The sequence below is a fragment of the Pipistrellus hanaki genome (genome assembly GCF_964339955.1).
Source record: "Pipistrellus hanaki genome assembly, chromosome: 19".
NCBI lineage: Eukaryota > Metazoa > Chordata > Mammalia > Chiroptera > Vespertilionidae > Pipistrellus > Pipistrellus hanaki.
The window spans coordinates 7,692,484-7,809,560 of record NC_140521.1 but is presented as its reverse complement, the minus strand read 5'-3'; the positions used below and the strand labels follow the sequence as shown (position 1 = coordinate 7,809,560).

The 117,077-nt window shown below is 50.7% G+C and overlaps 2 protein-coding genes across 16 annotated transcripts; one reads left to right on the top strand and one right to left on the bottom strand.

Moving 5' to 3' along the window:
- The first annotated feature begins 4,467 nt into the window (after positions 1–4,467).
- Positions 4,468–96,549, top strand: KDM2B (lysine demethylase 2B). 10 transcript variants are annotated; one of them, XM_084867987.1, is made up of 23 exons: positions 4,468–4,626; positions 6,828–6,972; positions 9,744–9,822; positions 12,047–12,093; positions 23,458–23,640; positions 23,803–23,905; positions 35,611–35,704; positions 36,684–36,837; positions 42,941–43,056; positions 49,275–49,401; positions 52,084–52,580; positions 55,622–55,708; positions 81,220–81,444; positions 89,152–89,295; positions 90,310–90,397; positions 90,557–90,825; positions 91,036–91,149; positions 91,702–91,740; positions 91,908–92,590; positions 93,289–93,452; positions 93,545–93,706; positions 94,554–94,772; positions 95,821–96,549. In XM_084867987.1, exons 1-23 carry the CDS (start codon positions 4,483–4,485, stop codon positions 96,000–96,002), a joined length of 4,065 nt encoding a protein of 1,354 aa, XP_084724113.1. In that variant the 5' UTR covers positions 4,468–4,482; the 3' UTR covers positions 96,003–96,549. The 10 variants fall into 10 exon arrangements, with proteins under 10 accessions (XP_084724113.1, XP_084724116.1, XP_084724120.1 ...); XM_084867990.1 differs by lacking the exon at positions 4,468–4,626 and adding an exon at positions 5,443–5,691; XM_084867994.1 differs by lacking the exon at positions 4,468–4,626 and adding an exon at positions 5,444–5,691 and having other exon boundaries at positions 90,310–90,396; positions 90,565–90,825.
- Positions 96,550–99,641: 3,092 nt separating this feature from the next.
- On the bottom strand, positions 99,642–116,299 carry RNF34 (ring finger protein 34). 6 transcript variants are annotated; one of them, XM_084868051.1, is made up of 8 exons: positions 116,145–116,294; positions 115,485–115,586; positions 113,873–113,942; positions 105,279–105,500; positions 103,751–104,158; positions 102,392–102,493; positions 101,555–101,756; positions 99,642–100,605 (listed from the first exon to the last, which is right to left on the bottom strand). In XM_084868051.1, the coding sequence occupies exons 3-8, from the start codon at positions 113,879–113,881 to the stop codon at positions 100,412–100,414; spliced, it is 1,137 nt and encodes a 378-aa protein (XP_084724177.1). In that variant the 5' UTR covers positions 113,882–113,942; positions 115,485–115,586; positions 116,145–116,294; the 3' UTR covers positions 99,642–100,411. The 6 variants fall into 6 exon arrangements, with proteins under 6 accessions (XP_084724177.1, XP_084724181.1, XP_084724179.1 ...); XM_084868055.1 differs by having other exon boundaries at positions 101,555–101,758; positions 102,400–102,493; XM_084868053.1 differs by having other exon boundaries at positions 115,523–115,586.
- Positions 116,300–117,077: the final 778 nt, after the last annotated feature.

Genomic DNA, 117,077 nt, shown 5'->3' with positions numbered 1-117,077 from the left:
GAAGAATGAAAAACCAGAAAAGGTCTCTGGGAATTCCAAACATTTTAATGGAAATAGTGTGGTATGTTCTTCCCCCAAATATTTTTTAATTGCAAGAGTAATAAAAAATATGGCAAAACTCTAAGTTTTGGCAAAGTCTGGCACTAGATACACTAGTCCTTGCTATAATTTTTGTGGTATTTATTTTCTCTCCCTTTATGTTTTTAGTATGGGATAAATTTCTAAGGACACAGTGATAATTACAAATTCAAATCATATTTAAGTATAGTCTATATAACCCCTTCAAGAATTTCCTCTCTATGTTTTTCGTGTGTGTTTATTCATCATCTATATGCAGTTTGTTTTAATATAAATGGGATCATAACATACACATTATCCTGATTTTCTTTTAATCCTCACCCAAGGATATGCTTTCATTGATTTTAGAGAGAGGAAGAATTATATTTGGGTGACCACCATATAGATTCAGAAAGAGAAAATTACTAGTACCTCTTGCTGTTCACATTATCCCTAGAGTTCAGTCTTTTCCTGCATTTTGTTGATCACTCCTTTGCATTTATTTATGCTTTACCACTTACCTATATATAGCTAAGCGATATTTATTTGGTTTAAATTTGCCTGATTTTGAACCCTAGAGCATCAAAAAGGTGACTAAAATGTAATTCCTTTTTGAATAGGCAATATATTTACATAGAACAAAATTCAAAAGGTACTACAGCATATAAAATTAAATAAGTCTGTAAGGTTCAAAATCAGGAAACACTAATGCATGCATGTGGTAAAAATTTCATTCTATACCAAACAAGTTTTCTTCCCTTTTATTTTTCCCTTTTTTTTTTTTTTTTTTTTTTTTAATAATGAGAAAGGATCATTTATTGGCTGACTCCTGCACGTCCCCCACTGCGGATCAAGCCCGCAACGCAGGCATGTACCTTTGACCGGAATTGAACCTGGGACCCTTCAGCTCGGTGGCTGACACTCTATCCATTGAGCCAAACTAGTTAGGGATCCACATTTAAAATTTTTTAAAATTTATTATAGAGAGGGAGAGGGAGGAGAGGAAGAGAAATGTTGAATAGCTGACTCCTGCACGCGTCCCTACCAAGTATCCAACCGAAACCTGGGTATGTGCTTTGACTGGGAATTGAACCCGCCACCTTTTGTTGTATGGGATGACACTCCAACCAACTATATGTGTGTGTGTGTGTTTTCCTATTTCTTTCCAAAGAAAATTCTGTGCATATAGAATATATGTAGATATAGCTATATCCCCTTGCTTAACGGAAGTGGTAAGCACAATTAAGTATTAGTATTCTGCACCTTGTTTTGTTATAAGGCTATGAGACCATTCCTTCCCTATCAGTATATACAGAGCGACATTATTCATTTTAATGATTTAATAACATTTCTTCGGGCATACAAATGGCCCAGGAATTATTTAATCCGTTCCCCAACTTTTAGGTTGTTTTCAATCCTTTTCTGTTTTGAACAGGGCTACAATGGCTTGCATCTTTGCGTTTGAGTCTAATCAGTAGGAAATATATCAGGAAGTGGTTATCCCATTCTAAGGCTTCCCGCCCCATCACCCCTTACCTGTCCTTGAGAAGTTTGTCAGATCCAGGCAGGTGGCACAGTCTTGTATGTAACTGTCATCCCCTGGTGCCTACCGTGCCATGCTCTTGGCAGGCACTCAGAGTGAGAGGTTTAAGGGCTAACACCGCAAACATTCACACTGTACCAGATGGCCCCTTCTAGGCAACCTTTGTAGATACCCTGGGCCCCTCCCCCCAACTCATCATCACAATACTCCATTTTCTTCATTCATTCCACAAATATTTGCCGAAGGTTGATGGGGGACCCAGTGCCAAATCAGACCGTGCCTTAGCCTGGTAAGGGAGTTGTGCCAAATTCTGGAAAACACTCGAAATCTGCACTGTCCAATAAGGTAGACATAGTTACATATAACTATTTAAACTTAATTACAATGAAATAAAATTTAACACGGGGTTCAATAGCCACATGTGGCTAGAGGCTCCTGTGTTATCACAGACAAAAAACATTTCCATCCACAGCCCTGCAGAGAGGCAGAGTGGTAAAAAGCCTATGGGCTCTGGATTCCTACAAGCTTGGGGTTCAAGTTCTGTCTGCTATTTCCCAGCTGTAAAATGTGGGCAAGTAGCCTGAACTCTCTTTGAGCCTCAGCTATAAAAGGGGGGCACTACAGACCCTCCTTCACAAAACTTTGATGAGGATTCAGAGAGAGAGAGCAAAGGCGAGTGGCTTTGCTCAAAGACAGAGTAAGCTCTCCAAGATCAGGAGCGATTGTAATTACATGTAAGTATGATAACAGCTTCAATTTCTAGCAGTTTGAAAATCCTGAATTCTGAGGGTCCCATCCAGTATCACCCCTTCCTAACTAACTAATCGGAGCTGGTTCTTCTATCCCCCCAGTCTTAAAGCACAGAACTGCTCCATCAACCTTTGATGAATGAAGAAATGAATGAATGGGGCCAACCCAGAATCTGACTGGGCTCCTGTAAGAAGGAGCAGGAGGGTCCAGGAAATCATTATGATGATGTTTTAAATATAGCTGGCCTTTTCTTCCTCCCACCTCTCCTTTCTGCAAGAAAAAGTACTTCTCTTGGAGAATTACCTTAATCTTCTTTCTCTCACCTACTGCCCACTCCTCTGGGACAATTAGCCAACACCAGGAGCTCAAGGGTCTCGGCCCTTCCCCCTTTGGCCCAAAATTGCCACCTCCCCCACTTTGAGCAAATGCCTGGAATTCTTTCAACAGTAGGACAAAGCCTTTCATCTGCCAATTACTGATAAAGGGAAAATGCAAATATCGCTGCGGAAGGTTATCCATCAAGGGCTCAACATTTATTGAGTGACCACTTAGGACCAGGCTGCAGGGTAGGCTTTCTGGGGGGGTCCGAGGGGAACAAACCCCCGGCCTGCCCATTCTTCTCTCTGGTCTTCAGTTTCCTCGGGGTTTGTAAAGGGAGGGGATTAAATTAGGTAACTACTCTACCTGTTCCCACTCTGACAAGCCAGGAACTGCTCCTCGGGGTGATAGATGGACTTAACTGTTTTCACCCTAAGGTGCCTTGTCATCGGATCTTTTCCTGATACCACTTTTTGGGGACACCCATGTGGCCACATGGGGAGGAGAGGTCTTTAGGAGGAAAGAAGAATTAAGATCAAGCCTTCTATGTCAATTTTCCTTTTTTTTCCCCATGACCCCTCCAGTCCATGTACCTTCCTTTGAACATGTTTGTTTCATGATGTGGGAGCCGTAAAAAGCACGTGATGTGCGAGGCCCCCCTTTGAGCCCCAGCAACCCCGCTTACAAGCTGTGTGATCTTGGGTCAGTGGCCTTGCCTTTCTGAGTAGAAGCTTCCTCCTTTGCAAAATGAGGAATTGTTGTGATGATTGCTGCCGCACTTCAGAATAACAAGACTATTTGCCTTAAAGGGTTCTAACGAGAGAGGAGGAAATAAAAACGGTTCCTGGTTCTTGCTAGAGGCAAAAAACCCTTCTCTCTCCCACTGAGCCACAGTGAAACAAAGTTTTTGATGTTTGCCGGCTAGCGGACTTGGATCAAAACGACCTCTAAGGAGTCTTTGGCGGAGGCGGGGAGAGAATACAGAAAGACAGGGCAGGAAGCCTGAAGGTGCGTGAGTGGGAAGCCGTCTCTTCGGGTGACCAATAGGAGCCGATGGTGCACATCCAGTCTCTGAGGAGGGAAGCCACTTCCTCTCCACAGTCTGTCTGATGGCTGTGTTGACGTGGGGATGACAGGAGGGCAGAGCAATCTCCAGAATCATAACTTCCCTTAGCTTCAGTTTCCCTTTCTGCAAAATGACCTGCCCTAGCAATCACCCAAGGTTGGTGGCAGAAAAGATATCATGCTGACAGAATGGGAAGTATTTGTACTATAAGCATCTATGAAGCGCCTTATTTTCCAGCCCCGTGTCATCTAATTGTTATATTTACCCCCAAGATCAGGCCTACACGGCCTGGAGGACTGTTTAGGGCCAGCTTTTCTCATAACCAAAGTTGACCTGACTGTTCATTTAGGATTTCAGCTTTGGGGGTGGTCACAGCCAACCAGGTCTGTGGACAGGGAAGCATACGCAGGTCTAATGACACTCCATAGATGTACAGAGGGTGCCCATATCTCCGCAGAGAAGCCTTATAGGATTAATCAAGGGGACCCCGAGTTCCCTGTCCCACACCCCAGAGAGCCTTGCATCTTTCCGCAGACTTTTCTCTTATAAATGGCCAATAAAGGCTTACCCTCCGCCTGTTTGCCAGCTGTGTTAGGAGGCGCCAGATCCATTTCTCTCGGTGTTTCACTCCTGAGCCTCTATTTCCTCCTGTTGGCGAGCGCAGGGACCTTTAAAAAATGTTCTCAACTCCTGTTCCAGGGCTCACCGCTTAGCAAAGCACAGGACTCCACAGGCGCGGGCAGAATGAATGAATGAAAGGCAACTTCTTCCGGTCAGCTCGGATCTGAAAAGGCGCTGGTCTGGCTGCATTTCCTGCACGTGTGTGTGTGTGTGTGTGTGTGTGTTCATATCTCTTGAGGCCGGGAGTTTAAAAGTTACGCAGTTCGTACAGGTATGGAGCTGTGCTCATTTCTTTCCGAGCCCCCAAATCTTCCTCCTGATGGTGGGTCCGCCTATGGGAGGGTCTAGGAGAATCGTCCCCACCCAAAAAGAAATGACTTGCAGCAGGAAAAAAAAAAAAAAAAAAATATATATATATATATATATATTAAAAATGCTTTGAATTTCGCTCGGCCCCGTAGGTAATGGGATGGGGTGGCTGAAGGAAGAGGAAGGGTCGCCCGTGGGCAAGAGGGGGGCGGGGAGCAGGAGTTGAGCTGGGGGTCATCTTTTGGGGTGCCAAGCCCCAGGGGCTTTCGCGCCAGCTTGCTCTTGCTTGCATTTCCGTGCCTCCCACTGAGGCCAGCCGTGCAAATCTGCACCTCTTCCCCCACCCCCTCCTCCTCTCTCCTCCTCCTCCTCTCCTCCTCCTCCTCTCTCCCTGCCCCGCCATCTCCGGGATGCGCCCTCCGCTTGCAACTCAGCCTCCAAAAGTCAGCTCTGCACACAACTCCCCGGCGGTGGCGGCGGCGGCGGCGGCGCCTGCGTGCAGAGGCGCACTCGTGACCCAACAACAAAACAGCGATGCCAGGGCGCTAACGGCGCCCGGTGCCTCCGGGGCGCCCTCCCCGCCCCAAACCTCTCCGGGCCGCCGCCCCCGCTCCCCCCACTCCCCCCGCCCCCGCCCCGGGTCCCAGGCCGAGTGCCGCCCCCCCTCCCCTCTTCCCCTTCCCCAACCCCGAGCCCGGCCGCGGGCTCCGAGCGCGATCGGCAACAATGTTTACGTTCCGGGGATTATGACGTCGACGCCCCCCCCCCCCCCGCCCCTACAACTGCTGAAAATGGTTTCCTAGGACTTTGCAAACGGATCCGCTTAAGTGTTGGTGCAAAACTTTGCAGACCTCGGCTGCTCTGACTTTGCTTTATTTATTTATTTTTATTTTTTTCGGGGATTTGTTTTCTTTGGTCTCCTCTCCTTACCCCCCTCCGCCAAAATGCAGGGGGCAGGAGTGTTGACAATTAATTGGTGAACTCTCCTAAAAAAATGGAGGCAGAGAAAGACTCTGGAAGAAGATTGGTGTGTAGCTTTCCCCCTCTCCCCCCAACCCCCCCATCTGTATCTGGCATAGGATAGATCTATTTTTGTTGCTGTTGTTGTTGTTGCTGTTTCTTGCTGTCTTTTCCTTTCCTTTTTCTGTTTTGCAAGAGGACCGGAAAAAAAATATATATATAATAAATTGCATGCAAAAGGAAGCCAGCAGCTTACTCCTCCAGTCCCTTGTGAGGCTCAGCGTCTCAGACACTTCAGGGGCGAGGTGGTGGCGGGGAAAAGGCGGAGAAGGGGAGCTGCGCGGGCTTGGGGTGCGCCCGGGATCCGGGGGGCTGCGGGATCGGGCGCCGGGCGCCGGCGGGAGGAGGAGGCAGAGGATGCGGGGAGGGACGGGGGAGTCTCCTTAGGAAGTGAGTGTGCGCGCGCGCTTATGGGGCGATGAGGCAGCTGCTGGTGCGTTTTGGGGTCTCGGGATGGTGGGAGCTTTGTGGCGGGCGGGCTGCCTCTCTCCCACTCCAGCCCAGAGCCCCCCCTTCCCACCTCTTCTCCTTGCACCGGAGGGCGGTCGGCGGGGGCAGCTGGGGTCTCAGTCCTTTCATTTCGGCTTCCCAGCTTTCCCGGTAGGTCGGGGGCGGCTCCAGGCTCAGCAATGCCGCCGCCGCCGGCCCCGGTTCCGGCTTCCCGGCTCCGCCGCCGCGGCCGCCGGGCTGCTGTGAGCGCCGAGCCGGGCGCCGCCGGGCTCCACCCGGGGCCTAGCAACGCCCCGCCGGCCCGGGCGCCGAGCCCCCCTCGCCGGTTACATAACCAGGCTCCCTCCCGGCTGAGTGGGCAAGACTCATCCCCTCTCGGGGGTGGGGGTAGGGGGGCAAGGGAGAACCCCCAGATGTCCCTTCCACGGCCTCCAAAGATGCCGGAGGGGAATGCCCTGTGTGTGTAGGGCGCAGGCAGGCAGACCCTGGGGGTGCGGCCCCTCTCCTGATCCCCGTTTCCAGCATCTTGGGCATCTGCGCCAAGTTGCTCGGGTGGGTGGCAGCGGTGGGGTGCAGGGGGCGCGCGGCTTCTGCACCTGTTGGAGCCAGGCCCCTTGGGGAGAGGCGACACCCCCCCCAGGACCCCCCAGTAACGTCCCCGGGGCTCTCTCTGGCTTGGGTGTCCTCCCGCAGCGCCCGATTGACCGCCAGCGGTACGACGAGAACGAGGACGTGTCGGACGTGGAGGAGATCGTGAGCGCCCGCGGCTTCAGCCTGGAGGAGAAGCTGCGCAGCCCGCTGTACCAGGGGGACTTCGTGCTCGCCATGGAGGGCAAAGGTGAGGCCCCCGCCCCGCGCCCTCCGCGCCGCGGGCCGCGCGCACGTGGGGAGGGAGCTGCCGGCGGCCCGGTTCGTATTTCGCGCCCGCGTCCCCCGTTCCAGGGGATCCGGTGACGACACGAGGCCGAGCACTTGGGGGGGTGGGGTAGGGGGGGTGGCAAGAGAGGAGGGCGGGGGACGAGAACCGGGGCCGGCCGTGGGCCTAGGCCCGGCCCGCGCCCACCTCCAGCCCCAGGGTGGGCAGAGGCAGGGGTCCGGCCGGCAGAGGGACCTGGGGACGGACGAATGGACGGACGGATGGGCGGACACAGGGGAGGCGGGTGCGCCGCGGGCTGCCCCTCCCGGAGCCGGCCCGGCTCCTTGCACGCTGCCCGGCTGGGGCGAGGCCCCCCCCGCCCCCCAAAGCCTGAAGCCTCCCAAACCCTGGCTATAGCCCGTTAGGAACTGGCGCTGGGGGCGCTCAGGGAGCATTGAACGAGGGGCCTCCTCAGGCCTGGGGTCTACGGAACCCCATCACCTGGGAGGGGGGGGGGCTGTGCCAGATTGGAGCAGGGTTCCGGTGGACTCCCCAAGGTGTTGGGCGGAGCCCCCACTTAAGCCCGAGGCCTCTGGCCCTGCAGCCCTGACAGTTTGAAGTGGGGACTGGGGGTGCGGGAGTGACAACCCTCTGTCTCATGGCTGAGCTCCCTGCTCCCTGGCCCTTTAAACAGAAGACTTGGGGCAACCCCTCTAGGATATGGGGTGTCTTCTGGGGCCTGACACCTTGAGAACTCTGGCCCTCTTGAGAGCCCTGCCAGTTTAAAGCAGAAGTTGGGGAAGCCTCTAGGATTTTGGGGTGCCCCCCAGCCTGGTACCAGGAAGGTGTCTGGCTGAGGATGCCCTCTGGGCGTTGGGGTGATGCTCTGGTTTGGGTCTGAGGCCTCCAGAGGCCCTGTGGGGTCGGTATTGTGAAGGTGTCCTTGCCTCTGCCCTCCCGGGGTTTGTGAGTTTGTCCGCCCCCTTCAGAGATCCAAGTTCCTTTTCTATCACTCCGTGTCCACGTTGTTTGTCCCCCATCCCCCCTCCCCCCTGGAAACCCGTTCCATCCGTCCCTCAGTGAGCTGATAGCTGAGATGCCTCCCGCCCCCCAGGTTCCGCTTGAGTGGCTTGCCTGTGGGGTTAGCCTCTGGAGAGACTGTCCAGGCTTTGCATTTTGAAGTTTCTCTTTTGTGCCCGCAGTTTCCTGGGGCGCTGGGCTTCCGTAGGAAGGGGGAGTTGCAGGGCGGGGTGGGGGTGGGCAGGAATGTCTGCAGCCCGCCTGGTTTTCCTGGGCATCTTTGCAACCCAGGAGCCATTCTCAACTTCATTTGAATTTCCTTAGCACAAATGGGATTTTAATTCCTCTCCTTTCTCCCCTGCCCCTGGCTCTGAGGAGCCGGCCGATCTATGAGGAAACAGTATGCAAACTCTTCCCAGCCATTTATTTGTGAGGCACTCTCTGGCCGGGGTCTCTGGCCTGTTGGAGGTGGGTGTCCCCAAAGGGGGCAAGGGTTCCAGCAAATGCAGAGAGATGCCTTGAATCTGCTGTCCAAGCGCCTCTCAAAGGAGAGGGCCCTAGGGTTTCGGTAGTTCATTCAGATCTGGCCCCCGAAACGCAGGGGGGAGGAGCTGCGGGACAGAAGGCGCCCTTAGCCTGGATTCAAAATAGAAGCTGCTTAAACTTCTCTGCCTTTAAATCCTTAGGAATCCCCATTCACTCCGAGCCCCTGGGGATCTGAGCTGCTAAGGTCAGGGCTTTCCCCTGCTCCGGTTTTGTTCTCTCCCTCGCCGCCGAGCTGAGCCGCCGTGGCCTCCTCCCCCTCTGAGTGGCCCCGGCGAACCGTCTCCCTGGGGCAGGCGCTCCTGTGACCCAGAGCCCTTCTGCCCCCCTTCCCATGGGCCAGGGGGGCCCCGGGCCCCTGCGGGTTGCTTCCCTGCCCCGAGGATGTGGGGATGGGAGAGTTTATCTCAGCCTCCCTCACTTCCAGAGCTGGGGTGAGGATCTGGGGGTCTGAACTAGGCGAACCCCAGATGGAAAACTGCTGTGAATGTTCTCGGGGTCTCTCCGTGTCCCCGTCGTACAGCCTTCGCCTGGGGAGCATCCCTCTGGCTCTCCAGTGGGAGCCAGCGTTGCGATGCTGCAGCAGAATTTCACTGTGAAGGCAACAAAGCGGTGCCCGGTTCCCTGGTTATTTTGGCACCGAGTACACAGTTTCCAGGGAAACAGACTCCCCCCCCCTCCCCTTCACTATACAGCATATTACAATAAGACCTTCCCCGATGCTCAGCGACAATGAGAATCCTCCTCCCAGCCTACTCTCTGGGCCTTCAGATCCTCCCAGGTGGCGTTCTTCAATTTCGCAGGCCCTTTGCTTTCTGAGCTCCGCTGGGGATGAGCTGCTCTGTCCCTCTTTCTCAGCAACGAGCCAGGGCTCCCGTGTGGGGCTCTTTCATGAGGCTCCCTCCCCGTCCCTCGCCATCCGTGAGCTATTCATTGACAAGTTCTGACCCATGGGGCATGCCGGGAATGATTGAGTAGGCAGAGGAGCTGATAGTTGGCATGGCTTCTCCCAGACTTTGCTTAATCCATTTCCCTGTCATTTTTCCAGGAGCTGGTGTCTGCCTCTAGGGTAACCCCTGCCCCTTCCTCCATCATTTTTTTTTTTTTTCTTCTTCTCCTAACCAGTTGCCTGTGGTTCTTTTGCTCCTTCATGACTTCACCAGCTTGTTTTAATTCCAATATCCAAACAGATTTCAACTATGAGTACGTGCAGAGAGAAGCTCTCAGGGTTCCCTTGATATTTCGAGAGAAGGATGGACTGGGAATTAAGTAAGTTGCTGCTGAAACGAATTGCTCCCCCCGCTCCTCACCCCGGTCTCTCCCTCCCTAACACAGTTTCTATACCTTGGGATGGATTTCTCGTAGCATTTGCTCCATCCATCTTTCATCACAAGGAAGGCTCTTTCTTCATTATCTGGGGGGTATAGTATCTCTTTGTTCAAGACCTGACAAAGGGGGAAAAAATCTCTCTAAAGATTGGTCTTTTTCAGAGAAGTCGGGAAAAGAGGATGTAGGGTGCTCAGACAGTGTTGACTTGTCCCCCTGAACCACCCCAGTTAACATACAGCGACTTCCTTAAAGAGAGTGTGCCTCCTGCCCCCAAAAAGGGAACTGAGGCAGGGCCTGGACTGGGAAGGATTGGCCAGCCGCTAGGCCCCAGGCAGGGCACCTGGGTACATCTCTCTCTCTCTCTCTCTCTCTCTCTTTTTTAAATATATTTTTTTAATTGATTTTTCACAGAGAGGAAGAGAGAGGGATAGACAGTTAGAAACATCGATGAGAGAGAATCATCGATCCGCTGCCTCTTGCACACCCCCTACTGGGGATGTGCCCGCAACCAAGGCACATGCCCTTGCCCGGAACCGAACCCGGGACCCTTCAGTCCGCAGGCTGACGCTCCATCCACTGAGCCAAACCGGTCCCGGCTCTCTCTCTCTCTCCCTCTCTCCTCTCTCTCTCTTTTTTTTTTTTTTTAAATATGTTTTTATTGATTACTAGAGAGAGAGGAAGGAAGAGGGATAGAAACATCAGTGATAGACTGACTCCTGCACAACCCCCTCTGGGGGAATCCAGCCCACAACCCAGGCCTGTGCCCTGACTGGGAATCAAACCGGTGACTGATCCATGGTTTGGTGCTCACCCGCCGCGCCACACCAGCTGGGCACTGGCTACATGCTTCTACTCAGACGGTCACTGCGTGGGAATCGGTCTGTTTAAAAGGGTTCCTAGGACACTAGGCCCCTGTCTTCCCCTTTCCGAGCCTGCCCAGCACCTGCCTCCTCACTGGGATTGTTTGGTTTACTCTCTCCTGGAGACCTGTCAGAGCTCCAGGCGCGGAGACACCTGGGAGGCGGCCTGGAAGAACAGGTTTCCGCCCGCCCTTGGGGCAGGGGTGGGGAGGAGGCTGAGGGTGTCATCTCAGCCTGCTGCCCTCTCCAGCAGGAAGCTACAGCTACCAGACTTGCTCAAGCCTCTCATTCCTATGGATAGACATGAAACCTGCAGCATCATTGTTAATTAATAGTGAATGTCACCATAATCATCATCGCCCTCTTGCATTATCCCTGAAGTTGCCCACACTCTAAGCTTAGAGGGGTCCCTTCCACTCTCATTATGCAGAATATTTTTTAGAGGGAGACACACAGAGAGGGGCACCCACAGTAAAAGAAACAGGTGTTTGAATGACCAGCTCTGGCTCTGACCCTTGACACTACCCTCAGACGTCCCTGGGAAAGTGGTTATTCCCTCGTTTCTATAGCAATGAGAGTTCGGGAGTCAGGGAGAGAGTGCAGGCTTGGTTTGCCCATTGGTATGAGGAAGGGGCTGGTCAATCACCCTCCCCCTGGATTATCTCAGTTTGGGTTCCCCAAATGAGAGCAAGGACCCAGCCGGGGTGGCTCAGTGGTTGAGCGTCAACCTATGAAATCAGGAAGTCACGGTTTGATTCCCAGGCAGGCAGTGTGGGGAATGCAGGAAACAGCCGATCAATGATTCTCTCTCATCATTGATGTTTCTGTCTCTCTCCCTTCCTTGCTGAGATCAGTAAAAAAATATTTTTAAAAAATGAGAGCAAGCTCTAGCCCGTTTGGCTTAGTGCAGTGGTCGGCAAACTTTGGCTCTCGAGCCGAGGTTTGCTGCTCTGTTGACTAATGAGTTTGCCGACCACTGGCTCAGTGGATAGAGCATTGGCCTGTAGACTAAATGGTCCCGGGTTTGATTTCCAGCAAGGCCACATACCTGGGTTGCGAGCTCAATCCCCAGCAGGTGGCATACAGGAGGCAGCCAATCAATGATTGTCTCTCATCATTGATGTTTCTCTCTCTCTCTCTCTCTCTCTCTCTCTCTCTCTCTCTCTTTCTCTTCTCCCTCTCTGTTCCTCTCTAAAATCAATAAAAAATTTTTTAAAAAATGAGAACAAGTTCCCTTGCCCCCAGAATTGGGTTGAACTCTCTGGTTTCAGGCTTCTCATCAACGTCTGCTCCTCATTTTCTAGGATGCCTGACCCTGACTTCACAGTCCGAGATGTCAAACTCCTAGTGGGTAAGTTGCTTGCTGTGTGTGGCTCCGCGTGGCTGAAGTAGGGAGGGGGGGAAAGGGAAGGTGGCCTGACCAGCTGCCTGCTTAGGTTTTAACTGCCTCTGACAACAAAGTCCCTGCGGGAGGAGGCAGGAGCAGGTGTGAGCTGCACCCGAGTCATCGTGGGGAACAGGTCAGATTGCAAAGTCCTGAGAAGCTGGATCCGAGGGCGTTTGCCAGCTTGCAGTTTGACGAGGTTGAGTTGGACCCTAGCCTCCAGCTTGGGTGTCAGCGACCCAACCTTAGATCTCTCCTCTGAGTTTGCTGAGGAGTTGCAGGGTCACTTTCGGCAGGCTTTATGACCCCTGGGAGACTTTCAGACTTTCCAGAGGAGGGATTGTTCTTTCTTTCCTGCTTCCTCGGGGCTCCAGGCCGGCCTGGGGCAGGCTGGCCACTGATTGCCCAGCACATGCCGATGAGTGCCCTGAGCACCTGTGGGGTGGCTGCTCACGGAGAGCTCCCGGCTCCCGCTAGACCAGGCGGCAGGTGGCATTTCAGATCTCACAGGAAGTCGTTCGATAAGTCCATCCTTTCCAAACAGTGTTTCTCAAGTAGCTCCTACATGGCAGGCAAGTTCAGAGCTGTAGGAAAGTTCATGACAGAGAAGATCACCGCCTCATGGCTGGAGTGATGGGCAATAAAGAAGTCAACAGTTTTTTGTTTGTTTTTTAATAACTTTTATGGACATTTTTCAGAAGTCAACTGTTTTTAAAAATATGTATCATTTACCCTGACCAGTTTGGCTCAGTGGATAGAGCGCCGGCCTGCGAACTCGAGGGTCTCAGGTTCTATTCCAGTCAAGGGCATGTATCTTGGTTATGGGCACATCCCCAGTGCGGGGTGTGCAGGAAGCAGCTGATCAATGTTTCTCTCACGTTGATGTTTCTAACTATCCCTCTTCCTTCCTTTCTGTAAAAAAATCAATAAAATATATTTAAAAAATATATGTATCATTTGAAGGGTGACAAAGGCTAAGGAGAAGTAAATCAGAGTAATGAGATGAAGCATGATGGTGCTTCTTTAAAATTTTTAAAAATTTATTAATTTTAGTAAGAGAGAGATTGATTTGTTGTGCTGTTTATTTATGCATTCATTGGTTGTTTTTTGTACGTGCCCTGACTGGGGATATTGGAACGATGCTTTAACCAACTGAGCTACCTGGCCAGGGCCTATATGATGGTGTTGTAGGTTGGGGGGTATTCATGGAGGGCCTGGGTAATGGTGGTGTGAGGACATTTGGACAGAGATCTGACTGATGAGAAGCCAGCTGTGGGAAAGAACTTTCTAGACTGTAGGATGAGCAAAGGCAAAGGTCAGGAAGTGTGGGTGGAACAGAAAGAGCGAGGGGGAACGTAGCATGAGAAGAGAGAGATCACAGGGTCAGATTCATATAGGGTCAAACATTTTTCTAAATATTGAGATAAAATCTCCATACCATAAAAGTTGGAGTGTGCAATCCAGTGGCTTGCAGGATATCCACAGTGTTGTGCAGCCATCACCACAACCTTATTTCAGAACATTTCTGTCCCCCACAAAATAAGCCCTGTACCTCCCAATTCCTCTCTGCCTCTGCTTTTTGCCTCTATGGGTTTATCTATTTGGACATCTCATATGAGTGGAATCATATAATATGTGTTCCTTTGTGTCCGGCTTCTTTCTCTGAGCATCGTGTTGTCACGGTACATAAACATTGTAGCTGATGTCCGTACTTACTCCTTTTCATGACTGAGTAATATTCCATTGTATGAACGGACCACCTTTTGTTTGTCCATTCCTCAGTTGGTGGGCATGTTGGTTATTTCTCGTTCTTAGCTATTATGATTAATGCTTCCATGAATATTCATGTACAAGTGTTGTTTGGACAAACAGTTTTCTTTCTCTTGGGTATTTAGCTAAGAATGGAATTGCTGGGTCATTCGGTAACTATATTTAACCTTCTGAGAAACTGCCAGACTGTTTTTCAAAGCAGCTGCACCATTTTACATTCCTATTGGCAAAGCATGAGGGTTCCAATTTCTCCACATCTTCGCCAACACTTGTCAGTGTCTGTCTTTTTGATGAGAGCCATCCTAGAGGGTGTGAAGTGGTGTGATCTGCTTGAAGTTTTGAAAGAGCCCACTCTGTGGGCTGCGTGGAGGATGAAGACAGCTGACCAGTGGGTGTGTCAGATAATCCAGCGTGAATAATTGATCCCAGAGTGTGTCATCTGACACTCAGAAGGGAGGCCGGATCAGCTGGAAGGAGATGGCAATGATGACAGAAGGATCTCGGTTAATTGGCAAGGGCTTGCTCAAAGGACAGATTTTTATATAGGGGGGATTAATGGTGATGGGGAAAAATAAACAACAACAAATAGATTTTTTTAAAAAGCAGGGATTCCAGAAGTGCTAAAGGAAGTGAAGATCAGGGCAAAAGGGAGCAAACTTCTTAACTCTGGGATGATGGGATGATGGACCCCATGAATCAAGTCTTGGCCCAGGCAACCCCCTCTGGTGCCTCACCCCAGCCCCAGCCTTTGCTGTTAAACAGCCCTGGCTTGAGGCCCCACTCTGGTAGTTGATGGGTGATTTGGGGAAAGCTACTTAACCTCCCTAAGCCTCGATTTCCTTATCTGGGAAGTGATGCTAATCGGCTAATCGCAGAATCTGCCTCAAGGAAGGACCCTCTGTAAGAATGAATGCATAGTACTCAGAATTATGCTGGATGAGGAGTGCTCAACTAATAGTCCCTGTTACTCTTTTTTTTTTTTTTTTTTTTTTTTTTTTTTTTTAATATTTCTTTATTAATAGATTTCAGAGAGAAAGGGAGAGGGAGAGAGAGAGAGCAACACATCAATGATGAGAGAGAATCATTGATCATCTGTCTCCAGCACATCCCCCACTGGGGATCGAGCCCACAATCCAGGCATGTGCCCTTGGCTGGAATCGAACCTGGGACCTCTCAGTCTGCAGGCCAATGCTCTATCCACTGAGTAAAACCAGCTAGGGCCCCCATTATTCTTTATTATAAATGCAGGGCATTGCGCAGATGAGATGCTCTTTATATGAACAAGGATTAAAGCCAGATTCTCAAACCTGGGGTTCAGGCAACATCATTGTCTTACTGACATGGCTTTTGGCCCTTTTGAGGGATTTTCAAATCCTTGGCGGTTTCATGATGGTTTGGTGTGTCCAGGCCGCCTTTTCCCCCGCGAGCCTCATTCTTCTCTTTGTGGAAGCAAACCAATGGTCCCTGTGCCCTTGCCAGCTCTTGGAAAGCCTAGGCTGGCAAAGAAGGCAGGACTAGTCATACCTGCACAGTCTCTCTTGGCATTTCTGTGATGATCAAACAATTGGTGAATATCAAAGTGCTTTGTAAAGCTATATTATAGTGAGCTCGGCCGCCGGGAGGGAGGCCTGTAATTGTGGTTAGCATGGGGTGTTATTATGCCCATCTCAGTGCGCACACACATCCAGAGAGCGGCAATGGGGCACCTCTGTCATCGCAACGGAAGGGGTAAGTGTCACTCCAGCTGGCCTACGCAAAACAGAATGAGTTTCAAGGGGTGCCTTCTAGGTCCGTCTTGATCTAGGTGTTCCAAGAAGATCTCCAGAAGTTGATGCAAATTTTTCCTTCCTGCTTCCTCTTTCTTTCTGCTTCATTCTTTGGCAAGCTTTTCCCCACGTGGTGGCAACGTTGGGGACCCAGCAGCTCACAGGCTTCCGTCCTACCAGCTCAGGGTCCTCCTCCCCAACCTCTCGGTCAGTCATTTCATCAGATGTCTCTAGATGGGCTCTGATGGGCTTAGCACACCCCACCAGCAGAACCGCAGGCACTAAGCACTCTCCAGGGTTGCCGGGCAATAGGAACATGCCCCACCACACATGGGAGGTCTGCTTTGGGGTGGTGTATGGGGGAGGCCAGACCACCCCTCCCAGACAGTATGGGATCTCAGTCTCTGTCTTCCAGCCTCCTGCCCCCTCCCCAGGTCACTGAGGACTGAGATGGCCTATAGCAATGGGGTCTTGCATATTATCTCTTTCTGACTGGGAACCATGACTTCCTGGTTCATAGGTCAACGCTCAACCACTGAGCCACACCAGCTGAGTGCATATTATCTCTCTCTCTTTTTAAAAAAAATATATTTTATTGATTTTTTACAGAAAGGAAGGGAGAGATCGTTAGAAACATCAATGAGAGAGAGTCATTGATCAGCTGCTTCTTGCATGCCCCCTACTGGGGATGTGCCCGCAACCAAGGCACATGCCCTTGACAGGAATCGAACCTGGGACCTTTCAGTCTGCAGGCCGACGCTCTATCCACTGAGCCAAACCGGCTTCAGCTATCTCTCTTTTTTTCCCCCTAGTCCCGACCACTTTATATGATCTCTTTATTGTATTTCTCTCTACTGAGGATGCCCAAGCCAACTGATGCTTTCTCTGGCCCATTTTCTTCAAAAAATTTCAGGATAAATCACCTCATTCAATATTCATTTATTCTTTTTTTTTTTTCATGGTTTCTTGTTCATGTCGATGACCTGAATCATGAGAATACAACTGAGAAGGGCTGATTCCGCTTTACAGGGTTCCCAGGAACAGCAGGTTTTGGGGGGCTGGCTATCCCTAAACTCTTCTCAGCGCACCATCCCCATTAAGGCAGAGCCACCCTCTTCCCAGGGAGGTCTCAGTGCTGCGGGGCCCTAAACGTGCTCTCTTCATTTTTAATTATAGAAATAATCACCTACTATCTTTTATTAGATGTTTACCATATGACCTCATTTGGTCCTCACCAATAATCATATAAATTAAGTGCTGCTGTTCACTGTTCCAGATGGGGGATCTGGGGCTCAGAGGGAACCAGCCACACAGATGGTGGGCAGTGAAGCCAGGCCCTCGCCCTAGCCAGCTCTAGGTGTTTCCAAAGCCCATGCGTTTGCTTTTATGTTTACAAAATGCTTTCCGTGACTGAAAGTCACTAGGGCAGGTCTTTCTCTCTCCACTTTCCAGATGAGGAAACTGAGGCCCAGCAAGGCTCAGGGATATACCCAAGGCCTCACTGCTGGGAATCAGAGTGGGATTTGACCCCCGGCCAGTGCTCTTGCTTCTGTGAAAGACTCCCAAGGAGAGAATTTAAAAAAACAACAATCCAGCCTGGCTGGTGTGACTCAGTGGCTGAGCACCGACCTATGGACCAGGAGGTCCCAGTTTGATTCCCAGTCGGGGCACATGTCCGGGATGCAGGTTCGATCCCCAGTGTGGGGCCTGAGGCAGCCAATCAATGATTCTCTCTCTCATCATTGATGTTTCTTACTTAAAAAAAATATATATTTTTAGTATATTTAAAAAATATATACTTTCAGGGAGGAAAGGAGAGGAAGAGATAGAAACATCAATGATGAGAGAGTCATTGATTGGCTGCCCCCTGCACGCCCCCTACTGGGGAACGAGCACACAACCTAGGCATGTGCCCTTGACCGGAATCAAACCTGGGACCTTTCAGTCCACAGGCCGACACTCTATCCACTGAGCCACATTGGTTAGGGCTCTTGTTTTGTTTTGTTTTTTTAAATATATTTTTTATTGATTTTAGAGAGGAAGGGAAAGGGAGGAACATCAATGATGAATCATTAATCTGCTGCCTCCTGCATGCCCCCTACTGGGGATTAAGCCCACAACCCAGGTATGTGCCCTATCCTGGAACTGAACAGTGACCTCCTGGTTCATAGGTTAATGTTCAACCTGAGCCACCCCGGCTGGGCTCATCATTGATGTTTCTATCTCTCTCTCTTTCCCCCTCTCCCTTCCTCTTTGAACTTAAAAATAATAATAATAATAATAATAATAATAATAATAATTTTATATATATATATATATATATGTGTGTGTGTGTGTGTGTGTGTGTTTAAAAGCACTGCAAAAGAAATCAGAAATTTGAGAACAATAGAGAAGTTTCCAGAACCATGAAGAGGGCCAGTTGCGTGCAGTCTCTGAAAAGCAGGCTGGGGGAAGTTTGGGGTCAGGGCCCACGTGTGCTTCCTATTAGTGTTCAAGGTCACCTTGAAGCCTCTCCCCGGCTCTGAGCCCGTGACTCTTAGAACTGACTGATGGAGCCTTCAAAGTGGGGCCAGGGGGCCACGGATTAATTCCTGCAGCTGGAATTGGTTGGGTGTGTGTGTAGCCTGTGAGCCCAGAAACCAATGAGACTGGGAGCAGGGGAGGGGAGGAGGAGGGGAGAGAGAGACAGGGGGTTGAGCGGTTGGCCTACTTAGAAACGCCAGTGGAAAATTTCTCCTGGAACCCACTCCCAGCACTGTGGGCCCCTTCCTTGCAGGCTCCAAAGAGCAGCTTGTTCCCGTCACCTGTTCCCAAAGCTTGGAGGACCGCATTCCATGTTAGCACTGATCTGTCCCTTTTGTCCCCACGGGCATTTGCTGGGCTTCCTGCTCAGAGACAGGGCACTTGTACCCGGCTCTCCTTTGCCACCCGGAGCAGAGCTGACTGGGAACCTGAGAAGCCGGAGTGCCAGTTCCTTAATCCCCCAGCTCAGACCGAAAGAGACTGGCAGGCCCCGCGTGTCCCCAGTGACTCCTCTGGGTCTCTTCTGCCTCCTACCTCCCCCCGTTTCACATTTAAGGGATCTGATCTGGGGATTTAAGAACTGGGCTAAAAGTCAGCGCGGCTGCCCTGGACGAGGACCCACAAATGACCTAACGCGGTGGTTTTCAAAGGGGAAATCCCGAGAATCTGGATGTGAATTCTGAGCACCCCCGCCCCCTCCTACCCACTTCAGCCCGAGCTCTTGTTTTTTTTTATGCATTTGGCTCTTGTCGAAGCTTCTGTTTGAAGAAGAAAGAGTTTTGTGGCAACTGAAAATAAAATGTAAAGGTCAACTACTTCCTGTCTTCACACGCCAGGCAGTTGAGGCCTAGAGCAAGGGGCAAGTCGGGGTGCCTGGGACTGAAACTCAGTCCAGGGCTCTTGGCACTGTCCCCAGGTGCCCTGGTCACACCCACTCCTCATTCCGTGACCACCTGTGGGCTTTCACTCACCGAGAAACAAGGCAGGCACCTGTGAGAATAAAAAAGCTGGAACAGGCTGGCGCGGCTCAGTAGTTAGGGTGTTACCAAAGGGTCCCCGGAACTCTAGATGCAATTGGCTGGTTGCTGTGCCCACCTGTGTGCCTACCCACATGCAGGCACTGCTCAGAAGTGTTGCATGTTTCTGTGAGCCCAGAAACCAGTGAGACTGGGAGCAGGGGAGGGGAGGAAGAGGGGAGAAAGAGACAGTCCCAGGACAGCCTCATGGGCTTGGCTACCACGTTTGCCTTGGTGTAAGTAACTGATCCTCCGAGAAGCTAAGGGGCCCAGCTGAGGTTTGAACCCAGGAAGTCTTTGCTTACTCACTGCATTGTGTCGCTAGGGGCAGCTGAGCTCTGGGCCTTCGGTGCTGATTTGCTCTAACCTCTAGGGGTGTGCCTGCCAGCAAACCCTCTTCCCAGGCAGGCGTGACCTTGAGCAAGGTTAGGGAGGAGAGGCGGGGAGGCGGGAGGCTGGCAGAGCCGTAAGGATTTGGGGGGGCCTGTTCTGCCCCCCACCTCCCAGACTCTTAACAGCGGGCTCTCTGCCAGGTGGGCTTTCCAGAAAAGCTGAGCAGAGCCCACCTGTTCCCAGGAGCCCTGGTGAGGAGCCAGCATGGCCAAGAGCAACCAGAATTTCCAGCAAAGTTCAGGGATGCCCCCTGGTGGATCTGCACTCCCAGCGCAGAAATAATGCTCTTCTCCCAGCCTTCCCAGGATCCCTGGGCGCCTGGGGCCAGCCCCTGAAGGAGGCCAGATCGCCTTTCAGGCTCAGCTCCTGATTCAGTGTTGCATAGGATGGGCTGGGGATGGGTTGGGCGGGGGTGAGCATTCTATAGAATTGGGTTCAAATCCCACCTCTGCTGCTCGCTAACTGGGCATTTTGGGACAAGTTAGTTATCCAAGTCTCAGTGTCTCCTCCATCAAATGGGTATAATTGAAGTTCCACCTCGCAGAACTTTTATCTTAATTAACTTAAGATAACCTGTGTAGAGAGGTTGCCTGTGCTGGCATGCTCATTAAATATTAACTATTCCAATTAGTAGAAAGAGTATGTTCTGGGGCAGTGGTTGGCAAACTCATTAGTCAACAGAGCCAAATAACAACAGTACAACGATTGAAATTTCTTTTTTTTTTTTTTTTTAAATATATTTTATTGATTTTTCACAGAGAGGAAGAGAGAGGGATAGAGAGTCAGAAACATCCATGAGAGAGAATCATCGACCAGCTGCCTCCTGCAACCCCCTTACCGGGGATGTGCCCGCAACCAAAGTACATGCCCTTGACCGGAATCGAACCTGGGACCTCTCAGTCCGCAGACCGACGCTCTACCACTGAGCCAAACCAGTGCCGGCTGAAATTTCTTTTGAGAGCCAAATTTTTTAAACTTGAACTTCTTCTAACGCCACTTCTTCAAAATAGACTCGCCCAGGCCATGGTATTTTGTGGAAGAGCCACACTCAAGGGGCCAAAGAGCCGCATGTGGCTTGTGAGCCGCAGTTTGCCGACCAGGGTTCTGGGGCAACTTGAGCCAATCACATCCGTCTCCAGACCTTGGTTCCCTCATTAGTAAGACAGGAACAGTCCTAATTAGTTTCTGGGGTGGTTGTGAAAACTAGATGTTGAATGCAAAAGATAGTAACCCCCAAGTTCTTTTACGTGCTTAAGGCATTACTCTTTTTTATTATTTTATTTTATTTTATTTTAAAATATATTTTATTGACTTTTTACAGAGAGGAAGAGAGAGGGATAGAGTTAGAAATATCAATGAGAGATAATCATTGATCAGCTGTCTCTTGCACACACCCCACTTTGGGATGTGCCCACAACCAAGGTACATGTCCCTGACCGGAATCGAACCTGGGACCCTTCAGTCCGCAGGCCGACGCTCTATCCATTGAGCCAAACCGGTTTCGGCATATTACTCTTTTTAAAAAAATATTCCTATTGATTTTTACAGAGAGAGGGAGAGAGAAAGAGAAACATCTATTTGAGAGTGGAACATGGATGGGCTGCTTCCTGCACGCCCCCAGGTGGGGATTGAACCTGCCACATGGACATGAGCCCTGACTGGGAATTGAACCTGCAGCCTTCCAGTTGACAACGCCCAATCAACTGAGCCACACCGGGGCTTAAGGCATTACTTTTATTATTCCCTTTCAACCAGGTGAAAGGCACTACAGATTTATTCAACAAACACTGACTACAGGCCTGTCATGGGCCAGACTGTGTGCAGAGAGCTGTGTTTGCAGCAGTGAACAGATGGGAATAATATGCACATCAGAGTGTAAGCTCCATGAGGGTTTTTGTCTAGTTCAAGGGTCTGTAAACATTCTCTGTAAAAAGCCAGAGAGTAAGTAGTATGTATTTCAGGCTGTGCCCGGCCGTTGCAGCTCGGGAACAGTTGGAGATATGTGAATCAATGCGTGGGGGACTGTGTGCCCATAAAACTCCATATAGGGATCCAGAAATTTGAATTTCATCTAATTTTCACATCACAAAATATGATTGATTGTGGGCCACACAGGAATCATTGGCCGGCCCATTTATTGCTTAGATTAGTCTAAATTCTCGGGGTAGCTCTGAACATGGTTTTTCTCTTCTGGTTGTCACATTTCTAAGTCTTCATAGACCGTATGTTTGTCACAGCCAACAGTGGGCTTCTCATTGCAGTGCTAGCAGACAGGAGGTATGAGCTTTTGCCCTAAAGCCACATGAAGTTGGCAGTCTGCTTTGTCTCTTTCTCCCCTTCAAAGTATGCCCATTTAGCTTCAGTTGTGGCTTCTGCCTTGGCTGGGATTCCCATTTTACAGATGGGGAAGTAGAGTCCCTGGAAGGGTCATAATTTCCTTAGGGTTTGTGGCCAGTGGTGGCCCCAGGGCTAGCAGCAGTGGCCCTGTCTCCTAATTCAGAGCTTGTCCCCCTCTCTCCTGGAACTCGCTGCTAAGGAGGGGCATGCACTCTCTGGAGTTCCGTCATTCATGGGAGAAGGCACGTGTAACATGCTGTGCAGGACAGCCTGCATTCATTGTTTATGTGTTCCATAATAAACTGGGTGCCAAGTTCCCTAGATACATGGGGTAAAGATGTGGACTAGAGCCCTAACCGGTTTGGCTCAGTGGATAGAACGTCGTCTTGCAGAGTGAAAGGTCCCAGGTTCGATTCCGGTCAAGGGCATGTATCTTGGTTGCGGGCACATCCCCAGTAGGAGTGTGTGATAGGCAGCTGATTCATGTTTTTCTCTCATTGATGTTTTTAACTCTCTATCCCTCTCCCTTACTCTCTGTAAAAAGTCAATAAAATATATTTTTTAAAAATAAAAAATATGTGAACAAGACAGATAAGACTCCTGCCCTCGCGATGATTGCCGAGTAGTAGGGAAGAAAGCAGACAAAGAAACGAATTTAAGAATTGTGATTTGGCCGAATCTGGTTTGGCTCAGTGGTAGAGCGTCAGTCTGCGGACTGAAAAGTCCCAGGTTCGATTCCGGTCAAGGGCATGTACCTTGGTTGCGGGCACATCCCCGGTAGGGGGTGTGCAAGAGGCAGCTGGTCGATGTTTCTCTCTCATTGACATTTCTAGCTCTCTATCTCTCTCTCCCTTTCTCTGTTAAAAATCAATAAAATATATTAAAAAAAAAATAAAGAAAGAAAGAAAAGAAAAAAAAAAGAATTGTGATTCGTGCCAGGGAGTCACAGAGGGACCCATTCATTTATGGACCAGACACAGTGCCGAGAACTTCTGCAATCATCGTCTGGTTTAATCCTCACAACCAGCTAATGAGGAGAGATGGCAGGATGAAGACATGGCTGTTCAGAGAAGTGAAGTAATGTTCTTGGCCTCACAGACCAGGCAGGGGGACCACTGAACACTTAATTATCTGTTTAAGTCCTGTCCTTAAATAGACAGGAAGGCCTTGAGTGCCATGCCAAGGATTATTTAGTTGGCCGTGGGGAACCCTCTCTGATGGGTTTAAGCAAAGAGAAGAGTGTCCATGGTCTGTCTTAAAAGCTCATACTGGCAGCGGTATGGAGGGGGGGGGGTCGGTGTAGATGGAAGACAGCAGCAATGGTGGACTGGACTAGAGAGGAGTGGTGGTGGTGGAGGAAGCAGATGGATTGGAAAGATTCCCTAAGGGCTATGGACATGGCGTGGGGGGGAGGCATTTGGGGGGGGTGGACCCTGGAGGAGGAGGAGGTTGTGTTTTATGGGGTTCCCAAGTAGGATCTGGCCCCCAGGCGGCAGGAGCTACCAGCGTGTGGATTCTGCCCCCAGGCAGCCGGCGGCTGGTGGACGTGATGGATGTGAACACTCAGAAGGGCACGGAGATGAGCATGTCCCAGTTTGTGCGATACTACGAGACGCCGGAGGCTCAGCGGGACAAGCTGTACAACGTCATCAGCCTGGAGTTCAGCCACACCAAGCTGGAGCACCTGGTCAAGCGTCCCACTGTGGTAGGTAGGCCCCTGGCCGCGGTTTCCTCCGGACACCCTCCACCTCCTGTCCTCGCCCTGCTCCCTGCAGGCCTGGGGGATGGTGAGGGGAATGCTGGGGACAGGAGGAAGGGGCTGGGTGATTTGGGAGCCCAGCAAGTGCTGATGGGGTCTGGCTTTCAGGTAGACCTGGTGGACTGGGTGGACAACATGTGGCCGCAGCACTTGAAGGAGAAGCAGATGGAAGCCACCAACGCCATTGCAGAGATGAAGTACCCGAAAGTGAAGAAGTAAGACTGCTCGGTGGCAGCGGGAACTGGGAGGGGTGACTCCCAGCTGGGAGGGATGGGGGGCCGGAAGAGAGCCGCCAGAGATGCCACAGCGCCGATGAGGCGGGAGGGATGGTGTGGGCAGGTTGGCATCTTGCTTCCCTGGAATCCAGAGGGTCTGCGTCCTGCTCTGGGGCTGCAGTCTCCTTCCAGATGGTCCTCTGGCCTCGCGGCCAGCTGTCCCCAGGGGGTGTGATCTGAGGAGGAGGAAGGTAATGGGAACTGACTCTGTTGCCCATGTGTATGTGCATGTGCATGCGTTCACACACACGAGTGTGTGTGTGTGTGTGTATGTGTTTGTGTGCACACACTTATCAAGTCTTTGTCAACTCAGAGTGGGCGTTTTCAAGGAGACTGGCGCCCCATAAACACTGCTTTTGCTGAGGGTGAGGAGGGTCCGAGTGTCCTCCTGCTTCTGGCTGTTGAGAGCAGGGCCTCTGATCCAGAAGAACCTTTTGCACAGCCCGGGAGCCACTTCTTCACCAGGCGCCCTGTAGACATTCCTCTAAGTGGGAGGCTGGCCCTGGGGAGGTGCCGGCATTCGGTTGCAGGGACCTCACTACATGCACCGTGACCAGCAAGTCATGGGACTGATGGCTCACCACGGGCAGAGACACCTCTCCCTGCCCGATGGAGCGTTTGAGTAATGAACCCTTGGGAGGAGGAAGCCACCCGGGGGCTTCCAAAACGGGAAGCAGACGCTGGCTGTCCCAGGCAGGGCTGCTGCTCTGGGTTTCCTGGAAGAATTGGCTTTGGTGGCCCGAATCCATTAGTATCTCTCTGCTCAGCTCGGCTGCCAGGAGTACCCCCAGGAGCTTCGAGGCTGTGGACTTTTCATTCATCCTGTCCTTTATTCGGTGCACACTGAATGCAGACTCGGTGCCAGGCTTTGTAAGGGAGGCCAGCCTGCTGGCCTTGGGCTTCTCAAGGTTTTGCTTTCAAGCTCGCTCTCTCTCTCTCTCTCTCTCTCTCTCTCTCTCTCTTTCTCTTTAATTACTTCTCTGGCATTTCCCCTCCCCTCAAAGCTGAAGCCCCGTACACTCCTTGGATCTGGGCCCCATCAAAGGTCAGTTTGCTCAAGGAGCCCCTGGGTCAGGGAAGTAAAACGACGGACAAGACAAATACCCCCCCGTCCCCCCTGCTGCCGAAACCGGTTTGGCTCAATGGATAGAGCGTCGGCTTGGGGACTGAAAGGTCCTGGGTTCGATTCCGGTCAAGGGCATGTACCTTGGTTGCAGGCATATTCCCAGTAGAGGGTGTGCAAGAGGCAGCTGATCGATGACTCTCTCTCATCGATGTTTCTAACTCTCTATCTCTCTCCCTTCCTCTCTGTACAAAATCAATAAAAAAAAAAAAATAAAAAAAAAAAAGACAAAACCCCCTGCCTTCTGGGGACACGCCACGGAAACAAGGGTGAAGGTGCAGAGCCCATGCCCGAGAGGGAAGCAGTCCAGGGAGGAACCCCTTTGGGCTGGTGGCTCTGGGAAGTCCTCTCAGAGGGGACTCCAATCCCCGGCTTTAAAGGACAGAGGCGATGGGAGGGACGGGGGCAGCGATGGAGGTAGGGAAGTGCCAAGGGCCTGGAAGGAATCATGAGGGTCAAGCCTGAGGAAAGCGTGTGGGACTCAGAGATCAGGTAGAGGCAGATCTCTGCTCATTGATTGATTGATTGATTATTCATTCATTCAGCATGAGTACTGAGCACTAATTGGTGCTGGCACTGGGAATGCAGCCGGGAGAAAATCCATGAGCTTCCTGCCCTCCTGGAGCTAACAGTCTGTATGCTCACCCGGAGACAGACATTAGTCCAATAACAGAGAAACAAGCGGAAACTCGCAGCTGTGATGAGACCACAAGGCAGGAATCCACAGAGCTAAGGGAGCATGTAGCAGGGGATCCCCCGGTCCAGACAGCATCCCCGAGCTGGGGTCTGAAGGGAAAGGGGTTATTTGGGTGAAGAGGCTTTGGAAGAGCTTTCCTGGCTGTGCAAAGCCCGGGTGGCAGGGCGGGGCAGGGGAGGACCCTAGGAAGGATGGCAGTGGGGCTGGGGATTGGCTGCAGGATGCTGGTGGCGGTGGCGTGCACCAGGGTGAACAGTCCCTGATGCACCGTAGTGTGGGGTCTGTATTTCTCCTAAGAGCAGTGGGAAACCTCCCTGAGATTTTAAGTGGAAAGGGATGGGTTCAGAGTTGCATTCTGCAAATTCTCCTGCTGCTGTGTGAGTTGGAGGAGGTGGAGATAGAAGAATATGAGGAACCACTGCATCGTCTAGACAAGGGCGAAGGATGGGCCAGGGGCAGGAGAGCAGAGAACAAACTGGACATGCAGGAAGGTAAAATAGACACAGTGGGTGACACACAGGTTTACCTGTGTATGTGCAAGAGTTTATTCTTGTATTATTATTATTTATCAATTTTTGTATTATTTATTCGCATTACAACTGTAAACCTACTTTTGTCCACCCTGGTATACTTCAGTGACTTGATGTCTACCTTGCTTCCCTGAGATATTGAGGGAAGGATTTCACTTGATTAAAAGATTCCTCTCCGTAAATACCTTGAGAATTCTATCCAATTACAAAAAAAAAAAAAAAAAAAAAGTTTTCCACGTGTCTCCCACCCATTGGCTAGGTCAGTGATCAGCAAACCGTGGCTCTCAAGCCACATGGAGCTCTTTGGCCCCTTGAGTGTGGCTCTTCCACAAAATACCACGTGCGGGCGCGCATGTCCAGTGCAATTGAAACTTCGTGGCCCATGCGCAGAAGAGGGTTTTCTGCCTGGGCGAGCCTATTTTGAAGTGCCGTTAGAATACTCAAGGGGCCAAAGAGCCGCATGTGGCTCGCGAGCCTCGGTTTGCCGACCACTGGGCTAGATGGTGTGCCAAGTAGATTGACGAGTAAACTCGGTCCGTGGCTGAGGAAACTCCTAGAGGATTTGAACCTTGTTAGGAAAGAAATTGTCTCCTTGGAACTAGTCCATTGGTTGGTCGGAAAAGAACGCTGATTCCAGTTAATAAGCAAGGTAAGATCCCAGGACGGTGAAGTCCCCTGGCACCGTGGAACGGTTGTGCGGGATGCAATGGGAGTGACACCGTTTCTGGGAATCACAGAGCTTTCGTGCTGGAGGTGCCGGGAGCGTGGAGACAGCTGACGGGCCACCGGATTGGAGGGCTTGCAGGAGGGGAGAGGGAAGTGTTACGAACCATCACTGCTGTCTCCCCGGATCCAGACTCGTGCTGCTCAGCCATGAGGGGTTAGGGATTGTGGTGGGTTTTGGCTGAGATACTTAAGGCCGGGATTGGTGACAGTTGTCGAGGGGGTAGTTACAGGTGTGTGGGAGACAGAAGATTTGTGCAGAGTATATTAGTCGATTAGTTCTCTATTGCTGCATTTATTGACTGTCAATTATGTGCAAGACGCTATCTGTTCTAAGTAAGTAGTCGGTGGGCTCCCTGTGCTCACAGAGCTTATCGTCTGGTGGGAAGAAGACACAGACAAGCAGAGTAATGTAACTTAGGTGACAAGTGTCATGAAAAACAAAGGGGAAGGAGGGTGACTGGGTGGACTGGATGAATATCGGTTGTACCATGCATTTCTGCCATTGCTTTCCCCTCCACCTCTACCCTGTAGTATAGTTTTTTTTGTTTTTGTTTTGGTTGTGATTTTTTTTAAAGTACTGTTTGCTGTATAGAATTGTCTGGGAAAATTCTTTATGATCATATAAACAGTAATGATTATTTGGGAGTATCTTTGTATTAGCTGGTTATTGCTGCCTTGCAGATTACCCTCAAAATTCAAAACTTAAAAAAAAAAAAAATATTAGCCTGGCTGGTGTGGCTCAGTAGTTGACTTGTCCACCCATGAACCAAGAGGTCACTGGTTGGATTCCCAGTCAGGGCACATGCCTGGGTTTCAGGCTCCATCTCCAGTGAGGGTGCAGGAGAAAGTCAATCAATGATTCTCTCTCATCGTTGATGTTTCTATCTCTTTCTCCCTTTCCTTTCCTCTCTGAAATCAACAAAAATATATTTTAAAATATATATTTAAAAATCTTAGCAGGTTAAGCCGAAACCGGTTTGGCTCACTGGATAGAGCGTCAGCCTGTGGACTCAAAGGTCCCAGGTTTGATTCCGGTCAAGGGCATGTATCTTGGTTGTGGCACATTCCCAGTAGGGGGCGTGCAAGAGGCAGCTGATTGATGACTCTCATGGATGTTTCTAACTCTCTATCTCTCTCCCTTCCTCTCTGTAAAAAATAAATAAAATATATATTTTAAAAAATCACTTAAAAAAATCTTAGCAGGTTAAAACAATAAACATCACCTCACAGCCTGTGCAGGTCAGGAATCCGGAAGTGCCTTACTGGTGTGCTTCTGGCTTGGATCTCTCATCAGCTCCTGTGAAGACAGCCCTGGGCTGCCATCATCTGAAGGCTTGACTGGGGCTGGGGAACCCGCTTCCACCATGGTACCCTCGCAGGGCTGTTGGCAGGAGGCCTCAGCTCCTCACCATGTAGGCCTCTCAGCGGGGTTGCTTGAGTATCCTGGTGACATGGCAGCTGGTCCCCCAGAGGGAGCAGTTCGAGAGAGCGAGTGTGCCTTGTGAGGCCTAATTTTGGAAGTTGCATACTGTTTATTTCTGCAACTTTTATTCTATTAATTAAAAGTGAGTCACCACATCTAGCCCACATTCAAGGGAAGGGGACTATGCTCTGCCTCCGAAAGGGAGGCGTATCAAAGGATTTGTGGGCATGTTTTAAAGACTCCACCATGTCCTAGGTCAGTGATTTTCAACCCTTTTTTCATCACGCGGCACAAATAAACTAATTACTAAAATTCTGAGGCACACAAAAAAATGTGTTTTTTGCCAATCTGACAAAAAAAAAAAAAAAAAGATATAATTTTGATTCATTCACACCAGATGGCTATTGGTGCGTTGGGTGTTGTCGTTTTTTATTCATCTGACAGTCTAAGGGAAAAGAGGTCAGGTATTGCATGTTTTAAAAATTCTTGCCACACACCAGTGTACCTCTGGTGGCACAGTGGTTGAAAATCACTGTCTTATGTGTATGACATGGGCATATACCCTTTTCACTTTATTATTTTTAAAAATATATATTTTATTGATTTTTAATCAGCTTAACAATAACCCACAACCTTCGGACCAACTTGTTTTATTGATTTTTATAGAGAGGAAGGAAGAGGGATAGAGAGCTAGAAACGTCGATGAGAGAGAAACATTGACCAGCTGCCTCTTGCACACCCCCTACTGGGGATGTGCCCGCAGCCAAGGTACATGCCCTTGACTGGAATCGAACCCGGGACCCTTCAGTCCGCAGGCCAATGCTCTATGCATTGAGCCAAACCGGTTTCAGCTACCCTTTTCACTTTAGACTTCTAGGTATTATAACACATTCCAGAAGGAAATGAGCAAGTCTCTTCCTTTGTCACCTGCTAATGGAACACACAGGACTGGCAAAAATGAGGTTTGCTGGAGTAATGGAGGTAGACTAAAAGTCCAGCAAAATGGGATCCTGAATAATTGAGAGTTGACTGCATTTTTCTCCCCATGTCCTTTCTGGGGTGGCGGGAAGAACTGGGGAAGTTTGGGGGTGCATACCTGAAACAGAGAGGATAAAAACGGGCATAGGATAAGCCAGTTTCAGGGGCTGCCTCTGCCATTTGGATGACCATGGCAAGTCTTTGGTCTTCTCTTAGAGACTCGGTTTTCTCCCCTGTGAAGTGGGGATCCCCTAGCCCCTGCCTCCATCCCCCCCGTGGGGAAGACTGAGCCTGCAGTGGATGTGAAACGTGGATGGGACAAGATGCGAATGCATGTGGCCTCCGGCAGCACCCGGGGCTCCAGTGGCCATTGGAATTCCTGCATCTTCTGCTTTTCCATCTCTCCCTCACATTTGCGTAGGGCTTTAAAAATAAGAGTGAATCCTCACGCGAGGATATGTTTCTTATTGATTTTAGAAAGAGGAAGGGGAAAGAGAGAGAGAGAAACATTGATCTGTTGCCTTTTGTACCTGCCTTAATTGGGGATTGAACCTGATACCCAGGCATGTGACTGACCAGGAATCAAACTGGCAACCTTTTGGTACACCCTCTGCTTTTCTTTCCTTTTTTTCCTTTTTTCCTTTTTTCTGGGAGCGCCAGCATCTGCTTTTTCAATTCACAGGACAACTCTCAACCAACTGAGCCACTCGGGTCAGACTCTAGGCCCTGATTTGACCCATGAGGGCCACTAGAGGTCCCCTGACTAGTTCAGCAAAGGGGGATGGATGCCCAGCTCCCGAAGGGGGAAAGATTGAGTCCAATGTCACAAAGCTGATTAAAATAACCAATTTCAGGCCTTTTGCCATTTGCTGCGCGTACACAGATGAGTCTGACATGGTTCCTGCCATCCAGGAGCTGAGGCGTTTGTGACGGAAAACGTGATAGTAATTCTCCCACGTGGGCGGTTTCTCTAACTCCACCTCTGTTTTGTGTGTGGCAAAGCCCTTGCTCAACGACGCCCCCTCAGTGACTGCTCAAGGTGGGGGACAGTTCTCGTAATGGTTGGTTTTTCTTCTACATAGGCAAAACATACCTGTGATGAAAAGTTCAGCCAGTTCCAGGAGTTCACAGTCTAACTTCTTGGCAGGCCACCCCATGGGCAACACCAGGAAGCCACTTTGGCATTGGCCACGTTGAAATGACTTCAGATGTTTTGCTTTCCTAAAATGGGGGTTAATGGGGTGGTTTTAAGGGTGAAAGGAGATCATGCATGTAAATAGCGAATAGCAGTACTTGATCATTGGGCTTGGTAATTAATATTGGGGAGTGAATTAGCACTTGATAACGAATATTGGTGGGTAGCCCCAGTGGATGGAGTTTGGTCAGAGAAACTTGCTTGGAGAAGCTTGGTTTCTGCTCCTGTAGAGAGGGTAGCCAATGGTCACCTGCCCCCCTGGTAAGGGTTTGGGGGGAAGGTGTGGGGACAGGATGGGAGGAGGGCTGTGGCCCTGATGAGCTTGCCCTCGAGGCTGGGACTTGTGATGGGAGCTGGACCAGCGCCTTCAGCAGGAAGTCCGTGGTGGAGGTTTAGCTGTAACTGCAGAGTCAGCTTCTCGAGAGCCTTGCTTGGGCTTCTTGAGAGACCTGGGAAGAAGGACTGAGAAACTGCACGTCAGGGTCTTTGGACGAGCACTGCCAGCCACTGGGGTAGTGACCAGGGTGAGCCACTACCTCTGAGCCTCTGCTTTCTCATCTGTTAAGCGGGGACAGTCCTGGGAGTGACCTCAGCGGGCTGGGTGAGAATCGTATTAAATCAAAGTATCAGAGTGCCAGGTGTGTGTTAACAGTATTTATCTCAGTGAATCCCCACAATACTTTTAATGGTGTAAGGGTTATAGAGCTACTAAGGTAGGGGGAAGGGCAGCAAAAAAGCATCTTAGGCCGAAACCGGTTTAGCTCAGTGGATAGAGTTGCGGTCTGCGGACTGAAAGGTCCCAGGTTCGATTCCGGTCAAGGGCATGTACCTTGGTTGCGGGCACATCCCCAGTGGAGGGTGTGCAGGAGGAAGCTGATCGATGTTTCTCTCTCATCGACGTTTCTAGCTCTCTGTCCCTCTCCCTTTCTCTCTGTAAAAAATCATATATATATATATATATATATATATATATATATATATATATATATATATAAGCATCTTAGCATGCAGAGTTGAGCCTCAGGTCACCTCCCTGCCATTAGGAGGAGGAAATGGCTCAGAGAGGGGAAGTGAGTTGTCCAAGGTCACACAGCTTGGCCTAACTTAGGGCCAGAGACGAATCCCTAGTCTCTGGACTGCCATAGCCTGGATCCGACACCCTTCCCACGCCTAGCACTGACCATGTCTCCGCTTAGGCTCGTTTAAGGAAAGTGGGTTTGCTGGGTGGGTACCTCCGACACCAGGACAGCGGTCCACGCTCCCTGCACACGGGGGTGCGGGGGTTCCCCTAGAACGGGGGTGGGCAGAGCCACCCGCGCGCTCCCACCCTGCGGCTGGGCGAGGGGCGGCCGGGGCGGCGGCGGCGGCGTCCCCTGGCGCGGCCCGCGCTCCGCTGTCCCCGCCGCGGCCTCCCTCCCTCCCTCCCCGGCGGCAGCGGCGCCGCGCCGGGGCCCGGTGTCAGCGAGGATGAGCGCAGCCCGCGCTGGGCTTCCCGAGGAAGGAAGGAAGCGAGCGAGCGGGGGCGCCAGGGTCCGCGGTGGGTGCCTGGCGGCGCCGGGGAAGGGGCTGGTTCTGCTCGCCGCCGGGGCCGGGGCCGGGCCGGGCGCGCGTCGAGCCGGCGCCGCCGAAGGGGACGCCCGCCCGGGAGCCGCGCCGCCGCCGCCGCCGCCGCCGCCGAGGGTAACCGCGGGCGCGCCGGGCGGGGCCGGGCGGGGCCGGGCGGGCGTCCCCGCCGCCGCCGCCCCCCGCCAGCCGGCGAGGGGCTGCCCGGGCGCCCCGCTCCTTCCTCCGAGGCGCGCCGGGCGGGGTGGGTGGCGTCGCGGAGCGGCCCTTTGTGTCTCCCGCCGCTGCCGCCGCCGGGGCCAGCTCCCCAGGTCGCTCTCCAGCCCTTTGCCCGAGGGGACGTGTCCCGGGGCGGCCGGGGCAGTTCGGAGAAGTTGGAGGGAGACGGGCGGGCCGAGGCCGCCCCGCCTCCGCAGACCCCGGACAGCACCCCGAAGTTGGTGCGGCGGCAGGTGCAGCGTCCCCTCCGCCAAGCTCCTCCCTGGCCAGCCCCGGGAGGCGGGGACCCCGGAGAGGCTCAGCTCCGGGGGCTCCTGATGGCCAGCCCCTAACGCGGGGTGCCCGTGGCACAGAGGACCCTGGGCTAGGGGTTTGGGGGGGCCAGGGGTTGGGGTGTCCAGGGGCGCGGCTCTCCAGGCAGGGGGCGGCCCGGGCGGAAGCCTGGCTGGCTGGCCGGCCGGCCGCAGGGAGGAGAGCTCAGCCGCCGCCGTGGCACCGAGCCGGGGTGCCCATGTGACTGCGGTGTGCTTTGCAAGAGGAAGCTGCAGAGGTCAGTGCAAAGACGTCACGCCAGAGCGGGCGAGAGCAGGAGTGGGGGTGTGGGGGGGCGGTGCAGAAGGGGGAGACCCGGCGTGAGCGCGGGGAGGTGGGAGGGAGGCGGCGTGGCGGCTGCACAGCCCGGACAAAGCCGCCCTGTCACAGCCATCCTGCCCTGGACGCCCTAATGCCTGCGATGGAGGGGCGGGAGGGGCGCCCCGGCCTGGCGGCCAGGAAACGAGGGACGTGGGAGGAGGGGCCTCTGCAGGACAGGCGGGCCTGGGAAGTGGTGTCCCCAGGCTCCCGGGGCCTCGGAGGATGTGGAAGGGTGGCTAGGAGGGCAGGGCAGGCACACACTCAACTTGGAGAAGTTTCGCTGCACACACAGCAGCAGCTGCAGCTCGCAGGCATTCATTCCGTCTGCTCACGTGCCGGCCAGGCTGGGGCTGCAGGAGGGAGGTCGGTGGGGTGGGGTGGCCAGTTTGGCCAGGTAGGCCTGGTGTCTGGAGCCCAAGAGCCAAGCTGCTTGCTGTCCTGCCCTCTGCCATGCGGGCCCCTGGGTGGGTAGCCAGCTGCCGACTGAAGGAAGTGTATCTTGTTCCACCCATAGACACTTAGATTATTTTTCCTCAGACTGCTCTGCTGAGGCTGGCTTGGAGGGGGTGGAAACCAAGGTTCGTTTAAAAAAAGAAAAGAGAAAAAAGCCGAGAGGAAGAGGTGGTTTTAGGAGCTTGAGGACTGATATTTTGAAGCGGTGCTTAGAGAAAAGAGGCTGGTGGGGTCCGTAGGGTAGTGTGTGTGTGTGTGTGTGTGTGTGTGTGAGTGTGTGTGTGTGGCAGGGGGGTTAAGGCTCTAGATACCCTCCCCGCCCAGTTCCTTGGGGAGAGTTCGATCGCCCAGGCCTTCTGAGTGGGGACATGGCTGGGGCTGGGCAGGGTGTGGAGCCCGAGTCCCCAGCTGGGACTTGACCAGCCACGGCGCCTGTCTTCCCGACAGGGCTGCGTCCTGTGCTGTCCACTACACCCCTCCGATGGGGTTGCTAGGCAGCGGGGCTCTGATGTGTGGGGAAGGCCTTCTGATTTGCCAGCCTCCCGCAGACACATGCTTGAGGCTCCTTCCAGCCTATCCCGATGAGGGACGCGGCACGCTGCCTGCAGACTGCCAGCCCCGAGCCCGGGTACACCTGAATGCGAGGTGCCCAAGGCAGCCAGAGGGAGGGGGGCCCTAGGAGCCCTACTGCCTCCCAACCCAGCTCAGCCCCGCCCTTTATTATCTCCTCTCAGCTCCGTGCTGGCTCCTCCTCCCTGCCCATCCTGGCCCCATCCCTCCCCTCTTCCCCAAACCGCGGAAAAGAGGTCAGTGGGCCCTGGAGGTGCCTCCAGAGCGTGAGCCCTGGGGAGGCTGCCATGACCCTGCCGCCAGTGGCTCTGGAGGGAAGGGGTGGATGGGAGGGAGGCGCCCCTGGCACCCCTGCCCGCCAGGTCTGGGGTTGGAAGCCTGCTCCGCTCCGGGAGGAGGGAGGAGACTGGGGAGTTCCCGTAAGGAAGGGCTCAGGAGGGGGTCTCGGAAGGCACGCCCCCAACCCCAGCTTCTAAAGCCCAGACACTCCCTCTGTCCCTCCCCCTCTGCCTGTCCACCCCCAGGGTCTTCTCTGAATCCCTTTACCCTTTTTTTTTTTTTTTAGCTGCTTTCTGGAGATACAATTCACATACCATTCATCCATTTAAAGTGTACAATCCAGTGGTTTTTAGGGATGTTTACGGAATTGTGCAACCACAATCAATTTTGGAACGTTTTTATCGCCCCCAGTGGAACCCTGTGCCCTTTGGCAGTCACACCCAGCCCCGGGCCACGACTGATGTACTCTCGTCTCTGTGGGTTTGCCTCCTCCGGACATGTCCTCCGAGTGGAATCATCCGCAGGGTGGTCTTTGGCGGCCGCCCCCCCCCCCCCGAACGTGTAGCTGCTTTGCCTACCCCGCAGTCCGTGGCCATGGGTCTCACCAGTTAACTTTCTCCCAGAGTGGCCCGTCCTTAAGGGCAGGGGTCTTTTGCATTATTACCCTGAGCGCCACACCTGGCTCCAGGCTGCAGCGCTGGTTGGCTCTTCAGTAAACGGTTGTTGAAGAAAGAATGTGGAGATGAATGGGGACTGGTAATTGGCACACCACGCAGGTGGTTTACAACCGAACGCCAGGGCGCCCAGCTGCCGCGGAGGGGGCTGGCGGGCGGGCGGGCGGGGGGGCTTGCTCCGGATCGAGGAGTTTCTAAGGAGCAGAAAGGACTCTTATGTGGGCAGGAGCTCGGGGGAGGCCAGAGCAGAAACCTGCGAGGAAGGACCCACGTGGCCCTGGGTTGCCAGCCAGCTCTCTTGTGGGAACCTGAAAACAAAAGTGCCCCCCCCCCCAGCCTCGGGGAGCAGATGGCCAATGCTTGAGATTGGTCACCTGATTACAGGGGCTTCCCCCAGGGGGGAACTCCAATTCAATTTGGGTTAAAAAAAAAGAAGAAAAAGAAAGCGGAGGAAATTCCCCAGTGTCAGCGTTTATAAAAGGGTGCAGGTCAGAGGTCTCTGAAAGCTGTCTTCTCGCCTCCTGTGATTCAGGCGTTGACTTGTGTTTTCTGCTCCCCCCCACCCCCGCGTCTGCGCTGCAGGTACTGTCTGATGAGCGTGAAAGGCTGTTTCACTGACTTCCACATCGACTTTGGAGGCACTTCCGTGTGGTACCATGTTTTCCGGGGTGGGAAGGTGAGTCGAGTCGAATCTCTCCAGCTCTGTGCACGTCTCCAGCTGTTTGCATGGCCGGGCTCGCTCCCCTCCCGCCCCCGCCTCCACCAGTCCCTGCTCTGGGAGAGCTCTCAGGGCCTCTTGGTCCCCCCGGGGCCTCCCCCTCACTCTTGTCTTCTGGCAGGAAAGGTCAAGGTCACCCCTTTCGTACCACATCCGGTCAAGGGTTCACACTTGCTCACCCAGAACGGTGCTCTCGGCGCGTTAGGCCAGATCGGCTCCCGAGAACCCGCAGCGTGCGCTTCCCTCAGCTCCAGGGCTGCGACCTTTTCACGTAAAAGTCCAGTTGCCAGCGTCACCTGCTTGCTTCCAAGAACGTCTCACAGCAGGGACAGACGTCACCCAGAGAGAGGCCCTGCGGGGCCTGCCTGTGCTCAGGATGCTCCCGCTGTGTTTGCTTCTGGGCGCGTCCGCGTGGGGCGGGAGGCGTCCCTCCGGGGACCCAGGCGCTCCCTGGAGACACGGGGGTGCCGCCCTGCCAGGAGAAATTCTGGCCAGGATGTCATCCCGCTTGGCTCCACAAGTTTTCCCCCCTCCTCCTGAGTGAGCCTCAGCTGGGTTTATTTATTGGGCTGCTTTAGCATACACCTTCGGAAATGGCTCTTCTCCCCCCCCCCCCCCCCCCTTCCTGACAAGCCCGTGGCTCAGGAGAAAGAATGTCCCACGGAATCCAGGAGGCCTTCCCGCCCTGGTCAACACCCTGTTCTGGAACAGGGACTCCCTAAAGGCGTGTAAAGGACAACCCTGAAGGATGGCTCAGCCCTCCCTTCACCCCAGAGACCCTTGGGGCCTGGGTCTGGAGGGACCCCCTGGGGATGGGTTCTCTCCCCCGCCCCCCTCCCGGGCAGGTGGGGCTGTCCCCTTGTGCTGTGGCGGAGCCTGGAGGGAACCAGAGACTCTCGGCCTGTATTTCAGCTGACTGCCTCCTTTCCCTCCCAAGATCTTCTGGCTGATCCCTCCGACCCTGCACAACTTGGCGCTGTACGAGGAGTGGGTGCTGTCGGGCAAACAGAGTGACATCTTCCTGGGAGACCGCGTGGAGCGCTGCCAGAGAATCGAGCTGAAACAGGGCTACACGTTTTTCATCCCTTCCGGTAGGTTCCAGGGAGGCCCGCGCTGAGCTCGTGTGTTCCCCCGTGTCCCTGCGGCTTCGGCCAGAGTTTTCCGGCCGAGCGACCGACCGTGTTTCTCTGGGCCTCCGGGCCATGGGCAGTCCCTGAGAGGAGAGCCTTTGGGCTGCAGGGATAAACAGGCCCATTTCCCTCTCATATCTTACCTGTATCTCTCTGCCTGCGGGCCAGAATTCTCTCCTGGGGGAAGGCTTAGGGCCCTCCCTCAGGACTTGCAGCAGGGAGGTTTCTGGGTGATTGCATGGTCCTGTGGAGGGGTGAGTGGTGGAGGGGGTGGGTGGGCAGGTGTTACCCTGAGGACTCTGAGGTCTGCCCTGGGAAGGGGCAGACTCTGGGTCATTGGGGGCAGGCCCTGGGTCAGAGTGGCAGCCTCCTTCCCGAAGAACGAGATGAGACGGAATCCGTGGCAGCTCTCACCCTTAGACCTCCCCCCTCCAAAACCAGAATTAACGCCACCGCTACGGCAGAGGGTAGCAATTAAGAGCACTAGCCCCGGAACCAGACTGCATGGCCTTACTTCAAATTCCGGCTCTGCTGTTTACAGGCTGTGACTTCAGCGAGGTGACTTAACCTCTGTGCGGCTCAGTGTTCTTCTCTGTGTAATGGGAATGAGATTTTCCACGGTGGTTGTGAGGACTGAGTGAGTGAAGGCCTACTTGCCTACAGCATGTTGGCGATGGACTGAGGGCTTCTGGCCAGTTCTAGTCTGAGTCACTGGTGGATGTGGCAGATGACCTAGGAGTCAGGGAGTATGCTCTTTTTTAAACATATTTTATAGAGAGGAAGAGAGAGGGATAGAGAGTTAGAAACATCGGTCAGCTGCCTCCTGCACACCTCCTACTGGGGATGTGCCAGCAACCAAGGTACATGTCCTTGACCGGAATCGAACCCGGGACCTTTCAGTCCACGGGCTGACGCTCTGTCCACTGAGCCAAACCGGTTTTGGCACTAACTTGTAGTTTTGCTAAAGGTGGACATTAGTTAAAAAAAATAAAACAAAAAAAACACAAGAGCCTGGAATCTACTTTCACTGGTATTTCATGAAAGGAAGACTATCCTGACACTATAAATGGTGAAAGTACATAATTTCGGAATCAAGGACAGCACTTTACATTGGGTCGTGTTGAGTTTGTGGAAATTTACACCATCTCCATCCGGGGACGTGGCCTTCCCCTCTGGCTGCACCGGCCCAGGTGAACTACAGTTAATAGTAATAATAACTGGTATTGCTGAGCAACAAATATTTTATATTTTTATCGACTCTGCAAGCGGGTAAGAAAAAATATCTCAAACCCCCCCCCCCCCTTTTTTTTTTTTAAATAAAGAACGTTCCTGAGGTTCGGAAAAGTGAACAAACGAGGCCAAGGTCACACAGTTAATAAGTGACAGACAGGCCGGGTGTGTGTCCTTTCAGAGCCCACCTGGTTCCCCGTTCGCCTAGACGTCAGCAGATTTGAGACGTAGCCCCCCTTCTCAGCTGTATGACTTTGGGAGAATTATTTGCTCATTTAATGGATTTTTTTTAAGGTTATTTTCTTTCTATATATATGTTTTTATTGATTTCAAAGAGGAAGGGAGAGATAGAAACCTCAATGATGAGAAGCATTGATAGGCTGCCTCCTGCACGCCCCTTACCGGGGATTGAGCCCGAAACCCGGGCATGTGCCCTTGACCGGAATCGAACCTGGAACCCTTGAGTCCAAAGGCCAACGCTCTATCCACTGAGCCAAACCGGCCAGGGCTAACGGACTTTCATAAGGGTCCACTTGGCAGTCCAGAAGGTGCTGGGGAGGATGTGAGATTTTCTCTTGTCGTGAGCGAATGCCTAGCCAGGTCGCAGCCAGGGTGGTGGAGCCTCGTACAAGGACCTCAGAAGGATGCTGGGGTCAGTGACTTGGGCTGGCCTGAAAGTAGATACTTCCTATTCTTGCTCTATAGTAAGAACTACCCAAGGCCAGATGTTTCTTAGACTCCGGTTAAGTCTGAGAAACTGTAACCAGCAGCTGCTTATTAGCGTAAGTTGGCTTGGACCGCGGATGATCCATCTGTAAAATGGGTACAGGGCAGTGAAGCAGGCTGGAAGTGAGGCAGAGAGAGGAGAGGTGGTGGAAACTGGGCAATTGCTGCTCAGCTCCAACTAGGTGGGGTCAGGTGGGAATGGGGCCCAAAGGGCCCATCTTTTCATTGTTTCTTGGGAAGGAAGCAATTCAGATCATCCTGTGGATTTTCCCCATTTTTGTAACTTGCAGTGGGAGTGGGGGTGAGGGGGAGGGGCGGGTGTCAAACTAAATACTCCCCTGAGTCCTGATGCCACCCGTGGCCTGCCAGCTACCGGATCCCACAGCATTGAGGCCCCTCCTGCTCCATCCTGGCACACACAGACCTGGCTCAGCATGGAGGCAGGGCGATGCAGGGGAAAGAAGCAGGTGTGGGCCTCTGTGAGGTGCCCCTGAGTCCTCTGGCCTTGGGCTTCACCCCTGCAGCAGCCACGAAGACAGACCAATGTGTGTCGGGGGCAGCCTTTGGATTCTGAATTCTGAGCATCTCACTTGCAGGCGAGGCTCCATGGGTCCCCGCGGTCCTCCTTGGCGCCCTCAGGTCCCAGAGAACACCTGTGTCAGTAGGTTTCTGTGGGCCGCCTGCTCTCCTTCCGAGAGCTGGCTCTGTCCCTTGTCGCGTGGCCTGAATAGCCTCTCTTATTGCCTTTATGTTGTCGGTGACTCTGGCCTGGGAGCGAGAGGCAGATAGATGCCAGCGTCCCCGGCCCAGTCATCAGCCAGGGGCACCTACGCTCTCCTGCTTCCTGGGGGGCGGCCAAAGAGACCCCGCAGAGAGGGTGGGTACGGATGGGGCTCAGGGACAATATGACTTGCCCTCGCTGATTCTTCTGGAGGTGATCGTTTAAGTCAGTGGTCGGCAAACTCATGAGTCAACAGAGCCAGATGTCAACAGTACAACGATTGACATTTCTTCTGAGAGCCAATTTCTAAAAAACTTAAACTATAGCCGAAACCGGTTTGGCTCAGCGGTAGAGCGTCGGTCTGCGGCCTGAAAGGTCCCGGGTTTGATTCCGGTCAAGGGCATGTACGTTGGTTGCGGGCACATCCCCATAGGGGGTGTGCAGGAGGCAGCTGGTCGATATTCCTCTCTCATCGATGTTTCTAGCTCTCTATCTCTCTCCCTTCCTCTCTGTAAAAGAATCAATAAAATGTATTAAAAACAACAACAACAACAAAAAAAACCCTTAAACTGTATAGGTAGGTACATCGTTGTTAACTTAATTAGGGCACATGGTATTTTGTGGAAGAGTCACACGCATGGGGCCAAAGAGCTGCATGTGGCTCGCCAGCCGCGGTGTGCCGACCACTGGTCTAAGTAACGAAGCCAACGCGTGGAGGCACTCGGCAGTGACGCCAATCCAGGGGAGGCTGCCTGGCCCCCCTTTGGGGCCTGGCTTGGGGAGGAACAAAGAGCAGGTGGAAGCCTTTACCTGCTCGAACGGAAGCAGTACTGGGAGCACAGGGTCCCCTCTTTGCTCACACACGAGAGTAACAGGTGTAAGTCAGGTGTGTCTACAATGCCACCTGCCAGGAGAGCAGGGAGAGGCGGGGGCTGCTCAGTGCCATTCACGTGGGCACCGTGCTCTCCTGAGCCCTGCAGGGGCCAAGGCCCCACGGATATCGGCCTCAGCGGCTCACATGGAATGAGTCCTTTTTTTACATTTTTATTGATTTTTTTACAGAGAGGGAGAGGGATAGAGAGTTAGAAACATCGATGAGAGAGAAACATCCATCAGCTGCCTCTTGTACACCCCCTACTGGGATGTGCTCGCAACCAAGGTACATGCCCTTGACCGGAATCGAACCTGGGAACTTTTAATCTGCAGGCCCCAAAGCTTTATCCACTGAGCCAAACCAGTTTCATCTGGAGTGAGTTCTTGCTCACCAAGGTGCCCATGTGGAGGTGGTGGCCGAGAGAGGGGCAGTCAGGTGCCCCTTGTCACAGTCTCTCACTCAGGCCCCCAGACCTGGCCTTCCTGTAGGGCAGGAAGTGAGTATACCTGGCGCATAGGAACAGGACCCAGAGATCTTTGTGCCTGTGCAGGCTTCACCCCACCACGGGCATCCACAGAAACCCGTGGTCCCAGGCCCAGTGGTAGGATAATGCCGATGATGGTAACAGCGGCAGTGGTAAGAGCGTAGCTCCGCTTGGGAGAAACAGGCCAATGTGGAGAAAATCAGGTGGTGCACAGCTGAGGCGGAGAGGCTGGAGCAGATGGGGACCCTGAGACTTTGGAGGCATCCGCTCACAGGGGGGAGGTGGAGGGGGAGGGGACAGAGACCCAGGTGGCTGACAAGGGCACACCAGCAGGCAGAGCTGCTCTCTCTGCCTCCCCAGAGCCAGAGACGCAGGGAGCTAACGGCACAAGCAGGTGACATAAAAGCCTTCGTTCCTGCATCTGTGGCAGGCAGCCTTTTCCTGCTCTCCCCGCTCTTCCCCCCCGTGACTGCCAGCTCTGTCCCGCTGCCATCCGCTGCCATCCATGGCCTGTACCACTCTCCTCCCAGGGCACCTTTGCCTGGGCAGCTGGGACTGGCATGTGTTTGCTCAGGGAGAGCGAAGAGGCTGGAGCAGCCTACGCAGCACCTGGCTGGGGATCCTGGCTTGTCGCCTGTCCCCTCCACTCATCCTATGCCTTTCACTGTGACTCTCCGACTGTGCCTGTCCTCAGGGCCCCAGTGTCTTGTTTCTCTGCGCTCCTCTCCCCCTGCGTTTGCAGGCCTGTCTCCGGGACCCGCGGGCCTGCGCTGAGCCTTTGATGCAGTGACAGCGCAGCGGCGCTGTTAGGGAGCGGAGGCGCTGTCACTTCCCGGCTGTGTCTTCCTTCAGCAAGCGACTTAGCTTCTCTCAGCCTCGGTCTCAGCATCCCTACATGGGAGTGGGTCATGTGTGACCTCTCCCCCAGCCCTGTGCTGTGCCTGGCGGTAGCCAGGAGCCACGGGGAGGTGCAGCGAGCACGGTGAAATCTGGCCAGTCAGGGAGTCGCTGACGGAATTTGGGGGCCTGCTTTGTCCCTGGCCTCTATGGACCGAGTGGAGGCTGACTCCCTGAGTTACAGTCATGATAAATGACTTTTTAAAAAAAATATATATTTTTTAATTGATTTTTTTTTTTTTTTTTTTTTTTTTACAGAGAGGAAGGGAGAGGGATAGAGAGTTAGAAACATCGATGAGAGAGAAACATCGTTCTACTGCCTTCTGCACACCCCCTACTGGGGATGTACCCGCAACCAAGGTACATGCCCTTGACCGGAATCAAACCTGGGACCCTTGAGTCTATAGGCTGATGCTCTATCCCCTGAGCCAAACTGGTCAGGGCGTAACTTTTCTTTTCTCTGCCTCAGTCTCCTCATCTGTAGATTGGGGGTGAATATAATATATATACTTTTTTGAGATTTTGCGGGAATTAAATGAGTTCAACCCTATTAGGCCCTTAGACGGGAAGCGCTCAGTTAGCATTTCTTGTTTACTGAGCCAGGCTTTGGGCTAGGAGCTCTGGGCCTTCGAGGGTTTTGATGGCAGAAGGTGGGATCGGGCAGAGAAAAGGGTCTGGGTCCTGCCGCCCTGGCAAGATGTCACTTCTTAGTTGTGGCCCCGAGCAATCCTTGGCGACCCCACCTGAGACCGGCGGCCCCTGGGATGTCCAGGAAGAGGCTCAAGGACATCTGAGCAGCCTGAGCAAGGGGTTTCCAGCCCCTTGGCCGGCATGGGGGAGGGCCTGCGTCTCTGTTGGCTGCTGCAGCCAGGTCCGAATCAGCAGGAGGAAGCCTTTGTCATCAAGGTCCTCAGCAGGTGGGGGCTGGCCTCCATCTGCCTCCCACCCAACCTGAGCTAGCCAGCGTCACTGTCCGCCGTGGTCCAGCTGGCGGCAGGCCTGAGTCCGGCTGTCTGCATCAGGCAGGCCTGAGCATCCTTCATCTTCACCCTGGGAGCTCACCTGGGCCCGTCTACACACTGCCTGCCACAGGTGGGCCTGGTGACTGACCTTCTCTTCCCCCCACCCCCAGGCTGGATCCATGCAGTCTACACCCCGGTAGACTCTCTGGTGTTCGGCGGAAACATCCTGCATAGCTTTAACGTGCCCATGCAGCTGCGCATTTATGAGATCGAGGACAGAACACGGGTAAGGTGGCTTCCTTCTCTCTGGGTGGGCGTGCCCCGCCCCTGAGCTCTGCCAAGATGGATGAGGATGTGGTGTGGACAAGTCATTCTGAAGCCTCCACAGTTCCTCTTCCCTCCTGCTCCCTGCCTCCTCCCGGGCCTCGGTCCTGGTTCTTCGGGGTGGTGGGTGCCCACAGGAGCCTCTCTCAGAGCCCTGGGAATTTCTGTTCACCTCCAAACTGGTGGCAGCCAAAACCCCCCTGCCTAAGAGGAAGTGTCTCTTGAGAAAGCACCGTGACATGTCAGGCGGCCTGCCAACGCCGCCGCCTCACGTGGAGAAGGGATCGGAGGGAGCGGGGGGGATTTCGTGGTGGTGGTTGATGTGGTTTGCAGGGAGCCCCACATGTGATGTGGAGCCTGAGGAAGCCGGTGTCTGTGATTCCCCCAGATGCTGCCTCTGAGATCTGTCTCAGTATCCACGGGGGGGTGGGGGGAGGGGGGGATGTCCCTAACTCCCTTTGATAGTGATGGTGATGGTGTCTCAGATATGGATTCCTTCTACCCCCAACCCCACCTCCACCCCCCCCTCCCATCTCTCCAACCCCCACCTCCCCAGGACCTGGCGGGTGCTCTCTTTCCTATGCTGGAACTTGACCAAGTGTCCACAAGCATTTGAAACAGGTCCGAGGGTGGGAAACGGGGGCAAAAAGGGCTCATTTTTGGTCTTTTTTTAAAAAAAATTATTATTATAGTTATTCAGCTATTTCTCTTCTGTTCTTTACCGAGAGAATTCACATTTAAATTTCACCATTTAAAGTGCACAGTTCAGTGGCATTTCGCACATTCATAAGGTTATGCAGCCATCACCTGCGTCTAGTTCCAGGACATTCATCACCCCCAAAAGAAGCCCAGTCCCCATGAGCAGTAGCTCCCTGTTCCCCCTCCCCCAGCCTCTGGCAATCGCTAATCTGCTTTCTGTCTCTGTGGATTCGCCGGTTCTGGACATTCCGTATAAATGGGATCATAACGGTGTGGCCTTTTGCATCTGGCTTCTCTCACTCAGCGTGGTGACTAGAAGCTTCAGCGATGTGTCAGTGCTTTATTCCTTTTCACGGTTGAATAATACGCCTCTGGAGGGACAGATTATACATGTCATGTCTTCCTGGCTTTGCAACAGAGATGACTTTTTTTTTGCCCCAAAGATGGGTTGCTGTGTGTGAAACCTAAAGAAACATGTTATAGAGGCAGGAGGTCTGGGCCCAGGATTCCTTTCTCTCTCTTGTCTTGCTTTCTGGCCTCGATCTGCATGGAATCACATAGATGAGTGGAAGGTTTAGCCACTGTCTGTGTACCTGACCTTTTTAGGTCCCTGACATTGAGGGACCCCATGCAGAGGTTTCGCAGGGACCACGTTAGCCACCGGTAGTGGCCAGGTGCACAAAAAGGAGAGGACGGGCCCTAACCGGTTTGGCTCAGTGGATAGAGCGTCGGCCTGCGGACTGAAAGTCCCGGGTTTGATTCCGGTCAGGGGCATGTACCTTGGTTGCAGGCACATCCCCAGTGGGGGGTGTGCAGGAAGCAGCTGATCGATATTTCTCTCATCAGTGTTTCTAAGTCTCTATCCCTCCCCCTTCCTCTCTGTAAAAAAATCAATAAAATATATTAAAAAAAAAAAAAAAAGGAGAGGACGCATCTTCAGACAGGAGGTTTGCTGCCGGGGAGGCCCAGATCTGCCTTTCTTCTCTGCTGCCCGCCCAACACCCCTTATTGGGTCTGGGGGTGGCCAGCCCAGCCCAGCGCTGTGTCCTTCTGTGGTAAAGGCTCCATTTGGGTGCGAGTGGTCATCTCAGGATCCCAACCAGGTGCTGTCCGGGGAGCTCTGGCCTGCTGTTCTTGGACTGGTTCCGAAGAACGGGCCAGCTTGTTGGTGCGCAGACTAGGAAGTGTGGGGTGGAAAGGAAAAAATCTAGATCGAGAAGTCGGGCTCATGACTTCCCAGGCTCAGATTTCTAAAAGCTTCAGCCCCTGGATTTGGGCCTCGTCATCCCCTGAGGAGCCCAGGTCCCCCCCACCCCCCCATTCCGCAGGAGGTTGGGGGTGGGGGAAGGATGATGGAGCTGATCCCTGAGAGCCTGTGGAATATCACACCCACTTGCAGATGAGCGTGGCAGGGTCCCTGCCCCCAGGGCCCGCCATCCCTGTCACGTGAGCCGGGACCCATCTGGCTTCCCCCACGCGGGCTGATGGGCAGCGGCGGGGCTGGTGGGCAAGCTGTTCCGTCTGCTTTGATTTCTGGTTCTTGGTGAGGGCTTGTCGACGAGGCCCCATTGTTCACGTCGTCTTCGGAGCGAAGGGAGACAAAGGATGCTGGGGAGAGAGCTCGGGATGCCAGGAAAAGTGCCACGGCTCCTTGTCAGCTCGCTACAGCTTAATTCTCTCTGTCACTGGGAGCTGCTGAAGGAGGTCGCGGCCATTTAAAAATAGTTTTTTCGGGAGCCCTAAAACATGGCTTTGCTTGGAAACCAAATACAGGGGGGGCGGGGACAGAGGACATGGTCCGTCTCCCAGCCTCACGGTGTGAGTTTGTCTTAGAAAAAGGATTTGCCTTCTGTGGCCCTGGGTGCGGGACCCCTCCCCTCCCAACCCGACCGGGGAAACCTCATGATTCTCCTCTAAGGAGCCGTGACTTGCTCTCACAATTTAAATTTTTCTGGGCTGGATGATAGGTTTTACCTGGGGCCCCGAAGACAAGCACAGACAGGTGTCTGAGACTGGTGGGCTTCCATTTCTTTCTTTCTTTCTTTTTTTTCTTTTTAAAAAAAAAAATATTTTATTGCTTTTTCACAGAGAGAAAGAGAGAGGGACAGAAAGCTAGAAACATCAATGAGAGAGAATCATCGATCAGCTGCCTCCTGCACCCCCCCCACTGGGGGATGCGCCCGCAACCAAGATACACGCCCCTGACCAGAATCGAACCCGGGACCCTTCCGTCCGCAGGCCGACACTCTATCCACTGAGCCAAACCGGTTTCGGCTGGGCTTCCATTTCTTGCCCCCTTTGGAGATTAGATCTTCCCCCTCTCCTGCTAAAAACATGCAGAGGGGTGGAAAGACACCAAAGAATGGATGGGTTGCATGTTTATTATTTGAAGATAACATCTCAACACCAAGGAGCACTACATATTTTTAACCCCAGTAGGGATGGTCCCAACGATCCTTAAACTGCCATCTCTCCTTTATTTATCTTTTTTTTTTTCTTTCCCCTAATGATTCTAGTGAAAGCAACCTTCTCAGGAAAGGTAATACGCGCATGCCCTGATTCCTCTCGGCCAGTGAATCTCTTTGGAAATTACCAATAATTTACCCTTCCTCTCACCTTTCTCCTGCCATTGGGTTTCTCCCTCCCACCCCCACCCCCATTGCCTTTTTTTTTTTTTTTTTTTTCCCCAGGAGAAAAACAAAATTTTTAAGATACTGCCACCCACCCTCCTGTTTTAGCTTTACAAATCCTGAGGCCTGGGAGTTCTCGATGCCCTGACATACCTGTGGACCTGACCTCCTGCGGTCACTCCGCTGTGAGAGGAAGGGCTGGGGGCCCGGTGACACTCCACTGGGCCTCTGGGACCTCAGACTGGCCCCTGGAGGCCCGCCGACACCTGGGCAACCCCGCAGGCAGGGAGCATCTTTGTGCTTTCTGACCGGCCGCCTTGCCTTTTGGTGAACAGCTCAACTGGACGAGGCGCCGATTTTTGTCAGCAATTAATGTTGAGCAATCGTGTGTTTAATGTTCCCAGGCATGTGGCTGGAACCTTTTGAAGGCGAAGGGTGGAAGGCGACAACCTGTTTGTAAGTCAATTCTTTGCCAATTTTGTTTCCTGCGGTGCTCTCTTGGAGAAAAAAAGAAAGAAAGAAAGAAAGAAAACACAATGAAAAGAATTTTATTTCTTCATCAGCATTTGTTTCCACCACCCAGCTGGTTTCTCTTGGGCTCAGCAACAATGAGGGGATTCTTACCTCCCTCTGCTGACATACAACCAAAAAAATCCCCCCACCCCACCCCCAAACTACAAAGATTCTCTCTGGTGCCATGGTGCCTGTTAATGCAGAGTGGCTCGGGTGATCTCCCCAAATTTGAAAAGAAAAAGCACCTTAGGAGTTTTACTGAAGGAGTCTAAAATCAGATGTGAGTGAGGGTATGGGGAGAGGAGGGCCTGTCTGTCCTCTGCTCTAGGAATTGGCAATTTGTTTCCAAATCGGTTGGCCTTTATTCTGGAGTCGGGGGTGGGGCTGAGACGCCCAAACCCTGCTTCCCAGGAGGTTGGGAACTGCCTCAGGCAGGAGGGCCTCTCTCCTTTTTAAACTCCCGAGGACACTGATCTGGTGACTGGAAGAAGTCATTAGCTGCATACTATTCCAGCAATAAAACCGGCCTCTTGGGAAAGTAGCTGGAGCCAAGGAAACCGCTAGATGATGTTCCCAACGCCATGCATCCCCCCTCCCCCCTCCCCTCTCCCCCAGGAGCTCAAAAGCATGCGGCAGCCAGAATCTCATTCCAAAGCTTACCATCCACCAGAGGCAGGGAGGTCAAATGGACCCAATACACAGATGGGAGAGGTGAGGCCCCAAATATGGGAAAAGGGCCTTGCGTCTGGAAACTGAACCCGCGGGGCCTGGATGAGGAGCTGAGAGCTGGGTTGGGGCCCTTGCCAGCGGGCACTGTGAGAGAGGCAGGAACGTGGTGTTGAAGGGCACGTGGTGGGCCTGGTTTTTGTCCCACACGGAGGATGTGGCCCGTTGATTGTCAGCAGAGAACGTTAGGAGTGTACACTCGGCTTAATTAACATCCAGCTCCCTGGGCCGAAGAGGTGGAGAGGGGTTCCTGCCCCTGCAGAGGTCTCTTGGGGCGGACACACCCTTGGCGAGAGGGCAGGCAGGCAGGTCAGGAGTGAGTGTGGACGTGCAGGGTCTGTGTACAGCCTGGGGAAGAGCACCCAGAGATGGGAGAGAGACCACCCTCCCACACTGTGAGTCCTCCCTCACCCGCTCAGGATGCAGTTTCCGGAAGGTTCATCTGTGCCAGGGCTGGAAGGTTCATCTGTGGTATTGCTTGCTTCCCTGGAGGCCCGTTGTCACCTGCGGGCCCCAGCCCTTCCTCTTATAGTAGAGTCGCAGGAGGTCAGGTCCCACAGGTATTTCAGGGCATCGAGAACTCCCAGGCCTCAGGATTTGAAAAGCTAAAACAGGAGGGTGGGTGGAAGTATCTTAAAATTTTTGTTTTTCTCCCGGAGAAAAACAAAGCAGTCCTCCCTCGCTCACTCAGAATGCAGTTTCCGGAAGGTTCATCTGTGGCATTGCTTGCTTCCCATCTTTCGCTGCAATCTCACCCATATAGACGCTGCGTGCTACCACCCATCGGCATTCCCCTGGGTTCCAGGCCTTTTCATAGTTCTGATACACAAAGCTGTCACCACCTGTCCTTCGTCCCCTCTAAGAAACGGCCAAAAAGGGATCTCTTGTCTGAACTCCTGCTCCAGACCTGGGGTGTGTCCAGGAACTTGTGTCCAAGGGAGTTGCCTGGGAATGCAGGTCCTGGTGGTGGTGGTGGTGGTGGTGGTGGTGGTGGTGATGAAGGTGAAGGAGCAGGAGGTGGGCCCCGCCCCCAGGGTGGAGAGGCCACACCCCTCCACCCTCATTGGTCCTCCTGGTGTGGCATTTCCTCCAGTGCAGGAGATGCTCGATAGGTAGCCTGTCTGCACATGGACTTGGGTGAGGTTTGGGCATTGATTTCTGGTTTTCAGGGGAGGGTGGGATAGCAGAGTCTGTGCAAGATAAAAAAAATTAAAAGAAGAATGACAGGAGCCCGTTTCTGTTGTAGCTGGAGTCAGGCAGTGGCTCGCATTTGTGGGCGCCCGCACCCTCCTCAGCAGGTCAGGGGACAATTCTGTTTGCCAACGCACAAAGCCGACCCCATCCTTCCGGGGGCGCGCAGCTCGAGGAACCTTGCAATGCTCACGCCCAGGCCTTTTCCTCCCCTCTTCCCTCTCATTTGTGCATGCTGCCGGGACCTTCCTGTATCCAGCGCCTCCCCTTGTTTTCCTCACACCATTTGTGCTCTTGCTATGATGATGATGAAAATAAAAACTCGCCCCCCTAGGAGCCCCCACCCCCTCAATTCTCTCCCTCCTTTTCCCTTTGCCCTCTGGAAACTGACCCCCCCGCCCCCCCGGGTCTTTGTTTCCAGGTGCAGCCCAAATTCCGCTACCCCTTCTACTATGAGATGTGCTGGTATGTCTTGGAGAGATACGTGTACTGTGTGACCCAGAGGTCCTACCTCACTCAGGAATACCAGAGAGAATCCATGCTGATTGGTGAGTGGACCACAGGGCCAACCGCCTTGACCGCTCTGGCTGGGCCAGAAACCATTTTTTTTTTTTTTGGGGGGGGAGCCCTTGAGAGTCTTTGGGTTCCGGGAAAATCTCTTGAGCCAGAGTGTCGGGCAGATTCCTTAGAGACACCTCGGTCAGATTCCCACCTGGAATGTGGCGTCCATGAAATTACAACCCCAGCCGAGTCCCATGAAATTACAACCCCAGCCGAGTACCAGGTCACGCTGGTGACTGTGCGGATGTGGGACGGGGCCAGTCCTGGGCGTGGCTGCCGAAGCGAGATCCCCTCGGAACTGAGCATCCCTGTTCCTTTTATTCCTCGGTAGCTACCGACTGACCGTCCGACTCCCTGTGCCCCGGGGGCTGGGTTTTTGTCTACATGAGAGCAGGCCCACGAGATGCAGCCAGCCCCCCAAATCCCGGGCCGACTTTGAGCCAGCCGGACGGACGGGTGACCAGGACTGGAAACACAAGCCTGGCGGAGCAGCGGGTGGTTCTCAGCAGCAGCTGTAGCGCCATGCCCCGCTGCTGTTCCTTAAAGAGACCCCCCCCCAAAATGCTCAGTCCTTGTATCCTGACTCACAGATGCCTGCCCCAAAGCTGCACCTAGCTATGACAGCCCTCTCCTTCCCCTTTGCCTTTGAGCTGTCACTGCTGCAGAGGTTTTTTTTTTTTTTTTTTTTTTTTTTTTGTTTTAATATATTTTATTGATTTTTTACAGAGAGGAAGAGAGAGGGATAGAGAGTTAGAAACATCGATGAGGGAGAATCATTGATCAGCTGCCTCCTGCACACCCCCTACTGGGGATATGCCCGCAACCAAGGTACATGCCCTTGACCGGAATCGAACCTGTGACCTTCCAGTCCGCAGGCTGACGCTCTATCCACTGAGCCAAACCGGTCTCGGCTGCTGCAGAGTTTTATTGGATGCGGATCCGCTGTGCCTCCGTTACTGCATCTTTCTCACCACGGGAAAGAAAAATGCTATGGGGCTGCATGATTGCTCCTGTTATCTCCAGGATTTTTAGGTTCTTTTTAAAAAATATATATTTTTATTGATTTTTTACAGAGAGGAAGGGAGATAATTAGAGAGCTAGAAACGTTGATGAGAGAGAAACATCGATCAGCTGCCTCTTGCACACCCCCTACCGGGGATATGTCCGCAACCAAGGTACATGCCCTTGACCGGAATCGAACCTGGGACCTTTCAGTCTGCAGACCGACGCTCTACCACTGAGCCAAACCGGCTTCGGCTCTTTTTTTTTCCTCTGTCATCAAACCTCCTTCCTTTCCTTGACTCCCATCCTTAGTGCCTTTGGGGGTGGGTTTCAGGTGGGCATAGGATCGGGAACATGTTTCTGCCTGGTTTTATTGGCAAGTGCTCCTTTGCCTCCTGAAAACTCAGTTTTGTCGGGAGTGGGGGTGGGGTGGGGGTCTGTTTTGAGTTACGTTCCTGTCAGATGATAACATATTCAGGTGTGAAAAATGCCCAAACCCTGCAACCCGCTCTTTCTGGAGTCTCCAGCCGGGCCGGAGATGGAAATGATTTTGAAATAGCGTGAGAGCTGGTGTGCGGGGACCAGAGGCTGGATTTTGGTGGCAATCCCAGGCCAGGGAGTGAGAGTCGCTTCTCTCATTTGGGCATGAGGGTCGGAGAAGAACATTCCTGATTCGGAGAGGCAATCTTGAGCCAGAGTTTGGGGTCATCGGTGCCCATTTTTTTCTTAAATTTTCTTGCCACTGTTTCCCCCGCCTCTCTAGTCCCTCAACCAAGGAGAAGAGGGGGTGTTAGGGAGACACACCTCATTGACCAAATGCCAGCTGTGTGCCAGGAGCTGTGTTCTGTGAGGCCTTACTTAATCCTCACAACAGATCTTTGGAGGACCTCAGTGTTTATCCTATCTAATTCTATATCATAAAGGCTAATATGCAAATTGTCCCTTCGACCAGCAGGCAGGCCGGCCAACCGCCTGTGTCCCCTCCCCCTGGCCAGGCTGGCCGGACCCCACCCATGCATGAATTCATGCACTGGGCCTCATGCGTGAATTTTCCCACTGTCTGGACATTCCAATGAATGGGAACGTACATCATATATGCTCTTTTATGTTATTTTTATATGTTAAAAAAAATAAAATGCCAGCCAAAACCAGTTTGGCTCAGTGGATAGAGTGTCAACCTGCGGACTGAAAGGTCCCGGGTTCAATTCTGGTCAAGGGCATGTACCTTGGTTGCGGGCACATCCCCAGTAGGGGGGAGTGTATGAGAGGCAGCTGATCGATGACTCTCTCTCATCCATCTTTCTAACTCTCTATCCCTCTCTCCTCTCTATAAAAAATCAATAAAAAATATTTTTAAAAAAAGATGTGGTAATAAAATAAAATAAAATAAAATACCAGAGAGGTGAAGCATCTTGTGTGGGTGCACATGACTGGAGGTAGCTGAGCTGGTATTTGAGCCTGTGTCTGACTGACCCCAACCTTTCTAGAAGTGAGGGAGGTGTAGACGGTTAGAACTATTCAGAAAAGCTGGATCTCCAGGGTAAAGGGCGGGAGGGGGAGGGGAGGCAAGGGATTGGAGGTCACATGACTTTCAGCATTGAACCTAGGGTGTTCATCTCAGTCTTCCTTTGTGATCCCTCCACACACACCCCCCCCCCCCCCCGTAGATGCCCCAAGAAAGCCCAGCATAGACGGCTTCTCATCCGATTCCTGGCCGGAAATGGAGGAGGAGTCTTGTGAGCAGCAGCCCCAGGAGGAGGAGAAGGAGGAGGAGGAGGAGGAGGAGGAGGAGGAGGAGGAAGAAGAGGGTGCAGAGAAGGTGCCCCAGCCACCTGCCGATGGCCCTGCCTCATCCACCAGCATCCCCTCTGAGGACCAGGAGCCCCCTGGGAAGAAGCCCAAAGCACCTGCCCTGCGGTTCCTCCGGAGGACTCTGTCTAATGAGTCCGAGGAGAGCGTCAAGTCCGCGACGATGCCCGCAGACTACCCGAGGGCGCCCGCGGGCTCTCCCGCCACCGAGGTCTCTGCCCAGTGGACCCACCTCACCGAGTTTGAGCTGAAGGGCCTGAAAGCGCTGGTGGAGAAACTGGAGTCCCTCCCGGAACACAAGAAGTGCGTCCCCGAGGGCATCGAGGACCCCCAGGCCCTCCTGGAGGGCGTGAAGGTGGGCAGGGAGCCACGTCGGGGGCTGTGGAGCCGAGGGCTTGGAAGGTTCTGTTCAAGACATAGGTCTTGCCGAAACCGGTTTGGCTCAGTGGATAGAGCGTCGGCCTGTGGACTGAAGGGTCCCAGGTTCGATTCCGGTCAAGGGCATGTACCTTGGTTGCAGGTACATCCCCGGTAGGGGGTGTGCTGATCGATGATTCTCTCTCATCGATGTTTTTAGCTCTCTATCCCTCTCTCTTCCTCTCTGTAAGAAAATCAATAAAATATATTAAAAAAATAAAACAAAAAACAAAAGCAAAACATAGGTCTTGGAGGGCAACTCAGCCCAGGCTGGCTGGGAGCAGACCTTCTCGGGGCACAGCCACGCCTAGAGAGGGGCCTCTGGTCCGAGGAGGCTCACCCAGGTGGCCCAGTGGAGGCCACCATGGGGATCTGTGGGAATCTGGAGGAAGATGGCTTGGTGGTTGACAGTGAGTTCTTTCTTGTACTTGTTGACATGTGAGGGTTTGCCAACAGTAGTCCCGATGGGCGCATCACGTGTTGGTTTTGGGTTCGGATCTGCCATCCTGGTCGGGGAGACTTTTGTGTCCTGGGTTGGCTTCCTCTGGAACACGCATCCGTTTCCCATGAGCAGGTTGTACATCCTGGCCCGCCTCAAGGTGGCCAGCTAATGTGGGCCACATGGCCACCCGGGGTCCAGAGTTCTCCAAGTAAAGCCTGATTATTGATCCAGCTTTCATTGAGCTGTGCTACCCATTGTGGAACAGAAAGAAGAGGGTCATAGTCACTGCCCTTGGGCGATTCACTGTTTATATAGCAGGAAAGCAGGCAGGTGAAGAAATCAGGAGACATCCCTGACTGGTTTGGCTCGGTGGATAGAGCGTTGGCCTGCAGACTGAAGGGTCCCAGGTTCGATTCTGGTCAGGGGCATGTACCTTGGTTGCAGGCACATCCCCAGTAGGGGGTGTGCAGGAGGCAGCTGATTGATGTATCTCTCTCATCGATGTTTCTAACTCTATCCCTCTCCCTTCCTCTCTGTAAATAATCAATAAAATATATATTAAATAGAAATCAGGAGACAGAGAATGAAGTGCCACTGAGCATGTTGTGTGTACCTAGAGCATAGGAGCTGGCCAGGGCTCTGGGGTAGTTATGCAGAAGGCATTTGAGCTGGGCTTTGAGGATGCATAGGAGTCCTCCCGATGGGAAGGGCTGCAAGAGGCAGAGTGCTGACGACCAGGTGTTTACGAAAAAGGAAATGCGCTGGGCAGCCTTGTCCTGTTGTCCTCATAATCCTAACGTTTGTGGAAAGCTTACTCCTTGCCGGGTACCAGGGCTAGGCAAGTGGTAGTTGCCCTTACCATCTGCCCTTCCAGGATGAGGAAGTAGTTTCAGAAACGTTAAGGGGCGGGCTGAGGTGACAGAGCAGGGTGAGGACTCGGGAATGCCTCCAGAACTCCTGTGTGGACATACTCCGGGAACTCCCTTAGCTTTGCTAAGGCTTTTTTGGAGTGAAGCTTCAGAGGCATTTGAGCTTCCTTCTCCAATGTCTGATTCCCAAGAAAATCCAGCTGCCTGCTGGGATTTGAAACGGAATTGAAGTCTCTTTTTTGATGTCTGCAAACTCTGCCCAGGGTTTGTTAATTAGCTCAGTTATTCATTGAGGACACATTGTGTGAGGCTGTGGGATATAGAAATAGTAAGACTGTCCTCCCCTCGGTACTCAGTGACCAGGGGTCTAACAGACATGAGATGTGGGGCCCACATCAGGGAGTCTGACAGATACCACCAGCAGAGGGAGCCAGTGTACGGAATCACTAATCCAGGTACATTTCACTTGGATAGAGCAGGTACATCTACAGGTGTTGTGAAATTCAAGTTTTATAACTCAGGGAAATTGTCGAGTAAGAGAACTCTATGGTGAGTATTTCTGTAAAGCAAATCTTTACTTGCTCATGGTTTTTTTTCATTGACTCTTGACTTTTTTTTAGAGGTGGCTGGCCTCTCTTGAGATTTTTAGGAAAATCTACTTATACACACAAAATTTTGCATGCAATGTCAGGGGGTCTTGGACACCTGAGCCTGTTCCTGGACCCCAGGTTAAGAATCCCTAATCTTGCCTTGACCGGTCTGGCTCAGTGGATAGAGCGTTGGCCTGTGGACTGTGCCTTGGTTGCGGGCACATCCCCAGTAGGAGGTGTGCAGGAGGCAGCTCATCGATGTTTCTAACTCTCCATCCCTCTCCCTTCCTCTCTGTAAAAAATCAGTAAAATACAATATATTTAAAAAAATAAATATGTACATGGTAGAAAAATTGGTACCCTACACATTCTATTTCACCTTATTGTAACTGTTACTATCTAATAGGCATTTTAAAAACTATTTTCTACCAATCAACTTTGTGTTTTAGATTTATAGAAAAATTCAGCAGATAGTACAGTTTCCATATACCTTTGCACATACCCAGGTCCCCCTATTGTTAACATCTTACAGTGCACTTGTTATAATTAATGAGCCAGTGTTGATACATTGTTATAACTGAGGTCTCTAGTTTGTTCACATCTCCTCAGTTTTTACCTCTGGCCTTTATGGGCTTGGGATACCTCCCAGGGCACCATCCTACGTCTCCTCTTCTGTCTCCTTAGGCTCCTCTTGGCTGTGACCGTTCTCAGACTTCCCGTTTTTATTGACTTTGACAGGCTTGAGGCTTGTTGGTCAGGCATTTTGTAGAAAGTCCCTTTTTGGGGAATTTGTGGCTTTGTGTATTTATTTTCAGTTGTTTACTGGACGCTTACTATAGGTTAGTCATTGTGTGAGGCTTTGGGGAGATAGCAGTGAACCAGGACATTGACAAGTGGCATTCACACGTTAGTGGCGTGGACTGAGTTTCTCCTGAGCGTGTGGATGGTGGGGTGGTGGTGGGCTTTGTGCAGAGCTCCCGGGGTGCTTCTAACTGGCTTAGGTCTGGCCTCCAGCCCCCCACAGAAGTCTCCTCCCCCCCTTACCCTGGGCTAATATGGCTCCTGTGTTTGTCCACAGAATGTCCTGAAGGAGCATGCTGATGACGACCCCAGTTTGGCCATCACCGGGGTCCCCGTGGTCACCTGGCCGAAGAAGACTCCAAAGGTAAGACGCAGGGCGCCCGGCGCTGGGGGACCATGTCCACGACCTTTCACATCTGTGTGGTGAATGTTGACGTTTTCGGGGGGGATTCCTGGGAGAGGGCGCTCCAGGTAAGATGGTTGTAGTGATTTGTTCCTTTGCACGTGTTTGGTTTTCGAAAGAGATCCTTCTCCCTGGCGTGAGAACTGCAGGCAGTGCCTCCTGGTGGTCACTCAGGAAACTGGGGTGAAGTGATGCCTCACCTTTCCCTGCCGTCAATTTTCTTCTTTCCTGTTTTCTTTCTCTCTCCCGTCCCCCCCTTCACCTCTGCTTTCTTTTCTTCCAGCTGCTTCATGCAGTTTTCTCCTCTTTTGAAAGTGACTTTTTTCTTTTTGTGAAATGGATGGATGCTTATCGTAAAAAAGTCTAACCAAATAGGCAAGGATAAAGATACTGGGAAGAGCGCTAGCCGGTTTAGCTCAGTGCATTGAGCATCCGTCCACGGACTAAAGAGTCATGGGTTCAGTTCCGGTCAAAGGCACGTACTTGGTTTGCAGGCTTGATCCCAGGCCAGCCCCGGCAGGGGCAAGTGCGGGAGGCAACCAATCCATGTGTCTCTCACGTCGATGTTTCTTTCCCTCTGTCTCTCCCACTCCATTCCACTCTCTAAAAATCAATGGAAAAATATCCTTGGGTGAAGATTAACAAAAAAAGAAAAAGAACCGTAAGTGGTTTGGCTCAGTGGATAGAGCCTCAGCCTGTGGACTGAAGGGTCCCAGGTTTTATTCCGGTCAAAAGCATGTACCTTGGTTGCAGGCACATCCCCAGTAGGGGGTGTGCAGGAGGCAGCTGATTGATGTTTCTCTCTCATCGATGTTTCTAGCTCTTTATCCCTCTCTCCTCTTCTCTGTAGAAAATCAATAAAATATATTAAAAAAAAAAAAGAAAGAAAAGAAAAGAAGAAAGGAGAGAGAAACATGAATGATGACACAGAGTCATTGACTGGTTGCCTCTTGCGTACTCGGGATCGGACCCACAACCTGGGCATGTGCCCTGATCGGGAATTGAAGCGTCAACTTTCGGTACCTAGGAAGATACGCAACCAATTGGCCCGCACCAGCCAGGGCTCTTCCTACCTGTTTAAATGTGGCTACAAAAGAGTTTAAAATCCGTATGTGGCTCCCATTCTGTTTCTATTGGACAGTGCTGTTCTAGGTTATTCTTTTTACCTTTGTTTATCCCCTTAGGGTGTAATTCATTCCTAAATGTGGATCCACTAGGGAGAAGGGCACTCGTTCCTGTGGGTATTGGATTCTCGTACCCTGACGCTTAGTGGGAATTCAGGAGGCAACGGGAATGGAAGAGGATTCGCCTCCCTGACTTCTGCCTTTCGGTCCCCAGTCCGTGGAAGCGTTGTAGGGTTTTAAAAATTGGCTTTCCCCGACGTGGGCAATAAATATAAATGCCATTTAGCAGACCACAAACTGTTCTTGCAGGCCTCGCACCTTGAAACAACCCCGCCAGGCCCCACAGCTGCGCTGAACCCGAAGAGGAAGCCGTGGCTTTGCCTCACTGCCTCCCGAGGAAGGAGTAGGGTTTGCAGAATGTGGGCTGTTAGAGAAACAAACTCACCATTACCCACTGTCATCTCACAGTCCATGGAGAGGTCCACGGGGGAAGTCACAGCAGGACTACAGATGTCTCTGTCGTCTGTGCCTGAGACCCTCAGGCCACTCCTCAGGGGCATATAGGCATTTAAACACACACACACACACACACACACACACACACACATACACACACACTCGAACCTCTGCCCTCTTTCCTCCAGAGGCCTGAAAACAGCAAGCTGCTTCTGGAGGGAGTAGCTATTATCCCAGGAGGTCCCTTACCCCGAGAAGGACCGATTATAAGCACTGGCCTGTACCCAAGTTGGGCCTGGATGGGAAAAGTTGGAGCCCTTAGGCATCTGAGAAAGAGTGAGTGGGAGGGAGAAGGAATAACTTTTGACATTCAGCAACACTTATGGGGTATCTGTCATTTTTTAATAAAACAAATGTCATTCCCATACCATACAGTTCTCCCACTAAAAGTGCACAATGAGCTGTTTTTAGTATGTTGAAAATGTTTAAAGAGTTGTACAAGCCATCACCATAATCTGTTAGATAATTTTTGTACCCCCTTCCCCTAAGCTTTCTTTTGTTTGTTTGTTTGTTAATCCTCACCCGAAGATATTTTTCATTGATTTTTAGGGAAAGAGGGAAAGACAGAGGGAAACATCGATGTGTAAGAAACACATCGATTGGTTGCCTCCTGCACGCTCCCAGACCAGGGCCGAGGCCAGGGAGGAGCCTGCAACGAGCTACGTGCCCTTCACTGGAGTCAAACCCAGGATCCTTTGGTCTGAAGCAGGCTGATGCTCTATTCCCTGAGCCAAACCAGCTAGTGCCCCCTGAGCTTGCTTTTCCCAGCCATCGCCAATTTACTTTCCTTCTCCATGGATTTGCCTATTCTGGGCATTTCGTAGAAATGGAGTCGTACAGTCTATGGCCTTCTGTGATTGGCTTCTTCCACTTAGCGCAATATTGGTGAGCTTCCTCCAAGTTTAGCATGCATCAGTACTGTATTCCTTTATATGGCCGAGTAATATTCTCTTGTATGGCCACATATCACATTCGGTGTGTCCATTCATCTGCTGATGGGCACTCGAGCTATTTCTACTTTACGGCAATGGTGAACAGTGCTGCTCTGAGCATTTGTGAGCAGGTTTTTACGTGAGCCTGTGTCTTCGTGTCTCTTGGGCGTAGAACTAGCTGGGCAGATGGTACCTCTATGTTTCCCTTTTTGAGGAACTGGCAGGCAGTTGTCCACAGTGGCTGCCCCTTTCTCCATTCCCGCCAGCTGTGTACGAGGACTCCCATTTCTCCACGTCCTCACCCACACTTATTTGTCTCTTTTTGATTAGGGCCATGCCAGCTCGGTCTTCTTTCTTCTTAATTTAGGTTTATGTTTTCTATCATTTCTTTGAAGTTGGTTGTGTGGGTTTGGCAGGGCCACCCTGACAGCGTACCACAGATCACGTGGCTTCAGCGACAGGAGCTCATTTCCTCACCGCCGCACCGGAGGCCAGGGGTCTGAGTATTCCTTCCGAGGACTGTCTTTGGCGTGTAGACGGCTGCTGTCCCTGTGTCTTCACATGTTCTTCCCTTTCTGTGTATCTGTGTCCTAACCTCCTCTGTTTATAACGACACAGCCATACTGAGTTAGGGCCCCGCCGTAACGACGGGTTTTAACTTAGTTACCTTCTTAAAGACATATCTCCATTTGGAGGTTCGACATAGGAATGTGGGGGTTGGGCACAATTCAGCCCACAGCATTTATTGTAAATGATTTCAGAGTCCAAAAAGGTATAAACAATAGACTAATGAATATCATGTCCTTCCCACCCCTTGGCCCCCAGTTCTAGAAATAAATGATTTCCAGGGCAGCCCAAACCCCCTGGATGTCCCTCCTCAGTGTATGAACCAGTGTTTAGATCTTATTTAACCCTTATGAGGATGCTAGGGGGTGGGCAGTCTCACCCCCATGGTGCCGTGGAGGCTGGGGACTCGGAGAGGTGCCCTGGCACACTTGGGGCCACACAGCTTGTGACCAGTAAGGCGTTGTTTTTTTTTTGTCCCCGGACGTGTTTCTCTGCTCGGAGGAACTCAATGAAATGTGGCGGAGGGGAGGGGGAGAGGAGGCCCCGTGCTATATTTATGCGTTTCCTGGCCCGTGAGGTTAAAAAGTTAACGGGAACGGAAGACGTAAGTAAACGACTGACTGCCCGGGCCGCCCGAGGTCTCCTGATTCCCAGGTTTGCAGCCGGCTTCTTCTCAGTTTCATGCAGGTTGGGTTGAAAGATCAAGGGTGTCCGCTGAGGCTGTCAGGATGCGAGGTAGGGAGCAGCCCCGGGCTTGGGTCAGGTTACTTAACGAGTAATTAATGAGAAATGATGATTAGCCAGACGTGCTTTGATCTCCCACCTCGGCTCCCGGCAGAACCCGGGTCCTTTTCTGGAAGTGATTAGGCGCCGTGAGGCCGTTTCTGATGCGGCGTCTTCCAAATCAAAGATGCTACTGAATCACCGTCCGTCGCCGCCGCCGCGCACTTGATTGGCTGCTTCCTCCGGCGGGCGACGGGTTCGTTTGATCCATCTGCACTCTGGCCGCTTCCTTTTATGACCAGGTGGCGGGATTGGAGGGGGGGTGGGGGTGGGGGCGCTGTCTGTGACCTTAAGCACCAGGCCCAGAGAACGGAGCTTATTGGAAGCCCGACCTGTGACCTCGGGAGCCAGTTGACCTTGTGCTCAGTAGCCGGGCCCTGGAACCTGGCCAGCATGCCGGTTCATTCCCGGGAAGGAAACTGAGGAAGGGGGGGGGGCGGCGTGTGGGGGAGGCCGAGCTCAGGCAGCCTGCGGAGAGAGAGAGAGCCTGCCAAAGCGGTGTCCTGCGTCTTAATCCATTATCTCGAGTGGCCAAAGCAGGCTGCCACTTGAATTTCAATGATTGGCAATTTCTTTGGAGTGCGGGAGCAGCGAGGCCGGCCTGTGTGCGCGCCAGTGCCGTGGCTGGGGACGCGGGGACAGTCTCGCCAGCGGGCACTGGACCGGCTTCCTCACGAGGATGTTGGGGGGCTCACACAGGAACCCCGGGAGGAAGCGACACGCACACGCCTGACGTGTGTGTCACCCTTGGCTCGGCTCGGCCCCGCGGTCCCTTCCCCTTCCTCCGCAGCGGGGCCGTTAGCTCCGGGAGGCGGTATGTCTGGGAGGGGGGGCCTCGGGAGGGACCAAGCCCTTCACGGAAGGAGAGGCACAGAATCCGTTCTGTGCGCTTCCTGTTCCTGCTCGGCTCCCGGTTCCTGTCACCCCCGGAGGAATGAAGTGGGGGTACAGCTGGCAAGGAGAACCACGGCCATCATGTCATCCATGCAGGGCCAGGTGGCTTAGACAGGCAGCATGGTCCAGCGAGGACCGGCCCGCAGGCGTCATCAGCTCTGTCTGGGGAACAAGGGAAGGAAAGGCAGCTTCCTGGGCCCTGCCCCGGACACTGGGATGTGGGAGGGTGGGCGGGCCCGGGAACCTGCATGTTGTAAGTGCATTGTGGGTAATTCTCTTGCACAGCTAGGATAAGCTCCAGGGTCAGACGCATCTGGACATCGACTCCTAGGTCTGCCACTGAACTCACATGGAAAGGGGGCTGTCTGTAAAACACCCCAATGGGAGGCCATCAGTCACGGACGGCAAATGAAACGGGTTTTTGCGATGACGGTTTCTAAGTCAACAGCATCACCCTGAATCTGTCCCCCAGAAGGCGGGCGGTTTTCTCAGCAGAAACGGAAGACACAGGAGGAAGAACTAGGAGCAGAGCAAGGGGCGAGCCGTGCAGAGACTTTTCCATCCCCAAGTTATTGTTGGCTGGCGCTAAGACTTAATTTCCAGCAAGGGTCCAGACAGCTTAGTTTCCCTGCCGTGGTCACGGGCTGTGCGTCAGAAATCAGAGGGCACCCTGGCCTCTCTGGCTCCTGGGTGGGTTCAGCCATTGGGAGGAACCGGGCGGAGGATGGAACCTGGGAGCAGAGAGAGGCTGGGGGACTCATTCTCCCAGTGTCCTCCCCACGGGATCCTTCCAGGCGGGCGGTTTCCTTCCGTTGAGACCAGCGCTCCTCTCCCACGGCCTTCGCCAGCTTTTCTCCTGGTTTCTAGGGACCATTCCCACCCCGAGCCCCGTGGTCAGCAAACTGCGGCTCTTTGGCCCCCTGAGTGTGGCTCTTCCACAACATACCACGGCCCCGGGCGAGTCTATGTTTGAAGAAGTGGCATCAGAAGAAGTTTAAGTTGAAAAAATTTAGCTCTCCAAAGAAATTTCATTCGTTGTCCTGTTGGTATTTGGCCCTGTTGACTGATGAGTTTGCCCACCACTGCCCTAGCCCATCGGCCAAAGCGAGGTAACAGCTTATCACTGTCTGCAGCTCCAGGCCTTGTTGGTGTCTCTAACCCGACTGCACTCTGCTCTGCATGTTGAGCTTCTGTTGAAGTTTCCTCCGTGAACCTGGTGGGAGGGAGCTGGGGTGCCATCCATTTCCTGCCAAGATCGTGTCTGATTGCCCCCCCCCCCACTCCCCCTACCCCCGGTTTTTCTCTCCACTGGATGTCCACATTCTGCTCTGGATTTTGTTGCCTGTCTGTCCTAAGCTTCCACTAGCTTCTTGAGATTGACGCTCGCCTGTTAAGTATTTTTTTTCTAATATATTTTTTTTAATTGATTTTGTACAGAGAGGAAGGGAGAGAGATAGAGTTAGAAACATCGATGAGAGAGAGTCATCGATCAGCTGCCTCTTGCACACCCCCTACTGGGGATATGCCCGCAACCAAGGTACATGCCCTTGACCGGAATCGAACCCGGGACCTTTCAGTCCCCAAGCCGACGCTCTATCCATTGAGCCAAACCGGTTTTGGCTAAGTTTTTCTTTTTAAAAAATGTGTTTTTATTGATTTCAGAGAGAAAGGGAGAGAGAAACATCCATGATGAGAGGGAGTCATTGATAGGCTGCCTCCTGCACGCCCCCTACTGGGGATCGAGCCCTGCAACTTGGGCATGTGCCCTTGACTGGAATCGAACCTGAGACCCTTCAGTCCACAGGCCAACGCTCTATCCACTGAGCCAAACCAGCTGGGGCTGGGGCCGTTCATTCTTTATGTATTTTTGTATCTTGTCTTGCATGATTGATCCCAGAGAGCACGGGCCTGGGAAATGTGTGTTGAGTGAATGAACTTGATAGCAAGGTCTTCCTAGAGCTTCTAAAAGATAAAGTTGTGTTCAGTCCCTTTCAGTCCCTTTGATCTCCAAGTGCATGCTCCTGTCCCCACCCCCGCAGGCCTCCCTTTGGTGAGAGGAAGTGCCTCTCCTTAATTTAACTTTTGTTTCCACTCCCACTGAGAAGGGCTCCTTGGCCCTCCCTGGACCCTTTTCTCCCTGAAGTGTAGGCCTTTCTCCCACCGACTTAGCGAGAGCCTGGCTCCCCTGGAATCGTGCAGCCACCGCCTGTACCGTGGCACGGCCCCTGCACTGGGACCTTAAGACAGCGTTCAGCCGAAATAACCCGTAATTAAAGTCTGTAGCCCAGGGTTTCTTTTCTTCGTCTGTAACCTGCTTCGCTGTCTGTGCTAATAATGCCAACGACAGTTCTTGGAAAGCAGTTGCAGTGCTGAGGGCTCCTGCCTTCGGTGGAGGCATTAGAAAGCCAGGCCGGCGCCGGAAGTGATGGAGGGCCGGCCACGATCACGGTTATGTTTCTGGGGTCACGGCCCATCCTTCCGTCTTTTCTTTCCGTCCAACGTCCTCGTCTATTTTCCCCGTTGAAAGGGGGACACTCGGTCACTGGCGCTGGGAGTGCGTTGTCCTGTTCTTTCCCCCCCCCCTTCTCTATCCTTTGGCTTTGTTTGAAAGATGGATGGAGGTGCCACCCAGTGATGTCAGGTCATCTTTCTCCAGAGTCAGCTGATCTGGAGGAAAAGGTGTATGATTTGGTGAACACAGGTGACAGGTTTACATTGTTTAATTTTGGTCTCGTGGTACAAAAGTGGGCAGGGCAAGTCTATGTGTTGGGACAGAGGAAGCAGGTGGGTACCCCTGAACCTAATACAAAATGATACTGAACGTGAACTGTAATTGAAAAAAGGAATTTTTTTATTTTTTTATTTTTTTATTTTTTTATTTTTATTTTTATTTTTTTAAATATATTTTTATTGATTTTTGTACAAAGAGGAAGGGAGAGAGAAAGAGAGTTAGAAACATCGATGAGAGAGAGTCACCGATCAGCTGCCTCTTGCACACCCCCTACTGGGGATATGCCCGCAACCAAGGTACATGCCCTTGACCGGAATCGAATCCGGGACCTTTCAGTCCCCAAGCCGACGCTCTATCCATTGAGCCAAACCGGTCTTGGCTATTTTTTATTTTTTTTTAAGTAGTGGGAAGTGAAAGTAGTAGTAAAACCTGCTCTAACCCATTGGCCTTCTCACCAAGGAATGTAAATGACTAAACAGCCAGGCACTTTGCAGGAGTTCAGCAGATAATTTCACGTGGACACTTGGGTGGCTTCCCTCGCTGTCTGTAGTAAGTAATGCTGCCGTGAGCACGAGTGTGTAAACATCTTTTTGAGCCCTTACTGGCAATTCTTTCAGGTATATACCCGGAAATGGAATTGCTGGATCATACAGAAATTATATGTTTACTTTTTTTTTTTTTTTTTTGAGAAATTGCCACACTGTTTTCCACAGCAGCAGCACCATTTTTAAAAAATATATTTTTCCGGGAGGGTAGGGATATCTGGGGGAGATAAGAGATCAACCGAAGGACTTGTATACATGCATATAAGTACAACCAATGGACACAAAACTCTGGGGAGGGAGGGTATGTATGGGAGGGAGGGGCAATGTTAAAATATATACACAGATAATAATTTAATAAAAATATTTAAAAAAATAAAATGAAAAATATATTTTTATTGATTTCAGAGAGGAAGGGAGAGGGAGAGACAGACAGAAACATCAATGATGAGAGAGAATGATCGATTGGCTGCCTCCTGCCTGCCCCACACTGGGGATTGAGCCCGCAACCCAGGCATGTGCCCTTGACTGGAATCGAGCTCGGAACCCTTCAGTTGGAAGGCCTACGCTCTATCAACTGAGCCAAACCAGCCAGGGCAGCACTGCCATTTTTTATTCCCGCTAACAGTACAGAGGGGTTCCAGTTTCTCCACATCCTCGCCAACACTTGTTATTCTGTTTTTTGTTATTGTTTTTTTTTTTTTTTTTAATATATATTTTATTGATTTTTCACAGAGAGGAAGAGAGAGGGACAGAGAGTTAGAAACATCGATGAGAGAGAATCATCGATCAGCTGCCTCTCACACACTCCCCCCTACTGGGGATGTGCCCGCAACCAAGGTACATGCCCTTGCCCGGAATCGAACCCGGGACCTTTCAGTCCGCAGTCGGACGCTCTATGCATTGAGCCAAACCGGTCCCGGCTGTTATTGTTGTTTTTTAAAATAGCTATCCTAATGGGTGTTATTTCTTTTTGACTCACTTACTTTTTAAAAATATATTTTATTGATTTTTTTTAATAGAGAGGAAGGGAGAGGGATAAAGAATTAGGAATGTCGATGAGAGAGAAACATTGACCAGCTGCCTCCTGCATACCTCCTACCAGGGATGTGCCCACAATCAAGTTACATGCCCTTGACCGGAATCGAACCCGGGACCTTTCAGTCCGTAGGCTGATGCTCTATCCACTGAGCCAAACCGGTTAGGCGACTCACTTTATTTTGTATGCTGAAACATTGTTTAGAAAATTATAGACGTTCATGATAATTGTGCCTCTAAATACTTATACTTGCCTCTCTGAAAAAGAAGGAAAATTTCTGCATAGCCAAAAATAACGTGATTACCCCTAACAAAATTGGTAATTCCTTAATGCCACCTAACGCCTGGTCATCCTGGTCATGTTCAGATTTCCCAAATGTTCCTTTATAAAAGCTGCTCTGCCTACACCAGGATCCAGCCCAGGACCACACATTAAATCTGTTCTGAATCCTCTCTCTTCATGTAGACATTCCTTAGGATGGCGATTTGTGAGAAGATGGAAGGACCCCTGTGGGCTGCAGAGCATCTTGCTTTATGCATGTGTCTGATGCTGCCTGGTGCTGTCATTTCGCTTCTTCCCCTCTCTCATAATTTCTGTAAACTAGGCCTTAGATCTAGAGTAGGGGTGTCGAACTCAATCAGAGAAGGGGCCAAAATCTAAAATCCAGCCTAAATTGCGGGCCGAATGGTTTACTGAACAGTCATAAACTGACAATGTCATAAACTGACAGCGGAGTGCAGTGATGACAGCGCGGTGCAGGCCACATTGCAAGGCCTGGCAGGCTGGATTTGGCCCGCGGGCCTTGTGTTTGACACATGTGATCTAGAGGCTTGGTAAGATTAAAACCATAGTTAGCGATTAAGGCGGTGGTGGTCTGATCCTTCCCCCCATTACTAGTTATGCTCATCCATCCTTCTCCTGCGGAATAATCTGGAGGGTGATGCCTTGGCCCCTTGCTTCCCTCCGCCATTCGCTGGTTTCAGCACCAGGGCACCACTCTTTTCTGTGTCCGTGTTACCTGGAGATGCGGAGTGAATGTGCCGCATCCTCTCCCAAGCTTTCCCTCATCCGTCGGGTTTGCCCTTCTCTAGACCCCCCCTCTCCCCCCGGAAAAGGCAGCGCTCATGCTTATTTTGTCCCTTTAGAGACTCATTTTCAAAGGAAGGAGTCCCTTTAATGGCAGCTTCCCATGGTGACAGAAGAGTTTTGTCAGGCCTTTTCTATTCGGAGTGTCATGATAAACTCATGGATTTTCATAGATCCAGGAGGATTTCAAAGGCAAATTGGCCTGATGGAGATAAGCCATTTTTGAAGAAAAGCAAGAATGGTAAATGAAGAGAGGCCTATGGCAGCTGTGTGTGTGTGTGTGTGTGTGTGTGTGTGTGTGTGTCTTTCCTCATTCCTCCCCCCACAGCCAAGCTAGACATTTGCATTTGCCAGGTGTGTGTGTGTGTGTGTGTATTCCCCCATCCACTCTCCCAACCACGCGAGAGCAATCATTTGCATTCACATTTGCCAGGCATGCATCCCTAAGAGAAAGGCATGAAAGTTTAGTCAGAGCCCATCAGTGACTGTTAGCAGCTCATAGAAGATGTGATTCGACTCTCTCCTGGGTTGATTAGTTTCAACACGCCCCACAGTGTAGGGCCAACGTTCCCAACCAGGGACAGGAGTTAAGATCACTCTTAAGTGATGGCTGTTATTTACACGTTTTCATTTAGGTAAAGTTCACCTAAACATAAAAGTAATCACTTTAGCCCTGGTCGGTGTGACAGTTGGTTGGAGCATTGTCCTGTGCACCAAAAGGTGGTGAGTTCGATTCCTGGTTCAGGCACATACCCAAGTTTCAGGTTCTATCCCTGTTGGGGCAAGTGTGGGAGGCAACCGATTAATGTTTCTCTCTCACCTCAATTTTTCTTTCCCTCCCTCCCTCTCTCCCTTCTTCTCTCTAAAAATCAATAAAAATAATCTTTCGGAAAAAATGTTTATTGATTTTTATTATTATTATCTAAAAAAAATATATTTTATTGATTTTTTTACAGAGAGGAAGGGAGAGGGACAGAGAGCTAGAAACATCGATGAGAGAGAAACATTGACCAGCTGCCTCCTGCACACCTCCTTCTGGGGATGTGCCTGCAATTAATGTACATGCCCCTGACCGGAATGAAACCCGGGATCCTTCAGTTCTCAGACTGATGCTCTGTCCACTGAGCCAAACCAGTTTCAGCAAGCTGGGACTTTTGTTATTAAAAACATTTTTTATAACAAATCTACCCCTACACACACACCTTGGTTTCCTGGCATGAAACCAGTCATCACATTGTCTGTCCCACCATCTGCCACAGAAAGACTTTGTGGAGAAACAGGAACTTTGTATAAAGTTCTGTGTATGGAACTTACATTCAAAAGAAAAGACCAAATCCAAAGATGACACAAAATGGGATGATAAAGCAGACAGTAAAAAGGTAAAATTAGCCGAAACCGGTTTGGCTCAGTGGATAGAGCGTCGGCCTGCGGTCTGAAAGGTCCCAGGTTCGATTCCGGTCAAGGACATGTACCTGGGTTGCGGGCACATCCCCAGTTGGGGGTGTGCAGGAGGCAGCTGATTGATGTTTCTCTCTCATTGATGTTTCTAACTCTCTATCCCTCTCTCTTCTTCTCTGTGAAAAATCAATAAAATATATATTTTTTAAAAATAGTCCTGGTTTAAGGAAGTATGCTGGTGTTTTATGCATTTTTATTTTTTTATATGTTTTTATTGATTTTTAGAGACAGAGGAAAGGATAGGGAGAGAGAGGAGGAGAGAAACATCGATGTGAGAGAGAAACATCAATCGGCTGCCTCCTGCATGTACCCCAGCCACAACCTGTGCATGTAGCCTGACCAGGAATCAAACTGGCAACCTTTCGGTACATGGGATGATGCTCAACCAACAGAGTCACAGGGGCCAGCGCATTTCATGCATTTTTAGCTCCTTATACTTTCCAGGGTTCGTGGGGAGAGATGATTGTCTAATGAATCCATTTGTTTCATCTGAATTCTCTGAGCGCTCAGGCTTAGCCTGGATTTTTGTGGGGGAATAAATAGAGGAGGGAAATAACTAAGGTCATCAGCGAATGAATTGGAAATGGGTGGATGGTGGGAAAACATTTCTCAAATCAGTGCCATTCACCTGTTAAACTAGTTAATTTTTTAAAAACCTTATGCACAGTCACAAATCTTCCAGTGATGGTGAATGCTTACTGGTTGATTTGGGTAACATAAAGAGGCGTTATTAGGAGAGGAACCCCTTCTCACAGGAAGTTCTCTCTATTGCAAAGGCCTATAGACAAATATACTTAGTTTGTAAATGCTCATGGAATGACTGTCCCTGGGGGCGGTGGGGGGGGGGCCGGGGGGGCGGGAATGGAAAGATAAAAAGTAACTAAACATCAGTAATTTCCTTACCAGACATCACTGCCTCCTTTTTGTCCCTCGAAGCATTCTCTGAGCCATAGTTTTATCCAGGCAACCCTGCAATCAGCCCTAAGTTGCTATGTGACACGAGGCAAAAATTCCTCCTATTTACATTGTATTAGAAAAACAACCCTCCAAAAGCCCTCCTTTTGCCGATTGGGGGGGAAACCTACTGAAGAAGAAGAGAGAGAGAGAGAGAGGGGGGGGGGAGGGAGGGAGGGAGGGAGGAAAAAAGAGAGAGAAATGGTGGAGTGACAGTAAAGTAACTGAAGCCTGCATCCGCTATTGCTTAAGCATAAATTAATTCTGGCATTAAGAAGCTACCCCGTGGCATGCCTGCTTTGTCATTTTTGTTCCCTCCTTAGGGGCAGGTTGACAAATGGTGTCCCTCGGTTCAGGGGAGTGCCAGCCCGTTCCCTCTTCCTGCCCTGATCCTCTAGGGCAGTGGTTCTCAACCTTCCTAACGCCGAGACCCTTTAATACAGCTCCTCATGTTGTGGTGACCCCCGACCATAAAATTATTTTTGTTGCTACTTCATAACTCTAATTTTGCTACTGTAAATGAATCGTAATGTAAATATCTGTGTTTTCCGATGGTCTTAGGCGACTCTGCTAGCGGTTCTCGACCTGTGGGTCGCGAACCCTAGGGCAGTGGTCGGCAAACTCATTAGTCAACAGAGCCAAATACCAACAGTACAACGACTGAAATTTCTTCTGAGAGCCGAAAACCGACTTCTGCGCATGGGCCACGAAGTTTCAGTCGCACTGTACGTGCGTGCCGAACGTGGTATTTTATGTTAGAGCCACACACAAGGGGCCAAAGAGCCACACATGGCTCGAAAGCCGCAGTTTGCTGACCACTGCCCTAGGGGGATCCAGAGTCCAGCGGGCACTTGCTGAGCATGCCTTTTTCCCTTCCCCGTTCCTGGGAGAGGGGATGGGGAGATGGATTTCTGCCACCTTTTGCCTTAGCTCCCTGCCTGTCCTCACCCTGGGTCAGCCTGTAGTGCCCTGAGGTAGCTACATCTGGGCACAATCTCTCAGCAATAGGGGTGTCTCATGATCCGACAGGCTGACCAGAAAATTAAGTGACACTCAGAGAGAAAGCAGGGACTTGGGTGAGGACCATGATCCAGGCGGGCTTGGCATCTGTCTGTTTTTATTTCCTCACCACTTGGTGAAAGTTTGGATCCTCTGGCTCGGGCAAGTGCCTACTGCCCGGTGGCATCGGCTCTGGAGAGCGCTTTCTAAGAATGTAAGCCTAGGCTCAGTGGAGCTGGGAGAGGGTTCACTTCTTAGGGTCACCGAAAGATGAGGTTCAGCTCTGGGCTGGTGGCTCAGTTGGTTGGAGCATCGTCACATACCCTGAAAGGTCATCGGTTCGATTCCCAGTCAGGGCACATACCTAGGTTGAGGGTTGATCTCCAGGACAGGACGTGTACGGGAGGCCACCGATGGATGTTTCTCTCACATTGATGTTTCTCTCTCTCTCCCTCCCTCTCTAAAAGTCAATAAAAGCATGTCCTCGGGTGAGGATTTTAAAAAAAGAAGAAGAAAGATGAGATCTGTGGGAGGGGAAAATGAGCTTAAGGCACAAAATAAAGGCTGAATTTTAAGGTGGCAATTTTGCTGGGCAAGGGCGGGTGTGATGTATTTTATATCCAACCCAGGCCACTATGCATACAAAACAAATGTTGGATAATTGTGTGCACCAGTTAGCTAAAGGAAACAATTGTGAAAAACCGAAGGCACTCAGAACAGACATGTTTCAGTAAAGAGCAAGTCTCCTGGGATTTTTTCCCCTGTAGTGTCAGTGGGTGTGTATACATTTCAGACAGACTTTAAAATCCATTCTGCAAGACAGACATCCCTGTTTATTCCCTCTTGCTGACTCCCTGCTAGAAGCCTCCTGAGTTTTACTTACAAGTTCTGGGCCCTGCATTCTGCCTTCCCTGAAAGACCAGGCCGTGACCTGCCTGTGGGTCCCTTCTGTTCTCACAGTGGATTTCTCAGCCAGTGGCCTGAGCATGAATTAACAGTTGGAGGACATTGAAGAGCTGACCAGGTTTCACAGCGAATGGGGACTTTTTCTGGGGAAAGCCTCCGATCTCTTTACGGAAGGCCACCCAGGAAGGCCACCCATTCCTCTGCTGGGCAAACCTTCCCCCTTTGCCGATGAAGAACCTGAGCAGGTACAGGTATGCACAGTCAGTGTCACATCGGGCATCCCTACTTAGGCGATGAGTATACCAGCCGCCAGGCTGTCTTTCTGCTCCTCAGCTTGGGTTGAGCTATGGTCCTGATTCTGACAGCATTGACCACTACAGCTAAGGGTCAGGGGTTCCTCCTCCATCAGAGTAAGGGCAGCTGGTGTAAGTGCCCATAGATTTTTATTTATTTTTTTAAATGAATCTCAATCTGGCTTTACAGTAACAATTTCCTCAGGCGTGGGCTGCTTTTGGAGTAAACACTAGGAACCTTTACAGTTTAGAAATACACACCTTCCGGGCCAGCCCAGAAGTTAGTTGCCAGTCTCCAAGGACAGAGCGCATTCAGGGGTCCTCTCCGCTGGCCTCCACGTCTGGGGCTCGATCTGAACTCCCATCGGCACCACCCCACATCCAACGCTAATTCCCTCTCCACTTGGAAAAGCAAACCTGAGGGCAGAGAGGGCAGAGTCAGGGAGACATGGTCCCCCTGATCGATTCCAGGCCAGCGGGCCTGCAAGCTCTGGGCGCGGGATTCCCGGGTTCGCGGACAGCAGGTTCTGGTCCCAGAGCTTGTGCAAACCCGGAGCCCGGGTGTCCGCCTTCGGGGGGGGCGGGGGAGGTTGCACAGGGACCGTTCCTGGCGTCGCGTGCAGGGTGGTTCCCCATTGGCCCCTGCACCCCGAGACTCCCACGGGACGCCCCGAAGGACCACACAAAAGACCCCACCCCAGGCCGGGCGTGCATTTCCTGTTCGATTGGCGGCGGCGGCGTGCAGCCAGCCACCCGTGTGTGTGTGTGTGTGTGTGTGTGTGTGTGTGTGTGTCCCGGAGCGCACGGGCCGGGCGGGGCGCGGGGCACGCCCCACGTAGCCCGGGTCCCCGCGAAGGCCGCCCCCTGCGGGTCCGCCCCCGTGTCACCTCGCAGGCCGGGCTCCCTTTGTGTGCGGCCGGAGCGCCGCGGCCGCGCCATTGGCCCGCCGGCCCGGGGGGCCAGCCCCTTCCTGGCTCGCCTCATGCATATGCATGATGCCCGGCCCCGCCCCGCCCCCTCCCGCGCGGGCGTGCGAGGCGCGCGGCGCGGCTCCCTCCTCGCCGCGCGGGAGCCCGAGCCCGAGCCCGAGCCCGGGCGAGCCGAGCCTGCTCCGGGCGGCGGCGGCGGCGCTCCAGCCATGTCAGCGCGCGCGAGCCTGGGCCCACCATGAGCCATGGCCATGTCCGTGAGCGCCGAGGACGACGACTATGAATCGGAGCCGGACCAGGTCAGGGGCCCGGGGTGGGGCTGAGGGAGGGACCCGCCGCCACCCCGACCTCCAGACCGACAGACCGACTGACTGACTGACGCGCCCCGGGCGGCCGCGACGCCGCCCCGCCGCGATCCGGAGAAAGTTTTGCAGCCGCCGCCGCCGGCGGTGCCGCCAGGGCCGGGCCCGAGCGGGGCAGAGCGGAGCGGAGCGGAGCGCGGCAGGCCGGCGGCGCCCCGGGCCCCGCAGCCGGCCCGGGCAGGGGGCGTGTGCGGGCGGCCGTGCGCGGGGACAATGTGGGCCTCGCCGTCGGGCGGGCCCTGCCAGGCTCCGGCCCGGGCCCGCGGGCAAGTTGCGGGCGCCGCCAGCGCGCGGGCGAGCGGCCGGGCGGGCGGCCGGGGCGCGCCGCGCCCTCCCCTCGCGCCCTCCCTCGCCCGCGGCCCACGCGCGTGCCCACGGCCGCCCCGGGACCCGCGGGCGCCGGCGCCTCCGTGCTTCCCGTTCGCGAAGTTGTCTCGGGACCCGCGGGCCTCCGGGCTGGAGGGCGCCGGGGCCCGGAGGGTGGGCGGTCCGGGCCCGTGGGCCCGACGGCCGGAGCTTTTGTCTGCGCGCCCGCCGCCCGCCCGCCGTGGGCCGGAGCCCGGAGGGAGGCAGGAAGGGGTGCGAGCGCGGCCGCCCGCCCGGCGCGGGGAATCCGGAACCGGCGGCGAGCGCGCTCCGCGGCGGCGGCGGCAGAGGAAGCCGTGACCCCAGATGGCAGCGTGTGGCCTCCGATGGGTTTGGAAGGGAAAGCAGCCTCTCTGGGGAGCAGGGGGCAGACATCCGTGCGTAACACAAAAGCCCGGGGTGTGTGGATGCCGTGGATGTACCCCGGGAAGGTTCGCGTGTGGGGAGCGGGAGGAGAGAGGGGAGGTTTTTTACGAAGTGTTTGTCTGTAACAGTATTGGAACCAGGACCCAAGCCAGGGAGACGTGTGCCGAGAATTAAGCGTCGGGTGGTCTCGTTGTCACGGGGCTAGGTGAGGAAGGTGCTTGTTTATAATCCTGGGTGTATCTCCTTGATGTGATAAAGATGTTTTGGGGGGATGTTCAGGCCTAGACAGACGTCGGACGTTTGATCCTTCCCTTAGGCGAGATTGAGGAAGTCCTGTCTAGGTTGCGCTTATGCCGTGTCACACTGTTATTTGAGTGGCTTTGCTTAGCAGAGACGAAGTTAAATTGTATTATTTTTTCCTCAGTTTGGCTGGGTATTCTTCTTTAGGAGATGTTCCTGAGTCTCTCCCTGGTTTTATGAATTGGACTAACTCAGAGGCAAACCCAAGTGGTCTGGAGGATCTTGGAACTTTTACCCGTCGGTAGCGATGTCAATGATGTCAATGAACGGCTCTCGTATTCTTGCTGCTGAGTGCACACTGACACTCGAGGATTGAGGATTTCCGTTTGCGCTGGGTGTACCTATGCCCTGCCCACCGTTGAGGGTTTCTGTGGCATCTGCTCATTCCTAAGACACTCGACACAGGGTACTGTGCTTCGGTGTTTCGGGATCCAGGTTCCTGTTACCTGTTTTGTTTTTGTTTTTTTTAATTTGGCCATACTCTCCGGCCTTCGATAGATACAATCTTTGACACCGCATGAGGTAAGACTTGGTGTGTCTCTGGACTTACAACCACATTCGCAGCTCCTGCCTCTCCTGGGAGAGACCTCCACCCAGAGAGGACCTGGACGCCTGTAGCCAGATTTCGTTTGCCGCCTTCTCAGCCAGCCAGTGTGGCCCTTGGAGCTATCAGCCATGTTCTGGAGGTTGCCGTGCTAAGATGATCTTTACCCCACATACATACACACACACACACACACACACACACACACGCACGCATGTGCATTGAGGGAGAAGAACGCTAAGCCAGGTCCATGGGCAACAGGCTTTTCACAGAGAAAATGGTTGTCAGCGAAGATAACCAGCATTGGGAACACGCTAAGCTACGGCTCACTTGAGCCTCCCTACTCCTTCCTCATCAGTTTTTGTTTTTTTCCAGTCCCGGGATTTCTCGGGCCTGCGTAGAAGAGTGGCTTCCTCCAAGGCAGGCGTTTCCAAAGGAAAGCCAGAGCCTCCAGGTCGCAGGTTCTAAACCCCACTCTGTAAAATAGCTCTCCTTCACGGAGGGCTCCTCCACCCCAGCCTGCCAGGATGGGGTGGCACCTCAGGAGAGGCCCTTCGTGAGAAGGCGTGGGAGACCTGGCGTGTGGGGGTGCAGGCGTCCTTGCTCACCTGCTTTGTGAAAGGACCCCGTGGAGGGCCTGCTGGGAAGTTCCAGTCGCCCAGTCCATCCATCCCCGCAGTTGTGCCGAGCCCTGAGCCTCCCACCTCCACCCCCACCCCCCATCAGAATTTTCTTGCTCTCCTGGGAAAAAGTGCTCGTCTCTCTTCCCCACCCAAGGCAGGTGTCCAGGTCTGGGGACCATTTGGCTTCCTTAGGCCTCTTCTGCTGGGCTGGCCTGTCTGTCCTGTGCCTTCCCGCAGCGGCCTGGCTCCCCTCTTTGGGACCAGAGCAGTGGGTAATGGTGAGTGGAAGGAGACCCCTCTCACACTCTTTATGAGCGATCACCTTAGTCTGGACCTTCTCCCGTCTATCTCGTTTGCTTTTCCAGTGCAGAATGTGTCTGAAAATTCTTCCGCTCTGCTTTTCAGTTTGAGGAGATGCCCTTTATTTATTATTTATTTATTCAGAGATGCCCCTTAGGGAAGGGCTTGTTAGTGAGAAGAATTCTTGTCCCATCCTGGGTGTTTTGTTTGTTTTTTACCTCTGAAGTGAAAACATTTTTATACCTTAACAAGTAATTTCAGAGAGAGGAAGGGAGAGGGGGATAGAAACATCAAAGACAATCGTCAATTGCCTGCCTCCTGCACGCCACCTACTGAGGACCGAGCCTGCAGCCCAGACATGTGCCCTAACTGGAATCAAACCCTGACCCCTTGGTTCCTGGGTCAATGCTCAACCACTGAACCGTACTGGCTGGACTCCTTCCTTCCTTCCTTCCTTTTTTTTTTTCTTTCTTTCTTTCTTTTTATATAAAAATGATTATTACTTGTTTAAAGAGATGAATAATAGAAATTTATGAAGAAATATTTAATAAATTTATGCAGCCCTAATCACTGTTACTCATTATAGCATATATGTGTATAAATATATATATGTGTGTGTATGTATAAATAAATAAATAAATAAATATAAATATAGATATCAGAGGGAGGGGGAGAGAGAAATAGAAACATCCGTGATGAGAGAGAATCATGGATCGGCTGCCTCCTGCAAGTCCCCCACTGGGGATCAAACCCACAACCCAGGCATGTGCCCTTGACTGGAATCAAACCTGGGACCTTTCAGTTCGAAGGCCTACGCTCTATCCGCTGAGCCAAACCGGCTGGGGCTCATTATAGCTTCTTAATGACATTTTAAGATACAGGGATCCTTGAATCTTCCTGAAATTATATACAAAAGTTTTGAGACTGTGCCTATGTGTGTTTTCCTGGGGAGAAGGTTTTAAGCTTTCCTCAAACTCTCCAGAAATCCATCTCCTGGGTTCTGGTACCTTGTGTGTGTTTTTTTGTTTTGTTTGTTTGTTTGTTTGTTTTTCTACTTCTTGCTCCTTATCCTCAGCAAATAAACAGACCGAAGCCTTCCCTGGGGTCTATAGGTGATTGTTAAGGGGCCTCCGATGCTGCTGAAATCCAGCTTTTCCTGGAATGTTCATTATGCCCCCAAATTTTGGGAGCAGCTATAATGTTGACATAAATCTGTGATGCAGTAGAATGCAACATTGGCATGACGAAGGAATGCCGCTGCTCTGGGGCCCCTGGGCAGGGCGGGAGGGGGGGGGGAGGGTTGGTGGGGTAGTTCGGTGTTACGGGTAGTTCGGTGGGGAACGGTCTCAATTGTGAAGGCACCCACCCGGGCCCAGGGTTTATCGTCTTTCTCACCGACTCCCCTGGATCGTTGCAGCTCTGGCCAGCTCTCTCCTCGAAGGTGCTCCCTGGCTCCGGATGCCACACCGGCTGCCTTGCCTGCCGTTCTGACCATTCAGCAGCTTGCTCTTTGTCACCTGACCCGTGTGGATGTTTCTAGTCTTTCTGGTACTGCTCAGGACCCTCTTTTCACTCTGCCCATTCTGCCTGGACAACCTCCTGGGCTTAACTAGTTTACCGCTATTGCCGATTCCCAGCTGGAGGTGTCCGCTCTGGTCCCTCCCGCCTGCTGGCCACTTCCTTTGGACGTCCCCTGGATTCCTCACCTTCCGCGGTGGAGCCGTGGTTCTGTCTTCTCCTAAGCGCCTTGTTCTCTTGTTGCTCAAGCCAGAGACCTCCAGGCTTTTCAGGACTCTGCCTGCCTGCCTACCCCACCCACGTTCACTCGGCCTCCCGATCTTCTCACACCGGGTCAACTTCTAAAATACCTCCTGAGTCATCCCCTCCTCTCATGCCTTCTGTGGCTCCTGCTTGTGCCTTCATGATCTTCAGCTGGGCTGCGTGCTGCGGGCTCCTCGTCTCACCTCCCCGCCTTGCGCCTGCCCCACCGCCCAAAAGACACCCCCCACATTCCTGCCGGAATCCGATCGATCGTGTTGCTCCTGCATGTCAGGTCCTGTGACTGCCCTTCTAGGGGCCACCGTTTCCCATGAGGCATCCGAGGCCCTGCTGGGCTAGGCTTCTGCCACCTCAGGCTGTTCCTCAGCAGCCCTATCAAATGATTCCTTCAACGTGTCGTGTTGTCTCACATCTCTATCTTACTCTTCCTTCTGCCTAGAATACCCACTCCCTAACCCCACCCCTACCCCTGGCCTGCAGCGTCCTAGTCCCCCTCCAAGACTTTTTGTCACCACCTCCTGCATCTGTGCCTCTTTTCCCAACCTCCCTTCCCCCGGGAAATGAGGCATTTCTCCTTTATCTCTCATTTGTCAGTGCTATGGCTTTGGGGAAGGTTACTTAACTGCGCTGTCCCTCAGTTTCCTCACTGCTGAATAGAAACAATGATTCCCACCTCATTGATTATTGATACAAATGTTGAAAAGAGTAATCACTTCAGTAGACCTTAGCTTTTGATATTCTCATCATCATGTTGCATTGCGTTCATGTGGTTACAGTCTATATCCCTCCTACCTCTCCCCGCCCCCTTACTCCCCCGGGATGTAGCGCTTTTGAGAGTTGTGAACAGCTCTTCCTCATCTTTATAATTCCAGCATTGACTCTGGTACGTAACTCACAGCCTGAAAGCACTTGGGTAGGTAGGTGGGTAAAGGTGTGAGTGAGGGGGTTAATGAGCAAGTCTCACGTGCCCATCACATATTCTTTTTTTTTTTTTTTTTTTTAAAGGATTTGCTGTATTTAAAAAATATATATATATTTTTATTGATTTTACACAGAGAGGAATTGAGAGGGGCAGAGAGTTAGAAATGTCGATGAGAGAGAAACATCACCTCTTGCACACCCGCCACTGGGGATGTGCCCGCAACCAAGGTACATGCCCTTGACCGGAATCGAACCCGGGACCTTTCAGTCCGCAGGCCGACGCTCTATCCACTGAGCCAAACTGGTCCCGGCACATCACATATTCTATTGACTAGTGGTGGTCAATATCTTTTAAAAAAAATACGTTTATTGATTTCAGAGAGGAAGGGAGAGAGAGAGAGAGATATATATATAATAATGAGAGAGAATCACTGATTGATAGATTGATTGGCTGCCTCCTGCACACCCCCTACTGGGGATTGAGTCCACAGTCCCGGGCATGTGCCCTGACCTGGAATTCAACCGTGACCTCCTGGCTCATAGGTTGAGTCACACCGGCCGGGCTTGAACATCTTTTCCTGTGCTTACTGCCCACTTGTCGACCTGTTTTGGAGAACTATCTAAATCCTTTGCCCATTTTTAATTTGGGATTTTTTTTTTTTTTTTTTTTAACGTTGAGTCGTTCTAGTTCTTCTGGATACCTGCCTCCTTCCAGATACATGATTTGCAAGTATTTCTCCCATTCTGTGGTCTTTTTCACTTTATAGAGCTCTTTGAGCACAGCCGTTTTTAAGTTTGAAGTCCAGCTTATCTTTTTTTTGAAGTCCATCTTATCTTTTCTTTTATCGCCTGTGCCTTTGGCGTCATCCAGAAAACCCTTGCCTAATCCAAGGCCGTGAAGATTTATCCTTAAACTTTGTTTGAAGAGTTTCATGCATTTAGATCTTCAACCCATTTTTCAGTTAGTTTTTATGTATAGTGTGAGGTAGGGGTCTAACTTTATTTTTTTGCTTATGGATGTCCATTTGTTGAAAAGACCCTTCCCCCGCTTCCCCCCCAGAGTGGTCGGAATTAAGGTCCTCAAATCCGCGGCTCCTTACACCTCTTCTTTTGAGGCCTTATCTGTCATTTCTGTCATTTTTTGGGATGTCTCAGCTGCCATCGAGATGTACTGGGCTTGTTTGACACCCTGGCTCCGGGACTCTGGCTGGTTTGACGCAATGTTCCCCCCCCCCCCCCCCCAGGGACACTGAGTTTGTGGCCAGTGAGGCCTCAGGCCTGGCTCCGCAGCTGTTTATACCTGCCATTCCTGCGTGGGAGGGGAGGGGCCTGTTTGGATCTTGGAATTTTTGAAATTTTGTTTATTCAGTTCTTTGTCAAAGAAGCTAGACCTTGGAAGGTGGCCCCTGCGCTGCCCTGTCCACCTGACGAAGCTCTGGGTCGCCCGCCCTGGTTGCTTAGGTTGTGATGATCTGAAGAGTGCGTTGTTCACAGGAGGTGTCCTCTGTATCAGAATGTGTTCCGCGCTGCCGAAACCGGTTTGGCTCAGTGGATAGAGCGTCGGTCTGTGGACTGAAAGGTACCAGGTTCGATTCCGGTCGAGGCCATGTACCTGGGTTGCGGGCACATCCCTAGTAGGGGGTGTGCAGGAGGCAGCTGATCAATGTTTCTCTCTCATCGATCTTTCTAACTCTCTATCCCTCTCCCTTCTTCTCTGTAAAAAAGTCAATTATTTATACATATATATAAAAGAATGTGTTCCGTGCTGTGAAGAGAGGGAGAAACCGGCCTGGTTTTCATTTCTCTGGCAGCACATGTGCTTCTCTGCACCTCCTGTTGGCGCCCACCATACGAAGGGCTTCGAGGTACTAGCTGTGAACCCCTCCCGGGGGCGTGAGGATTCTGGGGGGCTCTCACCCTCTTTGCCTTTAGTCCAAGCCTGACGTGTCCAGAGCATGGTCTGAGGGCATGCACAGCCTCTGCTGACTCCACAGCCACGGGAAAGCCACTTAACCTCCAGCTCCAGTTTCCTCATCTGAACAGCGGCCTCTCACGGGGTTACTATTGGGGAAATTAGGGAATATCCTCTGTGAGGTATGAGCACAATGGTGCGTACTCGGCAGGTAGCCACCTTCTCTGCTGTCACCGACCTTGTCGTTCCTTCGTGTTTAGATCACCACAGTTCCTGACGGGCCATTCTCAAATCCAAAGGCTCTGGAAGCTGATCTTTTTTTTTTTTTTTTTTTTAACTGCTCCTCCGGCAGCAAGACCGGACCTGCACACTACGTGGGCCAGTTTGGCGTTACCACTGCGAAACATGCACCTCGGGGGCAGCCCCGGCCCTCCTGGGACGTTGTGTGAGGACAGTGCACGGAGACCCCGAGACCCTTTGCTGCTCGGAGGAGGAAGCGTAACCGGCGTGAGGCTGCCCCGGAGGCGGGCAGGCCTGACGGAGCTTGGTGTGGCTTTGTGTGCGATGAGGACGAAGGGGTCAGTGGAGCCGGGTTTAGCTTCCCCCCCTTTCCCCTGTGGAGTTCAGAGCGAGCTGAGCTGGATTGAGATCAGAGCAGCAGCGCCTCGTGGAGTGGGCCCCACGGTTGTCGGAGGTCGTATGCTACCGGCTGCTGGGAAAGTAAACCTGAGGGAAGGATCCACTCGGTGTCCGTGCCCAGAGGTGTGTGGCGGTCAGAGTACGGGAGCTTTTCAGCTCCGAAGGGGCCGCTACCCAGCAGGAGAAGATCGATGTGGGTGAGGTTTTATTCGCGGAGCAAGGTGGACCGTCTCCCTGATGTGGTTGACCGTTTCTAGGCAGCTCTGTGGTGCTGGCGGAGTTGTGTGTCATGGGAAGGCAAGGAGGGCCCCGGCGCAGTCGTGGTTCTGCGACCGGCAATTCAAAGGCAGAGGCTGGGCCTGGACGGAAGCTCGCTGAGCCGGCTGAAAAGGGGCTCTGAGTGTTAACTGCCATTTCGATCTGATAGTTTTGGGATGAGTCATGGTCTCTCTGACAGCAAACCCGTGCTTAGACTAGACACACTCAGCATCCTGGCCCGCCCCTCTTCCGATCGGAGGTAGACAGGGGACCTCAGCAGACAGCGTCCCCCGGGAGCTGAGCGGGAGCTCCGCCACAGGTTCTGGTCTGCGGGAGGTGCGGCTGGTGGCAGCACCCAGGACCTCTGCGCAGGACTCCGGCGCGTTCACAGTTTAGCATTTAATCGACCTGCCTGTTTCCCTCTGAGTCACGGGGGAGGAAGAGTTTGGAGCCCATTTCGAGAAGGTCTCAGAAGTCAGGGCTTTTGGGGGATTGCTGTCTCGTTCTCCTGGGGTCTGTTTGGTGTATTGAGCACATTCCGTGTCCATCGTCTTGTGGAAGGGAAGGGGTGACCTGGCACCCTTGATCCCCGCCTTCTTGAGCCCCTGGTCCCAAAGGGGAGGCCCCGGGCGGGGTGGTCAGGGAGCCCCGGGAGAGGAGCGCGGTGTGTGCCCGGGGCCTGCAGGACGAGCAGGCGTCAGCCGCGTGGAGCGGGGAGGGTGTTCACAGAGGCAAACACGAGGCCCTGTGCGGCCTCTCCGGGGAAGCACGGTCACAGGGCCTGTCCTCCCGCGTGCGGCCGCGGGAGGGCCGAGCCAGGGCGTCCGTCAGAAGCTGGAGTGGCCGCTGGGTCGGGTTCCTGAGGCTGCCATACGAAGAACCACGACGGGGTGGTTTAAAGCAACAGCAACTTCAGTCTCTCACAGCTCGGAGGCCCGAAGCCCGGCATCGAGGTGTGGACAGGGCCATGCCCGCTCCCAAGGCTCGAGGGAAGGATCCTTCCGCGTCTCTCCCAGCCTCGGGCACCGACGGGCGTTTCTCGGCTCCTTGAGGCATCCTCCCGTCACACGGCCGTCTTGTCCCGGTGTCTTCACACAGGCTGCCTCTAGGCTGTGTCCACACGGCCCCCTTGTGTGAGGACGCCAGTCATGGTGGGTTCGGGCCCATCCCAATGACTGGGCTTTCATTCGGTTGCCTCTGTACAGACCCTGTTTGCACGTAAGGTCCCATTCTGAGGTCCCGGGGTGACACGCTGACACACACACACACATATATATATATATACTTTTGGGGGGGTCTGGCCCTCCCTGTAGCCTCGCATTTCACCGGTCCTGTGTGTTCTCCCGCAGAACCGGGCCATAGGGAGGCCCAAAGGGAAGCTGGGCCCCACCTCCGCGGTGAAGTTGGCCGCCAACCGGGCCACCGCGGGAGCTCGCCGGCGCCGGACGCGATGCCGCAAGTGCGAGGCCTGCCTGCGGACCGAGTGCGGCGAGTGCCACTTCTGCAAGGACATGAAGAAGTTCGGGGGCCCCGGGCGGATGAAGCAGAGCTGCATCATGCGGCAGTGCATCGCGGTGAGTGGGCAGGAGGGGCCTCCGGCGCTCCGGGCCCCGGCCCCCCTCGGCAGGAGGCCCCAGGCCCCTCTGCACCTGGCCGGGTGGTTTCTCTGCTTACGGAGGAGGTTCCCGCAGCTGCAGCTCCTGGGAGACGCGCCCACTGGAAAGAAAAGGGGCTCCGATGAGCGCTGTTTTCAAATCCCACAGGGCAGGGCTTCCTGCCGGGTGCCCGGGCCCCTTGGGCCCCTTTTCCTTCATCGTCTGATGGTCTGACACCTCCTTCCTTCCCTCGATGGCCGGGCGCTTTGAAGTCTCTGCCATTAGCGTGGTGAGGGCAGCCTATCCTGTCTGTGACCCCGCTGCCGGCATTTACGATCCAGTTCGTGGAGGCCCTCCCTTCCTTCCTGTCCTACCTTCAAAGTCAGAGGTCTGGGTGGAAGGTCAGTCTCCTCCTGGAGGGGCAGCCCCGGAGAAAGAGGGCTGATTTATGGGGCTCGGGGCTACTGCAGAGCCTGGCCAGCCCCCCAGACCGCCTGCCTCCCTCGCCTCGGGACACAGGCTCTGACAGCTTGGCGGGTCCCGTGGTCTGCCTGTAGGTTCCCTCCTGCATACACCCACACAGGGTGCTGCTTTCAAGGCCCCGGGGTTCTCTCTGTGGGGATAGTGACCTCCGCTCAGGCGGAGGGAGAGGGTTCTGGGCAAGCTGCCCCGAAGGCCCAGCCTAGCACTCCGAGCCTGCTGTGCCCCCCATGCCCAGGGGCCCCTCCCCTTGGTCCCTCCACGTGCACACACACAGCTTTGTTTTTTATTGTGAAAAATACATAACAAAATTCACAATTTTAACTTTTGAGGGTTTTGGGGGGCAAAATAAATATATTTTTGTGCTATATTCAATACATATGTGTAAGGTTTTTTGTTTTGTTTTGTTTTGTTTTTGCAGCAGAAACGTTTTATTCATACTTAAACTTACTAAAAGTCAATAAGCTCCAATAAATTATCACAATATATTTTTACTTTTTATTTTATTTTTATTTTTTGTTGATTTTTTACAGAGTGGAAGAGAGAGGGATAGAGAGTCAGAAACATTGATGAGAGAGAAACATCAATTAGCTGCCTCTTGCACACCCCCTACTGGAGATGTGTCCGCAACCAAGGTACATGCCCCCAACCAGAATCGAACCTGGGACCTTTCAGTCCGCAGGCTGACGCTCTATCCACTGAGCCAAACCGGTTTCAGCTAATTTTATCCTTACTTGTACTTATTTCCTATACAGACATGCAAAAAATCCACTTCCCCAATCCACACAACCAAATAAACAGATATATCCATTTCAGTGCACAAATAAAACATTTTTCTTCTGATCAAACAGGTGGTTTATGTTGTGCATCCATTATTTTTGATCTCTTATTTTTTGTAATTTTTTTAAAAAAATATAGTTTACATTCAGTATTATTTTGTATATTGGTTTCAGGGGTACAGCATCGTGGTTAGACAGTCGTCTGCTTTACACAGTGCTCCCCCTGATATTTCCAGTCCCCACCTGGCCCTGTATGTAGCTAGCACAGTACTATTGACTATTTCCTATGCTGTCCTTCACGCCCTCGTCATTTTAACCGGTTTTGAGTGTGTAGTACGGTCACACAACCTCCGTGCCCATCGTTGTGAAACCGATACCCGGGACGTTTTCATCTCGCCAAACGGAAACTCTATCTCCATTAAACCACAACTCTTTCCCCCTCCCCACCCGCCAGCCCCTGGCAGCCGCCTTCCCACTTTCTGCTTCTCGGCGGGACTCCTTCAGACACTGCGTGTGCGTGGAAGCAGATGGGGTTCCCCCCTCTGGGACTGGCTTATTCCGTTCAGCGTAATCCTCTTACAAGGCTCATCCAAGCGGCAGCCCATGATGGGGTTCCATTCTTTTTAAAGGCTGCGTGATATTCCGTTGTGTGTTACCTCCTGCGTTTCCTCATCCTTCTCTCTGTCCTTGAACATTAAGGCTGCTTCCGCCTCCCGTTGTTAATGATGCTAGACGAGCGTACGTGTGCCAGTACCTCTCGGAGGTCCTTTTTTGGATTCTTTTGTATATATTCCCAGAAGTGGGATTGCTGGGTCCTGTTTTTTTTTTAAAGTTTTTTGAGGGACCTCCACACTGGTTTTCATAGTGGCTGCGCCATCTCACCTTCCCACCAACTGGGCACGAGGGTCCCCATTTCCCCGTGTTTCTTGTGGTCTCCACGGTTTCTTGTTACTTTCTGTTTGTTTTTATTTTATTGGAGTGGCCGTCCCAGTGGGTGTGAGGTGTGATACCTCGTGGTGGCTTTGGTTTGCCACCGGGGAGTGACACTGAGCATCTTTCCGTAGGTTCAATCCGTCTGCGAGCGTTTTTGGAGAAATGATTTGAAGTCCTCTGCCCAACGTGTAAACTGGATTGTTTGTATTTTTGTTGTTGAAGTGGGAGTCCTTCGTATAATTTGGACATTGGCCACTTACTCACATAAATGATGTGTAAATATTTCCTCCCATCCATAGATTGCCTTCTCAACCTGTGGGTTATGTCCTGTGCTTCGCAGAATCTTTTAAGTTTCATTGCTTCTGTTTTGGTTACATGTACCCAGGTCACATGAATAGATTTCAGGGAATCTGAGATCCCCCTTGACATGAAAAACAGATTTGTATCCGTGTGCACGGGTGGCTGTGTTTTTGTAGAGCTGGTGATGGGACTTGTGATGTTCCGTCAGGATGTGAGAGGTTGTCTGTAGAGACTCTTGTTTTTGAAAACAGTGTCGCCTAAAACTTGGTGTGTTGGCCATGACCCAGGACTGTCTCTCCTTTTTAGCCTTGTTTTTTCTCTTCCACTCTCTCCCTCCCGCCCAGTGTCCCATGCCCAGTTAGAGGAAACCTGTCTCTGCTACTCTGCTATCACCTATTCTTTATTTATATATATATTTCAGAGAGGAAGGGAGAGGGAGATAGAGCCCTAGCCAGTTTGGCTAGGTGGATAGAGCGTCGGTCCTGTGGACTGAAGGGTCCTCCCTGGCCCAGGCCCTAGTCAGGGCTTGTATAGGAGGCAACCGATAGATGTGTTTCTCTCACATCAATGTTTCTCTGTCTTTTTCTCTCTCTTCTAAAAATCAATGAAAAAAATATCTTGGGGTGAGGATTTAAAAAGTGAGAGAGAGAGAGAGAGAGAGAGGGGGAATACATCAGTGAGGAGAGAGAATCATCAATAGGCTGCCTCCTAGACACCCCACACTGGGGATTGAACCTGCAACCTGGGTATGTGCCCTGACCAGGAATCGAACCATGACCTCCTGGTTCATAGGTCAACGCTCAACCACTGAGCCACGCCAGGCAGGCCTATCACCTATTCTATCACCTATTTAGTTCTGGTTCCAGTTTGCTACCTGGCACAGTCAGTGCTGGTTGAAGGAAACCTCACGTTGATGTGTCTCCTCCTTTCCACCCTGATGAGGCTTTGGGAACTGGTCGCAAATGCAGGCGTGGCCTGACTGGGAGGTATGGGGAAGGCTTCTTATTCTCCCAGCCCTTCCACTTTGTCGGGAGGTTTTATCCACCTGCTCCTTTTCTAGGCCTTCTCTCTCTCTTCCCACAGCAGCCTTCCCTTCGCCCCCTCTCCGTGAGGCTTCCCCGAAGACCTGATCCCTTCCCGCCGCCAGCACCCTCTCTGGCCCCTCGGCTTCCTCTCCTGGGTCTGTGCTTCCCTTCTGCTTCTGCCTCTCATCACTCTGTCACAGTCAGACGCCTTCCAGGCTAGACCAGCGCCCCTCGGTGTCCCAGTGTGCTCCCCTCTTCTCTCCTCTCTGAGCCCGAATTCCCTGGTTCTGTGCGTCCTCCAGCACCCTCCTCTGCTGCTTCCGGTAACACCTGTGCGCGACCTCTCTCCGTTTCCTAGGATTTCTGCATGATCTGCCTTCCTCTTCCTAAAAACCTCGAAGAGCAGCTGTCTCCCTCATCACTTCCCCCCCTCGGCCACTTGCTTCAGGCTTCAGCAGATGTTCCTTAAGTATTTGTTGAACGAATGATGACTCTTACCTTCCTTATGTTCTGTTTATTTGAATTTCAGTGTTTGTGCCATGTTGTAGATTCCCCCCCCCACACACACACACACACTGGGATGTACAGTGGCGTATAGATCTATGTATCCCTGCGCATTCGGAGCTCCTCTAACTCAGTTTGTTAAATACTGCCTGTGTGGTTCCTCCGGCTCCCGTGCCAGGTGCGGGGGGCCAGGTGTGTGGAAAGGCAGCGTGTCCGGGCAGGGGGTTTAGCAAGCTCTCCCCTCTTCAATATCACTAAGACCCAAAGAGCTTTTGCTTATGTGCCTTGCTTACTTATTAAAATTACTATATTCAGGATTCACATTGAATTCATTAAAAAATAATGAGAAATCCACTTCATGAAAACATAAAAATTTTGCCAAAACCGGTTTGGCTCAGTAGATGGAGCGTCGGCTTGCGGACTGAAAGGTCCCGGGTTCGATTCTGGTCGGGGGCATGTACCGTACCTTGGTTGCGGGCACATCCCCCGGTGGGGGGTGTGCAGGAGGCAGCTGGTCGATGTGTCTCTCTCATTGATGTTTCTAGCTCTCTATCCCTCTCCCTTCCTCTCTGTAAAAAATCAATTTAAAAAAAAAATATATATATAAAGAAAACAAAAATTTTTTTCTGTCTTTTTAAAAAACTTCTTTATTGATTAAGGTATCACATATTTGTCCTCAAAAAACATAAAATTTCAAGAGAAATGACTACATCTTCCAAGCAAAAATGGTCTGTGGGAAGAGTGGCATTGTGTTGTGTTTTCGTAAAATCTCTTTCATGCCCAGTCCATTAGAAAAGACCTGTATTTTCTTTCGTACCTGTTTCAATATTCATTGTGTTGCGATGTTTTAGCGCAGTGGTCAGCAAACTCATTAGTCCACAGAGCCAAATAGCAACAAGACAACGATTGACATTTCTTCTGAGAGCCAAATTTTTTAAACTTAAACTTCTTCTAAAGCCACTTCTTCAAAATAGACTCGCCCAGGCCGTGGTATTTTGTGGAAGAGCCACACTCAAGGGGCCGAAGAGCCCCATGTGGCTTGCGAGCCTCAGTTTGCCCACCGCTGTTGTAGAGGAACCATATGAGGATTATCTGGCCTCAGCTGCGTGGTTGAAAAGGCAGGAGTGTTTTAACAATCATTTCAGGTCATCTTGGGTATTTTTTCAGTTATTCCATGAGCACTCAACGGGTGGCAGTTTCTTAAAGGTTATTGTAACATGGACTCTGAGACTGTATCAATGAACTTTTTCGTACTTACTTAAATGCCAGGAGTCTTTCTCGCCTCTGGAATAGCTCATCTGCTCATGGGTGGTGGTGTAATATCACGCTTTGGCCATTTTGGAAAATACTGGTGCACTGAGTTATGCAGATTTTCTAAATATTGGTGCACAGCATTGTACAACGTTTAAAGAACGAACAACATTTGCTAGCCCTGCTACGAACCCATCAGGAAGGTCTCCGCGTATAAGGAAGCTATTGGGTTCACAGTGGCTAACGACAGGCTCCCTTGTTCCGTCTTTGAGGAAATAATGCCAGTACCTATGGGCTTTTTTTAAAAAAAAGAATATATTTTATTGATTTTTTACAGAGAGGAAGAGAGAGAGATAGAGAGCTAGAAACATCGAAGAGAGAGAAACATTGACCAGTTGCCTCTTGCACACCCCCTACTGGGGATGTGCCCACAACCAAGGTACATGCCCTTGACCGGAATGGAACCTGGGACCTTTCAGTCCTCAGACAGACGCTCTATCCACTGAGCCAAACTGGTTTTGGCCCCATGGGCTTTTCTAAAAGTCCTTCCCCATAGAAGGATGTTCTGGAGAAAGTGGCCAGTGGAGCCCTGGGCTTGGCCACGGGAGTGCTTCTGCTCAGATGGCCACCGCTCGGTAGGCAGCAGAGGCACTGCCTGCCCTGTGTTGTCACACAGAATGGTAAAGGGATCGAGGGGCAAGGTTTCATTTACTTATTTTATTAAGTTTATCTTTATTGTTTGTTTTTTTAAAATATATTTTATTGATTTTTTACAGAGAGGAAGGGAGAGAGATAGAGAGCTAGAAACGTCGAGAGAGAAACATGACCAGCTGCCTCTTGCACACCCCCTACTGGGGATGTGCCCGAAACCAACATACATGCCCCTGACCGGAATCAAACCTGGGACCCTTCAGTCCGCAGACCAATGCTCTACCACTGAGCCAAACCGGTTTCGGCTTATCTTTATTGTTAAAAGTATTACAGATGTGTCATCCTCTTTCCCCCACTCCATCCCCCCACACACACACCCTCCCTCCTCCCCGCCATTGACCCTCTGCATCCTGCTCTCGCCCCTCCCCTCCCCAGGCCTTCACTGCACAATTGCCTGTCGATGGGTTATGCATATATGCACACATGTGCTTTGGTTAATCTCTTCTTCCTGCTCCCACCTTTCTCTCTGGAGTACGTTGTCTGCTTCATGCTTCAGTGTCTCTGGTTCTATTTTTTTAAGGGTCCATGTCTTAAAAAAATATATTGTATTGATTTTTTACAGAGAGGAAGAGAGAAGAATAGAGAGTTAGAAACATCGATGAGAGAGAATCATCGATCAGCTGCCTCTTACACACCTCCACTGGGGATGTGCCCCCAACCAAGGTACATGCCCTTGACCAGAATTGAACCTGGGACCTTTCAGTCCACAGGCCGACACTCTATCCACTGAGCCAAACCGGTTTTGGCAAGGGTCCATGTCTTAATAAAATTAATCATTTTTGCTGCCTCACTAAAGACACTCTTCAATGAAACTGGTGATCTTTTTAATGAGTGCATGGCCAGCAGTCGCTCAGTGACTGCTAGTGCACGGTGAGCTCTGCCCTGTCTGGCGCCATCACTCAGCAGCGCATACTGTCAACACGGTGAGGAAGGCAGATGACGTCTTAGTATTGTTCCTTTAAAAAATTTTTAAAAATATATTTTATTGCTTTCAGAGAGGAAAGGAAAGGGAGAGAGAAGAGAAACATCAGTGATGAGAGGGAATCATTGATTGGCTGCCTCTTGCACGCCCTCTGCTTGGTATGGAGCCCGCAACATGGGCATGTGCCATTCACCAGAATCGAACCCGGGACTCTTCAGTTCTCAGGTTGACAATCTATCCACCTAGCCAAACTGGCTAGGGCTTGGTATTGCTCTGAAGGGGGTTTTGACCTACTTCCCAGTCCTCCTTGTGAAGGTTTTGGGGACCCCAGAGTCCATGGCCTGGGCTTTGATACCCCTGGGGCAACGCAGCCTCAGTCCCCACAGAGCTGGACTCACTCCCCTCCTCCTTCAGGTCTCTCCTCGAGTCTGAGGCCCTCCCTGACCGCCACGTTTCAGATGAGCCCGCCTCCCACCCTTCACCCTGCCCTGCTTCCTGTGTTTTTCTCCATACCCCTAGTCACCATATAACATACTGTATTCTCCACTTTGCCCGCCTCCCTCCAGTAAGATTCAGACTCAGGACAGCAGAGACGTTTACTGCTATACTCCCAGCTCTAAGAGCAGTGAGCACCTGGCGCACAGAGGCAGTGGTCCTAAGTATTGGAATTCGTGACTGGGTGAATCGATGAATGACAGTGGCAGGCCGGAGGAGAGTAGCTCATGCCTTTGCCCCATGGGGTCCCGGCCCCTGCTGACTTCTGCTCTCCCCGGTTCTCCAGCCAGTGCTGCCCCACACCGCCGTGTGCCTAGTGTGCGGCGAGGCGGGGAAGGAAGACACGGTGGAGGAGGAGGAAGGCAAGTTTAACCTCATGCTCATGGAATGCTCCATCTGCAACGAAATCATCCACCCTGGATGCCTTAAGGTGAGCGACTCCCGTGGGACCTGGCAGTGCTGCTCGACACCCCTACCCGGGGCCTCTAGTGTGGGTGAAGCTTGGGGGACAGGGAGGACTTGGATTCCTCCCATGGGGGGCCCTCACATCTGGGGGATTCTGCGTGTCAGATGTGAACTGAGGGCAAGAAGGGTCTGGAGTAGCTCAGACCTCACACACAGGTGCAGGTCTTCCCCTCCCCCTCCCCCACACCCTCCCAACGCCCCCGTCCCCCCCCGTCCCCCCCACACACACACCCTGGGCACCAGCCAGCCAATACCTCAGAACTACAGAGTTCCAGAATCTCCACCTGCTTGCTGGGCCCTGGCTCGGGGCTTCCGACAAAACTGGGGCCTGGCCAGGGGAGGGCCCATCACAACAGGGGGCCGTGTTCCCGGAAGCCGGGAGCCTGCCCTTGGTGTGTCCAGGCAGGGCCGCCTTCTGGGCACTGCTGTGCTGTACCTGCCTGTCTTGGGCAGCAGGTTCTTCCTTTGAAAGGAAGAGACAGTTGTGGGCTGGCACATGGCTTCCATCCCAGGAGAATGTCAGCACACCTGGCACCTCCCTGTCGACTTGTGGGCAAATTTTAAAGAGACCAGGGTGGGCCTGCCCCGAATGGTCCTCAGCCCCGAGTGTCCCCTTCCCCCGGGCGGCGTAACCCCTCTCTCACACTCACACACAGGCTCTCTATTCCCTGACTTTGGAAGTCAGACCACCCCATCTTAATTGCCAGGTTACTCCTCTCTCTCTCCCACATCAGAAGCTCCTCCAGGGTGGGGACAGCAGGTCTGACTGGCTCACACCCAGCACCACCCAGGACAGGGCTAGTGAAAGAATTCAGAGTCACCTGTCTTAGCCAGCTGGTTTTCTTTTGGCCAAAGATGGGCTGGAAATGGCATTTGGGGCTGGGGCAGGGGGCGGGGGGTGGGGGTATTAATGCTCCTGGCAGAGGCGGCCTCTTCCACCCCCTCCCCTCCCTGTCTGCTGACTGGCTGTCCCTCGCAGATTAAGGAGTCAGAGGGCGTAGTCAACGATGAGCTTCCAAACTGCTGGGAGTGTCCCAAGTGTAACCACGCTGGCAAGACCGGGAAAGTGAGTACCGGCTCCCCATCCCAGGGTCCACCCGGGCGGGGCGGACCTTGGCCTCGCCAGTCCAACCTGTGCCCACATGGTCGGCTGGCGGGTGCCCTGCGCTCGGGGAAGGGCGCTCCTCCCAAGATATACAGTCCGCTTGCACCTTCTCTCTTTTTGGCCTACAAGCAAAAGCGTGGCCCCGGCTTCAAGTACGCCTCCAACCTGCCGGGCTCGCTGCTCAAGGAGCAGAAGATGAACCGGGACAACAAGGAGGGCCCGGAGCCGGCCAAGCGGAGGAGCGAATGCGAGGAGGCGCCCCGGCGCAGGTCGGACGAGCACCCCAAGAAGGTGCCCCCGGACAGCATCCTGCGCCGAAAGTCAGACGACGTGCACCTGAGGAGGAAGCGGAAATACGAGAAGCCCCAAGAGCCGAGTGGACGCAAGCGAGTACGTCCTGGCCCGGGAGGGGCGGGCGCGGGCGGCCCAGCCGGTCCTGGGGGCAGGGGCAGGGGCGTGGGGGTGAGGATGGGCCGTGGGGAGAACGCGGGACCCTGGCCTCTGGCTGCCCTGAGCAGGTCACCCAAGTCCCCAGCGCCCTGCCCAACAGAAAAGAGGGGGAAACCAGCCCCTCACTCACTCCTCTTCCCACCCCTTTAGGCCTCGACTCTTCAGACGGCCCCCGGTTCCTCCTCTCACCTCTCGCCAAGGCCCCCTCTCGGCAGCAGCCTCAGCCCTTGGTGGAGATCCAGTCTCACTTACTTCCAGCAGCAGGTGCTCCCGCGTCGCCCCGCCCTCTCGAGGCCCCCCACTCCCAACCCCGCCCCCCACTGGCTCTCCAGCCTCAGAGCTTCCCGGGCCTCAGCCTCAGATCGCTGGCTCAGGGTTCTGGGTTCTGGCGCGGGGCCTGGGAAGCTGAGCTGCGGTGGGGAAGCCCTGCAGACTTGGGAATCCTCCTTGGCCCTGCTCCGCCCACTGGCCCTTCCAGCATCCGCCACCAGGTGGCGCCCGGTTCTGTTCTCCCCGCTCTGGCCATGAAGGCTCGGCTGGGACTCCCACAGGCCCTGCCTCCAGGACTGGCTCCCGGGCCGCCGCATCCCTCTGGGTCTGCCCAGGGGTGGGAGGGCAGTTGGGTGGGCACAGTTGGACCGCACTAGCTTACTTGCAGCCTCTTCCTTAAAACCAGCCGGCAGGGCCCACCCATCAGAGCGGGTTTGCAGGGAAGGTGCCCCTCCAGCCCCTAGTCTGGGGGTGGGGCTGGGTGTCGAGGGGATCAAATCCCTCGAGCCTGGTAGCAAGCTCTGCATCCTTTCTGTTCTGTGACAGCTAAAACCTGGCAAAGAAGATAAGCTTTTCAGGAAAAAGGTACCCTCTGTCCCTGCCCTCCCCTCCCCTCCCTTTCCTTCACCTCATGCCTGGACTGGGGCAGGATCCTGGGAAGAGGGTGGTGGAGAGGCTTGAGTGGGTGCAGCCCTGAGCCGGGGACTTCCCTGCCCCTCTGCTCACCTGCCCCTGCCCCCCTCCTCCCCCAGCGGCGGTCCTGGAAGAACGCCGAGGACCGGATGGCTCTGGGCGGCAAGCCGCTCCGGCGCTTCAAGCAGGAACCCGAGGACGAGCTGCCCGAGGCGCCCCCCAAGACCAGGGAGAGCGACCACTCCCGCTCCAGCTCCCCCACGGCCGGGCCCAGCACCGAGAGCGCGGAGGGTCACGACGAGAAGAAGAAGGTGAAGATGCGCCGGAAGCGGCGGCTCCCCAACAAGGAGCTGAGCAAGGAGCTGAGCAAGGAGCTCAACCAGGAGATCCAGAAGACGGAGAGCAGCCTGGCCAACGAGAACCACCAGCCCATCAAGTCGGAGCCGGAGAGCGAGAGCGAGGAGCCCAAGCGGCCGGTGGGCGGCCTGTGCGAGCGCCCGCACCGCTTCAGCAAGGGGCTCAACGGCGCCTCCCGCGAACTGCGGCACCAGCTGGGGCCCGGCCTGCGCAGCCCGCCCCGCGTCATCGCCCGGCCGCCTCCCTCCGTGTCCCCGCCCAAGTGCATCCAGATGGAGCGGCACGTGATCCGCCCGCCGCCCATCAGCCCCCCGCCCGACTCGCTGCCCCTGGACGACGGGGCGGCCCACGTCATGCACCGGGAGGTGTGGATGGCCGTCTTCAGCTACCTCAGCCACCAAGACCTGTGTGTGTGCATGCGGGTCTGCAGGACCTGGAACCGCTGGTGAGGAGGCAGGGAGCTGGCGGTGTGGCCAGGTCTGCACTGAGGGTTGGGCTAGACCAGGGATGGAGGGTGGGTGGGAAGGAGGGTCCCACCTTGAGTCAGTGGCCAGGCCCTCCTCCTCCTAAGCCCAGTTCAGCTTAATTCTCTTTTCTCCAAGAGTCCAGCAGCTAGGGCGGTCAGGTGCAGCCAGTACCTCAGAACTGCAGCCAAGTTTCCAGAATCTCCGCCTGGCCCAGAGGGAGATGCACCTGGAACTGTCAGAAGCCTGTTTGACTTCCTGACTTAGCTCCTCGAAGATGGGCGGGGCGCGGTGGGGCCCTGTCCTGGAAGGGTTAGCCCAGGTTATTAACAGCAGCAGTGCCAGTGACTCACCTTAACCCCAGCTTTGAGATTTCCTAGCTTTCAGGCCTAGTTATCTACCTACCTTCCTTGTGAATGGCTACGACACCTCTGCTCAGGCTTGTTTTGAGGAATGGTGTGTGTGGGAGGAAGTGCTCAATGGAGGACAGGTGCCAGCGCCTTCCGGGGAGGGCCTGTGGCAGTCCCGGCGGAGGTGCCCAGGCGCAGGCAGACGGGACCTAAGCAGAAGGGTGCAGAGGGTGGAGTTAGGAGCCTGCCTCTGAGCTTGGATGATGAGGAGTTGCCACAAGTGAGACCCCAACTCTGACGGCACCCCCTCTGCTGGGTCTGGCCCCCAGGTGCTGTGATAAGCGGTTATGGACCCGCATCGACCTGAACCACTGCAAGTCCATCACGCCCCTGATGCTGAGCGGCATCATCCGGCGACAGCCTGTCTCCCTGGACCTCAGCTGGACCAATATCTCCAAGAAACAGCTGAGCTGGCTCATCAACCGTTTGCCAGGTGAGCACAGGGCCAGGGACCCCAAATGTGCAGGTGCAGGGAGGGGGGGGGGTGCATCACCTGACCTGCGACCCCTTCTCTTATTCCCCCAGGGCTCCGAGACTTGGTGCTGTCAGGCTGCTCATGGATTGCAGTCTCGGCCCTCTGTACCTCCAGTTGTCCGTTGCTCCGGACCCTGGATGTCCAGTGGGTAGAAGGGCTAAAGGATGCCCAGATGCGGGATCTCCTGTCTCCGCCCACAGATAACAGGCCAGGTGAGTGGCCAGGCCTGGGGGCAAGGCTACGTGGTGGTAGTGGTGGTGTGACCAAGCTGCGCTGTTGGGTTCGATTTTCACCACAGCGGCATGCAAAGCCTCCTTAAATGCTTAATGGAGAGCAGGTGCCATCTGGTGTGCAATCCTCCAGCCTTCTCTGGCCGCAGCCCGTCCCCAGGGGATGCCGGGAGGAGTTTGGCTGCTGTGTTCTCGGTTTGCTTCGGGCTCCCAGGGGCTCCGAGAGTAGGCAGAGGCTCTTCTCCACAGCCACCCCAGGGGCTCTCACAAATCCCACTGCTTCTCTGATCATTTTTCCTGCATCGCTCAGGCCCCCTGGAGCAGCAGGGTCAGGGTGGTTGGACCGGGGCTCCCATAGAGCTCTCCGAGGTCAGGTCTCAGGGTTCATCGCTCCCCATCAGCAGTGAGGAAACCATGGTGATCGAGAGATCTAATGCTGTGTGCTCCGTCTGGCACAGGACTGCTGGGTGGAGAGAGGGCTCTGGGTTTTTAGATCTTCTGAACTTTCAAGAATCTCAATGTGTAAAATTTTATGTATATATATATATGTGTGTGTGTGTGTGTATTATTGATTTAAGAGAGGAAGGAAGAGGGAGATAGTGATATAAACATCAATGATGAGTCATTGTTTGGCTGCCTCCTACATAGGTCGATGCTTAACCACCGAAACATACTGGCCAGCCGATCTTCTGATTCTTAAATATTGGAACTGATTCTGTTTTTTGGGGGGAAGCATTCAATGACCAACTGAAACAAGTGCTGTGTCTGGCTGGTAGGCCTTTGTGTCCTATCTGGCTGATACGCTGCCTCTCTCCTCCCTGCCCCTCAGGTCAGATGGACAATCGGAGCAAACTCCGAAACATCGTGGAGCTGCGCCTCGCAGGCCTGGACATCACCGACGCCTCGCTGCGGCTCATCATCCGCCACATGCCCCTGCTCTCCAAGCTCCACCTTAGTTACTGTAACCACGTCACTGACCAGTCCATCAACCTGCTCACCGCAGTGGGCACCACCACCCGGGACTCCTTAACAGAAATCAACCTGTCAGGTCAGTGGGAGTCACCCAGCAGGGACTGGCCCAGCATCCCGTGGGACGAGCTGGGAGTTTCACATTTATGCGCCTGCTATGATTATAGGATCCCAGTGTTCGGTGCTAGGACATAGCAGTGGTGAAGACAGACACACAGCCCAGTTTAGAGGGGAACATGCTGCAGAAGTGATTACCGGATTTGTAATAATTGCTACCAGAAATGCTGGTAGCCGTGAGCGCATAGAACAGTGGTTCCTGGCCAGGGAAGCTTCCCTCAGTGGGCACAGGCTAGCACCTGGCAGGGGGCGGGATGAGTGCTGTGGGGATGGGTGGGGAGCAGTGGGCAATAAGGCAAGGCCTGGCCCAGTAGGCTTTCCCTGGGAGTAAGCAGCTTGCTTTCTGCCATTGTTGTCTTCAATTTCGCCCACCCTTCCTGACCCTGCTGTCACAGGGTCTGTGGTTGGAGAGAAGAAACCTCCAGTGCCCTCACGGTTCGGTTCGGCGTCTTGTCCCACACGCTGTGAAACCTCACACATCCCTCCGCTTGCTGATGGGGAGAGAGTTTGTTTTTAAGGAGTTGGGACATGAGGGACAGTGAGATGGACAGAGGCATGATTTTTCTGAAAGAATTTCACTTCTTTTTGCAGTAAGCTTATAAAAGAGAGTCAGCCACTTGGTGGGGAGGAATTTGAGAGATTAATTGAAAGGTTAAGGGGTACCCTTGGAACAGGTGTTAAACTCCCCCCCACACCTCCAATCCCTGTCACTTTTGCCATCTAACTGCCTGGCACTGCCTGTGATGCAGACAGCATTCCATTGTGCTGGTTCCAAGTCCATGAATTCCTACTGTCTTTATGAGATTGGGTTATAGCTACACAACCTGAAACGTGCATCCAAGAATCTGGGCGCGTCTGTGCCAGGATTTTGTGTTGACCTGACGGGATGGTTTGAAAGGGGCTACTCTGATTGTTTGAAAGGCAGTTAGTTCTTCGGTGACTCACGTGGTGCTGTCACTTTACTTCCTTACACCACCTCCTAACCTCACATCCTGTCTTCTTCCCTGCAGACTGCAATAAGGTCACTGACCAATGCCTGTCCTTCTTCAAGCGCTGTGGGAATATCTGTCATATTGACCTGAGGTACTGCAAGCAAGTTACCAAGGAAGGCTGTGAGCAGTTCATAGCTGAAATGTCTGTGAGTGTCCAGTTTGGGCAAGTGGAAGAAAAACTCCTGCAAAAACTGAGTTAGTCCAAGGACTAGTGTGTAAATATGGGGTGGGGGTGGGGGGCAGGGGAAGGGACAGGGCCACGGGAGGGTAAAAGACTTGACAGAAACGAGGGCTTTTATTTTCAATTTGGAACTTGGAATAACAGACCACGGAACGATTCCATTTTGCAAGTCTTGCCAAGGCAGTGCCGTTCCACCACCCATTTTGGGGATGAGTGAGCCGGACACTTGGGTTATTATGAAGAGTAACTGCACTGCTTTCTGGACCATTTCTAAGGCGGCCTTTACCGAGAAGACATTCCTGTTGGAGAGGAGGATGAACTTGGGAGAAATTCTCTTACTGAAGCATGAGCTTAGGAATTTTTTTTTTTTTTTTTTTTTTTTTTTTTTGTGATGGTGTTTTGTTCTGGACACCTCATTCCTTGCAACTCTGGGGGTTTTGGTGTCAACATTAAGTGGACCACACAACACATCTGCCGTCTTGACATATTTTGTTTGGTTTTGTTACATCTTACATTATGAGGAATTATTTTTGTACAAAATGTTTAAAAGTTATTTATGCAAGGTTTGAATGCATATCAGTGTTTTTATTGTTTTTATGATTGCCAACTTTCCCTGGACTTCATCAACCCAAATAATCCATCTATACATGTGCCCAGACCTGGCAGAGCAGTCTGAGCCTTCCGGTTTAAAGCATGTTTACCTGGAAGCGAAGAGCCTGCTTTGGGCATTAAGAAGTTACATAAGCATGTTGTGCATATATGTAAAATATAGTGGAAGTAAGACACTTTGCCAAGGTTCCCCTGTATAGAATTTCACCCTTTTCTCAAAAATTTTAAAATTGAACTTGGACCTTTGCACTCAGGAGGGTTTGCTAAAAGCATGAGCTCTTGGATTCTACATAGATCTAATTTATACGGTGAGTCAATAAGTAAATGACCCAGCGTAGCCTTTCTTTTCCTCTTCTTTCTTCCTTTGAAGTGTGAGCAGAGTTCTCGTTTCAGGTTTATAACATGGCTGTTCCCTAGTTGTAAAGATATGCATTCATAAGTGCCATTGTTGTTTGGTGGTGTTTTCCTAGACCTTCCCGACTCGGTTTTACCTTTGTTGAATTTGTATAAACAATTGTACAAAAAAAAAAAAACCAAACCCACTCTTGGACTTTGAGGGTTTCTGTTCTAGGAGTGGACTAGACATTTGATTATAAAGTCTAGGGGCACGAATCTCAACACTAGTATATATTGTTTTGTAGCCAAACAAGCTATAATTTCTTATTCATCTGAGAAATTGCATTAGTCCCTTGGGAGAGGGGAAGAGAGAGATAGAAACATTAATGATGACAGAGAACCATTGTCTCGTGCACGCCCCTTACTGTGGATCGAGCCCACAACCCAGGCATGTGCCGTTGGTCGAGACCTCCTGTTTCATACATGGGTCGATGCTCAACCACAGGCATACCAGCCCACTTTCCCCATCTTTAGAGAGAGATCTTGCTGTCTATGGCTAATAAAGGTAGTGGGAAAGAACTATGCTACACCAATGTCCACTTGGTATTTTTACTGCCAAAGGTGGGGGGGGAGGGGGGAGTCCCATTTTCTCAACCTCCCATTGGAGGCAACTCGAGGCCACATCCTGTCCTTTAGTAGCCTTGGGCCAGGGTAGCTGGAGATGCTTGGTTATGAGGTAACTTCCCCAGGTGGCAGATGCAGAAACCAGTGAGAAGTAATTTTAGATCTAACGACAGAGCTTTGCAACCTTGTACTCAAATACAGAAACAACTGCTCTAGTGAATCTGAAAAGGGAGAAGATAACCCCACTTCCTGTCCCCATAATCAGTAGCAACATAAAGCTTGGGTCTCGTGGGATAAGCCTTTCCTGCTAACGGTAGTTTTCATATTACCTGCCCCTCCTCCCGTTATCTGTTTGTCATGGCAAAATGATTTTAGATCCCATCTAGCTTTGTGCCTTGTTAACTTGAATCCATATATTCTTCCTGACTTAGACTGGAGACATCTGAAGCTGTTGCACCCCAGAATTTAATTTGGGAGATGCATTTAACAGAAGATTAGTTTAGCCACTCTGTGGTTTATTTATAAAACACGGCTTACCCTTGCAAGCCTGACAGTTCATCATAGAGCTCCCCTACTAGAGGTCAAGTTTTGGTTTTCTTGACAGCCTGAGTTCTCCGAACCCCTAGGTAAGTTCCCCTGATGTCCAGTAGAGGCATCCTCTTCCTTGGGAATGGTTTTAAGGAACATGGTGGTTTTCAGGTAAATAGCCCTGTGGTAGAGGCCCCTGACTGTCCTATAATGTTTCTGAGAGCACCCAGGCTTGCTGAGAGGAGGTTCCAGAGCTGGGAATACGTAGCTACCATAGGGACAATCCACAGAGCCAAGACACAGCGTCTCACCAGGCTTGAGGCAGGTTGCCATGGTGGTTTTAACAGCTGAGCTCCCTCCCCTACACTGAAAAATCCAGCTGAGGTTTTACCCCGGCACCCAGCCTCTGTACAGACCTGTCATTTAAAAATGAGCTTTAGAGAGGGCCAGGCTGAGTTAGATGCAAACATCTGCTCTGAGCCCATATCACATATGATGATGTAATGAGAGTAACATAAACCAGAGGTGGTGCTTCCTATTAGATCCCGGCTAAGCACCTGGGAAAGTGAGGCTTCTTTCCTTCTTCCTCTAGGAAACCTTATGTTTGCAAAGGAAGACACTGTGACTCCTCTAAAGCATCAAGAGACCCATCCTTTTACATCGTGAGGACAGGGACAAGGAGATGTTGTTGTATTCCGTTTTGGACTTTCAGAATTTTATTCATTTGATTTATTATGTATTCAGAAAATTCACTTCAAGAGGCATGGTATGCCAGCTATAAAATGCAGACTTCAGAGAGAATTAATCCAGTTATTCCAAGTGCCAAGCCTGTTAGGGTAAAATTTTGTTGGCTTCTCACTAAACCAAGGTGACTTTAAAACACTACTTAAAAAGATCCTCCATTAAGTTTTTTATCCTTTTGCTAAAAATAAGCATTTGAAACTTTTTTAAATAAGTTATTTTAAGCTGAGACTGTGTGCAAATAAATCTTACTTTTCTAATTTAACCTTAGACAAACCAGCACCTACTGCTCAGCTTCTAAATGTGCTTGCTATTGAGGGCTGGCCTGGATTTGAAGACTTCCCAATTTGTGGGGAAGGCTGAATTTCTGGAGTTCACTGTCTCACAATAAGTAAGGCAAGGTAAGTGCTCCGAAAGCTTCAGCAGGTGCCGAGTCTTATGGCTTCTGTAGGAAGGCAATGACCTGCTTATGCTGGTCAGTGTGAACCACAACCGGCACCCACCCTGGGCTCCTACAGAGAAGGGAGCTACCGCCCTAGTGGTTTGGCTCAGTGGATAGAACGTTGGCCTGCAGACCAAAGGGTTCTGGTCAAGGGCACATACCTCGGTTGCAGGCTCCTCCCGGGTCTGGGCCCTGGTCAGGACCTGTGCAGGAGGCAACCAATCGATGTTTCTCTCACATCAATGTTTCTATCTTTCCCTCTCTATTCCACTCTAACATCAATGGGAAAATGTCCTCAGGTCAGGATTTTTACCAGGTGCGGACACCCATTCGCACTGTACCAAGTGAATTAGAAACTAAGGACAATGTAAAGAAAAGCATTTTTGAAAATCTAATTTTATTCCTAAAGTTCAAATTAGCTAGCAGTAGCACTGAAAATACACTTTCACTATACAAAAAACAGTGTAAACCAATTACACATTAGTAAAGAATTTAACACACACTTTTCTCTAGTGAAGAAGCTAGATGCAGCCCTTGCTATAAAAAGCTGTACCCGAACAGAAATGGACATGTTGATTAGTCTCTAAGGCCCTGGCAGTTGACTATATAGAAGGATGTCAGTGTTCTCAATGAAATTTAAATTCAGAAATAGCAACAATGTGGAAACTTACATTCATCAAATAGTAGCATTTAAAATAACCGTGACTAATAAAGTGAACATTCAGAGGTGCCACTGCTCAGCATGTACCATGTTAGTCAGTTGAGGACAGTGATCTCATCCAAACAGAAGTTTCAAACATCTGAGTAGTTTAAGTTAAAAACAGGAGAACGGAGAAGTAAGAGAAGATAAATGTCTTCAAAGGGAGAGAAGCTGATGCCATAAGCAGTATGACTTCAGCAGTTACTGATCACAGACGTGTGATGAAGCCAGGCTGGACCTGGGAAACAGCATGTCCACAGGCTGACAGGCGTAGGGCATGGATGGACCAATGTTGCCGTAACTTAGGATGAATCTTTGTTCCCAGTTCGTGAAAATAAATTTTAAAAATAACTTCAACTTTTAACAATAAGTTTCCAGTCCCTTCTATACACTGAAATGTCCGGGTTCAAGCCTGGGGGCGAACGTCCTGTTGGGGAGAGCGTCTACTTCAGGACTTGAACACGTGCACGGCGCGCACCACATACTGGCGGCAGATGGGACACTCGCTCATGCGCTTGCCGCACTTGGTGCAGGTGACCATGTGCCCACACTCGAGCAGGACGCAGTCGATGACGGCGTCCATGCAGATCCGGCACAGGCTGTCATCCTCCTCTTCCTGCTGCTGCTGCAGCCGCTCGCCATCTGAAAGGCAACAGAGAGCTAGAACTGCCACCCAACAGGCTGAACAGCCACCTGAGTGACCACAATAGGCACAGCATGATCCTGCAGTAAGAAATAATCCCAGCTTATTTTAATCTATATAATTCCAGGTTTTGTGAGAATTGTTTCTGTAAATAAAAATGAGGAAACGTAGGTTGTCCTTAATATGGGCTTTGGAGTTAGAATACCCTTGGAATTTTCAAGCCACTTCCAACTTGGGAAAGTTGCAGTGTCCGGGACCTCATCTCAGCAGGAAAGAGTGATATTTCCATGGTGAAGTTATGAAGAGCTGTGCATCAAATAGCCTGTAGTTGGATAAAGCCCCCGACTCCAGCCTTGGAAGCATCTCAAAAGCTACCGATGTTTCTGGCCACCTTGGTACTGCTGAACTGTAACTGAAAAGGGTTGTGGGCCCTTTGTGGCTCTGTGGCCCAGATTAGGTTTTGAGAAAACCCAGAATCTGAATAAGAAAGGCGCTAAATGAATTCTGAAAGTTCACAGCCCGCCTGCCATGACTGGATGACTCACTCAGTTGGAGCGCCATGGTATACCAGAGGGCTGTGGGATCAATCCCTGGTCAGGTCACATATGGAAGACAATCCATGTTCTTGTTCTCTCCCTCTCTCTCCCCCTCTAAAATTAATAAGTATATCCTTGGGTGACAATTAAAAACATTTTTTTAAGTTCACAGCCTGAGATTTGGCCCTATAGTCATAGATGTTGAGGCTTCCATTTTTTCAAGTCAGAAAGGATCAATGAGAATCATGAATATGGTTTGGAGGGACAATTCAAGGTTGAAAAAGCTAGTAATCCCTGGGTTTAAGAGAAATAAACATTGTCACAGAAATAAATTTGACTTGTAACAGAAACAGCCTAGCTCTTAAAGTGTAAGAAAGGATACCACAGGGGAAATAGGAAAAAAGAAACCTACATGACTTTTGGTTTTCTTCATTCTCTTTGTATAAGCGGTTTACTTTCTCTACCAGCTCCCATTTTTCACAACAGCCAGAATAGTTGACAAAATTCCGAGCCAGGATTTCCTTCAGCTGGCGCACACTCATCCCTTCCACATCTTCAAGGCTTGACAGGTCAGACAGAGAGGCTCTCAGTCTCTTCTTGGAGAGGCCAGGCGCCTGAAATTATACAGCAATTGAATACCTCTTTTCCTACCAATTCAGACCTCCCACAGCAAGGAAAATGACATGCTCTCCTCACCCTACAGTCATCACTTCCAGATTTCTTTTTTTTTTTTTAGTATGCAATTACACAAGGTTTATTAACCTATTCCTAGTGGGTCCTAGGCTCCAGCAAAGGCCACTTGGCGATGCACAGTGATAGATGGACGATGAAGACGAAGACAGACAGGCAGCTGCAGTCGCTTCATCAGGCAGGAGATATTGACTGAAGGTCTGGTGCTTATATAGCCAGTAGTAAACAAGTTGTGTCTTATCAGTGTACTTCCCAGATTTCTTATCTGTCCTTAAAGTATCCTATATCATAAAAGGCTAATAATATGCAAATTGTCCCCTTGGGAGTTTGACAGCTCGCTATGATGTGTGTTGACACCAGGGGGTGGCATGAAGGAAAGCCCCAACCAGCCCTGATCACCAGCCAGCCAAGCCTATTTCGTGCACTGGGCCTCTAGTTATATAAAGTGCTACATTCAAACCTCAATACATATCCTCTGCTAATCAGCAAAATGTACATGGGCCTTTTCCTGCCTACCAGGTTGGCATGTCAGGAGACTGAATTTCATAGGAGCTCTCACCTGTTCCTCCAAGTTGTCTTCTTCCTCGTCGTCGTCATCATCATCATCATCGTCGTCGTCGTCGTCATCTTCTGTGTTTGCTGATGCTATTTCACTTTGTACCTATATGCATAAAGGATCTGGTTATGTCAGAAATCAGACCTTTCTACAGACCTTCCCTAAGAATGTCCCCAGCAATGGGCATATTCCATGACTTCTTTGGATCATGAATGCTTCTGCCCCTTCCAAAGAGTTGGGCCCTACATGATTTCATCAACATCTTCACTTCCATAAAATTATCTCAAAAGCCAAATCCTAAATATGTGTGAATTTATAAAACTTAACTAGAACCTCCTGAGGACAGTCCCATCATTGGACCATAGGCCAAAGACATAAGCACTGAGTCATTATCAAAGGATCTGCCTACATATAGCTGGTTTAAACCTCTAAAATAGGGGTGTCGAACTCAATCAGAGAAGGGGCCAAAATCTAAAATCGAGCCTAAATTGCGGGCCGAAAGGTTTACTGAACAGTCATATACTGACAATGTCATAAACTGACAGCGGAGTGCAGTGATGACAGCGCGGTGCGGGCCACATTGCAAGGCCTGGCGGGCTGGATTTGGCCCGCGGGCCTTGTGTTTGACACATGTGCTCTAAAATATAGGTGGAAACTAAAGCTCTAAGGTCAGTGCAAGTGTCGGGAGAAAGATCTCGATACTAATTCCAAAGAATGGTTTCTAGACTTCTTCACTGATGGCTGATACTAGTTCTAGTTTTTAGAAATTCCTCAACAGTCAGTCAGAGGCACTCTTCTCTTTAGGCAAAACAGAAATCCATTTGATTTATATACCTTCTTTCATATCTTTTTTTCTTAACCATAGCTCTACAAAAGTCAAGGTTAGTTCTATTTCAAACATTCAACTTCACTGGGAGAGTATTCTGCAATGGTACTTCTTTGAAATTAACAAATAACCACCTTTGTTCACTAATTCAATGTTTTTTTTCCCCATGATCCAAATTACGTAGGACACTTAACTGCAGCAAGGCAACTGGGCGTTAGGTTAACTTACACTACTGTTTCCATGGTCACTGACAGTCTTGCAAATGTTTATATACGACTTTTCACAGTTATTATTTAACTATATAAGATAGGGAAACTGAGGTAACTAAGGTCAAGAAACTGATGAGTTATTTAGGGGCCTTCAAATAGCTGACTTTGGGGCCACCCAGCACCTAAGCTTGGAAACTCACATCAGGAGGCTTGTAAGTGCAAAGTTCAGCAGTGTGTAGAACCTCTGCTCCCATTAGGAGGCATCAACCTCTAAAGGCCCCACCAAGTGTAGACAAGCCGGGCCCTTAGGGTAATTAACAATCATACCTGTGCCAAGGCTCCAGATCCTAAGGTCTGGTCTCTACCCATTAGTTCTTCCTGAAATGAAGACATAGTAGCAGAGGGGGCTGTGTAGCTTGAAAAATATGAATGTGTAAAAAAACTAGAATTCTGGGATCTTGAGGAGTTCAGACTGCTGGTGTCCAGATTGTCCTCAGAGCCCAGCCCATGGTGGCACAGCACTAAATCTACCAAGTCTTCTTTCTCTCGACAGGTATCAATGGGTATGTTTCTAAGAATGAGATACTGCCGCAGATCCTTCACTTTCAGTCGCATTAACTGAGGGCGCTGAAAGGCCGTCTCTTGTAATAAGTGACAGGTGGAACATCTACGAAGATTTTCTTGTAAAACTGAGCAAACGGAGCAAAAATCCTTCTTGCAGTCACAGCATACGTGCTGAGGAAACAGATAGAAAAGTATTTAATGATAGCCAGTTATGACCCCTTGTAAAAGTACTAGTTTTTTTTTTTTTTTTTTTTTGCCTCCTTTTAACATTTAATTATAATTCTTATGAAGTGTTCTGTGGCACCAGACTATTCCCACAGGTGTTTTAATATTCCAAAAGCCGTGAAAATAAAGGACAGTTACTGCCAAGGCAGTTTGGATTCACAGAAGTTCAAATACAGTCCTTAAAAAACAACATACACTCTTGTGTTAATGAATTAAAACCTTTCCACCCCTTGGGGCAAACATGCAATTAGCAGAGCAGAGCTGTCTGGAACCACATGGAGCAGAAAGCACAACCACAAACTTTTTTTATGGGAACAATTTCCATTTAAAGGGAAGCAGGGGAGGAGGGTGCGCATAACACAAGGAAAGAAAAAAGCAACTGATCTCACAAGATCAATCCAAGCAAACAGGACCGCACTAATGCAGTAATCTTTACCCTACACAGCCTTAATCACAGTCAAAGCCATTCCACTAGCAAAACTTAAAGTAGACACTAAGATGTGATTATTTTCACTTGCTGCATTGTTCTCACAAGCTAATACCTTGTTCCTTAAGTATTTTAAAGGACTGAATTGAAAATAAAAGATTGTGAGAACCATTGTATGATGGTTTTCAGAAAGAACAATTTTAACCCAAGTGTTTTATATGGAGCAGTAGTTACCTTAATACATTTATTTCTTCACTTGAGTTAAGAATATGGTTAGGGATATATTTTTTGAAACTGAGGTCAGAGTATATATGCAATAAATTATCTCTGAACAAAAGTGTAGACTAATTAAATCTCTTGCTTCAGAACATAAGCATCATTAGGAAGAATCAAGGTGTATAAACAGGTCAAAGTTCATGAGAAAGGATGCCTGAGCAACATGACAAGTAACAATGTCTAGTCAGAAAACTTGAACAGTCAATTAGTCCCTCCAACTGAGTACTTTCCTAAATGGGAAATGATTAATAGAACTAACTTTTTGGTATTTTTATAAAAAGAAATGAATACTCATTAATATTCAAAATTACATATAATCAATAATTTTGATGTCTTTTGTATATAACATATTATCTAACTCACCTTCTTTCTGAAGACTGAAAATGCAAGTCCACAGGCTTTACAAACTATATTAGGCCCTTCAGTAGGCGCTGGTGGGTAAGTAGTGGAAAAATCAGAATTTGGCGTAAATCTGAATGGACCGGTGCTTCTGGTGAATCCTGCCTGCTGGCCCCTGACAGCTCCGGTTCCCATGACTTCATTCAGCAGTCCACAGCATGAAGCCCACATAGATGTGGCACCCGCCTGGAAAGGAATATAAGAAGGAACCAGATTAAAGCTAAGTGGAACCTGGGCTCTCTGAGATCCTCATGGGATGCCATTCTGGAGAGGTATATTTGCCCTAAATAACTTTGAGATTATTCTTTAAATTTTTTAATTTTTATTGATTTCAAAGAGGAAGAAAGAAACATCAATGGTGAGAGAGAATCACCAATCGGCTTCCTCATGCACACCCACTACTGGGGATTGAGCCCGAAACCTGAGCAAGTGCCCTTGAGCAGAATGGAACCGGGACCCTTCAGTTTGCAATTGAGCAAAACCAGCTATAGCTGAGATTATTCTTTAAAGTGTCAAAATTTTAAGCTATTTGGAAAGATAACTTTCTGGTATTTGCAAATAATATTTCCCATTGGGGATACTCATAAAAACTACCCATTGTTTTCTTTGTGCTGAGGCAGATTTTCCCAGCCATCATTTAGCAGAAAGAATATAAATTCAAATACTTAATTTCATTAAACTTCCGTTCTCATTTGTAGCTGGGCATAATAAACCATGGCATAAATTTTTTGATTAAAAAAAAAAATGACTGGGAAAACATAAAAATGCCAACTGAATAAAGCTCTTTTAAGTTTTTAATGTATCTTTGTATAATTTATTTTCTTGAGTTTTTCTCTACCTCCCAAAATCTTGAAAAATAATATATTAATTGGACATTAAGGAAAATATTTTTAAAAGCAGTTATTCTACTTTTTGTTGTTGTTAATCCTCACCTGAGAATAATTTTTTCAATTGTTTTTAGTGAGAATGAAAGGGGAGAAGGAGGGGGAGAAACATCCATGTGAGAGAGACACATCCATTGGTTGCCTACCCCATGCACCCCTTATCAGGGCCTGGGATTGAACCTGCAATCCAGGTACATGTCTGATTGGGAATCGAACCAAAGACCCTTTAGTACGAGGGCCAACACTAACCACTGAGCAAAACCAGTGAGGGGTATTCTATCTTTCAAACTGAAAATACTGAACACTAAATGTATGGGCTATCTGCCACCCCACTAAATGGCCTGAAAGTAATGTACTGCCTTTTATGTCTTTTTTCTTTCACCTCTTCCTTTTCTGTGAACCACAAACTGCTATCACTATACCTACCTAGTAATCTGTCTCCTTTTTTACTGCAGACTCAGAAACCCAATAACCAAGCTTGTTAGAAATATACATATCGTGTGTGTGTGTGTGTGTGTGTGTGTGTGTGTATTTTTTCTTTTCTTTCTTCTTCTTCAGTGAGAGCTCAAGGTATTTTCCCATGCTTAAAGTAGAAAAGCTATGATGTTTGGAACCAATGTTTGTCCCTTGACCTAATTCTAAAGCATATCGTAGACTCTGGATAAGTGATAGGTAACAGAAGTCCACTTAAGTGAGATCTTATGTGTTAAATACCAGCACATGACCTGGCATAGTTCATTTATTTATCTAACTTGTTCAAACATTTACTGTTTGTCTAACAAGTTCTTTAAAAACTTAAAAAAAACAAAAACAATTTTAAAAGACTATTTGAGATGCTATAGAGGGATCATACTATTCTTGCTACTACCCAGAAGTAATCTATAATAATAAAAGCATAATACGCAAATCAACTGACCGACCAAACAGCAAAAACAACCATCCAGACAACCTTCCAGATGACATGCCGGACAGAGGGGCTGCAAAGGCATACCCGTACACAAATTTCATGCAAAGGGCCTCTAGTATGTTATATTAAATATAGGGAAAGGAGAAGGTAAAGTAGTAAGAAACCACAATACAAGATTCAAACAATCTTAAGTATCAGGGTCACTGACTTAAGTATTTTATAGCTTCACACCCTGTAATTCTCAAGAAACAGTGATGCCTTTAAAAGTCCGGTTAAATTATAGTTAATAGTTCATACCTTTAAATATATACTTTAGCGTCATGGTTTGCTTAAACATAAGAGGATGATAATCCAGATTTACTAACAGTTCATTTATTAAAGTATTTTTTAAAATTGATTTTAGAGAGAGGGAGAGAAAGAGAAAAATCCATGTGAGAGAGAAACATCAATCGGGCCACCTCCGGCACTCACCCTAACCAGGGACAGAACCCTAGTTAAGTGCCCTGATTGGGAATTGAACCCACCACCCTCTGGTATACAGGACAACTCTCCAACCAACACAGCCACACCAGCCAGCGCTAAAGTGAGTATTCTTTTACCAGAGGATTCCATCTACAGTGCTTTAAAAGGTAAGCGCGCATGTGCGCGCTCTCTCTCTCTCTCTCTCTTTTTTAAATAGTAAGCTCTTAAAACAAGTAAAATGTTGTTTTAAAATTTTTAATTTGGACATAACATTTTGGGGGAGTTATACATAACTCAACTGTAGACTATACCACCAGAATAAACTTTTCTTCATTCTAGAAGTTTAAAGAAGTAAAGTTTATTTTATTTTTTAAAGCTTCAGCTTCCTGTTAACCTAATTACTAAAAAATTAAAAAATTTAAACAGCTATATTAGCTTTTATCCCTGATTTCTGGAGGATGTCTTCCCAACTCCAGTAAATGTTCCTTATGGATAGAACTTTTTTCCACTGCATCTATAGTTCTGCCATCATGACTCTGATAAATAACTGTGTAAAAGGTTTCTTTATATTACCTCTTGAACAGCAATGTAACATTATTTAAAAATTTCATGCTACCCAGAAAGTTCAAATTGTTTTAATGAGAAAAAATAATAAAGTAAAAAATGACTGACCAACAGGTTAAAAATCTCAAATCCAAATCATACTCCCTTTTAAAATCAGCACTGCCACACATTGTGTTCTTTCAGAAATCAGTTGTATAATAAATTACAGAATACAAATTTCCAAACCATGATCATTTAAAATTCTAGGCTGAAAATGTTCACAGTTCTGGTGAAGAGAAGAGTTTACTTTGGGAAAACAGGTGGAATCTCTGTGTAGACATCAATATTGGAGGGTGATAATTCCTCATATTTCTATAAAGGGGATAGGATTTCCTCTGCATTCACCAGAAGGGAAAATAATGAAAAAAATCACTTCTGTCTTCTTTTGGCTACGTCATCATAAAATAAAAATTTAAAAACAGACAGGCAAAAATATGTTGCTACACCCTATTATTTGGTACAACTCAACCAAAAATCAGAGCACAGGGAAAGAGGAAACACTGAAAAATCTAGGTATTGGCCTCATTAGATCAGTGAACTCAAATTTGGACAAAATCTCCCAATAAGAAAATAATCTTCCAATAATACTCTTAGCACATCCTGAGGGTAAATCTGCCTACATATACTGTTAGCCTCTGACAGTAGTGTTTGCAACACTCCAGCCTTCCTGAAAGGTCTGAAATTTAAAACAGTGAAAGCCTCAGTCACTAGTTTGTTTTTAATCCTATCTATTTATGGACTTTTTAGAGAGGGAAAGAAACATTGATCAATTGCCTCCTGTATGTACTCCAACTAGGGATCAAACGTGCAACCTAGATATGTGCCCTGACCAGGAATAAAACCCATAAACAAGAGCCACCCAGTTGGGGCAGCTCAGTCACTAGTTTTATTCAAAGTACCTTTCCCCAGTTACCATATCTGGTAGAGAAATAGCCAAAAAGCTTCCACTTTTGCACCCTTCCTTTAAAAGCTTCAGAGACCCAAGTTCTATCCTATCTTCCCTATCTAAAATCTTCCTTCCCTTATATTTTTAAATTCACTCTCTGCTTATCTTTTAGTAACAAGCATGAAGCTTTTCCCAAACGACTAAATTTCCTTAGAGATTTTCTGAACAAACCCAATTTCCAGACAGTACACAAGGCACAGACCTTTGGCTTTTGAATTTTTAGTAAATTCACCGAGTTGTTGCTCTGCCTCAATTCCAAAGAGGTGTACTGCTGAAGTAAGGGTCACCATCCACCTTTTATTTGCTTAAAAACAAAACAAACAATAACTATTACCCTTCCATGAATGAAGCCAAAGTCTGGATCTCTGAAAACTAAAGCTATGATCTGGGCTTATGTACTAGAAATTCTAAAACCTATTTGGGACCAGGGTTGAGAGCAAGACTCTATAGACTAAACTACATGAATCCAAGAGGTTAGGAAGAACAATAATCTGTAAAGCTGGCAACATTTCCTCCCTTGATCAAGAATGTAGTTTGAAACAAGATAGAGAAAAACCAGGTACATATTCCTATGGTTGGCACAAAACTTCTAGCTCAAGGAATTTAGCTATGTTTGCAGTTTACTTTCTAGTCATCAACAGCTACTGGAAACAAATGGCTTTCTTTGATAATCTCTTTTCTACACAACCCTTTCAGCCAAAGTTGTTCCTGAATAGATTATCCTAGGGACCATGGCCTTGCTTATATCAATTAAGAACCAGGTATCATATTAAAAAATCTAACACGGGCCTAGTAAGATACCTAGATCTCATGTTATTCTGACATTCAATGCCAGTTTTGGTGTGTGTTTTTCCCCCAAAGCCATTGTTCCAAGATTTATTTTTAAATATATTTTTATTGCTTTCAGGGAGGAAGGGAGAGGGAGAGAGAAATATCAATGATGAGTCACTGATCTGCTGCCTCCTGCACACCCACCAGGGACCTTGCCCGCAACCCAGGCATGTGCCCTTGACCTGAATCGAACCTAGGACTCTCCAGTCCACAGGCCGACGCACTATCCACTGAGCCAAACCAGTTAGGGCTGCTCCAAGATTTTTGAGGGCCAATAACACACGCTTTTTTTCACTCCTAATTTGGAACTAATCCTATATAATAAAAACCTAATATGCTAAGTTTCCAGTTGGCCATTCAACAGATCAAAGTGTAATATGCTAATGAAATGCTAAGGCTGCTCAACCACTAGCTATGACATGCACTGACCACCAGGAGGCAGACACTCCCACCAGTAGGTTAGCTTGCTGCTGGGATCCAGCAGATTGGAACTGAGCGAGATGGGCCAGACATGCCCTGGAGCCCTCCCCCAGTCCCTCCCTGACTGGCCAACCTCCCACGTCTCTCCCCTGCCCGGATCATGCAACCATGGGTCCCTCAGCCTGGCCTGCGCCCTCTCACAATCCAGGACCCCTGGAGTATGTCTGAGAGCAGGTTTTGGCCTGATGGCGGAACTGGTCGATATGATATGCAGCACTGACCATCAGGAAGTAGACACTCAATGCAGAAGCTGCCCACTGGTGATCAGTGCACTTCCACAGGTGGAGCACTGCTCAATCAGAAGCCAGGCTCATGGCTGACAAGCACAGTGGCAGTGGTGGGAGCCTCTCCCTCCTCTGCAGCAGCGCTAGGGACACTCCCTGAGGGCTCCTGGACTTCGAGAGGGTGCAGGCCAGGCTGAGGGGCCCCTGAGTGCACAAATTTTGTGCACCGGGCCTCTAGTTAAAAAATAAGACAAATTTAAATGTTTGCTTACTTACTAACTAGAAGTCCGACACACGAATTTGTGCAAGGGACTTGGTCCTCGCAGCTGTGGTGGCTTGCCTCAGCCCTCACAGTCTCAGCTTTGTCTGGAAGGTTGTTCCAGAAGGATATTTGGAAGGTCATTTAGCTGTCCAGTCTAATTAGCATATTATGCTTTTATTATTATAGAATACCAATTGGAGAACATGACTTTAGCTCTGCAGCCAATTGGTCTTGATAATAGAACACCCCAGCTGACTAATAGCAGCTTACCATCTAGTTGACCATACTCCCATCCCCTCATAGGAAGACAGATCAGACAAGTCCCAGAAAGGACTGAGCTAAAGCATGTGTAGTTAGTTCATTTGCTAAAACTCACCAACCTAAAAACTGCTTTTTTCCCTCTGGTAGTAGAAAGGCTGGAAGTGTTCCTCCTATATTGTTCCTTAAGAATGAATTAGAAATTTCCTCCCCTCAGTAGGAGTATAAAGGAGGGAAGTGGTGCATGAGAGGGGAATTGACAAGATTCCAGGACTGTGATACTTTTTCCCACAACAATAACAGACTACCGATTTTATAAGCACTCTATTTCTCAGTCAGATTCACACAATATAAGCTCATTCTGAATCATCATTTCAGTCAACAAAGCAAGAGCAGCAGCCTATCCTTTCTGACAAGTGTCAGTTTTCAAATGGCCGCAACGTTCAGCTGTCTTCGATTGTGTGTATAACCTAATAGGCTTTTAGAATCCCTATGGTGGGGAAATACTGCCAAAATTTAAAGAATTAACAAAAAGTTTATTACAAAATTTGAAACCTAGACTACATTAGTATATGATGCCTTTTAATGATTCCACCAAATGTAATAGTAACCAGGCAAACTAAAATAAAGAGTAAGACAGGTTGCCCTGATTTCAGGGATCAATTTTACAATGAATTACAGAAGAATGGTTAGAGTGTGGTCCCAATATGCTAGGGTTGTGGGTTCTTTCCCTGGTCAGAGCACATACAAAAATCAACCAATGAATGCATGATTAGGCGGAGCAACAAGTTGATGTTTTCTCCCACTCTCTTAAAAAAAATAAAAATAAAAATAAAAAAGGTTTCCTACACCCACCTAAGTATGTGTCCATCATTTTACTTTTTATCCAATCCCAGGGATTTCCCCTCTTTGCCTTCTCCCGCCTCTCTACTCTATCACCTATGGATTTCATGTAAGCCACCTAGGTCCCTTTCCTTTGATTACAATGTATAAATACAGATGTAACCTGAGCATTATCTCAGTTCATTGAGGTTCTGCTAAGTCCACACTTTGGCTCAAATAAACTCACAAAAATTCAAAAAATAAAAAAGGAAAGCTATGGCGGTTTCCATGAAGATAAAATGATAGCCAAATTCAGAGAGTCAATGGGTTTGAAAACAGCAGAAAACTAAATAATTATGTGGTAGGCAGTTAGATAGATATGATCAGAGCAAAGATGAGCCAAAGCCAAATATAAGTTGGGGGGGGTGGAGATAAGCCCTGGGGCCTAACTATGTGCAAAACTGGAAAAACAAGGACCTCACTGCCCCAGGGTAACCTTTCTTAATCACTAGGTTTGGACCCTTGACCTTTCATATCATTGGTCATGCGGCCTGCATCGTCCCCTGACCTTCCCTCCCTTGGCTTGTCCATAGTCACGCAGTAGACCCTTCTGGAAGAGGAACAAGGAGACAAAGAGTGGCCTCTAATACAGGCCCTTGCACAACCACTCCCTTACACACTAACCCGAATTAACCCTAACCCGTAGGGATAACAACCAGGCCTCAGTTGTTTTAGCTCCAGGCTCAGAAAAGCTGCAAAACCTGAAAAGCGATGCCAGGGCTAACATCAGGACCAGCTGCATTGAAGACCATGACTCTGAAAGGATAAACCTGGAAAGTTGATGAATATTCTATTGGGACCTCCTCTAAGATCCATGCCTCTAGAGAGAGACTTCCTTCCCTTTTTCTATAGAACACATCCCCCTTTCTCCACACTCCTTTTCCTGGGCACACTTTCCTTTCCAATACCCTTCTTTTGCCCCTTTAACTTGTTTCTTGAGCCCATTTCTTCTACAGGTCACTTCTATAATACTTGTGACTTTGTAAATAAACTTCCTTAACCCAAACTCAAGTACTGAGGTTGCTGAACCAAGGTCTAGTCTGATTCCACCGTTCTAACACCTAATTCCATTTTGCAAAAATTATATAGTCTAAATCATTTGCTTTTGATTAAACTAGGTAAGCAGCAGTAATCATGCCACCTCCTAAGAGCTGCTTGCCACAACTCTAAATTAAATATGGTAATACTTTACAGATATTTTAAGAATAACTCTACAAGTTTCGAATTAAGAACCTTTTCTTGGATGTTGTAAGTAATAAAGACCAGGCAGGGATTCAGTTTTTCCACCAGTGAAAGTTTCCTCAGAGAATTCAACCACTGTAGATTTTGTTTTAAACTCCAAATAACCTTCAATTTGCTAAAAATTCAATTCCCTGTGTTTAAACTATATGCAAAGATATTTCAAATCTTGAAACCAGTAAATATAAAACAATGTTTTGCAGTTTCAATTTCAGCTGGGTTAAACTTTCCAGTAGAACTAGAGCAAAGCAGAAGAAACAGTTGAGATAATAAGCAAAAATACTGATCCTATTTAGAACCACTTGAGAAAAATATGCTCCTTAAAATGTGAAAGGATTTTTTGAAACTGCTGCTTCACCTGAAAAACAATATACAAGGAACTCTACTACATTTTTGACCAAATATCAGACCATATACAACCAAGGAGGAAAATTTACCTACATCCTAAATTATTTCTTCATACCATTTGGACATTAAGAGGCTGCAAAAACACATGTTAATCTTAAAATTTTAATATTTTTAGGTAAGACATTTGGTCACATTGATAGAGTTTTACAATAATGTGTGCTGGAGATCATACCTTCCTCATGTTTGGGTTTTGTTTTCTTTTTCTAAAACAGTGTACTTGATCCTTAGCACCACTCCCCCACCTTTCAAAGAAAAAAAGGAAAGAAAATTATAGTCAATATATTACTTTCTCCTTGATATCTCATTTTGAGCATGGAAGAATTAACGTGATTAATATAATTAAGGAAAGCTGAGGTCTATATAAATCTAGAAAATCATGAAGGAGGATTAAATCAAATTAACATAGGACACAGATTTTGTTTTAAATCCCTTATGAGTTAATTACATGCTACTCTAAGGTTAAATAGTTACTTGAGTCTTGAGAGGTAAAACCTATTTCAAAACAAACAAATTAAAGGAAGAAAGTAAATACACATTCCACACATACACTAAAACCAGTTGCTCCTGGGTTTGAGTGAAGATATACTTTATCTGATTGCTTTGCTTTCAAAATAATTTTAATTCCACTGGAAGTACTTGCTTAAATGAATGTTCAAATGTTAGATTTCCATGACATCAGGAATCTCTGACCCTGCCCAGAAATCCCTACAATTAAACAATTTCAATATAAAACAAAATTAAATAAATAGCTCAAATCCTTAATTTTGTGAATCGTTTTCACAAAAACAAATGAAATGCCGGATCTTCATAATGTCATCTTGTTCAAATTGAAGTCCATTTAGATCCACTTCATGAAATATATTTTTTCATCTTCAACCGCCACCAAACTTTGTTTCTAAAATTTCAACTCAGAAAGCTGTATCTTCCACCTAAATTTTAAAAAATCATTTCTGTTTTTAAAGTACTTGATTTAAAAATTCAACACTGGACTGTCCCTAATTCCTTCTACATCTAGTTCCTTGATGGACCACAAATTTAAAGATACTGATGTTCTTTGAGGCATTCTATCCATAGATCCCCGTTTTTGGAAGATGATGGTTTTCATAAAAGCAAGCTAGTTTTAGACATTTTAATAAGTATTCTAAGTTGAAATATGTTATAACTAAAGCTGGAACTTAAAAATATAATAAGCTCCTAAAATGGCCTCATACTTTTAACACACAGTTCAAAAGTTACCTATTTCTGAAGCCAGAAATCCCCTTTCTTGCTCTTGAGGGTTTCACTTTCTTTTTCATTCTCATAATGTAGATACTTGCAAATGTCTCTTCCCTTTTGGATTGGCAAACTTCTAAAGGGTGGGATTGTGTTTAATTCAACTTCTACTAACAATATCTCCCTCCTGACACATAGGAAATGTTTGATAAAATATGTTGAATTTCTCCGGCTACTGGACACTCCCTTATCAGTCTTCCACAGTAAATCTATGAGACTTTGTGTAGGTCCGGTTCTAAACCAGCCGCTCATTCTGTTAGCTTTCTTACCGCATCAAAGCACCTCTCTTCATGGAGATGAATGAAATCCGCTTATGTCTCAAAGGGGTATCATCACCACCTTATGACTCATCCCACTTGGTTCGAGTTCGGGCAAATGAATCAATACCTGAATTGACTATCGTACACGGAGGGAGCTCTTGACAATTCTCAGCTCCCCAAAAAGTAGGCCAGAACCTGCCCCCTTTCCCTTCAACTTCTCACTCAGGGATGCTCCCACGCTCTCACACCCACCTTGAAGAACTCAAGCTGTCAAATTACTTGCTGCGTACCTACTGGCGATGCAGACACATCCAGTTTGCTAGCGCTTTTAGGTCTCGGCCCCCAATGTTAAACCTACGGGGGAGGGGGGAAAAAATCCTTCGGGGTGGGATCCCGGGCCCGAGACATTTCTAACCTATGAGCCTGGTCCCAGCCTCACGGCTCCCCGCATCACTCCTTTCCTCTTCATCCTGCAGTTTTGGTCCTGCGACAGTCCCGTGGTGTTCCCGACAGTTGGGTTAGTTCAAGGACTCGGGGCGGGCAAGGGCACGCTGTGGGCACAGCCGCGAGGGCTGAGGCGGCGAACACGAGTGGGTCTGTCTGTCTCAGGCCCCCGAGGGCACGGAGCGGGCCCGGCGCAGAACGAAGCCCTGAGGCGTGAGCGCAGGGGGCGCCCGGCCCCTCCCCGCTCCGCGGGCTTCCTGACCGGAGGCGCTGAGGGAGTTGGGGAGATTGGGGAACCCAGGATTATCTGTCGTGGATCGGTCACGGGACCCAGATGCCGGGCGGCCAGGTTCGCCCCTCAGCGGAGGTCTCTGGAGAGGTGCCGCCGAGGAGAAAAGAAAGCAATTCGGACGCTCTGGCCGGATAGGAGAGACGGGGAAGGACTGCCCGGCTCCACCGGTCCCTCACCTTCATGGCTGCGACCGCCGCGTCTCGGTCGGCTCCCGCCGCAAACTCAGCACCATCACAGCTCCTCAAAGAGACGTGCTCCTTTCCCTTCTGGACCGCGATTACGGCGCCTCCGGAGGCGGCCGAGCGTCCGGACGTAAGAGGCGTGGTTACGGCCGCCGTGCGCCCCCCGGGAAGAGCGCCGAGCGGCGGCCAAGTTGACCAATCCAAAGCCGATACTCCGGGGGCCGGTCACCAGAGCCAATCAAGTAGCTTGAAGGGGGCGGGGCCTCTGGCGGCAGCTGGGTGGGCGAAAGAGAGCTCCATCCGGGCTTGAGCGGCGGAGGGCGGATCTGGGCGTGGCCGGAGGCTTTCTCTCGGCGGTTTTCCATCCCCTGAGGAACCGGTGCGGCTGGGATTTGGCTATGGGTCAAGTTCCCCAGGGCGGGAAGAGGCGGGATACATTTGAAAACGCCGGTCGGTTTGCAGGCCTTTGTTCTAACCGTCAGAGCTGGGGCCTCAGATTTCCTCTCGAGACTTTGGAGCCCCTCACCCTGAGGTAATGACCTCGGGTCTCCTCAGCAGAGGGTCCGGGGAGCGGCGGCAGCTGCGCACGCAAAGACGCGGTTTTAAAACGGCTTTGTTGGAAACACTTCAATGAGCGGTTCTCAAATCCCAGCTGCTCTTTTTAGGGCGATGTTCAAAACGACCAAATTCTAGCACATTGAGAGAATTCAGGTGAGCCCTTGGAGTTGAGTTTTTTGTGTGTTTTTGTTTTTTGTTTTAAACAAGTGAGTAAATTATTCAGCTTGACTGGATGACACTCAGTTTGGTTTCACTACACTCGTCCCTCTTCCCTCCAACTCAACCAATATTTTAAATAGGAGACATGAAGATGCCGAGTCACTTGTCTTACGGACCTACTAGTAAGACTGTTGTATTCCTTTGTACTAG

What these genes read in the sequence shown, in the direction of transcription:
- KDM2B (XM_084867985.1), top strand. Translation starts at nt 6,138, where the DNA reads ATGGTGGGAGCTTTGTGGCGGGCGGGCTGCCTCTCTCCCACTCCAGCC. An exon ending in AGATCGAGGACAGAACACGG is followed by an intron (nt 43,057 to 49,274) that starts GTAAGGTGGCTT and finishes CTTTGTTTCCAG; the next exon opens with GTGCAGCCCAAATTCCGCTA. An exon ending in GAGAGAATCCATGCTGATTG is followed by an intron (nt 49,402 to 52,083) that starts GTGAGTGGACCA and finishes CCCCCCCCGTAG; the next exon opens with ATGCCCCAAGAAAGCCCAGC.
- RNF34 (XM_084868051.1), bottom strand. An exon ending in GATCTGGAGCCTTGGCACAG is followed by an intron (nt 102,494 to 103,750) that starts GTATGATTGTTA and finishes TTATGCATATAG; the next exon opens with GTACAAAGTGAAATAGCATC. An exon ending in AAGACAACTTGGAGGAACAG is followed by an intron (nt 101,757 to 102,391) that starts GTGAGAGCTCCT and finishes GTATAATTTCAG; the next exon opens with GCGCCTGGCCTCTCCAAGAA.